The 121,896-nt window shown below is 37.2% G+C and overlaps 1 long non-coding RNA gene across 1 annotated transcript; it reads right to left on the bottom strand.

Annotated features, from left to right (window-relative positions):
- Positions 1 to 1,400: 1,400 nt before the first annotated feature.
- Positions 1,401 to 65,949, bottom strand: LOC309880610. The gene is made up of 5 exons (XR_014318006.1): positions 65,612 to 65,949; positions 35,266 to 35,376; positions 2,421 to 2,494; positions 2,268 to 2,339; positions 1,401 to 2,183 (listed from the first exon to the last, which is right to left on the bottom strand). It is a non-coding gene; the product is annotated as an uncharacterized lncRNA (long non-coding RNA).
- Positions 65,950 to 121,896: the final 55,947 nt, after the last annotated feature.

The raw sequence follows: 121,896 nt of genomic DNA, 5'->3' as shown, positions 1-121,896 counted from the left end.
TGTTGTCCAGTTGAAAATATTTGTTATATCCTTGTAATGTCTGTGGGCCAATTATCTGTGCCTGGGTTGATGCTGACTGAAGTTTCTGCAACCTGTTACGGTATGGCATGAATTGTTGCTGTTTAATATTTAGTCAACATAGGCAACGAAATCACTGTAGAAATTTTTGAACAAGTAAAGCATTTGTTTATTTTGAGGAAGAGTATTGTCAAAGCAATCAAAACCAACCAACCAAACAACAACAAAAAAATTATTTCCACCCTCCCTGCATTGGAATCTGTCCCTACACCAACTGTAATTGTTCAAGCATTATCAGTTGCAGTATGAATGGCTTCTGTATGCATTTTTTTCTTCTACTTGAAGGTGATTACGTGCCAGGACACTTTCTTTCCAGTGCTGTCAAATTCTACAATCTTCTATTACTGAATTATCTTCATGTTTATAAATGCATTACACAATTATAAGTAGCACTGATAAATGTCTTGCAGAAAAAAAGTCTTGGTTTTTATTTCGATAACAAATTTTGATGCATGCTGTTGCAAAACATACTGGCTGCAACTTACCTTGAAAGTTCCTCCTTCTAGATAGAACATATGAGTCCTGCTTTTGGTTTACATACTGCACGAAAGGATCATACTAATAGTAATTTGGGTTCCCATTGCTGTGTAGAAATGAGTAGACCTAAAGATAAAGGCTTATCTGTAGTGTTGCTTGTAGTGTAGCCGTACATCCATAGCTACCCTTCCTTTTAGTACTCAACTCTGCTGTTTGTGACCTCAGTAGAACTCTGCAGGTTCTTCTCTAACAAATATTAGAATACAAAAACAGTATTCCCAACCATCAAATAATATCCACACAGTTCTGGTGTTTAATGTAATTCATTATTGTGGCTCTTGGAGGAACTGATTTTTTTTAATGTAAGTATCAGTCTTGCGTGTGATCAAGGACTGATCATTTCTGTGATTGAAATATATTTTTATAATTTAACTAGGCCAGTTTCCAAGTTCAAGAAGCCAGTACAAATGTATCCGCCTGTGATAGCACTGATGCTTTTATCCTGTTTAGCAGTTGCTATATGATAAAACCTGGATAAAACAAGCAAGTACAGTGAGCAAGAGAATTGTGTAACTGAGGTGCTGAAGATACTTTCTAAATAACAAACTAAAGTATTGTTATGAGATCTCCCCCCCCCCTCCATTAGAAGAGGAAACAATGAATGCCATGTGATTACTGAACTTCGGAAGCAATCACTACTGCAGAGTATCAAAATTGTGCTGTTTGAAGGCTGAACTTACCTTAGATGACTTCTGAAATGTAGATAGGTCTCAGTGTGTGTCTGACTGGATAAACAAGGGTTTTAAAGAAATAAGGAGAAAGCAGCGAGCTTTAACTTTGTTTATTTTCTTCTTATTATTAGCAGTACTAAGTGTGACATTGGTACCCGAAGTATACAGTAATTTTACAGTGTAACTGTTTATTGTTCAATTATAATTATGGATATACATCTATTTCTGTAATCCCTCTGACCAGTAGAAAAGGTAAATCTAACATTTGCTAACACTGTTTATTTAGGTGCATAAGATTAATTTTATACAGAACTAATTTTTTGATGCATCAACTGTCTATTTAATTCCAGCTTTCATTTCTATTTTTGTCTTGACGAGTATAAAAGGCATTTTTGTGAACTGTTCCACAATGCCTAGTTTAGATAAGATTTAAATACCCTTTCCTCCTATGCTGAATCTTGAGGAGTGCATATACACAAAGTTCCTTATTATTTGCTTCTACATACATATTAAACAAGGATTTTTATGATTTCAACCATGCCAAACCCTGCAAGGACAATATTCCAGAAAAAGGCAGCAGTGTTTTTTTCAGTCAACAGAATTAAATACTTAAAAAACAAGGTAGTGAAAATTGAGTATCCTCAACTATTTTTTGACCAGAAAAAATGTAGCCTATAAGAAGTGTTTGCTTCTTACTACTCCTTTCAGAGCTGATGTTCCTCTCAATGGCAACTGTAAAATGTGGGGCCACAGTTGCATTCATTGTTCAGTGAGCTTGTCCACATAGTTAAACCCACCGACAGCAATGAATGTTGATTGTGACCTTTTTTGTAAAGCTTGGCAGGGTGGGAGAGAAACCTCATGTGCTGGTTAGGTTTTTATCTTCGGTGTGAAGGCCTGAAAGCATGAAGTAAGGAGGAGGATGGTTAGCTGGAGGGTACAATCAACGGTCGATGGTTTTCACTTTAATTCCAAACTCACCGACAGCGTTGAATGTTCACTGAAGCAACCACTACAACAGAACTCCATTGACTTGACAGCGTCCTTAAATGTCTGAAAGGAGGGGGGAAAATCAAAATTGACACAATCATTTTAATCATACAGATGATGCAATTTCAGTCATTGTTCTCTTACCCACACCAGCACCCTTTTCTGCCCATCCTGTTTCAACCTTCGTGCAAGAAGCTGGCAGTTTTCCAAACATCTTTCTAGGAAAAGAAAAGACAATTTCACTTATTCAAGCTTTAACTATATACATTGGACATTGAGGCAGAAGTGGATTAGTGTAGTATGTTATATTACAGAACTGAACTTTATAGCAAACCGAAACACAAGATCCCATGTATTAACAGATCTGGCCAAGAACATTATGAATTGGTGTTACCAATTCATAAATTTTCCCAATAGAGTAAAATCTATTCTGCTGATGTTCTTCTCTTGATATTACATTGTGGTTTTATGTTCTAAATTTCTGTTCATATGTTTTCTAGGTGTCAACATGCTGTCCATATCCAGAACATGATCACTATGCAGTAAATTACACAGTAAAGTTCATAACTTCCACAGTAGCACAGTACACTTTTTCTTATATCAGGACTTTCCAACTAAGTTCTCATCTTCCTTGGTGTGCATGTGAATAGCATGTATATAAATATAGACATATAGGATTTAATGTAACGAGGGCACAACAAGGTAACAGAGGTATTTTACCTTATTTGTATTTATAAGCTGTTCTCCTGCAGAAGGCTGTTCTCTTGTAGCTTTGGTCTGAATTCCTTTTGTTAGGGCCGCTCTTAAATTGTTGCATTGGAAACTGTGACTGATACATTGGCTTCTATGCATTGGTACTTGCTAAATCTATTACCAGAGGACAAAGTAGTCCTGTACTCCCTCATTGATTTCTGCATTTAAAAAAAGCACTTTATAAATGTGTTTTGTTAAATTTGTTTATAGTTGCATAAATGTAACCAGCACTAAAAGAGTGCAGTCATAAGTGTGTTGCCTGTATATATTTTGTAAGCAAATGATGAGACAAGGACTTTGTCCAAGCTGTTCCTTTCAACTAATTATTCTGCATTTACAGATATGTATTACTTTTTATAATTTAACTCACCTGTATTTCTATCAAATGTATCTAAAATACAGTAATTAGTACAGCCTGCTGGAAAACTACACAAGAATGGAATTACGATCCTCCGTAAAGGAGAAACTTACACATTTTGCTTAGGAATGCTTCTGTGATTATGAGTACCTCTGAATTCCAACCAACTGTGCCATGAGCCCCTAATTTGCTGATACAGCAGCAAACATCCCATGCTGCTGTGGTACTTTAGCTCTAAAATTTGGTTGTTGTTTTTTTTTTTTTTTTCCCGTTTATTTGTGCTGGCTTTATCACAGTTTAACTCCACGAATGTTAGGAAAAGAGTTCTTTTGCACCAGCACAAGCTATGAGACAATAAATCTCTTCAACTCCGTAGTCTTCTGTGCATCTGCGTCTGTTCAACATTGTTCTAGCAAAATAAATAGACTAAATAAACAGACTCTATGGTTTAGGGTCACTCATGTTTAACATCCTCCCTGTTATAAGCTTTCCTTCTGTATGCCATTTCTTTTAGTACTTATTCCTATGCTCTTATTCCCTGCTTCCCTCTGTCACTTCATATTTCAGTATGAGGTCTTGCCCGGCTGATACCTGGCAGTAGGATGGGGTGTAGGGGAAGGAGAGTAGCCGTGTAGAGCTTATGACTGGGTGGATTGCATCTTAAAAATAATTACTTTCACAGGTTGTTATTATTCCCTCCCAACCCCGTAATGGGAAAACCTCAGTATTTCCTTGGTTACCTAGCCTCTGTTGAAGAGGGCTGAAACTTGTAAGTACAAAAACACACACACACAAAAAATTACTCCTGAGCTCCAGCCATCGTTCCTGATGTGTGCAGGTTATGCAGGGTAAAAATGCTTTCATCTTCTGTCATCTGGTTTTAATTTTCTTTTTTTTTTTAAATCCCTTACTGGGCTTAGCTAGCTATTACAAATGCCAGCTTTATTTTAAGTTTTATTTCAGATCTGCAGGCTTATGTGAACATTCAGATTGGATGTGTGTTTTTTTATTTAAGGTTAGTAGGTCATAAATAAACCAAAGCACTTTCCTTGCTATGAGCAATAGGGTCATGGTGTACATGAAATATCGCTTTAAAAAAAATTGGAACCTAACGTGAATTGACAGAGGTACATGAGGAAGTAGTTCGTTGTGTCGCTGTAAAGGCCATAGGGATTTGGACTGCCAGAGCTGCCTGTTTTAGGAATAGATTAGATATCCTGTCTGATGACCTGTACTTAATTTAAGTGACTGCCTTTGCCAGCACCTTCCAGAGGGCAACTGTGTGAAGTAGAGCATCTCATCTTCAGTCCTTTTGCTCCTCTTGATGGCCTGACCTAAATTGAAGATATGGGTGTTGTGCTGCACAATTACTTCACTAGCTACATGAGCTGCATCTTCAGTTCTAATCAGTTAGCTTTTTCTATTTTGACCTTGGTATCTTGAATCAAAAGACAAATCTTCAATGTCATTATACTGGTTAATAATGGCAGCTAGGTTTTGGTTCTACACTATGCCCGTGTTTAACAGCTGCTTTTTGTGAAACACTGAATTCCCCCTCTCTGCTTAGAAATCATGGCTGGAGCTGTGAAGTGCTACTCTGCCATGCTTGTTGCCCCACCTCTTCCTTTTTCTTCCTTCTCCTTCCCCTATGTTAGTAGCTGCTTTAAGATTTGTAAGTCTTATTGCTAGTCCAGCAGTGCAGTCCTTGAGGAACAAATACTTAGGTGAACAAACAGATCTCAGGTTTGTTTTGTTTTCACTATTTTAGATAAGTTCCCTAATGTTGCATTAAAATAGTCTGTATCAACATAATTATATGGTAGGTACTCTGCCTAGTTTATAACATTTCTTTCTTTTGTTGATATGGAATTATTACTGGAAATTGGAATTAAGACTTTTTGAAGGAAAATACTCATTGGTATCTAAAGAGGACAGCAGAACGATAGTGTTAATACTTCTATTGCAGCGTTATCATCTCATGCATACAATTGTTGGCTACTTCCACTTTCCAGTTGCCCTCTCCCACAGTCTGTCAACAGTCTTCCAGTTATACACTTGGGCAGGAAGAAATGCAATGCATGGATGTATTTTCAATTGTTGCAAAAGTGAATTCCAGTGGTATTTTCTAAAAATGGCACACACATGGGATCAGACACAGTGTAAACTGACACATTGATATCAGTGGCATCTGCCTTTACACCAGCTGGCAAATGAACTGATGCTTATTTGAAAAAAATGAAGTAGAATGATCACTCATCAGTTTTCTACATTTTGCTTTTTTTGTGATTGTCTTTATTAAACTCTTCTCAAATGCTAAATCTTAATGTTGTATCAACATTTTACCTGTGGTAAATTAACAACGATACTAAATCTTACTGTGCATTGACAGTGTGCTTCCACCAAGAAGAATTAAATCCATCTGACCTGTTATTAGAGATTCCAAGTTATTCTTGGATGTCTTTGAGTTATATGCTGAAGGTGAAGATTGTTCTTCCATAAAGAGGAAGGTCTTCACCTGACAAAATGAAAAGTGTTTGTTTCTTCTGTGGTCTTGAAGATGGCAAGAAGAGAATCCATTAAGCTTCACTGTAATCTAAGACTCATACTATAAACGCTAGCTGCAGTTGTTTCTATGCTGCGTTGGAGTATAGCATCAGCTCTTACTTAGGCGGTAATTCTAAAGGCCATGTTCTTCAAGAAATCCAACCAGACAATCACAATGTTTTTGCATTGCTGTCAATCTACAGAATTGTGGTAACATCTTCATAAACCTCTGCTGAAAAAAGATGTTTTAGGGAGTATTTCGCCATTTCTGGAGAAAAGTAGCAGCTGTATAATGTCTTGAAGCACAAGTTCATGCCAGCCAGAGACAGGAGAGAAAACTGTGGCTGCTCTGTTTAAATTCTGTATTCTGCAGGGCTGCTCTTCTGTACATAATGGTATAGAGAAATATAAAGTTATGCAGAATTATCCTGGTTCTCCCCCGTGGAAGGAGGGAGGGAGGAGGCGGGGGAATCCATCTTGGCACACCAAAAGCATTTTCAGAGGAGAAATAATCCCATAACTGTTCTTAAACCAAACTAAAAGTTGTATGATATGCATACCTATCACAATGCTCTCTTGGAGTTCTGCTGGTCCAGAAAGCAGTACATCTCCAAGCCTGCTAGTTCATATATTTGTAGCCTTTGACTAAGTATTTAGTAAGTCTGTTATCCAGAAACTGACTGTGCTTTTGAAATAAAATCCATCAAATAACATTACATGTTTACAGCAGACTGAAGTGGGATGCTGATTAGCCAAGCTAATTTAGGAACAGAGCAAATGTGAGGAGCAGCAGTGATATTAGTCAATCAAATATTTGATTGCATTTCCAGAAATAATTTAGTTTGTTTTGCCCATTGGAATTTTACCTGATTAGTATTTTTGATAAATTTTGGTACTAACAACATTTCCAAAGCAAAATTTTATGTTTAAAAAAAAAAGAAAATACCCAAGACAACATGGGCTTTTTGCTTACTGCATTAAACTTACTGTACCTCAATCAAAATAAATTGTTCTTATTTATCAAATCATAGCTACGCTCATATGTTCTAAGCGCTTATATCTGAGCAATTAAGTCTGACTCTGCAATTTAAATGAGCGTTACTTCATATTGTTAGTTCTGGTGGGGGAAAAAAAAATACACTTTCAAACATACAGGATTGCCACTCTAGACCTATAAGCTTTGCTTTTTATTTAAAGCCAAGAAATTGTTGAACATATTCTCATACTGCCTGTAGTTTCCCAGTCTTCTTGGACAATTCTCGACTCTTTAATACTGGAACACGTTACTATTTATGGAAGATATGCACATATTTAAGTGTCCATAAATCATATGCAAACATCTGTTTTTAAAATCACTATATGGACTATGCTAACTGTTTTTTACATTAATAGCCATGAAGTAGTGCTCACCTACCGATATTAGCTTAAACTTCAATATTTTAGCAAACAGTAACATAACTTTTCAGGCAATGTAAGTCAAACAGTAGAAATTGCAAACAGTCTGGCATAAAGTTCTCTGTGGCCTGTACCCAAAAATGTCTAACAGAAGTTGTAGGATAGATGGAGTAAATATTAAGAGCAACATGATCAACTTGGCTAAAACACAAGAGGTTCTGTTAGTAATTCACTGTGCTACTTACTGCCTTTGAAGGGGATTTCTTACCCTCCCCCTGCTTGTGAAAGCCCTAAACAGGCACCCTTTTCTTATTTGATGAATCTGGATTGTATGTAGAGATCTACATTTTTGTCTTGGTACTATGATATATTTCCCATGTGATCCTGCAGGCAAGATTTGAAGGCCAATAACTGTTAAGTTGTGCTCTGAAAACATATGGTATGTGTGGAAACCAAGGCTGCATACAAGTTAAAATGTAAGCTGTGGGAAAGACAATATTGTATGATAGGATGGGTGCTAGATAAAAAGTCAGGAGCTTTTGTGTTCCAGTTTTCTTTTCTCTTCAGTCTCAATGTTGTTTTTTTTTTTTTTTTACATCAAGTCTTTTTCAGTTATAAATAGATTTTTATTTTTATTTATTTTTTTTTTCAGGATTTGTCCTCCATAGCTTTTATTTCAAGCATGAATTTGGTTGTTGTAGGTAGCATGACTGGGTTGACTAGCTGAGTTTTGCTATCTGCTGCTTTGTCTCTATTTAATCTGCAGGAAGGGAGACAATAGTTTCAGGCTGGATTTATAAATGTCAGTATGGCAACTGAATTACCATAGGATGAACGTCTAAAAAAATGGAAGTAAGCATTCAGTAATACTAAAAGTTGATTCCCACTGTAGTCAACTATTAAACAATAGATTACAGTCTTTTAACTGCGGAAAATGGATGATTACTTTTAACTTACCTTGGTCCTTGCCTACTAAACCTCCTGATTTTAAAGTAAAAACAAAACAACAAAATCTCTACTTCAGAGCAGATGAATGTAGATACCAGCCTTAGGTTTTAAGGACTATTTCAGTACAGTATGTGGTTTTTTTAGGTTCTTCACAGTGATTATGAAATACATATATTCAGAAAAACGTGATTGGGACTCTTAAAACATTGTTTTATTTGTGCTTTAAATTTTTTTTAAATTGTTATTGAAAAAGGTGCTGCTTGAGTGCAGTTAGCTTAGGGATTCTCCATGTGCCTGTATTTCCCTCAGCCAGAGCAGAGTGCAGTTCCAACTGGCTTTAATATCCCATCCCCCCTCTCTTCTGAGTCGCCATAGGAATGGACTGTGAGAATTACCAAATTCAAATAATTATGGTCCTGCCGCACAAAGTTTCTTTTGATCAAGAGCAAGTCATTTGAACCCTAATGTTTAGTGGGTAATACTTACAGCCTCATAAAAGTGTAGTGATGGCTGATATCTTATAGTGCTTTGAACATGTGAAGTGCTATATAAACAATATAGGGCTATTGCACACAACTGAAGCCATTAGCATTTGAGGCACCCTGCCCCAGGCCTTTAGAGGGGGAATCACATCCTCACTGGAAGAGAGGCACCTTTTTGGGTTCTGCACCTCCACTTTTGGTTTAAGCTTCAGGAACTTCATAGGTAGCATGTAGGTAGCTATGAAAACAAAAACAAAAACCCAACATATAAAATAGTGTTCATTACACAGTACTGGAAGTGAACTAAGGGTGGACAACTTTCAGTTAGAGTTACGATCCTGAAAAAGCAAGGATAGTAAATCACTGCCTGAACATAGTATCTCCATTGCTGTGAATGTTTTGGTATTCTTGTGTTTTTTTTATTTTCTTTGTGAAAGTTCTGTATGCAAACCTATTTGTTGCTGACAAACTCAGTGTTTTCCATGTTTAGTGTAAAATCTTTCCACATTTAGTGTAAAAAGGATGAGAGTTTGTGCTTCAAATTATTTCCTAAGAATATCATCATACTTTACAGAAGTTAGACCACAAATTCAAAAGTGTCTTGCACGTGTCATGGGTGCATGTGCATAACTGCTGGTGACATTGATTTGAGATAGGAAAACAGAGGGGCACTTGCTAAACAGCTAGCGTAACATCTGTCTGTTAACTGGATGTACTACTCAGATTGGAACAGCATTTTCATAGGATTGGTGGACTGCCCAATTTGCTTCATTTTGACTCCCCATCATGCATTCTGTATGCCCTGATAAACAAAGGCTGCTGCGTAGGACCCTCAAGATATGCATAGCTTGCAGTCACTACAATGTGCATTCTGGGGCAGTGGAAGGGGTCATGGCTATCTTTAGGGAGAAGAGGAAATTCCTTGAAATCTTTTTATGCAAGTCATTGCTCCAGCTTAAAGAAGCAAAACTGTTTTTGGCCCACAGTTGATTAAAAAACACACTTTTTGCCTTTGATGGTGTAACTTACTTTCAACAGTAGAGACCATTCTTAAAAAATTGCATTTTGTGCTTGCTTGTGTATTTTAGTGTTGAGCTAAGCTTTTAGGCATGTTAAATGATGTAAACAAGTTTGGGATTTTTGTTACTGTTATCTAGGAACAACCATTCAGAACAAATATGCTATTGACTGAACCCTACAAAGCTCTGAACACAGCATAACCTCAGACTTTGAATTACAGGGCACGCAGTTTAAATGTTTAGCATAGCAAAATTCATTGCAGTACAACTACTTGTACTAGATCCAATGGTTTACTGCACAGGCAAAGCATAATCCCACGTGTTCATGGAGCAAACTCGCAGTTCATTTACTGTTCTTTTTCATAAGACCAATGCAAACAAATGCCCCGGCAAAGGTATTTTTAAGTAACATGTATTTGTCTAAAGAAATCCCCCAATGAAAAGATACAGGATAACAGGAACTGTTAATAAAACCTTGTTTTGTTGTTGTTAAAAAAACAGTGCACCCTTAATGTCTTTAATTTGTCTGTATCTGTGTGCTGTCCCACCATCCTCCTCCTTGTCCCTGTTGAGTTCAGCTGCCTTTTGAAAAGCACTTTGTGCTCCAGTGACCACTTTAAACTTTCTATTGACAAAATTAAACTGGACTCCTAATTTATTTTTCCAAAAGAAAGTGTGAGTTGAAAGTGGTCATTGGCCCAAAAAGCATTAAAACCAAAAAGATAATTTTATTAGGAAGAAGAGAGAGTGATGTTTAGCCTCCTTTTCTGTCCTTCAATCCCTTTCTCCTGCTAATTTCTTACATTCTCCTTGCTTTCTCCCATTTCTCAGGAAATTGCAGTTCCTACACCCCTAAAATTTCCCTTTTGTAGCCCCACAGAGTGAGGTTTCCCTTTTTGCAGCCATCTGCTGCAGGAAGGCAGGGCAGGACAGGAGGAAAAAAAAAAAAAGCTGGAACAAAAAAGCAAGTGTTTGGGACCTCAGCTGAAACTAGTTTATGGATCCAAATTCTATCTCTTAAAACTGTGGGAGATGGACTAGGAGATTGGCAATAAAGTAAATGAGCAAATGGGATGAGGGAAAGCATGTATAGCCAAAGGAAGCGAGGATTATTAAAACATTCCCTTTGTTTCACATATGCTTGTGTGTTTTTAAAATATGGGTAAACATGTAATACAGACAGTTAAATGTGATGGAAGAAAGGGGAATGTCTCTTCCTTTTGGAGACTTAAGGGGATCAGATTTGTACTTCAGTAACACTTAAAAGGCCCTAATATAACCAAAATGTTTTTCTGCACAACTGGGTCTCACTCTTCTGCAGTACCCAGCCTGTAATGGATGGATGGCATGTCCAAAAAGATTCTACTGCAGTCAGCATCTTTGCTGAAAGTGTGTCTGGTGTAGAGATCAGCTTTTGCTATCTCAGTAATCACTCATAATCAAAAAAATCATAATCTAAATGACCCTAGGTGACACTGGCTGTTCTGAGAGTTTTTTGATCAATGGATTTATAAAACCTTTCTTCTTTAGGTACCTAACAAGTTTCATGGTAATGGTACTTGAGAATTTTGTGTTTCACAGGTTTGTGTTGCCAAAAGGTGCTTTATTGGTATTTTTCTTTAGAAAAACTGGGCTGGAATTCCATGCAGTGGGAGGACTACATCACTTAAGTCCTATGTAAACTCTATACTCTGAAAATACACCTAATGCAGAGACATTATGCTGGCTTTTAACAGATAGGGTGAATTTCATTCTCAGTGAATGACCCAGGTGCTAAAAAGCTATGGCTGAAAGTGCTAGGTTAAAAGCACAAGTCAGCTAGCTACATAAATATTACATGGCTACATCTTTAATGGGTTCCTGTCGTAGACTTGCTTTGTTTAAAGATTTCCATAACCCTGCTGATTTATTGCATCTTTTCTAGAAGTATGCTGTTAGCAGGAAACTCAGTTGAAGCACTTTCAATCATGTTTGAGGATCATTATACTTTCACTTGAATAACTAATTAGTTGCAAGAAATTAACCACTGCTGTTTAGCACAAAAACACTTCCAAGAAGGACTTTCATTTTTGTTGTGGAAAATGACCCCAGGCACTTGAGGAGGGGGCAGAAAGGAGAAATAATGATCCAGCTGTCTTTTAATATAACTTTTGTTTTCAATTCAACCTGATAACAAGCAGGCAGCATAGCTGTCTGAATAGGGCACTACGTTTGCACTCGCGATAAATGTTTTAATCTTTCCTGTCCTGTGAATCTCAGGGCTGACCTCATCCCGTTGCTTGAAACTGGTTTAACGTTCCAAATGCTGTCCCTTAAGGCAGTGGGACACAGGATACAAGACTGACAATGAAATAAATAGGATGGAAGGAAGAAATACGACCAAAGAGAGGTTATAACCAGTCTGTTCATGTCTCTGGAACTTATTTTTCTTCTGAAATGTGGATCATGCTTTAACTGGCATATAAGAGTCTATGTATCTTGCATAACAGATCAGTATTATAATGTGCTGTTCACAGCATCACGGACAGAAGGCATAGCGAAGGGAGGAAGGAGAACAAAGACCGGTTGTAATGCTTAGTGTTTTGCCACAATTCTAGGGCACAAACTGCAAGGAAATTAAGGACATAGTTATTTCCCTGAACTGTTTCCACACATTTGGGAGGAATCTAGACCTCAGAAACTGAGTGAGAAATCCTGTTTTTTTTTTGTTTTTGTTTTTGTTTTTTTTTTGGTGGAGCTTAAATTTCTTCCAAACTATTTGAGTAATCTGTATATAAAACCAAATATTTTTAAACTGTAAAATTGAAAGTGAAATTATGATGCATATACAAATCAGTTTTCTTCTTTCACTCATCTCCATCTGTTGCAGAGGTCTGTGAAGTCCTCAGGAATTTAGGGAAAGAAGCAATATAAGGGCAAAGGGTGGGGAAGTTTATTGGTATTTCTTGTTCTCCCCTTCTCTCTACATACACTTGCAAGAAAGTTGAGTCTTCAATAAGTGTATCTGAGATGTGGTGATACAGAAATGCTGGGAAGTAGTGTAAAAAGGGAGTGAATGGGCTACTGTAGTCATGACAAATTCCTGCTGAATATCAAACAAGAAAAACAAAAAGGGAGGGGGAGTGCTACCACTTTCTTATGATAGCTTCATCACTTTTACCCTTTCCCTTTGTCTTCCTTCCAATGCTTTTTCTCAAGCACCTATTTTGGGCAGTGTACCTGAAGGTTATAGGTATCAGAAGCTCATTCAGCTGTTTATGATTATGTTGGTTACTTGTATAGTGTAGGTGAAAATATCTGAAAATACTTGCATAAGCCCAGTACTAGCTGGGAGTGCTTTTTCTTTCTTTCTTGCTGGGTTTGCAATTTATTTTATTGGCATGTGGTAATACAGTAGAGACAGGAAGGTCATGGCTGACTTGTGTGGAGGGGTTGCATAGGGGCAAGTCAGGAAATCTAACTTCACATGGAAGAAAACAGCAGAGATTTCTTCTAGAAACAGGGCGTGAATGATGCCATCGCATCTTCAATCAAACTCCTGATAGTGTTTTTTGAGGAGTTATGGAGCAAACAATTTCAGATTAGGCACACTGCCACTAAAACAGATCGGCACAAACTGGCAGCCAAAAGCTTGTATGTGTGCACGTGTGTGTTTGCACACATGCAAGCTGCTCTGCTTCAGGATATTTGCACATGAGAGCTCACTAAGAAAAGGGAAGGGAGATGTGCTTAGTGAAGGTTTTCTAGTTTCTAGAGGTTATCTTTAAACCTCATGCAGGGAGTTTGGAAAGTATCAAGGGGCTCTTAAAGATCCATTTCCTTGACACTCAGTGATATTTCTGCTAAAACTTCCAGTCCTTTCTCCTGTGCTTCACTACAAAGTGCAATCTGAATGCAGGAATGGCATAGAAATGTGTTGAATTCAGTGTGATGTATCTTTCAAATGAACACTACAGTACAGTAGTCTAAGGTTCCTTAGTTCTCATACCTGTTGCTTGTCCATACTCTGTAGATACTTGCAACTTACAGTAATTCCAACTGAATAACATAACTGAATATAACATCAGTAGGCATTGCTGTGTTAATAGATGCCTCACTTGCCCTTCTTCATGAATGTGCTCTGATTTACTTCCATTACCTAATTTTGTTTCACTTGCTCTTCCATTTTGGTCTGTAATTGTTCAATGAGCTTAATGTGCTCCAGTTCACAGGTTCTGTATTTAAGAGTTGTTTCCAACTTCAGTTTGGCCTGCAGTTCAGATTGGGCTCTTCAAACTCCCTTCCCCTTGGATACTCTTGCCACACACCAAATACTGACTTTCTGATGTTCAGACATCAGGTGTCCCTGTGCTGTGAAAATGTATGGTCTGTCATACTCTTGTATAATCAAAAGAGGTGGAGGCTGAGTAGTCTAAAAAGAATCACGTATCTAGGAAAAAGAATGTAAGACTCCTCTTTAAATGAAAATCTTTGAAATACAGTTAAAACAAATAGCCATGTCTGCCTAGCATTCAAACTTAAGTTACTGGAAGAAACCAAAAACCACAAAAGCTGATAATAAATGAATCAACAGCAGGATAACTTTAGGCATTTTTACCGCAAAAAGAAAGTGAGTCTGGACTGAGTAAGCTGTGCCAAGATATTGAGGGAGATGCAGAGAATTATCACTTGAAGTGGACTAGAGGGAAAAGCATACGTGTATGTTCCATTCCTTCCACTAGGAATCTCAGCTATACTGGTTTTGTGTAAACTTAAGTAACAAACGTAACTAGCTTTCTGTAGTTTTGCATGAATATAGTTGAAAAGATAAGGTATCTGAGGAAGTGGGCTGGGTTAGTCGCATGCTGGAGAAACCTCACCTTCATTGGGCCTGTGCTGTGTAACCCAAATGGGGATGGATCAGCTCCACAAGCAGATGCCAGGCACTCAGTTACTTTAGACAAATGAAAAGAGTTTCATTATGTGTATTGCAAAAAGGCTCTGAACTGCAGAAAGTGTGCTTGCTTACTTGATGTGGTCCAGTATAATTTCTTGCCCTTCCCCAGCTCTCTCCCCTCTCTGAGGACATAAACTAACCTTGTTGGTCTTCCCTTCATGTTTCTCAAAGTGAAAGTCTGTAAACTTGTTTTTTATGTGTGGACGTAAATAAGTTTATGCAATATTTTAGTGTGCAAGAATAACGGAAGTGTGTGCACATCCCTACAACTGGTTCCTTTTCGACATTCAGCAAAATGTGGCTGCTTTTCTCAAATGATCAGCAGATTTCAACACCCTGTCGTGCTGATTGGCTGGGACTTCTGTAGTTCAGAAGTCCAAAGTGTAGTGAAAGAGTGGAAATTCACCATCTGTATGATGAGACAGACTTGCTAGAGTTTTCCAGTTCTGAGTGGAAGTGGGGATAGTTATACTGGTAATAAATAAATAAATAAATTTACTTTGCAGATTATTCTGTCTCACAAAAATTAAGAACTAGCAGTCTTTCTTGCATTAAGGTTTCTTTGTGCCTAAAGTGTTTGTTATGTATTATAGATGTTTGTCAGAGATGTGTAGTCAGAAGTTGAATTATGAACTTTGTCTGCATTCCCTTGGCTTTGGCACTTTGCCCAGGATTTTTCCCCCACACCATTTAAAGGGGGGGGGGGGGGGAAGGTAATTTTGGGTCTTAGGGTCTACTCATTCTTTTTTTTGTGTGTGTGTGTGCGCGCTTATTTTGAGCCTTTGTATAACATAAGTATCAACTATTCAATCAGCATCTTTGAAAAGAGGTTGCCAGATTCCTCATGCAGAGAAGCTAAACGATGCCAGGAATCAGTCACTCTGTGCTAAATATTGCTGCTGGCTCCTCTCCCTGTCTCTCAGACTCTGTAGAAGTATAATCCACTGCTCTTCAGTGAAACGATGGCAGGATTTAAATAAGAAAAAAAAAGGTATCTGAAGTCGCTGTTACGTAACAAACACCTTGCCATCCTGCATTGTTAAGGATTTGAACTTGTCTCAAGTGGTATTGAGGTCTTTTTTTTTTTTTTTGCTTTTTTTTTTTTTTGGTATCTTATTGCATGCCATGCCTTTATGCTTAGCTACTGTTGTATTTGACATTCTGTGCTTCATTTGCCAGGACTTATGTTTAGTGAATTTGGAAATTCTATTTTAAACAAGTGTTTTGCTGCCAGTCAAGTCTAAGTATCCCCACCAAACCGCTTTGCACGTGCACACAACGCCAACCGCACGATACCTACAAAGCACTTCGACTGCACCCTGTTTCCACCACAGAGATGATATCAGCACAGTTAGCATACTGAAAACTAAAATGGTGTAATACTAAAACTAAAAGCAAAGATAATGTGCCAACAAATCTTCTCTGCAAGTGAATGTCTCTTCATGGCATTTCCAATTTTTATAGAATCCAGGGACCCTCCCAAAAGTATTGAGACATTTGATGGTATACAAAATAATAGAATAAGTTTTCTAATCACGCTTATTATAAGCAGATAATTGTTAGTAGTTACTTAGAACAACTATTATGAAAAAACCCGACTATTACAAAAGTAGCACAGTGTAACCCTGATCAAGCTGTGTTATTTTGCTTAAATGCGTTCCACAGCTAGCCTAGGTGCTTAACTAGCACCAAGTATATAAATTAAAACCCTATCCAGTGCTTGTTTTTGACCATGGATGTGCCCAAAGCCTTGGGTCATCACAGTATCTGTCAGACGAATTCCCTGGTGCCTAGGCCAGGCTCGCCTTGGCCTCACTTCAGCACAGTTTGTGCAGCTGGCTGCAGGCACGTGCAGCTTGCTGCCCCTATGCTGTCGACTCCTGCAAGTAGCTGGTCATTTGAGCAAACCTTAAAGACAAGGGAGGTGGTTGTCTCAGTTACCATGCTGTAGCTGAGTACATTCTCTGTTGCCAAATGAATACTTAATTGCTGTTTGCAAAGTGTAAAAGTTTATGGAGGAGGCATTTGAGCATACCCTGTAGTGGGTATGGGGTAGACTTGTTTTCAGAATCTCATTGGTGAAGTTGGAATTTGAATCCTGGTCCTCCATGACTTGGACGTGCCCTTCATTCCTTGAGAGGGAGGCAGCAAAAAGTGCCTACTCTTTTTCCAGTTAGGAGGAGAGTGAGTTCCTGGTCCTATTGCCACAATGGCAGGAGGCAGCAACATTAAATCTAAAGTTTCAATGCTACAGTTCTAGACCTGTGACTCTCCTGCTCCCGTGCCTACCTCTTCTTGTCCTCGACTAAGTGACTAATATATTCTTTGGATGTTCTGCTTTCCTCTTAGGCCGAATTTAGTATTTATCCTTATGCTGAAGTGGCAGCTCCTGGGTGACACTTGACGTGCCACAGCCAAGGAAATCGTACACGGGATGTGTTCGCTCCAGCTGAATAGTTCTCCAGGAGGATGTCTAGCAGGTAAATCAGAGCCACAGTCTGTCTCCATTATCAAACAAATTTGCTTTAGGTGCTAATTCTACACATCTGATGTATGAATCATACATATTTTGTGTGTGACCTTACTGGCTGAAAATGTTAGCATCTGAATTTGAAGGTCTGAAAAGGGTTTTTAGTATCTAGATTAGCTTTTAGCCAAACCACACTGAAAGCTAACCTCAGAAGATAAATATATATATATTTTTATATATATATATATATATATATATATATAAATATATATATATATATATATATATATATGGAACTACAGAGTTAATTTCTACACGTTACTCTGCTAGCAAGTAGTTGGATGGCCTAGATGAGAAGAGAAAGCACACTATCATACAAATTCTTCTCTGGAGTTAAACTGATGGGAAATAGCTCTGGGATAAATTTTTTGTTAGTGGGAGCAACATATAGCCTTCAAAAAAATCATTCTTCTGTGTTCTTCCCCCCCCCCCCCCCCCCCAAAAAAAAAAAAAAGTCTTTAACCTTTGGTTTTACTAATGTTATAAACCACCTTCTACATATGGGACTCTTAAGCCTTGCAAATCTGCAGAGTTGAACCTTAAAAAGTGTTTTGCAGTTTTCTACTATTCTGAGTGCCATGTAATTGGCATAAGTCTATCTTAAAAAGGATTTTTCCTTTTAAGAAAAGGATGCTTTTGAATAGGCTGCTGAAGGAGTTAACTGTGTTTTAACCTTCCTTATGTTTACCTCAAGTATGTTGTCAGGTTTATTTATTACTGAAACTCCATGCTGATATTTCTTGGACTTATTGGCTCATTTGGAAGATCCAAGTAATTTAAAATGATCTAGTTACTCCTCTCTAGATGTCTTTGGGGATACTTGGAAAAAATAGTTGTAAGAAAGTGCTATAGTACGAAGCTTGCTGACTTCCTTTTGATTTTTCATTTATTAATTTGATACAATGAAGGTGAACAAATGTTCCTTATGTAAAATGAGAGTACAGAAATACAGAAAACATGTCTATTCTTGTGAGAGGTGTGGTGTGCAATGGCTTATGATGATGTGCAGTTGAAGAGCTGTTACGAGCAAGATGGATGGATGGATGCTGCCTAGTACAGGCTGGGTAAAGCAACTGCTTCTGACTGTGCTTTTCTTCCCAGCCCTGCAGCATTGTCCTTTTTTTCCCTCACATGAGGGAGGAAGACACTGGGGGAATACTGGTTGGCAACAAAAGCATGCCTCTAGCTATACTCTAATGATAAAGCTCAGAAATATGTGCAAAAATGCACTGCAAGAAGGGAGAAGGGGGAAATTGCCTCAGGAGCTATCCTTCTGTTATGAACTGTGTCAATGTAGATAGCATTAAAAGGTGTTACGTGTCTGTGGCTTGTGACAAGCTGGTGATCATAAACTGAAAATAATTCAGTCCACTGTTTATATAAGTTCTTGGCAAACTCATGGATACTTACTTGAGATGTAATTCTATCTAGGTTGCTTGGATTTTTAATCAGACAGTGTTTGCATCCATTTCTGAATTTCTTAGATGGTTGGAAAAAAAAAAAAAAAAATCAAAGTTTGACCTAGACCTGGCAATAGAGGCATTTTTTCAGGACCAGAATGCAGACAGATGTTTCTATGGGTTTGGAAAGACTCCTTTTATTTTTGTTGGAAGTAGTGTCTATGCATTTCCTTGATAAAAGATGTAAGGAATTAATTGTGGAACTTGATAATGTTTTGACTGCCAGGGACATCATTAAAACTGTGTATCAAAATTCACAGCTTAAAAATGTCTCTGGACAAGCTCAGTAAAGCAGTTCTCAGATCATGCTAACTTACGTTCACTCTAGAGAGTATCTATGGCAAATTATTTTATTATAAAAGTAATTCATAAATTAATATGGAAACTCTCTCTGCAATGGCAGCTTAATTTTTCTTCTAATTTGTTTAATTTTCATAACACAATCTACAACAGCATTTTAAAATCACAGTTGTCTTAGTCCTGCTGTAAGTTTCTCTACAGACCTATGTGCTTAAGTCATTACAAGAATTGTAAAGCCCAGAACTGACACCTTGTTTGTATTTAATTGTTCCATTCAGTCCCATCACACCTATGCATATAGCTGCTTGCTACTTGACTGTGAAGGGAAACAGTAAGTATGGCTGGATTTTTGGATATACAGATTAGGTATTACAGACAATTCTGCTACCCTGACATGTGAGTTTGAAAATGGGAAAAGGTGAGGCATTTAGTTAGAGAGAAGACAAGCAAATGTGTTTGAAGCACTTAAAACAAATGAACATAAGGAGATATTATATCAGGATTATTCAAAATTTGGTCACTCTGAAAATGACTAAAAGTAAGCTGGTCTGAATAAAGCAAGGTATCTTTGAAACACTATCAATTTTTGTGATGGTAAAGTGTGAAAAATGATTTTTACTGTCATATTTTGTCTATTTGATGGACTTCCCAGAGCAGGAACTTTCTATGTAGCTGTGAAGCATAACAGGGTCTATTTTTGTATTGCTTTCATAAAGGTTTTTCCTTCGATGCTCCGTAACTAATATCTGCTTGAAAAAATACTGACTTAAGCGTTTAATTTTGTCTTTCTGTATGAATGCAGAAGAATACATGTACTGGAAAAGTGTAATATCTATTTTATTTTGATACATCCTAAATTAAACAAATTCTTTTTTTCTGAATTCAAAAAGGAAGCTATGAAAATATCAATGTAAAAAGGTATTAAATGGAATGTATTAAGTGTTTATTTTCTGTCAATTGTTGAAGTACAGTTTAACTTTAAACTTTTTGCTGGATTGTAAGAAGGGATACAGAGGGTGCAGATCATTCTCATTTGTTGTTGTGTTTTGTTTTTTTTTTTGTTTGTTTGTGTTTAAATGTGTTCCTCTCCCTATTCTTCTGTCACAGTGATCAGTGAATTTCTATTAATGATGTCAGTATCAGTACGGTCAAAAAAGAACCAGATTTCAGAGGGGGGATACAGGGAAAGCAATTCCAGTGTTCCACACACAAGCTCTTCTTTTTACACCTGAAATGCGAACTAGTCAGCAGTCAAGCATAAATTCAATCTGGTATGCAATATCATATCTTTTGAAGCAGGTGTCTGATGAGAATGCCTAGTATTTTTATCATTACTTGAGGGCAAACAATCTCTATTGAACCAACTAAGGGAGTCAAACTCTATGCAAATGATCTCCAGTTCTTAAATAATCAAACCTAGTACCTTTTAATAGATACTTTGAGGGTTTGTCATACTCATAGACAATGAATTGTTCCACAGATAGCTTTGGGCTATAAACGGTATGTCTTTTGGAGTAGGTTTTCAGAAGGACTTAATTTTATTTCACTTCCTATTTAACTACATGGAGAGTGAATTTTTATGTTGGTTTTAGAACTGAACTTAGGAAAGGCTATTTACCTCTGTGCGAGGAGAATTTTCAAATCATCAGAACCAAACGGCGGGTACTTAGTGCAGCCAGACAGGATTTATTCTAACTTCGGAATTAACTCAGACACTTCTGGCAAATTACGATATTTGAAGGAAACTAGGGGGTTAGGAATGTGGCTGGGTTAAAATGATGTGAAAACTAAACACCTCTTCACGGTGTCATCCATGTCTAGATCAGTGATCATTACTCAATCACTTAATACTCTAGACTAAATTGAGTTTATTTACCAACAGCTGCCAAGTGCTATCTGGTCTACCACAGCCTTTTTTTTTTTTTTTTTTTTTTTTTTTTTTTTGTAAAAAAGGCAACTAGAAGTAATAAAGAACATTTGAATGCTACAGCTGAACTGTAGATGTTCTTCTACGTTAGTGGCTCATGATGTAAGCTTATGTATAGAATTGTTATATACATTTTTCAAGTTTTGCCTCAGTATTAACAGACATGTCACCAAAGGCTGGTATCTCCATTCTTGGCAATATTTAAGAATTGGTTAAACAGGGCAACCAGTATAGGGCAGTGTCAGATTTTGCTCGGGTTTAAGCAGGGCATTGGGCTAGGTGAGGACCTGGGGTCCCTTCCAACCTCAGTTACTTTAGGAGCCTCTCTAAGGTCAGTCATGCTGAGTATGCATCAATGAGGCTTGAAGGAACTGCATCAGAAGCACTTCTGGTGGTAAAAATATTTCAGACAGCTTGAGACTTTAGAAAGTAGACCTACTTCTACATGTTTTTGTCAGCTGTTGGAGAATAACTTTTGTTTAAAAAATAAAATAAAAACAGTGTCTGCATAACTTTCTCCAATGCCTGCAATATATTTCCTTTGTTATTTAACTGTGAGGAGGGCTGGGGGGAGTTTTGTTTTGCTTTTATACTCTGTCCAATGTCAAATCATTGCAGCTTTGGATGAAGTTTAAAATGGAGTGCGGGGAAAGAGTAAGAGACATTACATTTCAGGGGAAAAATAAAAATAAAACAAGCTAGGTCAGTCATAAAATACTGTTTCCTTTGCAATGGAAAGGCTACAGTTTTCCTTTAGGAAAAGTAGGACAAACAATTTCAATGCTTCAGAAGAAAATGTGTGCTGACTTGGCCCTTCCCCCCAGTGGAAACAATTGTAAAAGCTCAGCTGAACTGCTGAATAGATTCAGTTGCTCTAGATAATCTTGGCGAGTTTGTTACATGCTCACAAAAGTGTATGGATTCCTGATATTTAGCTCCTCAGGGTTCAGGCTATGCATTTAATAAGCAATAATCATTATTAATTTTTCTAAGGCATTAGAAATAAGCCAATGCTGAAAAGAAGTTCGACTACAGTTTAATAATATAAATTGTTTATTTCTTAGTGTGAATACTTTAAAGCATTGCTTTGAGGTCTGAGTGCTGGGGCTGATGAACAGCATACTTTAAATTGAAGAAAATAAGAAACATTATGAAATCTTGAAAATTCTTGCTTAAATAAATAATCCCTTTCATCTTAAGTGGAGCTGGCTGTCTGAGGGCTGCCAGCAGGGGACCAGCTTATAGGAGCAGACCCACCAAAAAAGCAGTTTAGTGACACTGAAACAGCTTTCTTCTTAGCTTTTGAGATGAAAAAGCTTTAAACGCAGGCCAAAAATCTGGATTCAGTACCTAGCTCTGTTAGCGACTTCATATGAACGGTTTTAACTTCTTGGGGTTATTTAGGAAGAGGAATGTCTCAGATTTTGTCACAGAATCATTTAGAAATTGAATATATTCTTGTTTGAGATGCTGTCAGAGGGCTGTTGCAAATTTTTTGTTGTTGTGAATAACGATACATATGTACAGGTCAGTATGTGCCTTTGGAAAATAGTGTTTCAGTACATCTGGAATGTATTATTGAAACTGGACACTAAAAGTACTTGATCAGGTATTTCTTTTTAGTGTAATATTTAGTTTAGAAGTTAGCATAATGTGCTTTAATTAAATTGCCTCCTTAACCATGTCCTTGATTTTTCAGTTTAAATTCTCTATAAATGTTTTTATCTAGTCCTTGTACCTCTAAAAATGTCATGGTTGTAAACAAGAGTCTTGGCTACGTGATGAATGATTAAGTATTGCAGTTGTCTGAGCACAAAATTTCAGTGGAGTCTAAAGATAGAATCGTCTCTTGTATCTATTCTTTGGCAGAGAAAGAGGGTGATTGATAAGAAGTACAGTATATGAAAGAACAGTTAAAACACAGACACACTGACATTATAATACAGTGTCTCATCGGATGATGTGCTGTTTTGACTACATGGCTGCAGCGGGTCTATAATTTAAATGCCATTAATGGCAGAAGAAGCAATAGCATGGAGACAGGAATACTGTAAAATCTCTGGGTCTGTACTTACAATGCGGATAAAATAACCCCTTGAACTTGTGGTGCCAAATGTTGTCCAAAGTTACCATTCTTCCATGAGGAAAGCAGTTTTTGTTTTTGTGGGGTTTTATTTCTTCCCCTTCTCCTAGCACAGCCAGCCATTTCTGTTTAGATTGCTTGGCTTGTATTGCTACAAAGATCTCAGGCAAAGGGAGGCTGCTTGTATTTTGCCTAACCCATGTCCAGTTCACACATTCAGTACAGAATTCGCTATTGTGAATAGTCATGACTATGTTTTCTTTGTGCTCGTTGGCTTTTGAATGTGCTTCTTTATACTTTGACTAAAGTGGCACACAGAACTAATTTCACCAGAAGCTATTGGTGTTTAGCTGTAACAGAGTTACACAGAGTCCTGTGACTGCATCCCAGTTATAATATCCCATTTGTTTCCACTCTGCTGTTGTAATGTTCCCTGCCTTTTAGTCTTGTTGTCCTTCACTTTGCTCTCCTTTTTTCTTTTCCTTTCAATTTTAAATTATAACTGACTTTGTTTTGCTTATTGGACTTAACTGTGGGTAAAGCACATGTTTCTGTACCCTCACGGAAGCCAGACATTTAATGCACCTTAGAGTAATGTATGCTGTAATTGTTTGCCAAATTGGACTGAGTCTTTCCAGAAACAATTCCTGATCTTTGAGGACCTTGCAAAATGTGTACAATATGTTAATTGTGAAGCATTTTTAAAGTATGTATTTCAAAAGAGAAAAAATGCTATGTAAGTGAAACTTGTTTAAAGTACTCCCCCATTTCTAGCGGGAGACGTTATTGCTTTACGCTCTCGTTAGAATGCAAACAAAAGAATGAAGCCTTTGTAAATCGCATGTAGACATTTTTTTTCTTTAGACTTGTTCATTGTATACAAGTCTGGTCCTAAACAAGGTATATGTTAGCTGTTTCCAATTTAGGTTAAGTACATGGATTCTTTTAAAATATTCACACTGGGCTAACAAATTTCAAATACGGTTTATGTTCTCTGAATAAATCAAAACTAATATTTGGTATTTGCTAAAGAGATGGGGAAGTGGTTTCAGAAAAGCTTTCCTTTTTTTTTGTTTTAAAAACAAGCCTCAAATTCCAAGGGTGCTAAATATGTGTGCTTATGTATGACTTTCTCTTCTCACTTAAAAACAAATCACACCTAAAATTCTGTGCATATTTCTCTACTAGAAAAACAATGAAATTGATCTATTTTATATTACTGAAGAAAAATAAGGCTATGGCATTAATTTACCCTGAACTTTAGTAGAATTTACTTACTGAAAATTTTCTTTACTCAGAGTCTGCAATTCATGGTTACCTCTTTGAAGTAGAGTCTTTCAAATCTGTGCTCATCCAAATGGCTTTCTCCCGACTCTGTGCATTTATGTAACTGCTCAGGTTCTTTCAAAATCTAGTACTAGAATACGCTGAACAAAATCCTATGACTGCTTTGATTGTGGAAGGAATCTTGATTAGAACAGTCAATAAAATGCACAAAGGTATATTGGCCAAGTGAAAGCAGCTGTCTGTGTTTCTTCCCTTCTGAATATTAGTGAAAAGGTTTTTGCTTAAACCACTCTGCATGGCTACTACAATCAGTAGTTTTTAGTTTTGGCAGGGGGCGGAGGGAGCTCTTCAAAGAAATGTTTAGTGGCTTTAAATAAAGTTGCTTTGTCAGTGAGTCCAGGAATTTTAACTGGAAATTACACCTGTAAGTAATAAATCTGGGAAGGTTAAGTTTATAGAAAACTTCTAACAGCAAATGCAATGGGTATAACCTTGGAGTATGTTGGGGGGACTGCACATTTTCTATCTTCTCTCTTGTAGAAATGATGGTTTTCTTTGCTATTGTTCAGAAGTGTCATGAGAAAAGACAAATTAATTCTTGGGCTACAGGTATTGAGGAAAAACCTGGCTTTCCTTTATTTCCTCTTCCTCTATTTGTTGCTAGTTTCTTCTTTCACTGCCATGCCAATGTACTTATGCCTCATTTTTGGCTAGAGTTTCACTTTTTGCTTCACAGAGCAAAAGAAATCAAATGCAAACAGAAATGAGAACCACTGTTAGCTCTTATTGTAGGTTTTCTTCTCCTTGCTGTCACAATGGAATCATTACTTACAAAAACCTTTTTGATTAGCGTGATTGCACTTTTTCTCACTATGGCTAGTCACAGTAATTAAAAGAGCATAGCATGTACCACTGCTGAAAAATTGTGCAACTCAAGTAATTATAGGTCTGACTTTGTGTGCTAAACTTCCCAAATTCTGTGTTTTGCAAACAGACTTGTGCGTCTGTGCACGTAGTTCACAGTTTATCATGTGCAACTTATGCAGATGTGCATTCTACAAATGTGAATTTTGGGTAAACTTTTGCCTATTTTTCTTTTTCCGTGTGACATAAAATGAACAGAAGTACCTCTAGAGTGAGCATCAAATTTACATATGTCAAATGCTGAAAAATAGTGTTGAAGGTGACTGACTACTTGAAAATGCATAGATTTTTGTTCTTTTTGTTTTTGAATAATAATGGTTTCTTAGCACCCATGTTGCCAACAGCTTTGTTTGTAGGCTAGTGTTTCCTTTCCCAAATTATTGAAACCCATAGAAAATTAAGATTTACCTAGAGTTTAATTACCTTTGCTGAAATCTCCTTCAAGCTAGTAGAAGTGTTTATAAGAAGAGTAAGTCTGGAAGAGCTTAGAAGTATCATAACAGCTGCTCCCAAACCGAAGTGCTAATACCTGTGAAGGGTCACAGACTTTGAAAGAAAAGCCTGGTGTTTTCAGATTGTGGATGTAGTCTTCAGCTATTTAAGTTACAACTTTTTCTAGTAGAAAACTTAGGGTAAATGATGAAGAAAAAAATTACAGCATCTTTCTCCCTATACTTGGCCTTCATGTTCTTCATACTGCTCAGAGGGATTATGTATAAATATTAGAAAACTATTGTAACAGCATAATCAGTGGGAAAAATTATCAGTTTCTGAGAAGTGGAGAAATAAATTCTAAGTAACTAAAAGTCTCATCAATTAACTAATAAGTATGAGAGCATTTGGCGATGCTGGGAAGGTGCGCATGCATTCCGCACAGAACAGACTGATAATATTTAAGTACTATCCGGTACATACAATCCTGCAGGAATCAGCAAAGATAAATGAATAATAATGAAATATTTAGTGAGCCACAATCCCCTCACTTAACTGAAAAAAAAAGTGTGGGTGAAGTGTGCATGTGTGCTGCAGAAAGCTAGAGACGGCGTGAAAGGTACTTATACTATTCTTATAGGAAGAAGTTAATCTTGCCTGGCTTCATTTACCTGATAAAGACCGAGGTTGTAAGTGGTCACATTCCTGTCATATAACAAGGTTTCGTTGAAGGTAAATGAGTAATTTTTCTTATGTTTATTGCCAAAAAGCCTTTGCAAGGAATAATGTGAAAGCAAAAGACGACTTGAAATAAGTAGTGGCTAGCATTTTTCCAAACTGTTTTTTTTACTTTCCTAAAAGTAAGACCAAAACATCCGTTAGTGAAAAAAATCTATTAGCGTGTTTCGTTTTAAAACAAACAAAACACGAAACATCTTCAGGTTTAGCACTACTTAAGAAATAATTTCTTAACTTCTGAAATGAAACCATTCTCCATGCTCAACTGTGTTTTAAATATAGAATGAACATGCACAAGGTCTCCCTGTCATGCAAGCATATGATATACTCAGGTAACTTTTCTAAAAATAATGCTTTGAACACAAGTAATCCTTCAAGAAACTTTTCTAAAAGCCCTGCATATATTCTGTAACAACTAAAACCTTGAGGAGAGCACAGTTCACTTCCTGATGTAGCAGTGTGCTCCCAGCTGCCATCATGAGAGCAGATGTTCCTGTTTTGCTGTGCGGAGTGCTGCTGTAACTGTTGGACAGCAAGGATATGATTTGACAATCTGATAAGTTATATCTGTTGAAATACTTTCAGTATGGCTGTAATGATGTGGGTTAAGCATGTGAAATAAACCATTACATTGGGAAGCAGTCTTTTAAATGTATTCATATTACTCAAGTGAGTGCAAGCAGTAGTTGTTTGAGCATATAATAACAGTGTCTTGAATCCCATGTAAGGGAAGAATTGTCTTGTACCTAACGAGACATAAAGTAGAAAAGACAATGATTAAAACCTTCTATTCATCATGCTACTTGCTTTAGTTGTGATTACATTGTGTATATAAAGGAGAATTAAAACCCACTTACAGAAGTGTATCTAGATGTTCAGCTCCAGTGTTTCTCCCACTCTGTTCTTACAGGACTCGGAAAGCTTAAAGTTTGAAAGAATGTGAGAACAAGACTAACAGTGATTTTTTTTCCTATTTTTTAGCAGCATTTCAGAACATGTTCTACCATGGTTGAATGCACATGTGCTCAAATTCCTTTATGTTCCTGTCTGGGCTGGGAGCTGGTCCTAGGTTCATTCCACACCTAATTATTCCATTAAATATTATGGATACTCTTATGGATTTTGTTTTGAACTATTTCTTCAAATCATTTACTTGACTTGAAATGCCTTAGTAGGCAGCTGGTCAATGGCAGGAAGTTTTGTAGGTGCTGTCACTTGTGTAGATGTTTCTAAAGGTAGCTTCATATGTTATCTGTGGATACAGAACAGTATGGGAAAGTGGAGGTGGTGGTGGGGCACAGTTAACCTTATTTTTATCTCCATAAATAAAATTTGGAGAGGTATCAAAGGGGAGGGAAAACTTTTATTTTGGAAACTGTGTGAATAGTTTCTTTGCACGGGCTCTCCCTGTTCTTTTTTTTTCTTGGACGTTCTGTGCTATGGCCTGTGATGATACATAGCTCTCAGCTTACTGGGAAATCTGCACCTCTTAATCCCAAGGATATTAATCATGAGCACCATGAGTTTAAGAAGGATCAGAAAACCCAAACCAAATAAATCACAACATCAGACCATTGTCTATTAAAGACCTTTGTCTACTAAATCATGACACAATACTATTAGCAGTGCTCTGAAGAAAGCTGAAAATTATTTTGAGGTGAGGAAGCTTTATTTTACTTTTAATTTTTTGAAAAACTGAACACTTTCTATTTACTATCTAGTGAACCATGTAATGTTGAGTAAGATTCCACTGTCTTAGTCAATTTTGAATCATACTTATAAAAAGCATGAGTTCTGGCTTTTGTACCCGTGTCAAGAAGAAGAGGGAATCCCCTGTGGAAGTATTCCTAGAAACTGCCAGAAAGGCTCACTGAAGGTTTTGTATCCATAGCCCACCTAACCGGATAACAGCAATGTAGTCAAAACTGTATGAAACAGCATGGACTCATCACCTGAGAACTGAATCTATAGTTTGCATTGCAGTTCATGCTCTGTTGGCACCTGAAGGGATTAGTTCAGTTTAAAGGCTGGATTCACGTGCTGAGGTCACCAGCCCTAGATCTTTACTTTGTCTTTAAAGGTGCATGATAAGAATTGCACTCTTCTGCACTGACTTTTATGTACATATAGCAAGCTAAGTTTCAGAATAGCAGGGCTAATGAGGTTTCCATCTGCCTCTCCCTCAAACAGAAATGTCTAATGTAAACAAAAAACTATTTTTTTTAAACTTGCTAGCTTAAAGACAGGAGGATGAAACATCTATGTATTTATGCTTCCTAAGCTCAGCCTTTTAAATCCAGGATACTATCAATTCCTTCCAACTTCATGTCAGCTGCACACAGTCTTCCATTGTAGAGGAATCATGCTTTACAAGAAATGTGGTTTAGGGGCTCAATCAGTTGGGAATCAAGGGACTTCTTTCTGTTCCTAAACTGTATGGCCATTTCTCTTTTGTCTTCATAACCTGCTTAGCCTGTAAACTGCATTTTTAAACAAAATCTAGTAAAACAGGGTCTTGATTTCAGGTGTAATCTATTATTATAATGTATTATTGCAACAGAAATTTGTAATTGGTATTGTGATTAATCACTGCCAACAGTATAGAGCTCAGCCTTCAAGATGAGAGAAATGGAGATGGAGATTCTCAGATTTCTAGAACTGTACTTTGTTGGAGAGGTTAGTGTGGGCTTAAGAATATGGAGAAAAGGATCTTTTACGCCTTTTGGGTACATCGAGTTGGATATTCACTTTGCTTTGTGATCTAGTTTTATTAGTAAATGTTCAAGCAAGCCTGGAGGCATTTCCTAAATGAGGCTGCAACTGTATAGCTTTTAAACTCAATTAGCCGCCTTCTAGTTTCTGCATACTGCATCAATTATAATAGAGTTTAGTTGGCTGCGTGAGAAAGGGAAGGTGGGGGTCCCTGTAAGGGTCCCCCTGTGCAGCCCCCTTTATGCCTGTAACGCGGTGGGACCGCTGCATTTTGCATGGCCCTTTGGCAGCTGCAGGTACTGCGGCTCCAGATCCTCAACGTGTAAATTGCATTTAAAAAGGGGATGCTGGAAAAAGTCATTCACCGGCAAAGAACAAAGTGATTTAGCTTTCACTACCTGATGTGAGACTCTCTCAGATTAGAAAAAACACTGAACTTTGCAGTGCTTTGTGTAGGATTGACGTGATGGGTTCACTCAGTGTGAAGTTCGTGCACACAGTGATCTTCTGAGGCTTGTGGTCTTTTGTAAAATGCAGACCTGTGATGGGATTATTTTTTCAACTATTACTAATACAAAAGTGTCCTAAGAAAACTGTTATGCACAGAAATGCCAGCAGACTGGAGTGTATTTCACAAAGCAGAACAGATAGTTACAATTTAAAAGTAAAACAACAAAAATGAAGACAAAATACCTGCCTCAAGGAAAAACCCTTTTGTTAGGGTTCAGGCACAAGAAAATACTCGGCATGTTTTGAACAGTACTTCTATAACATGCTTTTGTTGGATCGCAATCTTCTCTCTCTCCTGTTTGATCTAAAAGTCCAACTGTGTTAATTTAACAAATTAATGTAATGCATTAAGCTTGTAATATGATTAAAGGTATTACTAGAACTTTGTAGAGCATGTTTTTTCTCATTATTTTAGTTTTTCCCTCTCATTTGCAGACGTAAACAAAACTGCAACTACATCTGGTTGAAAATTTAATCTGTTTTTTCCCCTATGGGGAAAACCAAAGATGTCTTAAAGAAACACTTTTCTATGCACGTTTTTCTGGGAAGCCCTTTTGCGTGAGGAGAAGAAAAAAGACCCCTTGCTGCCCCTGAATGGTTGATAGCCTGATGTTTTTGGTGTGCCTCTGGAATGTTAAAGCTCTGTTATTTTTGGAGAAAGGCCTGGAAAGCTGGGTTTCCAATACTGTGTGAAACTCCTAACTATCAGACTACTATCTATCTGCAAAAAAAAATCGTGTTGCCTAGGTTTTCTCCTCCTCTTTCCTTTGCCATGATCTACTTCCCCCAAAGCAAATAAAACAATTTAGACATACCTTTCTTTATGCTAACACAGAACAAAAACTTACCCAAACCTCTTTTCATCTTTTTCTGGAATAGAGATCTTCCTTTCTAATCAGCATTAACAGTAATGGATAGATCTGTTCTTTATCTTGACTAGTGAATAAGACTGTAATAAAGATGTAGAGTTCTTAGCAATGAAGAGTCAGGGCTGTACATGTATGGTGAGAGACTAGTTGTGACTGAAGAGCTTTGTTTGGAGAAATGGGAAATTCTTGCTTTTAGTTGACTGAGCCTTGCACGGAAGCATCTTGCTGTCCATGCGGTCATGTATGTACTTGATATTCTGCTCTATTTGTGCATAGCATAAACTAGAATTAATGCAGGCAGTGTGAGGGCTGCTTAAAATACAAAAGCAAACAACACAACAAACATGCATGTGTGAGGACCAAATCCTGGTAATGAAACAAAAGGAGTCCTTCATGGAAGAAAAAGAAATCCATCTGATTCATCTGAATCCCTGTCTTCAGTTCATACAAAAACTTGTAAAACCTCACCTTTATTGTTGGCCTTTATAGTGTTTATTTTGATGTATAAATTCTAACTGCAGTCAGTAAAGTCTTTCAAAAGATTTTGCATGCATGCTAAGATACTATTATTTTTAATGTACTTTAACACAGGTATGCCTGATTTCTTGAAAGCTGACATCACTGGGGAAAAAAGGTGATGGTTAGATCATGCTTGCATAGGGTTCACCTCATTTTTGGCACTTAATGTCCTTCTGCTTAGTTTTTATTACTAAGGATGCATCTTTGAGTGCACTTCTAAATCATTACGCTACAAAAAGAAACATACTGCTGTCCATCTCCAGGTGAGTTTCCACCTTATTTAAAGACTGGTGATCTTTTTTTCTTTCAAAAAGATTATTTTTTAATTACATTCTGCCTACTTTCCATACGTGCTGCTCTTCATTTTTAATTTGAAGGAACAAGAGAAGGTAGCACTGGAGCATACTTGGTCTTGCTTGAAACATTTCGGTCTTTATTTAAAAACTCACAGTACTGAAGCTTTCTCTTAAAAGGCTGCTGCGACATTCAAATGTTTGTTGGCTGGACTTGAAAGTGTGCTTAGGGTACTGCTTAGAAAAATTTAGTGCCCCGTAAGTGCAATACACAATAAAAGGAAGTAATGTTCATGACCTATTGTGTGGATTGCTGCAAACTGCTTTTCTCTTAAAGCTTTCAGCTTGCTGACCTGGAGAAAAGGCTGTTTTCACATTCTATTCCAGTTACCTACGTGAAATTCTTCTTTTAGGTCTTTCTTGGTTTAGGTCTTGGTTTTTCTTTGACCCACTTTTACAGTTTTTAGTGCTGACTGTTTAACGTGTGCAGTGAACAGCTGCGCTACTGAGTTTCTGCAGATGTTGTGAGCCAGTATGATTTTTAAGTGCTTCTGTGATGTTCTGTCACGACAGCCTTGATACAGGAAAAAGAAATCATACTTAGTCATGGATGTCTTCAAATGTCCTGACCTAGACCCAAGAAAAAATAAAGAGCATGGTATTTTCTGGCACTCTCTGTTGTGAGCTGTCTGAGATGGTTTTCTTTTGTGGCTCCTAAAGAGATCAGATAAAGTTTGGAGCCATCCAGTAATTGCACGTTCCAAGTTCCTTTTCATATCTACAGCAATCCTGTTAATGTTACCTCTTTTAAAAGCTCTGTTAGTAAATATCACCAGATTAAAGGCTAGATACTCTAGATTTCTGCTCTGTAAAAGTCCATTAAATAAACACAGTATTGCTGGCTGACTAACTTCTGAGGTTAATTTCCCACTGAAGGTTTTAGTGGGCTGTTAATGACTATAGGTGCAGCTTTTTTGACTTCCTGATTTTGGGGGTAGTTCAGTTCATCAGATCACCTCTGTTTTCCTGATTCCTTTGTGTATGAGCTTGCCTTAAATGAAAGCCCTCTCTATGTTCACTGTGTTCAAGATACCTGTTTGCCTGAGAATACTTTAAAGCGTGTTCCACTGTTGAAAATAGTGGTTGTGACACTGCCGTCTTGTATCTATACTTTGGTATAGGAATTTTGTGTATTTAAAATAACTGAGTTTATTTTCAAGACAATCACCAAAATACAAACCTTAAAGCTGTTTCGCTGTTTATTTAACTCATACATTGCACAGTAGGGCTGCACCAGAATTTGGGGAGGGGGCTACATGTGTTTTGTGTGGTGTCCTAGACCTCTACCTCCCCTCTCCCATCCTTACCATCAAATTGCTATATAATGGGTATATATGCAAGACTTTTTTTTTTTTTTTTTTGCATTTGCTGAATAACACTGCCAAGTTTGTCAAGCAGAAATGTAATCAACACTCTACACTACATTCTTTAGTGACTGAGATTGAAAGGGAAATAAACAACACCATCATCGGTACAACTGTTCAAGAGGTGCAATGAAGTGTTGTCCAATGGGCCAATAGTAACAGTACAACCAGGACTCCTTGGTCCTATTCTCTGTTCTGGTGTACAGCGTTATCCTTTTTTGTCCTTTTGCCCCTTCTTTATGCCCCACCACACAATCTTGTTTGCAGGCCCCTCCCTTCAATGTGGGGGAATTAAAAATGTAAAGATTTAATCTCCACTCCTTAAAAGTACATTTTTAGCCCTCTTCTGTGTGATAAGATAGAATGGAAAGCATAAACTAATGGTAAATGTCAACTAACCACTAGGCTTGAAAAAATTGCAGCTGGCTTCTGTTTATGAAGCACAGAAACTGTGTGGGAGGAGATGCAAAGAACCTCCTCCAATACCCACTCTCACAGTAGGAGGAAAAAAAAAAAAAAACAAAAACAAAACTGTACTGAATATGGGGTTTAACCTTCAGAATTATTTTGCTGTTCTCTTATGTTCTTACTCTTGTACGAAAATGCTAAAAGGCAATCAATTTATTTTGTGTAAAGGCATCAGAAAAAGGCCCTGTGACACCTTAAAAGTGAACTTTGATTCATTTCTGATAAGAAGTAAGGCACCCAATTTGCTTGTATCAATTTTGAATGTGAGTTAAGATATGAATCTCCTAAACATTTTAAAGTGTATTTAATGAACAATTTTTATGGAGAGCTTCAGCATGTCTTAAATCTGATGCAATGTTTCAATGTAGCAACACTATTAATGTTGTTTTAGAGTAATGTTGAAACGGCAGTGCTTAAATGTATCACACAAATCTGAAATGAAGTGCTTGTTTTGAGTCTGAACAGACATTTGGGAAGTAGATCACGTGATATTCATTCATGATGTATAATCTGAGATCAAAAATAGTCGCCAGGTTTATGCTAATATAAATTGAGAGAAATTCTAGTTTCACAATGCCATTTGACATTAAAGTTAAGCTAATGCTTCTTATAACAGGAAGCTCATAGTCCAAACCTGGTATGAGGAAAGGCTAATTTTTTTAAGTAATATTTGCAGAAATACATCGAACATCCATCACTTTCAGACTTGGAAAACAGAATACAGCTTCAACTTGTTTATGACACAATTAGTTTTAACTGCTTTCAAAAAGAAGGAAGGTAAATAGACTAGAAAAGGGATCAAGAAAGAAGGTGGCATTTTTTCTGTTTTTTTAATCTGAGACATTGCTATATCTAGATGCTGATTTTACTGGGCAGATGAAACTGTCCTGTAAGAATGGCAAATATTGTTCAGTATGGGAAGATTGTTTTTACATGTTTGACTAACAACTCGCATATGCAAAAAAATAAATGTTTAGAACTGCATCTCTGTTATTTCACCTGCTCTTCTTTTAGAAGTGTCCTTTCTTGTTTGCTGACAACTCCCGTTGTGGAATACTTGTCCAAAGACCCAGGAATTATTATTAACTCCCCAAGACGGGGGTGGGAAATTAGAACTGGTGAGCAAAAGCTGGAAGGATACCAGCTGGAGGATATTTGTGACAGATGAGAATAACAGGAAGGGAGGGAGAAAAAGAAATGGTCAGCATTTTTGGCTTTTTAAAAGTGGGGTGCAGATGACTTGCTGTTATGTTTTTGCAATGTCTTGTTTCCAGACTGTTGGCTTAGTCAGCCACATCTTTAATTTGCGCAGTCTATAACAGCTGCTTCTGCTCCTACCACAGAAAGAGAAATTATAGTTTCCAAGCTTTCATTTCATCCCTCTTACCTATAATACTTGAGTTCCAGTCTGTCTGACCACTTTACTAGGCTTTTTTTTTTTTTTTTTTTAATTAGCAGATCTTTTGGGGAGCCCTTAAGTTTGTTTTGCATATACAGAAACACTAAACAGCCTTGGAAACTCTTGATGAGATGAAAAGCATCCTGCTGGGAATATAAAATAGCATGTAATACCAAGAATAATGATTTCTGTAACTGAGGTTTTCATGTGCCTTATTAGAAAGCATCATTTATGTGGGGTCTTGTTGAATCTTTTTTTTTCTTTTCTTAACAACATTTTAAACCTCATCTCTTTAATTTAGACTCTACACATTTTGTTGATTTACCTTTTGTAAAAGGTTTACAGGTATGTTTGAAGTAAATAAAATGCCCAAGATTAATCCCTAGCGTTCAAATACAATTGAGTACTCTTAGCTCAAATGTTCTTACTGGATTTGCCCAGGTGAGACAGGTGGAGTTTCATAACATCTTCCTTGTACCTGAGACCACTGTGCTGCCTGGTCACTTGGCTGAGGTGACATGTCATTATTAAGTGCTAATAAATATCCTCACTTTGGAGAGGTACACATGTAGAGGGTAATGGCTCTCACTGCTGCAAGTATGTTGATATAATTGAAGAAACAGCTTGTTTTAATCACTTCCTAATTGTACAGCATGACCAACTAATCTCTGGGAAGTACCTTGGAGACCCAGTAATATGCTTCATCGACTTCTGGGGAACTGACAGAGAAGATGGTCGAATTGCCCTCGGCTCACTTTGTTTGCTCTTCTGTAGTTCTGTGGTGATTTGTCTAGAAGGCAAAGAAATAAAAGTTTTAGTATTATAGTTCAGAATATATTCACTAGATCAGTTGATAATTGGTCTTGATGTTAGCTAAAGAAAAATAACTAGCATTATAGAGGTCTGATAATATTTTTATACTACTCCTTCTTTATCCAAATTCTTCCTTTGGATTTTCAGTATGTTGTGTTTCAAGCTAGCTCTGACTGAAAATAGATTATTCAGAATATTAAACAAAAATTAATAATGTGGAATAAGGCTCATATTCAATAATTCAAATACCACAAATAAGTAGGTCTGTGATATTTTGCTTCATGATTTTTTTTTTTGTGTGAGATTATTCAGAATGACAAAATGACAAGATGAGCTGATTCTTCAGTGCTGCAGATAAATGTTGCTAAGATCTTTTTGTGAAAACTCAAGCCTGTGTGCCCAAACCTATGGTCTTTTGTTCTTGTGGAGCTTACATTTCATTTTATGTCTTAAATCCTACTTAAATTCTCAGAAGTACAGGTCTAAGTATTAGTCTAATCTTTTTTTTGTACCATGCACCAATCCTGATGAAATTAAAAAACAAACAAAAAACACAACACCTTGCAGTTCCTCAACAGTTCTGAAAACTGTTACATCTTTGGCCTGCAATATTCAGAGGCACCAGAGGAACCATGGAATAACTCTCCCCTGTCCTTAAAGTGTGGGATGATGGGATCCAATCAGGTGATGGGATTCCTGAAGCCTTTTAATTCTTAGTATTCAAGATTGAAAATGCCAAGACTGAAGTAATGAGTTCCTTGTTAAAGCCACTTGCTTATTACATTGAACTCAGCTGAACATGTCTGGTATCAAGTAAATATGGTATAGATTTGAAAATACTTCTTTTTTAAGGTTTAATATACTTTTCAGTGGTCTAATGATTGCTTTTTGAAGAGCTTGTGGTCTGCAAAATACTATAATTATACAGCATATGCTTTAAAAGACTGGCTTGTAGTACTGACCTTCCTGGAGTTTCATGGGAGACATTTTGAGAATGCCAGATCCATCTTGAGTGTAACTACGCTAACCCTCTTACAATTAATGGAGAAACACGCAAGGCTGAACTCTCCAAACAGCTTTCAAAAATCTCACACTTTTTATGTGTCTACTTTACAGAACATGGAAAAAAATACCACCCATCAGGGAACTAAAACACAGTACTTTAATTACATAATGCCCATTAATGTTAAATTTTACACTGAAGGTCTGTATTATACAAAAGCCAACTAAAATACAAGTCTCCTTCTCAAACCCTGTACCATGTATTGCCTGGACATTTGGTCATTAAAATGAACTTGGCTGCAAAAATAGGCGTTAGACAAAGATGCAACATTTCATGTTGATTTCCAAAAGCCTTTATAGTTTGAAATAATTTTATTATTTTGATTTTCTCAAATGATATTTAAAAGCATTCAAAGAGAAGTAATGCTAATTGAGTGAAGAGACTTGCGTATGATGTGAACTCAAGTGATAGTATTTTCAACTGCTGCAGTCCTTTTATAATCTGATATGATTTTAGATTTTCTCTCAAAAGATTTTTTTTAATGTCAGACTGAAGAATGTCTTTACCAGCTGTATTAGAGAAGAATGTTTGTAAATCTCCATTCATAAATCTTGTTTCTTATTTCATTTTTTGCTCTGAATCTTTTACCTAGTCAATAACTGCAGCCCCTATTTTTTTTAATTTGTTTAATAAATATAGCTCCCCTTTTAGCATTCTTTCCAGAGTTTGACCTCAGACCGAAGTCTTCTCTTGTATTAATTCTGGAAATAAGGTGATCGAACCACTCTTGATCTATGTGTTAAACTACTGTAGTTCTGCTTTTTTGGGTGGAGTTCAGGAGGGAGCGTACCCAAGCACTTCGAGTTGCAGGAGCTGGTATTTGGAGGCACAAAGAAAGGATCTGGAGCACTGGTTCGGTCTGCCAGTTCCCTGACTGATGCTGGACTGGCTTTTGTTGGTATTGCTGGAGGTCTAAGAGGGGATTTGGTAGGATGTTAGAGGCTAGCACAGCTGTTTCTAAGCCTTTTCTCAAGATGAAGAAGATACCTGTCTGGGGAAACAACAGTTGCAGCAGATACTGCTAGCCATGAGAGGGGATGTCTTGTAAGGGAAAATGGGTAACATGGATGGGAAGTGGAAAGGTGCTGGTGGTTTTATCTGGTGGAGAAAGGAGACCAAATAGAAGGAGGGTAGAAATGCTGCTCTTGCTGTGGTACTGCAAATGGCTGTGTGTGGGGAGGGTGGCATTTTATCTGAGCAGGGAGGTTTTTGTGGCAGCAGAAACATGAGATGGAGGGCTGAGCGATCTGAGTGATGGTTGGATGGTAAATTGCACAGAGAACAAAATGCACGTGGATGCTGTCTGGCTAGGCAGACGTCAAAAATGCTTGGACTTAGGAAGTAGGAGGATAGTGGGATCAGCTAAAGGGATGTGAAGAATTTTAATGAAAAATAGATATAAAGTTATAACGAAACATGTAATGTTCAAAGTTCTTTCTTGCATTCCCTGTCCTTCTCAGATGAAATAAGGGGAACATGGCTGCTTATTTTTTTTTTGTATAATCTTTGTGTTTACTTATTGTTCCTGATTTATTTCAAATCATGCACAATGACCAGAGTTGATACCCTCAAGTGGTTTTATGAGTTAGCCAAAGGATTACCAGTCCTTTCTTTCTTAAGCCTATCATCAGAGCAGTCTTCAGGAGCAGACAGAAGGGAAGAGCAAGGGCCATGGAACAGCAAACGGGTTGAGCGAGAAGAGCACCACTGCCTTGAGGCCTGGGTCTTGAGCAGGCAGAGAAAATACCACAGCGTGTGGTTGGGCTACAGGAAGGGGATGTGAGGGTGAGCAGAGGGTGGAAAGCTGGGCTGGCTGCCCACAGGGCTCTCCTGCGGGTGCCCCAGATGCAGGAGCGGGGCCTGCTCTCGTCCCAAGCAGTGCAGCTGCAGAGCACATCTGGGAGAGGGCTCTTGGCACTTGTATTCGGGCCTCAATTGCAAACCTGTCAATTCAGGGCATCAATCACACTTCTAGTCTTTTCACTATGTAATGTTTTCTATTATTTTTTTTTTTTTAAGACTGCATTAGTGTTTCTGATGAAGGAGGGGAAGACCTTGATAAAATTCAGGTGGCTCTGCTGCTATTTATGTGGGAGCAGCCTCACAGAAGGGCTGTTTTAAGCAGTGACTTTATAAGAATGCTACATGTCGATGAGCAGTAATGATCAAATTTGTGAGCATTTGGATAACCTTACCAGTGATGGAGCCTCCATTTTACACATCTACTTTCCAAATTCTCAGTCTGGTGGGAGCTCACATTATATTTAATAGCAACCGTTTTTTGCCACTGCATCTGAATGGGTTGGAATCATGCTTAAAATGATTGATAGTTTTTAAGCTTACATGCCGTTGTTGTAAACATCCTTTTCATTTTTAAATTAATGAGAAACTCAAAATAGTCCCCAATTTTCTCACACTCAGTTGCACTCTTTCCCAACTTCCTGATTGGTTTCAAGGAGAAGTCATGCTCTTCCTTTTTCATTTACTCAGCTTGTCTGTGCTCCCCTTGCTGCTGATCTCCCTGCTCCCAGGCAGACCCGTTCCAGCTCGGTGATGAGTGCCAGTCACGACAGTGGAACAAGCCAAAAGTAGTAAACTTACGATGAAAAGCTTGCAAACTTGGAAGTGCTTAGGTGCCAGGGTTTTAAACTCATTGCAACTTTATTAATGACACCCTGGGGGAAGAATCTTTTAATAGTAAACATATCCAAATGGTTTTGAGCTAAAAAAGATGGTTTTACTTTGTTTTGGTTGCATGAGTACTACACCATTATCAAGAGATGATTTAGAGCAATAGCAGTGAAGTCTTAGCTTGGATCTTGTTGAACTGAAGGCTCTCCTCCACTGAAAATGTTTTTCCAGCCTTATGGAAGCTTCCCCCCTCCTCCCCATGGCATTTTTTGGTTTAAAAAGAGCAATGTGTTAAACAGCATTCATTGAGTTTAGTGAATAATCAAATATAATTTTTCTTTTTTTTTTTTTTTCTTGAAACACACACTCCTGCTCTGCTTTTGAAATGCTACGTGTGGCAGTCTGCTGTGAGTATTATTCTTCTCTCTGGTAGCTTCTACATGAAAACTCTTTTCCCCGAGAAAATGGAATCTTTGTGTCTTTGTCTCCTCGCTAGCTTTCAGGCATGTTTTGGCAGGAGCTCTGACTGTCGAGGCACTAGAGAGGAGGGGCCTTGTAGTCATTTGTCAGCTTTTCTTGCATCTGTAATTTTTTGTCAACTCAGCAGTACTGGAGGGGCTAAAAAAGGGGGGAGAGCTCGTAGTTGTTGAAAGTCAAACTCTTGAAATAATTGCCAGACTGTAACAGTTCAGGGAAGGTGTATGTCTGGCAACAAACTACCAGTGTTTCAGCTAAAAAAGATATAGTGTTCAGGTTTTAGAAAATCTCCATTTCACGCAATTGCATGTCATGGATCTCTACAGGCAATTTTACTCTGTTTGTAGACTTGTTTACTGTGTTGATAAACTAGCTTTTTTAATGGTGAAGAAAATATTTCACTGATGTTCAAGACCTGGTTCTTTCCAACCAACAGATTAATTTAAAACATTTTGTCTTTAACGTTGGTCCTAATCCTCTGCTGCTATCTTCCTTCACAGGCCATGCACTTTCATCTCCTTGTGTAATGTAATTAAACATAAATTAGTTAATTTTTTTATTAGAAGATGGATCCCTTCATATTAAAGAAAGCATTTTTCCTCCTTAGCTTTTTATGGAATATTAATGTTGATCTCTCCTCCTCATTTCAGTAGGCTATTTAAGCTCAGGGCTCATACTGTGAGCTGTTAATTAATCAGTGTGACAGATGAAGAAAGTATCCAACTATGAAAGAAAACCTTACTTCAGTGACTAACAATAAGGATGTGAGCCCGAGTGATTTAAGGGATTTTTTTGTGTGTGTGGATGTGTGATAAGGAGTCTTAATCTGTTAGAGGTAACGATGTTTTTTTCGCTCAGTTTGTGTCTCTGCACAAACATTAAAGGGCTCATCAATATTTTGTCTTGAAAAGTCTAGACAGCAGTTAAAAGAGCCTCTCCTACAGTTTGAGGAGATCTCGTTTCCCATAATTAATAACAGGAAGCAAGTAAATAAGGCTTTACTGACAAATGGAAGAGTAACACAGACCCAGAAACATTAGCTCCTAGCCGAGAAATGTGGCTGAGGTCTGTTGGTATTAGTGCACAGGAAAAGATTATCGTGGGAGCACAGTAGGGCTTTGCGCAAGCTTAATTCAGTTATGTGATAGCAGACTAAAAGTGCAAAAGTAACGATAATGCATTTTAATTATTGAGAGTGATTCCTGACCTTTGTTTACACCAGTGTTACAGCCCAAGAACTCCTCTCTGTCATTATTTGAAACTCTTTGAACTCTGAAGGAGATTTTTCATGTTTATTTAAAAGCTACCAGAAGGCATTTCAGGCACTTCCGGGAACAAACTGTATATATGTATTTCAGGAAGATAAGAAATGAAAGGAAACGTTTTTGATTTTTTTTTTTTTGTTCTTTTTGAAGATTGCCTTTTCCACTCAAAGATACCTTTTCAGAAAGTAGTTGGAAACCCTTCTCCACCCCCCAACCCCCAATTCGTCTTGTTAAAATTGGTTAAACAACAAAAGGGGAATTACATCCTCATCTCTTGTGTAAAAGAGGTTTACCAGTGTAAAACCAGAGCAGTGCTAGTTATCTCACTGAGCTGTTAAGGTCATCTCAGCAGCTCCACATTGCAATGACAAAAATTCAGTCTTGCCCTGCCTGCCATGCTTATGACTGATTTCAGTTTTTGGGTTACTCTGGGGCGGAGGTTGTTTTCCTGGGGGAGAGGCACTGACTGAATGCAATATCCAGAGGCACTGGAAAGCACATCTAACACCATGCTCGTGCTGGACTTTAAGTCTGAGCTTGTTGAATTAAAGGTTCATCGTTCAGTATGTCTATGATGTGATACAATGGTATAATACAGTCTGTATGGTATCTTGGCTGACCTTGAGAAGAGAAGAAAAGTGTATTTGTTTCACTGATTTTTTTAGGCATGTTAAACAGTGAATTCCTACTTTAGCTATTTAGTTTACAGTAACCTACTAGAATTATTTTCCCCCTGTAGAAAACCCAACAGCTCATATACTAAAAATGGCAAAATAGACAAAAATAAGCCTGTTTGTAGAGCTAATGTTTTTTTTCCTTTTCTGTACATTTTAGAAGATTAACAGCCGTTGCTGTATGGGAGCATGGTGATGCATACTAAATAGTCAGTCCATAAGGCATTTTGGAAGGAATTCAGTAAATTCAAAGAAGATATCCCAACATTGTATCCCATCATTTTTTCATTTCCATTGATTGTAGTTAAAATGTGTGAAAGCAACAGCCTATATCCAAAAAGAAGTTGCATTATTTACATTGTTGCTTCCATTGCTTAAGTCTTGTCAGGTTAAAACATTTACTGCAGATACGGTGTTTAGTGACTGATTAAATGAGATACTTGAGCACGTGTGCATAACTTCAAGCATAGGCTTCTTCCATTTGACTTGATTGAATTATATAACTCTGTAGTTTGTAACTGGACTTCAGTTACATTTAGAATGCATTTCCCTCTCCTGTTAAGTACTGAGTTCTGTCACCTTGCATCACGCATGCCAGTATCCAGCGAGGCTTATGGCTTCTCACAGAGAACTTAAGGAATGTGGTGTTACTTGACACAAGCACCCAAGCTCTTAGCGCAAATAAATATCTCAAACGACTATTGTAGTAGGAAAAAAAGTCAGTAGACAACTGTTGAAGGTGAATTTTCAGGGTATAACCATATACTACCATATACTTCAGGTATAATTTTTAATTGCTGTGTTAAGTTGTATTTTTTTTTTCCTAGCTCAGAACTGCAATAACTATAATAACTGAATAACTGCAAGTTCAGCTCCCGAGGAAAGTTTATGGTGGACAAGAGGCTTTTTCTTTATCACAAAAAAACAAAACAAAAAAACAAAAAAACATGCTCTATTGCACAGAAAAGCTTTGAAGAAAATTGTATGAGTTTATTTCATTTACTTTAGACCTTCAAAAATCAGATGTTTATATGCTGACCTAGGTTTAGAAACTTTTCTAATTACCAAGGCAATACACAAATCTTTTTAATAAATACTTTGCATATCTTCAACTGCACATTACAAAGGACATTTTAAAATTGAGCGCAGTCTTTATATTCAGCTTTTAATGTGATGTTTGCACGCTTAAGGAGAAAACTTTCATGTTTAGGGTGCTTCTTTTAGAATGAAAGGTGATTGACCAGTAGACTGAATTCTTTGAATTGTATGATAGTTCAGTTCAGTAACGCATCAGTGGTTCTTAGTGCATCAGTACCTGCAGATTGATTAAATGTGTATTTCACAGAAGTTGCCAAGTGTAGTAAAGTGTAGGATAGTGTAAAACAAGATTCCTGGTATAGACCCAATTTAATCTAAAAGATGGCAATATGGAAAATGTACAATCCTAACAGGACCAGATATTGGTATCAGAATTTTGTTACCTTAAACCTATAGATATGTAGCTTCCAAGTGAAACTCTCTTGAGAAGTAGCAGTTTCCAGGCTATTCTCTCAATTTCCTGTTTATTTTATATAGTACTGGAAATTCTTTCTGATGCTATGGTGCTCTTATTCTAAAAGAATGAAGGCTGTTTCTAATAAGATATTGTCCAAAGCCCACTCTGTCAAAGTACCAAGGTTCAAAGTAACTGTAGGTACCCTGATTATATCACAGCTTTTAACACAATTTCTTTTGTCCTTGAGGATTTTTAAGTAATTTGAGCATATTCTTCTTCTGTGTCTGTGACCTGATCAAGTCCACCCCCAGTGTTATAAAATATACTCAGGAGTAAAGATAAGTTCTTCTGATTCAGTGGTAGACTCTTAATAAATAAAAATAAATAATAAAATAAAAATAAATAAATAAAACCCCACAAACTAGAATAGAAATAAAGGAAAATACATTTGCAGTCAAATTTGAACATTAACGTTTCTAAGTACATTCCACACTATTTAAATACTTCAAGGGTTTATATTTATAACAATTCCTTTTAAAATAGGATTTCTTTTGTTAATTCAAAGAATTTGGGAAGCTCCACTTGTTTTAATCAATAACATAATTCGGTCATATAATTTAAAGAAGATATTTCCATTCACCCTCCTCTTAAATGAAATAATTGTTGTGTAGGTGAGAATCCTGTGGAATTACTGTGAAAAATGTGAAAGTAGATTGACTCAAAGAATTGACTTGAAATTTTACATTTATCATGACTGCCATTGGCCAGGTCTTGGAAAGTTCACACAGCTGTGTTCTAGAGTTCTCCAGGCCTCTGAAGTCTTTCCCTCTCTCTGGAAGGTGTTGAGGAGGAGTACAATACCCTAGGAATCCTTACTGTGCTCTCTACCATGACAGAAATAGCATGGACTGGAGGGGGGGAGGGGGAACAACAACAACAAAACAAAACAAAAACAAAAACAAAAAATAAAATAAAATAAAAATAAATAAACATACTCCAGATGATGATTTTGGAAGGACAGACCTTTGCTTTACATATAGAAAGTTGAAAACAAATGTAAAATTTCTTGTGATCCCCATTTCAACTATCAGAGACTTAAACTGATCCATACCACTGTCAATCCGAGGAAGATATACTTAAGTATATGAAGTATCCAGGAGCATTTTTTTTTTTTTCTTCCATCTGGCTACTTCTTGATGTATTAGTTTAAGCAGTTTAAGCTCTGGCTCATCAAGTCAAGTCAATAGGTATGAAATTCTTTCTCCTTTAAGCACAACTCTTTCTGGAAAAGGCAGGAGATGAGAATATATGGTGATGAAACTAGACTCCTGTTTGTTTGCTCACATCTTCTCTAAAAAGTTTTTATAACTACCTTGAGCTTTTCCTTTCCAGAAACAATATTTCTCACTGGCAAACTAAATATGATCTGACTAGCTAAATAAATGGATTTGTTTTTATTTTTATTTTTTGGATAAGAAAACACTTTCCAATCTCATAAACAGCAGGTTCTATTCTCTTCTGTAAGTAGCCAGCACTTTTTTATTGTTTGGCAAGTTCACATCCTTCACTAGCTTGTATACTTGATGCAGGTGTAGTAGAAGCCTTCATTTATGATACAGGAAGGGAGTTTTATTAAATAAGAAAACCACAGACTTTACACTTTTCTTTTTTGCCAAGCTCTGCACAATACATTTTCCTTGAGTAGAGTTAGCATAGGAACTGGGACTGATGTGGCCAAACCTGTTTCATGAGTACATAAATCATACTCTTCAGCAAGAAGCTTTTTAGTAAATCATTTTCTTTGCAGTATGTCAAATAATATTCTGATGCATGCAATGAGTCTTGCTTCTCAGTAGAATGGTGTATAGTACCTTCACTTTACTAATTAAATTAGCATATATAGACATCAACATGTTAATGCTACATGCCTTCAAGTTAGGACTTGAAATACTTTTCAGTGATTCTTGTCCATCTTGTTTTGCTTCCAGAATGTAAATCTGCTGTTCACCTGCAATAAGGTCACAGCTGAGGGGAGGCTTTGGGAGGGGGAAGGAATCTACAGGGGTGGCATATATTGCTTTACACTGAGTCTTAGCTGAAAGAATTTGGCCTCTGGCCCTGTTCCTCCTTCACAAGCTGCTCTGATAACGGTGGCACAACAGCACACGCCCTGGCAAATGTTCCTGGTGCTGCAGATAATATAGCCTGCTGTAGTGATGTGTTGGTTCATTGAAGAGGTTTTAACAGTTCATTTTAATTTTATTAACTACAAAACAAAATCCAGCAAAAACACCCTCATGAAACTTATTGATCCTCTAGCATCACAAAAGAGCACTATGACTCTTCACATTTGCAAGCTTCTGGACAAAATTTCTCTGGAATTACAAGTAGCTCTCAGTGAACTGAAACCTGCTCACCTTCCTGTTATTTCATTTTGACTTTTTTGAATCTTTATAGCATTTTTATTAAATATATATAATTATCTTTAAGTGATTCTCTCTTTAAAATTATTACACTGTGCCTTAAAATGCATAGAGATCCTTCAGTACAAATCCACACCATAAAAGGAAATCCATACATATTAACAACCTAAATAATCAGAATGATTTGAAGTATGTAACGAGTAGTGTGTATATTCAAGTTTGGTTTTGTTCTTCCATGTCTACAGATATCTAATGTTCATGAGATTCACGACAAACCATGTTTGAGCCTGCTATAAATTTTAGTCCATCTTTACCTTTTATTCCCAAGCACAGTGCTATATCCTCGACTTGCATGCTATAGAGGAAAATATATTTCTTAAATATTCACATAGTTCTCTTTCTAAACATGGAATCCTTTAATTTTTTAAATTTTTTTTTCTTTGTAAAAAAGAGCTTTATATTTTGTTGGACAGCGTTCTTTTTTGGATATTCTAATGACCATGTTCTTTTTTTTAATCTTCTGAGGCAACTTGCTAGTAGTAAAGATCAACGAAAGCAAGTCCAGTACATGACTGACAGTGAGCAATTTCTTTTTAGGGAACTGTCTTAAATATTCACTCAAAATACCCATATGGGCTTTGTACTTATTAGAAATACTTCCTTCATTTCACACCTCAAACAGATCAATCTTTACAGATCCTCTGAAGCACTCCCCAGCACTTTTATTTCAAGTGTATACCTAACTTTCTAAGAGAAGATTTAAGGCTATGGTGATGACTTTTTTTTTTTTTTTTTTTTTTTTTTTTTTTTTTTCCTTTCCCAAGAGAAGTCCCCTGAGATGACTGACTTTCAAAGAGCATAGTTCTGTGATTTGGAAAATGGCAGTCTGCCATAGTTTTGGTAATTGTTGAAGATGCTTTTCAATAAAAGTAGCAACTCTTGAGCCTTGATACCTATCAATGCTGCAATGAAGGCTTCAAAGACACAGGAAAAGATTATTGAGCAGGGTTCGTCAAGCACTTATTTGCTTAACACTGGTCATAATCAAAGGCTGAGAAGATATTTATCTGGTCTGGTTTGCTCTAGGTGTCACTTTATGAAGGCAAAATCTTCTGGCAGCAAAAGAGTTATTTTAAGCAACAAGCTGGCTCTCTTGTTCCTTTTCCTCTTCCTCCAAAATTCTGCTCATCAGAAAGCCCCTCCCCTAAATAAATTTCCATACCTCTTCAATAGTTGCCATTCTCTTAAATGTATATAGGTGGGTGTGGATTGTGATGTTATAGTTCTATTATTTAAATTAACTACATTATATGAAAGACTAGTTAGGGCATTGTTCTGCTTTTATTAACTGGTTTTACCGGATCTTTAATTTGAAAAGTTGGCATAAGTGGTTGCACTTGTCCAAAATGGACTGAAATCTTTTTACTAGAAATTATGCAGTAGGTATTGTTCTACATAAGATGCCTTGCTAAATTTTCCTACAAATTGTTGATGTAGTTCTATGGGTTATTTGTTATATATAAGTTGGAAATTTTTTATTTTTTGAAAAGCATCTTTGAGGTCCTTCTGGCCCATTAGATTAAATAGAAAACTTAATGGGGGGCACGTGGTTATGCCTGTGTGAAGGTTAGGTTAAGTAGCATGACTGTTGAATATGTGTGACCACTGAATAATAGATTGCTGATTTATACGAAGGCCTTCGTAAACAGAAATGAGGCACTATACCATTCATTGGTATTTTAACTGGGAAACCGATAAATATTTTTATGACCAAGAAAAGCAGAAAACTCACTTTTTCTAGCCCACAAAATTTCTATTTTAGAGTTGAAAATTTGTTCTGTTCCACATGATAAATTTCAGTGAAAATTTACGAAGAATGAAGAGATCTGTCTAAAACAGTTGATTTACTACTGGATGGTAAAGAGCTATTTTGGAGTCAGTATATCTGTTTTTGAACACAGATTTCCTTTTAATCCTTAGAAATGTTTTCTGAAGGAGTTTCTGTTAAAAATGGTGCAACACCACTTGAAGTTTAACTTCATGAATCACTATTTTCCAGTTTGACAGAAAAGTTGATATTCAGAAGCAACAGTACTTGTGAATTAGAAGTCAAACATGAAGTGAAATCTTGCATTTCTGGTGAGAAGTGGCACTTGATCCTTGAGGCAAACAACTCCACTTCAACCTACATGACACATCACATCACATTACTAACAAGTGCACTGGCAAGGCTATAAGATGAAATGCCACTTTCTGTTAAGTTAAAAGTAGGACACATTTTTCCATTTCTGAAAGTTCTAACACTTCATATAGTTGCTTTTTGCAAATGAAAAATGGCAATGCTCCTGTACAGAAATAGTCTATGAATTACAGCAAAGCAGCTTATGTTGAGAAGTGTGGCACAAGAAGATGCCAAGCCTTTCATGTGGAGCGCATGCAGCACGGTCATGCAGAGATTATAGAGCCTACACAATTTAGTTATGCTCAGTCTCTCATTTTTTAACTAGAGAGAAGGATGAATATGACGATGGTTGTATTTTTATTTTGTCCAGTTCAACAACAATGCTGACCTTGTAGATGGTCAAGATGCTTTCAGTACCTGGACAGAAAGTATAGATAGAAGATAGAGAACACAGGTGATATGGTGGAATGAATAAAGGGAAGTAATCTTAACACGTCTTCCCACAGCATGCCAGTCAGGGAATGAGCAAAAGGGAGTTTCTCCTTTTACACCACTCTGAATCTGGAACAGGAGTGTGGGTCACCCACTGACTTCACCAGTAACTTGCTCTTTCCTCCCTTAAGGGAAAAGGAAGCTTTATAAAAGTGTTTCAGTCCATACTAATAGGCTTTCTTTGGTAGATATTTTAATGAAACTGTGGTGTCTATATTGGAATTGTTCTACGTAGAACTAAAAGCAGCTAATAGGCTCTTCCACAGAGGTAATGGAAAGAATGAAGAGAACTGTTCTTTGTTCTATGGCTTGATAAATTGCCTTTTGTTGTTGTTGTTGTTTTGTTTTAATGGCTTTGACACAATTTTATGTTCATGGGTTTGAATTGGGGGAAGAAGAAAAACAAAGTAAAACTTAAATACAACTAATAAAACGTAGTGAAGAATGTAACTCTAGCTCACAAAGGCTTTAGCTTATAATAATAAAGACTGGAGTTGTAATTAGCTTTTTTTGGAGTGTTTTTCACTCCAGCTGCACCAGACAATACTCTGACTTGTAGTTATACATACAGACATATCTACTTATTTTCCTTTGCATTGCAGCATGTGCACTTCCCTAATTGGCAGCTTGCCATTTATATGTGGAAAACAAGATTGTATTAGTAAGGGGGAGAGACTGAGATTTCAAATGTCTGCTGTGCACAAATGTCTTAGTTACATTAATGGAGAAAAGATTTAAATTTGAATTTAGTTATTTGGATCATAATGCACTTAGAGCCTCCATATGGCTAGCCATGATTTACAAATAATCAAAGTCTAACTCAGATCTCAGACTACCCTTGTAAACCTTCATATTAAGACAAGCTTTTATCTTCAGTTAATGGCAACTCTGTGTAGATACCCAGCAAGAGTAGTAGACACATTCACTAAAGCTACTTAATTTTGTCTTAATGCTGAATCTGTCTTAATGCCTTAAATCAAACTGCTGAGATATCCATCCTTCCTAGTGCAGAATACAATAGTGGAAGCATTCTATTTTTTATGAAGTTTAGCATAGGTAGGAGCAAGATGACTGAATACAATGTACTGGAAAATACATATTCTTTACTCCATTCTAAAACCAGAAGTTACCATTACCATCCCACACAACACAAATCAGAGAAGCGCTGATACAGTAACAACAGTTCTATCAGGTGCTGTTACTGCCCTCTTAAAATGGACATACTGCTGATGATTACTTGATTGTGTGGTTTAGCTAGGCCAGTGTGGTCTAACTTGTAGTTGTTTTATGGCAAGTACTTTGAATGAATTATTCCTTCTTTGGAAAGTCTTGCTACATCTTTGTATTTTTCTGGCTGCATCTTAAGCAAAAGCAATCACGAGTAGGACCAACTGTAACTCTAGATCTTGTGTGAGAAGTCAGAGATTTCCACTGTAAAAAGAGAAGTAATGTTGCGCAAAATGCTTATATGGAACCAATAAGGCCTAACCGACTCTCTAAGTCCTAGAAGACAGGATTTTTTTAGTTCTTTTTAAGCAAGGCTCTTGCATGCTTTTCCTGTCCAATAATGCTAAAGAAATCTTAGATGTCTTTTCACACTGATTTGGTTTAGTACTTCAGTTCTGTTTTCCCTTTTTGTATTTAGTGTCTGATGAGTGCTTGTGGTAATTCAGGTGCTACAAATGATTGAAGGAGATTCCTAACATTTACTGTGTTAATAACTGCAGACAGAAAAATATTGTGTATTTTGGAGACTCTGTGCTGCCAACATAAGGAACTGAAGGAGTAGGTCTTGATAACTCAAAAGCTATGCCTTTCTAGACAGAGTACTTGAATTCGACACGCTCTCAGGACTTTCTCACACAGGCTGTCTGCTGCAGCTTGCGTGAATCTGTACTGAATGAGTGCTCAACCATTATTACTTGTAAAGAGGTGAAAGCAGTATTACAAAATGAACCAAACAGTTCTCTTTTAGTTCTGTAAAACCAAGGTCATCAATGAACACAGTCACTAATTAATTAATTATTAAAAATGATAGGAAGAATGAGACAGCATATTAAATACAGCAAAGTTAGATCGTCTGTATTCTAATCTTTCATCCTCTAGTTCTGTTCATAAATTAGGAAGTTCAATGATTTCCCTCTGGTAATCAGCCTGGGGTGACACTTGAATCCTTGTAACATGCTGATTTAATAGTCTATATGATCTCCATATGTTTAAGGAAAATCTCCAACTGATACAGCTAACCTTCAATGGAACTACGCTATGAGCTTAGCTAGTTCCTCCCACAAGTCATTCATGTATGTAATACAAATTGGAGCATTTATGTTTTCCTCTTTTGCCCCTTCAAGCTCCAAATAATATAGTTCTGATTATCTGGATAGGTTTTGTCAACTGAAACAACATGAGGTAAACAAATTTCCAAGGTTACAAGACTGATCTTTTAAGCATCATCAATAGCCTCTTAAATACTTCTGATTTAGATGTTGGTATGAAAATCCTGATGTCACATGATCCGTGTTGCTTTTCTCACCTACTTTTATCTAGCTTACTTCACCCTCTGTGCTGGCTGATAATTGTGGTGATGCTGAAAAGATTCATTTCAACTGAGTTCATAAAATGTTGAATGGTGTAATTTAATCTCCTTTATCGTTCTCCATTGAATTCTTTGTCTTTCCTCACCAGCCAAATCTATAATGTCTTGTTACACAACTTTGATTCTGGCTTCACAGTTTTGAGGAAGAGCTAGTTCCTGTTTCTGGTCCATTTCCAGGGATTTCTAATGAGAAATCATGTACGTGTATTCTAGGGTCTTATCACCAAAAATAAAATGTGAGTTGAGATTCAGCAATGTGACTTAAAAATGACATGTTCACACATGGTGTAAATTTTCAAACATGTTTGCTGTGCTTCATTGCATTAAAAAGATGTTTTTTTCTCCCAAATATCTTTATTTACTACGTACATCTTCTCAACCTAACAGGTAAAATTCATTCTTTCCAAGTGCTCAAATGAAACAATCTACTTTTATTATCTGCTTAAAGGACAGTTAGGAAATATTTAAATACTTGCTTACATCTGAAGTTTCTATGAATCTCTTTCAGTTTGGAATTAGTTCTACTGACTTTTCATAACAAGCCACTTATTGAATATTTGCTCCTACTAGGGATGAATATTAGTAAATATAGAAAATACTTGTTGAGATCACTGTTACAGGAACGTGTTACAGGTCAGTCATTTTTATGAGGGAATGCATGTACTAAAAGTTTTTGAATAAGAAATGTTAATTGAAATTTGAGTTTTTGGTCAAGAGGACAGGAATGAGATGTTCTTTTCAACATCACTGAGGCAGAGTAATACTGGTCTGATGAAAACGCTCACCATTTATTTGGAAGAGATGCTTTGTAGGTTTTGTAAATTTCCAGTAAAGGTAGTGACCAGGCATGGAAGGCAAAAGTGCCCATCTTCCATTTGCCTTATAGCAAATTTCAACATTTTCTTTTAAGCAACATGGAAATGATTTAAAATAATGAAATAATTTCCCATGAAATTATGTGCAATCTGTCATAACGTTTCTTTTCAATGCCATGTTTAGGAATTGTGATTTATCAAGATATGATGGTTAAGAATGGGAATGGTACTAGATAAGAAAGGCGTCTTATGCTTATTGCTTTTAGAGTAAGATAAAATTCAAGACATTCCTGAGACTATGGGAAATAAGTTTGCTGTACATTAAATGTTTTGACCTTTTTTTACTAAAAGGTTGAATTCTACAGTGCCACCATCTTTTAAAGATTAAATCCACATGGCAGCATATGGAATACAATATCCATTGTTCATACTTCTTGAATGACTTGGAATCATGTGTTAACATGATGAAACCAGATGGGACGTTCAAACACTAAACTCCATTCAGTGCTAGCCAGATGTCTTTCCTGGAGGATGGGGGAGGGATTCTCCAAATAACAATTTCATAAATGATATTAATCTTCAAATTTTGAGCATTTGATTCAAGTGAACAGTTAAATTTCTTATCTCCATTTAGGTAAACTTGATCTGATCTCATTTCTGCTCCTGGCTTCAGATGTTGTTATCATCTTACCCAAAAGGTTTACTGCCCTTGTCCTGTGTTGTGTCCCCACCCCCTGCACCCCCAAGTGAATAAGTAAAGGTAAAATTAATCTGGCGAGTGCACTAGGATAGAATGGGTTTTATGTCGTTGCTCAACTAGCATTGAATAAATAAATTAAAAAAAAAAAAAAAAAAAAAAAGGGAGTAGGCAACAATAGGTAAGTCAAAAGCAAGCTACAAAATGTAGAACTACATTTAAAAAAATCTTCCCAAATGATCAACAGTCACTTAGAAAGGTTGAATCTCTAATCAAGAATAACAAATGCTTCTACAATGAGCCATCTATATATGTAGCTATGCTTGCAGAAAATGCATGGCTATCTTCTTGTTTCTCAAAAAACAACCCCCAAACAAGAACTCTTCAGTTATGCTACCTTTGACCCTTACACAAATTCCACTACAGTGGTTTTGCAGCAGTGCAGAGACTGTAAATATGTTTAGACAGCTGGTACAGTCTGAGGCCTTCTTAAGGAAATGGAAAACAATACAGGAGGTCTTCATTCAGAAATATTCTCATATAATGAGGAATGCCCAATTTCTTCCAATGTAGAATACACTTAAGTGAATCTCATTGCTTGTCGTGAAATAAAGTATGAGTTTTCAAACAGAACAATTGAAAAGTAGGTCTTCTCTCCCACATTCCTCTTTCATGCTATGATAACCTCACTCATTTTACATTTGTGCAGTAGGAGAAATGCCAGCCAAGTTAAGTTTCTAAATATAAAATACTGTATGATAAATCTTTGGCAAGAAGGGATGCACAGTTCTAGTTCTCTTTATGCTCACCACCTCCTTTTGTAGAAAGCTAAGGAGAAAAGAAGCAGGAAGCTCATTAAGATCTAATAGCCAAAGGCCACAACCTCTTCTCCCATAAAAATCTTAAATTTTCTTGACTTTCTGCTCTCCCCTCAATGCCCAAAGCACACAGTGAATCCCAAGGGCATCCAGCAGGACATCATAGCTGTCTGTTCTCTGTAAATCCCAAAGAAGAGAAGAAAATACGAGGACATAGGAACCACACAGTGCTTTACCTAGCAGAGGACAAAGCAGAGAGCTAGGTCTTAGCACAATAAAAAGTTTTTGAATTCACTGAAGTCCGTTTGGTGAATTAAGTGGTCTTTAGGTTCTCATAATCTGTTTATATGAGGTGTCAGTCTCCTTCCACCAGGATGTGCTGAAAACACATGATGAAGTCCCTACCCACTGAAGCCTTCCTTAGGGGATTACCCTAATTCAGTTTCACCACTGTTGAGCTACAAAACAGGCTCAACAGGAACAGGTACATTGCCATCTTCCTTGGAGAACCAATTCAAACAGTTACGTAACTAAGAAATATATTCATGAACTTGATGCAACATTTCTTTTGACCAATTTCTTTGTACAAGACAGTCTGAACTTTAATAAAGTTAAATTTGTCTTTTGGCAAAAACTTCATAATTCTTAATTTCTCTTTGAAAAAGACATGAACTTCATTGCCTTTTTAAGTTACTAAGGCTTCACTTCATTAATATGACCAATAGATTTTTCCTGGAAAAGATCTCAAATGCATTACCCAAATTTTGCCACCAACCCTGAAAAATTCAGCTAGAATGCAGGTACTGGTAGAATCATAATGAAGAATGACTCTCTAAATGAAGTTAAGTAAACTTTAATTTTTCCCCCAGAACATGCATACAGAACAATCAGAGGACACTGGTTAAAGGATTTTCACACACACGCACATTTTTTTTTTTTTTTGAATGTGATTTATAGAATTGAAATGTGGATTTTACCACAAAACAAACTATTTTTTTTCTTAAGGACATGAGTCACCAACAAGGAGAGGAAAGAGGAAACTTGGATCTAGAAACAAAATGTCAAATGAATCTCACAGATTGAAAGTAATGATGGTCCCACATTTTGACTCACTGAAATTTCATGAGACTAGATTCTTTCTTTACTGTGCAGTTTTCTGTTTTGAGGAAAGTTGTCTCTAAATTTGCAAGTAGGAAAACTATGAAAGAGATTGTTCAGATTGTGAGCTGGTGATTTATGTGCTTTTTCCACTAATAATGAAAATGCAGATTTGAAATCCTAATCTTTATCTGAATTCAGCGACAATGTATATTTTTGCAGATGCCCCGCATGGGCACTATTTTACTTGCATGTATACTTTTAAGTAAAAACAACAAAAAACTAATCCCATCTAGAGTAACTTTTCCTATTTATGGCAACTAGATCCAGTTTTTATATCCTAAGTGCACTCTTTGCAGGGGAATACCACAATTTTCATGCAGTACAGAGTAGTTGAAGGAAGCAGATTGGATGGGGGTGGATGAGATGGGTGAGGAGCAGCTCATCAGTGAGAGATTTTCACCAGGAGAATTTTATTTTATTTTAGAATTTTATGAACTGATGCTCTGGAGAACACCTGAGCTCTGCCCCTGGTGGTGAACTTGCTTTATATTTTCTTCTCTTTCGTGTCTATGATACATTAGGAATTTGTTTACTGGAAGATTTTTTTTTTTCCCCTAAGTGTCGCACAAGACTGACATATTATATAAATATTGCAGGAGGAGACACCATTTTTTTCAATATATCTAATTTCAACAAACATGGAAAATAACTTTGAAAACAAACACAATTCAATTATGGTTGGTTTAATTGCCTAATTGCCTTTCTTCGGGTAAAACTTATAAGGAAGGAGTTAGGAATGGTCATAAGTTGGAGGATGAAGGAAATGTGTACTCACAGAAAAAGAAGGTTAAGTGAAAATTTTCTATTGGGTGGCCTTTTTAAATTGTGAGGGGACTGATAATTCATAACGGCAAATGAATCAAGGCACAAGAATAGTCTTATTTCTATCATGCCTTTTTTTTTTCTGCAGATTTAGTATGGTGTGTGACAATTGTAACAAATCAGTTTAGAATTTACAGAGAATAAGCTTTCTGTGAGTCTTCCCTGAAAGACACTATTTTGACATTCCAAAATAGCAGAAGGCATAATCAATTTATATTTTTGGTAATCCATTTTTTTCTGTACTTGAAGTAGGAACTTGGCTAATTTTGCAGTTTTATTAGATTTTATACTTGCAAGTCATTGCAAGATCAGTCATTTGCAGACATATAAGAACTTTATATCCAGTCACAGTCTTGAAGAAGATTCATGGTAGCCACCTAAACCAAGATAGTTGAAGCAACTTTTTCCAGACAAAGAGTTGTGATGTTCTCTGATTGGTAGTAGCCAAATGGCTGTTCCCACTGATACAGAGCAACCTCAGAACTGGTGATCTTGATGAGATAGGAGAAGACTGTGTGAAAAATTACTTCATTTTGTTTATTTCAAGACCAGCTCTTCAGTGCTGTGTGTTTCCCTCACAGAAACAATGTCTGTTTTCAGTCTACAGAAGTAGTTGAATTCTCAGCTGTGCGAAAAATACAATTATGACAAGTACACTTGACCTTCAGTGAAATTAAGGAGAGTACCACCTGCACTAAATGTGTCTTGTAAACAATGTCAGGAGCAAAGGGATACAGTCTGGCTAGAAATCAACTCTAGTTGCATAGTTTACAAAGAATAACAACATTTCAGGTTGCTTTAAAGTTTTGCCTTCTAATTGTAACCTACTCTTAAATAAGGAGTGTTGATGAGTTGTTAGCAGCTGCACTGTGAACAGGAGCACTCTTCGTGCTGAGATAAAGCTGCCCAGCTCTAGAAATAGTCTGTCATGCAAAAAAAAACCTTTTTTTTTCTTCTTGATTTTCTTGTAGTCCAAATGTTAGCAATGAAATCAAGGAACATAACTTCTGGGACATTTCCCAGAATTTTTGATCCTTTGACTCATGCCTACTCATAGAATAAACTAGTATAGTAAGATCATGAAGTAAGTGTTATTTTTGTTTTGTGGTTAAAAACCAAACAACAGCAACAAAAATTCCCAAACCAAACCCCTTAAAACTATCTAGAAAATGAAGATGGCCTAAATTAACCTTATAGAGATGTCATAGGAAAATCAGGCTGCTCGTCATGTCTGGAATCCAGGTATAATGTTCTAGTCCAGACCCAAACACATTTTTCATGGAAGTTCTCTCAGTGTAAACCCTCATCAGACCTCTTCTTGTGCAATTGTCACCTTGAGGTAATGCTGTACCTAGAAGAGGTGTTATCTTGGTTTATTTTGGCTAGATACTTCAGAAAAAGTAAATTCCCCCATAAAGGCTACCTTCAACCTTTTCAAATCAACCCTTTCCCTCTTTTCTTTTCCTCCACCTTAATGAACATTATGCAGCATAGCTCAGAGAAGAATGAATGTGGGGAAAGTTAGCTATTTAAAGCTTTATATGTCTAAATAATAATCACTTTTTTTCTTAGGCACAGTTAGCTGGCATAGATTGCAAAGCACATGAAGCATGTACTGGAGTTCCGCATTTCCAGTAAGATTTATGCTGTAGTTACCTGGAGTACATCTTAGTAAATGGTATCATAAGGTGAAGAAAGGGATCTTAAATGCCAGGTACGCATCTCAAGAAGCTATCAGCATAATAAGAATGTGCAAAATGGGTTCCCTGATGCAGTGGCAGAAAACTACATTGTGGTAGGGTTTTTTTTGAAACAACACAAAATCTATAATGGTCTCGAAGATGATGATACTCAGTTTATACTTTCTCTGGTGCAAAGTCCAATTGCAAGTCCTCAGAAATCTTAGCAACCATCTACTAAATATAATGCATAGGTGAATAATACATGTATGTGCCATCTTTTGTTATGTGAATCACAGCTGCAGATATATAGCATCTCATATTTAATATACATGTGGCTATAATCCTTGTCTATGTAAATCTAAGTGTAAATTAAACAGACTTTATATAGTTTACCTCTTTTTTATCATTAGACTAAAAGTGTTGGGTTTTTCTTTAAAATTTATCTGTTCAGACATTATTTATATTTATATATAAATATTTTTGGTATGATTTTTCTACAAGAAATCTTTTTTTTTTCAGACAAAAATCAGCTGCAGTACCTTGGCTGTTTTGAAGCAATGGGTTCTGGTTTTGTCTCCCATTTCCATAGCAAAGAGAATTAATTTAAGAGAGATCAATAGAGTTGCCAGCATACGTTGCTTACTGCTGCTATAATTCATGGTGCTGGGGAGTATGCAACACTGCTTTAAACTTAATCTTGTATCTTGTTATATAGAATTGTGCAAGTTCTGTATCATTCAAAGAAGCTTTTGTTTTTATTAACTTAGTGCATTAATAAATATTAGTAGAAAATGCGTAAAGTAGTTTTGTGCATTTAGGGTTTTTAAAAAATTGTTGTGCATTGATACTGCATGTGTAATGGACGCTGTTGCGTAAAAGTCTTTTCACTTTGCAGCATGTGAAACCTGCACAAACTTTCCAATAATGTTAAAGCACTTGCAAAAATGTTGCACCTGGAGCAGGGAGGAGTGAAGAGGGCAAAGGTCAGCATTAGGCATTAAGACACTGACTAAACAGACTTTACACTCGGTGAAAAGTCCAGACAACCCCTGCAGTGTCATCTTACAACTCTGGTTTTCTTCTTTTCAGGACATAGTAATCCATAAATACACTCAAGTCACCAGCAGCTTAGCTCCCCCCATCCCTCCTCCCCCTTCCCCTTTATAGCTCTCCTTTCATTTTTAATTCTTACATAAAGTTCTGAATTTTTAACCCCTTTTTATGTCTTTTAATCAACCTTGAGAACCACTTTTCTCCTTCACTATCATTCACTAAACCTCTCATCTTTTTTAACCTTCTCTTTTGCAAATTATCGTCTTAAAAAGTGGTTTCAGATTAACTAAAAATAATGTTTGAAAACAGAAGCACAAACACATACCATGGATAAGGCATTCTGGAAAATGAAGTTTGTTTTTTTGTTTGTTTGTTTGTTTTTTCAAGGCAGTTATATGCATCCTTTTCCTGAAGCTTCTTAACTAGAGATTTTACATAAAATACGTAGTATCATACTTATTTTTGCAATTTCTTCTGAGCTTGCTTGTTTGGATAGACAAAACCAGTGTCAACTGGGATGTTGCAAGAAAATGATCATGTTGCTTACTATTGTTGCTTTTTTTTTTTTTTTTAAATACATCACCACCACCACCAAAAAAAATAATCCTTCACCAATTATTTCTAAAAACTGCAGAAATGTAGAGGTAAAACACAAAGACATGCTTGTACTTTTATCATACAATTGAGTCTTTCAGTTTTGCCTCTATTACACTACTAGCTGAAATCACGAGACCAAACTGATTTTAATCATTTTGTCCAATCCCATTATCCGCATCCCAAAGCTTAAGGGACTGGATAGACTGCTAATATAGTCTGGAGCCTGGACAGTGCAAATAGGCTGGTGAGACTCAGCTCATCAATTGCACGTAACCACGCAGATTTTGCTGACTTCCCCTCCTTGCTCTGAGCACTGTGCCAGGCCATGCTTCCACACAGGATATTTCCCCCTTGCCCAATTCTCACCACCCCACCCTCTCTGCAAACCAGCCAAGAGACAACCAGCAGAGCTGCCACGCTGCCATTTTGTTGATGCATTCTCGCAGATCTTGAGCAGCGCTGACAAAAGACAGCTGAAAGTCTGTGTATTTCTTTCATTTCTTTCATACTGTGTATGAATATTAATAGAAACATTCAGCAGAAAAACGTTTTTCTTTGTTTGCATGGAGATCCATACTTGCTAACGGAGGAAAAAGTTCTCAGTTCCATGTGTGCGACACCATCATTTCAGTTAATCACAAAATGGCGGCCTGAGAAAATCTTCTGTGAAATCTCATGATCTTCAGGCCCACTGATTTCTGTTCCTGTGCAGTGACTTTAGATCGCTGCCCAAGGCTTTCCAATGCCATCTGTTTAGTGGTGGCATCGGATTGTCAATAGAAATAGAAACGTGAAACTGAGTACACAATTTAACTACCACCAGCCAAGGGGGCAGAACACAGCCGAGGGTGTTTACTTCTCACTGTAAAGGTGAAGGGTTCTATAGACATGTAAGGCCTGTTTCAACACAATGCTTAAAGCATAGGCTGAATTTTGAGCAAGAAAGTGGTTCACTAGTTGTCCTTAAGGCTTTAAAATTAAAAATACGCTCAACACCATTACATGATCAGGGCTTTCTTAAGTACAGGAGGTAAATACCTGAGACTCACATTTGGTACTATAAGTCATGCAGTGCGGCAATTTGGCCTGCAGTTAGTGTCACTGTATCCTGGGACTGCCTGTGAAACAAGCTAGCATTACAGGAGTCAGCATTTTAAAGTTAGGTCTTGAATGGCAGTGCGATATGCTGAATATAGAGCATCATTACAGATGGAGTAGTATCTTATATTTATTCTATATTCTGATGTTTTGTTGTTTGCTATCAAAAAGTTAAAATAGAATATTCGAGTAAATGAAAACTAAGCTAGAACTGATTATATGAACCTCTTGAGAAACAGTCTTGCTTATCTATACCTATAGAAATACCACAGCAAAAATTACCTGATTTAACATGTGTGCACAAAAAAAAAAAAAGGGGGGGGGGGGAGAGAAAAAGATTATTGTTCTGTCTGGAATTTATATTCTTTCCAAACATCTGAGGTGTCTCCAGCACACTTTGCTGTGGAATCTCAATACTAGCCTCACAATAATAACCACGTATTCAAAACTCAAATTCTACTACTATGACGTAGATGAGAAGCCAGGCAGTTAAATGATTTGCCCAAGGCTATAAAGCATCTTGCTGGAGAGCTGAAACCAGACCTTTTACCACGTCTGCCTGGCCAGTCCCAAAGTCTGTGCTTTGTTTTATCTTCTCAGGCATGTTTCTTCATGCACATGTTACTTGGACTGCATGCTTGACATGCACCCAAGGCCATATTGCCCACCGCATTTTCTCTTTTTTTTTTTTTTTTTCACTTTACATGTAGAAAGTGATTTGGGTTTTAATGATAAACTGATTTAACTGAAGAACAGAAGGTTATCTCACCTAAACCATTTCCATAATTATTTTTCAAAAAGTATTTTCTAGAAAGTAGTTTCTTGGTTCAGGCTTACAGTGATAATCTAAAACCATCAACCACTCAAACATAATGTTAAACTAAACCGGAAAAAGTTGAGCAAATTTGTATAAAATGGTATATATAAAATGGTATATATATAAAATCTGTTGCTAAATTTTATCCTGTGGGGAGGAAAACAAAACAAACAAACAAAAACACCTTGCTCTGCGTTGCTTTCAGTTGGTCTTTTTTTTCTTTTCTTCTAAAGGATTCTTTCTACTTGCTTACGTTATCTGTATGTTACGTAAATGTAAAGACGGGATGTTGTGTAACTTTGGCATGTTTGGCTTGCTAAATCTCAATAATCATTGTTATATTAGTCCACAGGTGATATCTCACCAAATCAAAAAATAATAATAATCTAAGACTATTAGGATGCAATCTATGTGCATATGTCTGTAGATAATATTTGTGCGTAATATGTACAGTATTTACAGTACTTTGCGTGTAGCTCTCAGACACAAGTGAGACCATGATCTACAACCCACTTATTGTGGGTGGTGTGTGTGTAAAATCTGCGTAGGCATATTAATAGCAATTGAAGATTTCAGATGTTTTTAGTGGGCACTTAGGATAGTGAAAATTATATATTTTTTTATTTTTTTAATTTTTTTTTTTTTTTCCCTTAGGTATCATCTCCTTTTCCCTTTTCTGACCTCAGTAGAAAAGGGAAAGTAGTTCATCATGCCTTAGTTCACCTACACCTTTCCTTTTTTTATTCACTCTTTGCTTGAGGGTTTTTATTTCTCTTGAATATTTGGCAATGAAATGATGCTGAGTACCTGTTTGTCTGGGGTGTGATAGACATTCCTTGTTGCACACGTTTGTAAAAGAAGAACTTGCAATGATTTTTGCTGGAACATGACTAGATTTTCTGCTGTACACATAATATAAATGAAATATTCTTAATTATTTTAGCTCATGCTAGAAAAGATTCAGGACAAAGGGGAGATTGATGCAGTGTGCCTTACAATGGCCCTACTGATTTCTCTACTGGCCCTTCCTCTGCACATGGTCAATTAGAATTGAAAATCCTGTGCTGATTTCATTCGCTGGAATTTTTAAGCAGGTCAGGAAGAAAGATGTTATTGAAAGGAAAAGTCTCATCTAAATAAGAAAAGAACACGTGGCCATCTGGTCTAACTGTACCATGCCGAAAGTCATTTTGGCTCAGCTGTAGTTTGGTCTTTGCAACAGTTTGCCAAAATATCAAACAGAAATCTGTTTACATTAAACCACTCTGTGCTTTTTATCTATAAAAATGCAATGTGCAGTCCTCTTCCTATCTGTAACGCATGAGCTCGTTTGACCCCGTTACCTTATTGAGACTGACTGCATTTCTGGTAGGCTCTCAAGTTACTTCTCCTGTGTAAAGGTATAAGTGAAACAGCCAATCTTTTGAAAGTTTTGGAAGTAATCCTGAGCACTTTATTCTTATGACTAAAACTTGCACTTCAGCTAGAACAAGGAAAGGCTCAAACAAGCAGATGCTATAGGGGAGAGCTTGGGGGGGAGAGGGGTATGGAGGACTTGACTTAGAAATCCGAACTTGAAGTTTCTGTGAGTAGCACCATGGAGTTTGCACAACCAATTGGAGGGCATACGCTAAGATACGAGCTGTAATAGACATCAAACTTTTAAGGAACAAAGTCATAAATATGCATGAGCTTCCACGATTGCTTTGTTTCGACATCAGCAACTATTTAAAAGTTTAAAGAAGTCAGCATAAAACACAGGTCAGAATTTTCACATTTAAGTAAATAAATTCTTCATGTAAAAAGCTAAATCACATAGCTGTAAATTTCTGGTACTTGGACAACAGCAGCTGGAGGGTAATGTCATATTTGCAAAAACACTGGACATTTGTTTCTCCTACCTACTTTAGTCAAAGCTCTTGAACAACCATCATGCACAAAAAACAGGAGAACTTACTGGGAGAAGGAAAGTGTGTTGAACTAAACATGGATCCAAGGGCCCTGCGTTCATAAGCTCGAGTTAAATGCTTAACTTTTATGTGGTTAATCCTTTTGCATTGACCAACATTATATAAATTGCCAGTTGAGACATCCCTTCTAATACAAGGTAGCGTATAAATCTCTTCTGAAGTCTTGAAGAATTGATTTGCATAGGATTTCAGTCTTTAGGAACCGGATAAAAAATATGATTGCTTATGTCATTACCATTTAAGAAAATAAAAGTCAGTATTTCAAAATGTAGCTGCAGTCGTTATTTTGAAATACATTTATAAAATTTTAAGTGACAGAATTTCTTTTTCAAGCATAATACACCAGAGTAAGTAGAAAGAAAATTAGCATATTGTTACTACTGAAGTCATGTATATAGACGTGTAATTTATACATAGGTACTTTAAACAACCATTGTGTTGAATTAGCTGATATTTCATACAAGGTATGTAAAATGTTCATTCAAAAAAGTGTTTAATCCATTGTTTTTAAAAAACACAGTAATTTAAATGTGACTGTAGTTATCAATTCATTCTCTTTATTTCTCTGAAATCTCCCTTTGAGAACCTTTACCTTGCCTGTGGATAGTGTTATCACTAGATGTAACCTTTTGTTTTATGTCTCTGCTGCTGAGGAAGTTTTTTTAAAGGCTAAATATATGGGCTATCAAAGCTGGGTTCCCTTTTTATTTACACCTATTAGCGATAATAAAGAAAATAGCTTAAAAAAAAAAAAAAAAGTCCTATCTTTCTATTAAGATATATGTTAGTCTGACTAAAATACAGTTTAAGCCTTTTCAGGGAGTAAATTAAAAGCAGTACACTTTGTATGCCTATATAGAGACGTATTTTCAATTAAGTCTTGTTCACACAAAGTCCATATTGAAGAGCAAAAAATAACCACCATTTGCACCGTACCCTACTTTGCACCCGAAGACGATGCGATTCCAAAGAACTTTTAGAAACCAGGTCCACACAGCATATATTGAAAAATTAAACAGCACAAACTGCTTTGAATCTGCTTTTTCCCTGGGTGTCTCTAACCCCACCCATCGCCACACCAAACAGAGAGCAACTCTTCTGGGGAGCGGGGCGCTCCCAAGGCCAGCTCGGCGGCGTGGTGGCACTGGGCCCGGCGGCCTTGCTCTGGGCTGTGGCGGGGGCCAGGCCGCGGCTGTGGGGCCAGCTGGCCCAAAGCGGCCCCCGGCCACGCTCCCCTCCTTCCGTTTGCAGACGGACAGCCTACCCACAAAGCGTTTGGCTGCTGCTGGGTTTTAAACTGCCACGAAATTGTCTAGGAGATCTCGCTAATCTCTCTAAAACCAAGTGTTTAAGTATTTCAGCATGACCGCCTTCCAGACGTAGGGCTCCATGCTATTTGCGTTTATCCAGCGCATTGTATACATACAGAAAACCTTTACGTAATATACAAGAGCTTCTCAGCAACTGTGTAAGTGATGCATGAACTTAGCATAAAATACTGCACTGACGGCAAAGCTGGAGTAGAAAGCACTGTAAAATCAGAAATAGTGGATGCCCATAGTTAGGCTGTGTGGAAAGCGCGCGCACATAAGCACGTGCTTTGCACAATAGCGCATGTACGTATTTACAAAGTTTCTTCTTTCCAATTATTTGCGAGTCGCAGTGAAGTCGAAGCCGAGTGGGGCCAACGAAAGGAGAAAAGGATTGTGTTTGTCTTTAATCTTCCTGCAGCCGGGTTCAGACTTCTGTCTGATGTGCACATAGAGCAGCGGGCTTGCCGTGCATTGCGTGCAGGCTCCTTGATTGTGGAGGGGAAAAAAACCTGGCTGGAATCCAGCGAGGCGAGCGCAGCTCTGTTGATCATTATGTCTAGCCTTCAGGTGTCTCAGCGCGCGGTGGGCGGTGGTTGGGGGAGGGGGAGATAACAGGAGGGCAGACAAAGAATAAAATGGGGTATTTAAAAATAAAAATAAAAATCATAGGTAAAAAAAAAAATGCCTCAGATCCTCTTTTTAAAGAAAAAAAAAAAAAAACAACGTTTCTTTTAACGTGCCTTTCCCCGCAGTGGGAGCAAGCAAACATCTGTCCAGGAAGATTTATTTAAGCCATAATTAGTAGCGTCTGGAGTCTTTCAACAATTTCTCCTTATTGCACTTAATTTTTTTTTTAAAAGAAGTCTGCTCATCTTTCACTTAGAAACTGTTTTCACTTCATGCTTTATTAGAGATCCAGCCCAGCCAGGACCGAGTCAGATTTCTATTGTCTTCGCTTCTTCCCCTCTGAATGTAGTTTTCAGAATCTAACTTTTGCTGGGGGGAGAGGGGGGGCAGCCAGGGGGAAAGACCTTATTAAAGGTCTTACAAACGTTCGCAAAGTAATGAACAAAAATACAAATCGGTGCTTCTTGTTAGACAGTTATCCATTTGGCTTCAATTTCTTTCCCGGAGAAGGAAAAAAGCTCTGCTTTGTCTGTTGCTTCTGTTTGAGAACTCTCATAAATCTTGCCCAGAAATCAACTTGGGCTTAAGGAGATCTGGCCAGCAAAGCCCTGGGAAGCATTTGCAATGTCTCTTGCTTAGAAATATTCTCTTCTTTCTGCCCCCTTCGTCCCCAGTGCCCCCTCCACCCCGACCTTCTGACGTTGTGCCGTGGCGAGCCCCACACCCTTCCCCACCCCACCGGGCAGGCGAGCGAATGCAAGTCGCAGTCGAGAGGCAGTTAAAGTTGCTTATCAAAAAGCCTCTCCTCGGGCTGAGCGAGTCCAGATCTTGCGCCGGTGGTGTTTTCTCAGTACAGCCATAACCCTCTCCTCGCGCTCCCCCGGCCGCTCGCTCTCCCCCTCCCCCCGTGGAAGGGGTGGGATGGGAACCTTGCTCGACTTCATTGTTCCAAATGTTAGAGCTATTTGCCCCAAAGTGTCTTCGCTGTCTTTCATAGCTAATTATAATAACTGTCAGATGAATGCAAAGTCTGGGCTGCCCTTGCTGGCAGAGTTAAAGTTTGCCTTTATTTTTTCCCCTTGGGGACAGATCAGGCCTGATTAGACACACGGTACAAATAAAAGTGAACAACGTACATGTGTAGGGCTTTTTGTCTTTGTTTTTCTTTATGAACAAAGCAGCATGCTGGCTATGTCAGGAAGCAGTGTGGCATGCAGCGTGCATGCAGGCACTGCCCTGGAGGAGAACTCTTTTTTTTTTTTTTTTTTTTTTTTTTTTTTTTTTTTAAAGCATGCAAGAAATATTTCTGAATTTGAATAGCACTTTTGATACTTGTTCATCTCATACAAAAAAGTAACCCTCTATTTGGTGCACATAGCATTTTGACGATTTTAAGCGATTTGCTTTTCAGACTGAAAATAAAAATAAATAGACCTGTACTCACAGTTTTGTTGTGCTGCGCAGGTCGCTGTCTCCTTCCGCAGAGACCAGGAGGGTAGGAGGATGTCACGGGTGCAGAATTCCAATTTAATTCGGGAGAAATGTACAAATGCACTTCTTGAAGTCGCCTGGAAGTCAGCCACTTGTGCTCAGACATCCCATTGCTGCTCTGCACGCTATACTATCTGCAGTTCTGAATTGAACTAAATACTGCCCATGTGAAAGACAGGGGAAACACAGTCATGTGGGACACACAAATCCACTCTATTGGCTCTGAAGGCACAACTTCAGCATTCTTGCATTTCCACCATTGGTTAACAGTTCAAGCTGAAAGAGTCTAGGTCCTCCTAGTGAGTCCGTTTTCCCTTTATGTGTGGAAGAATGACTGTAGGATTTTACAGTGACAGGATTAGTTAAGAAAGGGACTGAAGTCATCCCTTTGACTGAAGCTGGTGGGTGGGGATTGGAAGCTGTGCTTTTCTCAAGTCGACGTTTTTCCTTTTTCTGCCTGCGTTCGGTGTGTCAGGAAATGCTTGCAGTTAACTTGGGAAGCACAGAGAAACTGAAGTGACTTTCTTCAGGTTCAGGCACAGGGACTTCACTTTAGAGTGAGACAGACTGTGCAATGATTTTATGGGAATAACTCTGTTTACTTTGGCTGGCCACGGAGTAGTTATTTTCTATTTTCTAGATTTTTAAGCCTAGAAAGGGCTATATTAGGATCATCTAACTTGAGCTTTTGCATCATACAAGCCAGACAAATAAATCCAGCAGTTCCAAAACGTAGATTAATAATTTGAGTGGCAATTGAAAATAATTTTTACAAAGTAATTAAATCTCTTGGGAATATTATGATGGAGTCGTCATATTTTGTAAGGAGCAACAAATTTGATAAACATCTGTAATTGATGATATTTGGTTGTTTTTAGAATAACTGAAGTATTAATATTAAATAGGAGGGAGGAAGATTGACTATTCCCTATTTTGGTGTTCTGTCTTTGCCTGATTTAGTTATGCCGGCGTGAGCAGTAATTTGAAACGGTACTCAGTCATGTGTGACATACTTCTCCAATTAACCCTTATTAAAAAGACCTTTCTGAAATCCTACATGCATATTCTCCTAGAGCCACAGAAAGCAGAGGTATGACAGATTTGTCAGGAGTTGTGCCCATCTTTTCTGGGCAGGTTTGTTTCCAGGGTTTTGACTGGTATCGTTCTAAATACCCTGAATGCGTGGCCCCTGTTGCTGGACTGTTGAATTTAGGGCCCTAATTTAGCTGCTGAAGGGCTTAACTAGTCTTGGAAATTTACCAGAATAATTCTTCTGCAATAGTTAATTCGTTATACGCCTCGGGTGTACGCAAGGCCAAGCACTGACAAGCCACGTTGCGAGTGCTTGTGCTACGTACAAGCTATTATTCAGCAGCTTATGCCTACCTCTGGGTGTCGGGACATCTTTTTTTTCTCTACCAGTCAGGCTTGTTCAGACCACCTTAACACAGTGCTTCTTCCTCTTTGGAGTTCACCCTCTTAAGCTATTTATAGACTTTTATCATCACCTCATTGACCACCCTTGTCATCACTTAGCTGAACGCCGTCTTCCAGGTGTAGCTGCAAAGGAACTGCACAGGATATGGGAATGTTCCTCCGCAGCCTGTGACCTGGTATCACTGCAGCAAATCAATACGTGCTTGCTCAATACGTGAGCAGGAAAATATTTATATTAAAAAAAAAATATCTACTTACACACCTGACAAGCAGGACTTCAGAGAAGATGAATACGCTCCATGTTCTACTCTCACATAAAAGAAGGTCTTTTGCAAGGCCGCCTTTGCTTGTAAGTGCTGAGAAGATGCAGAATATTTATTTTCCTTTAGCAGGCACACTTTAAAAAATGGTGTGTAATAATGTATAAAAGATGGGGATTAATTTTTGTTGTTGGTTTTGTTTTTTTAATCTTCATGAAGGTAATTGTCTGGTTTGGATAAAATAAGGCTATAGCAGTAGCATCAAAACTTTCTCTCCTCCCTCCAAAAATGTTTTTGACTCCACTGGGCTTTCCACATCTGGAGTCCAGAACAGTGAGGAGAGAGAACTGAAAACCCTGGGAGACATTTTCTTTTTTTCGCAGTGCTGGTGGTCTTCGTAATTTTGGTTACTTTTTTTTTTTTTTTTTCTGTTGTCGTTTAATTCAATTAAAGTGGGAAGAAATACTAATAAAAGAAACCCTACTCCAGAGAGCAGTAAAAACTCTTTAGTTTTAAGACTAGTACTAAGTCTTGTGTTAAACACATCTTTTTCATGAATGTCAGTTTCTGATTTTAAATGTTGAAAAGTTATTTAAAGAGAGCAAATAAACATCTGAATTTGTTTAGTGTCGTTTAGCTCTTTCCTCTGACAAATCATGGGTGTATTTTGGAGAAACGTGGGTAACCTGGAGCAATGATTGTCTACCTGCACTTCTCAAGCCATGATTCAAAGGCTTAGGTGATACAAGCAGATGTTTTTGTGACTTGTAGTATAGGATTTTGGAGAACAAATTAATACTTAGCATTTTTTTTTCCACATCATCTCAACTGAAAAGAAATCAAAATGAAGACCAAGTCTACATCAGTTTCATTCTGCTCAATTAGGAAGCTGATGCTTCCTCTATGATTGGTTACTAGAAAAGGCTTCATAACTATAGGGGCCAACGGATGAGAGCATCATAAAACTATCACAGCATGGGAAATAACATTACTTCACAAATTCTGTTGTGGTGATGCTTATCTGAGACAAGAAGTTGCTGTATGAACAGGGCTGTCAGTCAGGAGACCATAATGTTACTGCTATGTGGTCCTCTGCGATTCCATCCATTGACAGAAAGGATTTGATACTTAATTAAACCAGTGTTAAAATCTAGTTGAATCAGTAAGATACAAGCATAGGCTTAACTCCTGCCTAATAGAGGTCCTGTTCCTCAGAGTTTTCACTGTCCCCTGACGGGGAACTTTAGGAAATAAAAGAGAAGACTGAAGTTTGAAATGGTTGTTAGTAAAAGTGCCTTTTTTTTAATTCACTGCAATGATTAGAGAGCGTATAGTGTGAGATGAAAAAATAGGATGTCCTTGATCCTCTCATATGGGGTACGTTTCAAAAGAACTTTACCAAAACAGCTAGTGATTTTTATTGTGTAAATCCAAGCACAATGACTCCTGGGGGGAGGAAACCCCTTGGCTTCTTTATTATGACGTGTGCCATATTTAGAAAGGCAAAACATCAGATAAATTTCTCTCAAAAATACTTTGAATAAAGGCACTTAGGAAGTTTGCTGGTTGATGCGGATACTTCTGAAAATGTTAGCTGTTCCCTTAGAAAATCAAATGCAATACTATTGTATGTATGATGTAGATTTCACTTTTAAGCCTTTTTTTTTTCTTTTTTTTTTTTTTTTCTTCCCTCTTGTGGAAAATAACTGAACTTTATTGTATAGACTGTGTATTTGCTTGCAACTTTGCCAGAGAATACTTACTGTTCTATACACCTTTGCTTTTTATAGTTCAGCAGTAGGTGGTATCTGCTAAAGTTTAAATCTTGTATTAGTCACTGCTGGTAAAATCCCTCACTGTGATGGTAATACATAAGGAAAAGAAAGAAAAAAAAAATCAAACAGGAGATATCAGAGAAGCTGGAATAAGGCAGAGAAGAAGCAAAGTTCCAGGATGTCTCTGGGGGCAGGCAGTGGACAGAAGGCACCCACAGGCCATTTCATAAGGAGGAATTACCAGGGCCTGGAAACATGCATATTGCTTGCAGTGTGTACGTATATTCCAGAAATGGTTTTAAGTCCTAGCTAATGGTTTTTAACCCAACCTTAAGCTAACATGCTGAGATTTTTGAGTGCAGCTGATACAGGAGGGCTCTGAAGGAATGTTTGTTCTCATCTGCACCAAAAGGGGTGAAACTTGCATAAATGCTGTCTGAGCAAGTCATCTGTGCTGTATATAAACCAGCTGGTCATGCTGCAGTATCTACCATTCCCATAAAGTAAAAGCAACAGCAAAGCTGTTAGTATCATAACGAATTTTGTTTTTTTTCCCTGTTTTTGTTTGTTTGTTTTTTTCACCTCCAAAATGCATCCTTCATCATTCCTCTCTCTCCCCTAGCTATTTATGTAGATAAAGAGAATAAATCCAACTGAGATGCTGGGAAGATTTTCAGCAGATGGAGTGGGATCTTGTATCCTACTACTAGTGAAAGTCAGAGGAACTTACTCCTGTTTCCTTTGTAGGCTTCTTTCTATTTAGGGTCAGGCCTTGGTGAATAAATTAGATAATCTAGCTACAGTTTAACCATTACAAAAACTTCCACAGATTCAGTATGTTCTTGACCTATGCATACTGAAATTAATGTATACTTCAAGCTATTAGATGTTTCATATTTACAAACCTGATTTTGGTTACAGGACTCTTGGTGAGGAATTTAGACCTCTTCATCACATTCAGATGAACTGATAACATCAGGAAAAATCCAGGATTTTTAGTCAATCTATTCTAAAATTTTTGCCAGATTTATACAGTGACAATTAAAATAATCTGATAACTGTATTTGTAGGGGGAAATTTCTAGATGAAACAACCTTCTGTAAACATGGGTTGGTAACTGCAATATTGTTCAGATGAAATGAAGTGATAAAAATATTTGAAAATTTGGCTATATTTAAACTGTCACAGAATTATGATGTCCAAAAAGATTTGATTGACAAAGCTAGAACCAACAATGCTTTTAAGCTGACGTACCTCAAGTTTAAAATCTATAAAATACGTGGTGACAATTAAGGCACCCTTAAAATGATAGACATTTGAACATTTTTTAGATCACATTTCCAGATTAGAAAGCCTGGTGATTTCCATAAAATGATGCATTATTTTTTTCCAGGGAGCTTTCCTGAATTTTTGGTGAATCCTCCAGTTTTAGTCCTTTTTCTTCAGACTGTTCTTTCCACAAGTCCTTTGAGTACAATCATATTCTCTTCTCCATAATACCTGAGCATGAAGCTCAGCTGGCCCAGTTTTCACAGAAGAATGAAGGACTTTGAAGGGGGCAGTCTGACTTGTTGACAATAAGGGATCTTTTCTCAGACTAATGGGGTAATGTAGCTCTTTCTGGTTTCAAGTAAGTTCTTTGATCCCCACATACCCCATAATTATATATAAACGTATAAACTTTATAAATTATGTATCAAACTGCCACTTTATTATAGAGGTCTGCACCTGGCACTTCATATTCTCAGTTCCTTCTGTTGTAAGATGTTCTACTGGCTTCAAAATCTGAAATGTATCAACATTTTGTGCCAGTATTTAGTGAAGAATGATGCTACTTACCAGCTCACATTTAAAACATTGAAGTCTTTTGATGTAAAAGTTATATGTGGTCTAATTTTGTAATTTTTTATTTAATAGATCCTTCCCCTGGGATAAATCATCTCTCTTTTCACAGAGGAAATAGATGAATGTTTAAGTATTTCACACTATATGTAACAAAATTAAATAGAGCATTAACTCCATTGTCCCAGCACCTGCAGCACTGTCTGCAACAGAAGTGCAGTATTGTTGGTGAAATTAAAGCATTGCAGGGAAACAAGTCATATGCGATTGCAATTTTTTTCAGTAAAAAGATATTACAGTTAAAACGTATTAAAACTTGTTCCAAAATAATGGATTATTTGGGGGCCAACATAAAAAGCTTGGAGCTGATTTTATTAATAATTTTATCTGAACAGATTTCCCATTTGGGGATTTGTTATTCTTGTCTGATATTTCTGTCTCTTAGGGATTAGGACAGTAGGTAGTTTGCCCCACTTGTGTTCCAGTTTTGGGTGGTCCTAAAACAAGATAGTATCAAAAGGATTTTTTTTTTTAACCATCTGCCCTCCACATTTTACTCCTTAATGATTTTTTTTTTTTTTTCCCTTAAGGGAGGTTAATACTGCATAAAGGCAATACTAATACTGTAGTTTTCCTTGTAAGAAGGCAGACCTGTGACTTTAAGGATGTGCATTTTTCCTCTGGTAGCTTATGAAAATTTAAATTAAAAGGGTTTAATAATTTAAGCAGCATAGTTTAGTGACTGAATGTTGAAGAACAGAGGAGTTTGAAATTGCCAGCAAAACACTAGACATTTCAGAGAATATAGCTCAATACTTTACTGCCTTAAGGCACTGATCCTTGCTACGTGCATGCAGGGTAGAGATGCTTTCAAAAATAGATTATTGTATAGTTGAATAGAACTGCTACTTAGTAATGGCATTCTACCTTTAATTATATATTGGATTACATATTCTGTATTGATTAATGAATTTCTTATATGCTAAAGACCACAGAATTCCTTCAGCAAGAGGATTTTGATCTTGGGTAAAGGACAACGTGGAGACAGAGGGGAGGAAAGTGGCGGGGGGGATCAATGCAAACCACACTTGTTCAAATAATTGTAGTCACCAAAGGATGCTCACATATCTGTCTAATCCTTGTAGGGAAATAAAGTCCTATCCTGAGCCCTCCTAAATGCCCTCGTACTTTAAGTAATTTCTTTCTATCATTTCTGTTTAGAGAGACACCACGGTGGTATCTAAACATCCTAACACTACCCCTCTTGCTCAGTTTCTCCTTTTCCTTCCAACTGTTTAATAATGGACCTTGTTTGTGGCATATCACAATCTAAAATAGAGGTTTCTTGCTTGAGGGACCTTGGCTGAGATCCTGACTTTGGTAAAATCAAGGAGGAGAGTGGGTTACAGAGTCTTAAGTGGCATCAGGATTTCACCCCTGCCTTTTTTTCAGGACACCTCTGGACAAAGGAAACAAGTAAGAATGAAGTGCTTGAGTAATAAGCCAATTATTTCTTTTAATTAGGACAAGTATAGAGAGCTCTTAAACTGAAGAAAGGGTGGAATCTACTGAATAAATTATGCACAGTAAATAGTCCACCCAGCTCTAGCTCTGACAGAGATAAAGCTGCAGTGGCATCAAAGTATCTGCTCTTGCAGGGTGTTGCTCTGACACAGATGTCAGACGACAAATCAACATGAGGTGAACAGATGAGTCCTATTCACTGCCTTGCTCAGCTGGAGTGATCGCCAAGGGTGGTCAAATAGGCTCCAAAGATGCTTTTAGAGCATCCTTTAGCTGTAAAAGATAAATAAAACTGGCCAGGAGGTAACTTCTGTAATTCTTTTAAATCTGCTTTGCAGATATTACAAAGGGGAGACTACAAATAGCTCAAGAGCTATTTACCAGTGTGGCAGGGAGGATCAGTGAGACTTTGTGGCCGCCTCCCCTAAGACTGAGAAGAGACCTAAACATTTGAAACCGTTTTCTACTGGTGAAGTAGGTATTGCTAAACAGGAGTTTAAAGAAGTGGTGGTTCATTTTATCAGTACTGAATTTGCCTCCATATTATTTGCTGGTCTCCAGTGAGACATCTTTGAGACTGGGTAACGGTGGTGAAAATTACTAAGGATGTCATGAACAGACAGCGGTTAAAGTCCTATTATGGGGATGATGTCCTGACTGTTTGTGCTTTTTGAAAATGCAGTAAAAATCATAGTTTCCTTTGGGCTCCTGTTACCATGTGCAATTCCTGTACCACCTGCTGAAGCTAACTCCAGCTTCTTAGCCTATTTTCCATAAAATTAAGTGCTTAATCAGGGAAAACCAAAACCACCAGATTAAAGACCCTTTAAATACTTCCTGAGGACAGGCATCTAGGAAGGGGCCTCATTCATAATATTCCTCCTTCACGCAGGACTTTGGTAGAACTGTTTAAATGTATGCAGTGAAAAGAGTCATGCCTACGTGCAGAACCTGACGTGGCAGCTGGGGAGATGGGGTTGGCCAGTGCCACTACACTGAGGACATTTCTGAATTCAGAACGGGTGCCCCTCTAGCCACCAAGCTGTCAGTCATGTGTTTTAAATGGCATAATGTTGATAAAGGCTAATTTGGGCTGAAATAATCTCTTAGAGCACCAAATTTTACTGTGGGTAATAAAACAGGTAGTTGTTGTGTTTTTTTTTTTGTTTGTTTGTTTTTTAACACACAAAATAAAAATAAAAATTATTTCATCTCTTCCTTAAAACAAATACAAAATGAGTACTAGTACTTTTTGCTGCTTTCTGTCCCTCATGTCAGACTGTGCTACCTTCGCAGTCTTTGTTCTCTAAGTAATGTTTCAAGATGTAATTTAAAATCATTGTAACTCTGTATCAATTTTTTTTGCAATACTTTTTTGATTTTTCTTTTGAAATTCTGTAAAATGATGTTAAAATGCAATTTACAGTCCTGTGCCATAGTGAAAATACTTATTTTGTAGTGACGCATTTTCAGGGTACTAATACTTAATGTATATGAGATACAAGTTAAAATTCTATAGTTTTTCAATTCCAGCATTCTAAAATTTCTATGAGTATCTTCCACAAAAACAGATTTATACTGAAGATTAGTTTTATCATACCGTTAAAAACTGTACATCATAGACAAACAATTCATGTAGAAATATGTGCTTGTTCCTTTGAGAGAGGTGAATAGATAAACTGTCCAAGGTACAGGGAAATAGAGCATGGATAATGTGGGTCTGAGATATTCTGTTGCTTAAGTGATGCATTAAATCAATATTCTGCAAAGCTTTTTCTTGTTAAGTTATTTACTTGGCTGCTGTCACAATTCACCATTTAGGTCATCGTCTTTTTTTTTAAAAAATGTATTTTCTTGTGGCCTAATTTAACTTTATCTAAATACTTTAGTTCCTTAAGTAATGAAACTTCTTCATATGCTAAAACAGTAGCACTGTTTTAATGCCAATATTTACACTGAAATTCCTTGCTTGGTTAATAGGCTAGAGAAAGAATAGACTTTCAAGTGAATGACTAATTTATCTGCATAAAAATCTATTACTATAAATGAATAGCAGAAGGAATAAAATGATGTTAATAATCTAATAAAAATGGGAAATACTTTAATGGGGTTCTGAAAAGAGAATACAGAAAAGAAAAAGACAAGCAGTCTCTCCAACTATTTTGATTTTAATGTATAACTGCATAAATGGAATCAAAAGTTGCTTCTTCTGAACAGTCAAAATAACCATTCAAACATAATTATGGAGAAAATCAGTGCCTTGTTTTAACAGGAGCTGAAGGCGTGCGCTCAGTAACCTTCATCCTCCCCCCGTTCAAATGGCTGAGTAAGAGCCGCAGAGCTTCAGTACCCTGGAGGTATTTCGTTTGTCCAAAAACATAGGCATGTCCTGGATCATGAATCACCTCTGTTGTGCTAAGATTTTACTGAGCTTAAGATAACAAAATCATTTTAAAACAAGCAATTTATACAATTAATTTTTCCTTTAATCAAGATTTAAAAGGGTAAGATCCCTCACTTCCTGTTGTAAACTGTCTTAATGGTCTATCATCCATACCGTGCTGTCTGTGAGATACCGTTTACATAACATGTAATTAGTCAGTGTCTGCATATGCGTGCAGCACTTCACTTGGAGGTGGATTTGTATTTTTCAAAGATTTTTTGAAGGAATTATAATTACAAGTGACAACCAAAGGGCTGCGTGTCTGGTTTTTGTGTTTTGGGGTCTTTTTTGTTTTGTTTTTTGTTTGTTTGTTTTTCTTTCTACGCAGTTTTTAAATTTTCAGCTAGACTGAAAACCAGAGTTTTCAAAGAGAAATTTCCTCATCCTCGTAAGGGCATTTTAGAAATATGGGTGTTCAAATAGTGATGAAAACAGTGAAGTATGGGGCTTGGGTTAAGGAGACTGCAAAGATTAGGATTAATTATTTATGAAGGCAGAAGAATTAAAATGGGCCATGAGGAAAAAAAATCGTGAAGTACTGAAGCTTGTAGAGGAGAGAGATTGGGGTTGTCTGTCATGATCGTCTCTCACACAAGGGATGAGAGAGGTCTTCAACCTAATCTGAAGATAGAAAAATCAATATTTTTTTTTTCAGGAAAGGAAGTGTTTTTACACACAATATGTAATTAAACTGTGGAACTCATTGGCAAGATGACTAAGGCTAGACCTGTTTCTTAATTACTGTATGTATAAGGACTGCTTTGATGCCCTTCCATTATTTTCTTCATTTTGCTGTCTCTCTCCCCATTCTCCATAATCAAAGCTTTTTGTTGTTTTGTTTTGTGAAAGCTTTTCTCTTGCACCTTTTCCAGTTTGTGGGAACTGAATGCAAAACAACATTTACTATCTTGCTATCTACTTTTCTTCAAATTTCAGAAGCTTTTTAAGAAAATACACAGATTGGGCAGTACACATATTTCACCAGTACTCTGATCGTCATGTGTTCATTTAGAAAAAAAGCAGGATTCACTGAGATGCTATGGAAAAAGAAGAAGTACCTTGTTAGTTTTGCTTAGATAAGAATATTTTAACTGCCTATCTTTTTTCTGTAGAAAGACACTTTTTTTTTTTTTTATCCTCAGTTATTGGGTGAAAAGAAAAAATCAGTTCTTGAAATCTGCTTAACAGACTTTCAACTATGTAAGTCATTGCACTCGGCAAAAGTAAAGATTAAAAATTAAAATTGTCTGAAGTAAAAATTCTGATTTTTACATTTTTTATATCTGTTCATCTACCTATTCAAGATTTTGTGAAAGTACCGTATTGTATTTGTATTGAATAATGCTGCATGCAATGAAACATGTAATATGACTATCAAAAGTGCTGTGTAGTCCACTCCCCAGCTAGACAAAACACCTTAACAGCATGAAGCAATACACTTTGCAAACAAAACAATTGTAGACTAGATAGTATAGATACTCAAAAATTACAAGCAAACTCTATCCCATGTCAAACCAAAAGTAGATTGCTTTTAGTATGTTCTTAGTGGACTGAAAGCATAAAAGGATGCTAGCATGTGGATGGAACAAACTACATCGAGGAAAAAAAATGGAATAGCTGCACTGATGAGAACGTGAAGTTCCAATGAACGAAAAATTCACTAAATCCAAAAATGTAAAGTGCTGACCCCTGTTGACCTCAACAAGTTGTTAATTAGCGGAGGATTAACACCCTTTTCATGTGGTGGCAATCACTAGAAAATAATGTGCATGCATCAAAGAACTTGAGGGTCTAACAAAAGATTAAACACAAAGATTCTATGGATTATAAAAGTGGAACCTGAAAGGGGCACTGCACTGTCCTGTTGTCAACGTTGAACGAATGACCAATACACTGGAAAATAAAATATTTTAGGAGCAAGCTGAACTGAAATAGAAATAATTTTAAAAGCTTTTTTTTTTTTTTTTGCATTCACTTCTGGATTCAGTGTCCTTAATGTTAACAATTGACTGCAAGAGTTATTAGAGGAAAATCTGGGCACATTTTAAAATATTGCAAGTTTATTTAAGAAACATTTTTCTTAAACTGCTTTTCAAAAGTGCTTTAGAAAACTTCATCCCTGTTTTTAATGACTATGGACACAAAGTAATTGAGGACTCTATATAAACTGTGACCTGAGAAGAATACTGTTGTAAGACACCTACCCACCAGAATCCCCTTCTTCTTTCCTTCTTCTTTGGGCTTGCAAAGATCAACGAAGGTTGAACTGAGTCTTGTGTCAGCAGACGTGTGAGGTGAGGTGGCAACCTGCAGTGTTTCAGGTGTCAACATGCCTAGGAGGAGGCCATGCTGCTGCATGTGCCCAGTGCCACTGCACAGGTGGCCCCGGGCCCCACGCTGCCATTGGCCGGGCAAGCATGGCCTCCACGGGCCCCAGCACTCCGCAGCTCCCAGCTGCACAGGGATGGGTTCACGGTGCTCCAGGGACCTGCCCGTGGGTGAGAGCTGAGGAGCCCAGGGAACATCAGCTGGGCCGTTGACTGGGTCCCAGCAGCTGAAAGCTTAAATCACAAAGCTTGTCTGTTTTGGCTGATGAGGATCAAAACCACACCAGCAGACACAAGCAGAAATATGGCATTTTTGAGACTTTTTCAATGACCGCAGCTTTTTAAATGTGTTTCTAATAGCTTTGAATAGAATGCAATTTCAATCAAAGATGTATTGCTTTCCCTAAAAGGGTTGGTTGCTTCTTAATTCTAAAAATGTGGCTAATATTCTGAATGTACCTGCTGGAAAACAGAATTGATTTCCTTTCAAGATGCACATATAACCTCATAATTTACTAATGGTGTAGGTCAGGACTTTTATTCTGATTTGGACCCCAGAAGGCACTGGGGTGTTGGAGGGCTGCCTGCATGCTGTGCCACTATGCGGATAACCCACAGCTTGCAGGAGAGCCATGTCCCACCTGGGTTGCTCTGTACTATACTTCAGCTAAGCAAGGAATGTGAAGAAATCTAAACCATGTAAATGTAGCGAAGCAGCATCTGCCTTTCCCTGCTTTTATAATTGCCAGCATCAGAAACCTCTTCCATGAGCTGGCCACCAGGGAAAAATATGCACAGCCCTGCTCTCTCCCAAGCTTGTGATTTGCTGCACAAAGCAGTGAGTTGATGAGCATCTATTCTTCTTGTAGATCCCGTCTTTAATTTCAGTATCCCAACAAATATCCAAGCCATTAAACAAGTGAAACTCTTCATCACCAATGTGACAATATGTTCTGCAGGTTAGTTGTAAAAATGCATGGCCATTCCCAACCAAAGCAGGTAAATTTTGTAACTGCAGTTTTATCAGAAGTACAGGATTTTTGCTTTTCTAGGAAGATAAAGGCCCATTAGAACATTTTAGTTGTTTATTTTTACTTCACTCATGCCTAGTTTCATCTTACCAAAGTCCTTTTTCTTTTTTTCTTCCTGCATTACAAATTTGGTATATTTAAATCTTCATAATGGATGGTTTATGGAGTTATATGTATCGTGAAAAGGGAGTAATGGTGGCTCCACCCACGATTTTCAGTGCTCTGTTCATAATTGAACTCATCAAAAGGGGCCCATGTTTTGACTCTTATCTTTAAGGTCAGTTTAGCAGGGCTGACAACTAAGAAAAAATATTTCTCAGATAAGCTGCGTGAATCGGACCTGGAAGTTTCTGAAAGATAATAAACAGGAAGCTGCGCAATTTTTAGACTCATTTCTCAACAGAGACACAATTGAAGCAAAAAGACATTGTCTGTTGTGAATATGATCTCCTAGTACTTATGGTGGGTTGTGTATTTTCAAAGATCTTTTACATGATTAATTATGCTCAGATGCAGTCCAGCATGTGTTCTAATAGTATGATTGGTTTGCCTCTCACCTGTTCAACCACTGAATGAGAATTTGAAGCCTCAAGTTGATGCACAGAGCTGCAAAAAAAGCATACTATTTACTGTTGCCTGGTCACCCCTTTGACTTCTGAAACATAACCATATTCAGTTTCAGACTTTATATGTTAATAGTTAAAAAGAAATGAAAAGACCCAATCTTCTTAAAAGAGAAAATTAACATAATGGGCTCTAATCATATGTAACTGTATATGAAAAAAGCTATTGGTAATTAATATATAAATAGGCATTAATTTAACTCATTTATTCACATAGTTAGGATGTTAATTTAGCAATGTTTCGTATGGTGACTGTTTAATTCTCTATTATGGTTACTTCAGCATTCTGATGAAATACTGCCTGTCAGTTATCTCCCTTCCTAATTAGATAAATGTTTTGACCAAAATTCTTGGAGGGCCAGATTTAAATTGTGTTTCCATAAAAGCTCACATATGCAACTTTGACATTTGCTTTCTGCAAATGTTCATGCCAGCAGAGTTGATTATTTGAACACTGTTGGAAAGCAAGTAAATTAAAATGAGTATTCATGAAAGGTGTTGCTATTTCAGATCTAAGAAATGCACCTAGAGAGACAGCTGCACAGCTGTAACTGTTTCTAGCAAAACCTGTATTAGTGCATACCAGATTAAGCCTTCCTCTTTATCTAATACTATGGTCTCATAAATACTTTAAACTATTCTAAATCACGTCTCTCCAAAAGGTAGAATTGTCCTTTCCAGGAGAAATATTTGGCTGGTAATGAGAGAGGTGGAGTGTTTCCTTCTGTTAGCATGGCTTTAAACTGGTGTAAACCAACCGTGAACTCTGCCCTAATGTATGATAGAATGTATGATAGAGAAAGTAAGAATGCAAGAAGATAATTTTTTTTTAATATAATTTCCTACTGCTTATAGCTCTTAAATCAAGATGAATGTTTCATCAGAGTTCTCATACTTTTCTCAAGACTTTATAAAATTAGATTATTTTCACTCTTTAAAGGTCACAAACAGCGTCTTTTGTTGACAATAGCTAAAACTCAGAAGTGATCTCTCAAAACACTCAAAACCCATGTCTGAATGTAGAGAAGATTTGTTTTCCTGGAACTAACTTCCTATATTGGTATTTATTGTTTGTTTTCATCCCTTTCTGTTAACAAACTCACATAAAGTTTGCTGCAGGTACTAAAATCCACAGGCCCTGAGGCACACACAACTTGTAATTATTTAGAATGATAGATGGTGGCCACAAACCACCAGAACCATAGGTTCTGCTGGCTTTTCTTTTTTCCTTGAGCATTAGAGTGGATGTGGCAATACAACATGTGAAGATGAGGTGTGGAATGTTCTCCATATCCAATAAGAATACAGACTAAAAGCATTAATATGGGCATGGTAATTTTATATTTTTTATGATTATTACTATTATTTTTTGTGATATCCCAAGCCTATCTTCTAAAACTTTGGAGTCCCTATGAAATGCAGATTTAGTTCAATTACAAGTCTAAGTGAATCTTCTGCACTCTTTTTCTCTGTAAAGTAGTATGGAGAGAGTGAAGAAGCTGATTTCCTTGCTTTCCAGACGTTGCGTTTGTCATGGAAAACTCCATGGACCTGCAGGAGCTTGAATAGAAATATAAGTATGGTGGAGATTTTGTTATAATAGTCCTGTTCTTCTACTGCTCCCACTAATTCCACATTTAGCCCCTGCTTATCACATGGTGGGAGTTACTTTCATTATTGTTTGTATTAATGCTGTTCATGTTCAAAGTTAGGTTAGCACTGCACATCCCATTTATCACAAACTCAGTATGGAAAAGCCATATGGTGATCAAGGCTGGGAATTATGCCCCAAGTTTCACACTAAATGCACTTATATGGTCTTATGGCTACTTACGCTTGATGCCCATCTGTTAGGATGGCAGGGGGCCCACTGCTAAGTTGGCCAGACAGTTGCCCTTGAGGATAGTTGCCAGACAATGTTTGAGCGTCAGTAGGCAACACAGCAATGGAAAAGCCATCATTTTTGCTAAAACTCACTCCTTATACCAACAATGCCTTCTTACGTGCACTTGTAATATCTATTCACATAGAAAGTTTATGAAATAGAAAGGTGACAATGATGATTTATGTCCCTTGCATCAGTGCAGGTTATGTTGCAGTGAAGAGATGCAAAAATCATCTTGGAGAACTGTTTCAAGTCAGACTGCAGTAGGTTAAAATTATGGGTGTTCAGTAAACATACCAAGTGGAAAACTAGAAAACACTGATGTAACGCGTCTGTGGCAAACCCAAAGATACAAATTGGAAATGTGCTTCAGGAACTTAGCTCAGGAAATGAGCTTCAGAAAGTGAAAATTTTATGGTTCAAGTAGATATCCAGCATTCAGAAGGTGGGATGAATGATAGCTTTGTCTTTGCTAATTTCAAACAACCAAAATACTTTGCTTCATTAAAAAGCTAAGGAATTGAAGTATTGCTTTGGGAAAAAAAATTATCCTTAGTTTGCAATCTAAAACAAATATGGGCACTGAAGACAGTGTATAAGGGTAAGAGGGTAAGATGATAAAAAGTTGATAAGGACTGGAAGTGATGAGTATACATTATATAGCAAATAGATTTTGTAAGACGTAAAGGTACAGATGAAGCTAAGAAAGGAGGAACGAGGAATGGGCAGCGCAGAAGGAGGTATAAGAAGCAGGGAGAAGAAAAAAATCAGTAGGTCTGTTTATTTTCGTTGGAAAAATCCATTGTGGTCAAAGTCTTAGATATAGACCAGGAATTGACTACACTGAAGTTAAAAGCATACAGTCATGACTCCAGGAAGGAGAGGGAAAACATAAGCAGGAAAAAACATTGTCTTTAAAAAAAAAAAAAAAAAAAAAAAAAAAAAAAAAAAAAAAAGCTTTCATGTGAAGGGGGGCCAGGAAAAGGCAAGAAATTAAAAGCAGGTGGTGGCAACTGGAGTTCAGTTCTTCCATTGAGTTGTGTGGATTAGGCTGTAGTAGTTCTGAAGACTTGATTGTTTAACACTGTAGCTGAGAAGAAAAGAATTTCTGCTGATCTCAAAGTGCTTTCTGGGTATGGACAGCTCTCCTGCATCTAAAAGGTCTACTCTGTCAGAATATCATCTTTGGCTATATAGATGATGTTATTGCTTAAAAAACACTCCTTTCTGTATCTCTGCAAGATGCCTTAAACTTCAAATTCTTATTTCAAAATTCACGTTAATCAGAAATACTTGTTACTGAAAAATGCTGATGGGCATTGAAACTTCTCATAGGATTATAACAGTTTTGACAGAGGTTGCATTGGAAGTGATCTTTGAATCCAGATGGGATAAATCTGGATTTCTAAACACAGTTTGGTGTTCAGAAAAACTGCTTATGACCGAGAAAGTTGCATGCAAGGTCTTGTTGTATCTGGTTCATTCCAGAATGTTCTGGCACATAGGCCAGGCCTTGCTGGTCTGGCTTTCCTGGAGGCATTGGGCTTCTTTTCCATTGTCTTGGTTTCATCTTGAAAAGGAATAACTGAAATGAAAATATTTAAGAGCATGAAAACCTCCAGGGTCACATGGTAAAGGAGCTGTGTTCCATGAAGCTTTAATGAGGAATGGGAAATTACTGGCCCTGGGATGTGGTATCCCACCCTAAAAGGGCACAGGAGAAGTGAAACTGACTTTCAATATTCAAAACTCCTATCAGGTAACCAGGAAGAAAGTCTAATTTCTGCTGTAAAGGTTTTGGTAGCCATCTTGAGTGTGTCCAGTCTGAAAGGGGACTGAACTAGTTGGCTAAAGGAATGCTTGAATTAGAATTGTTGTTAGTGAATCTGATTGTTTTTCTGCCCTATTTCTTTCATTTCATAGATAGGCACTTTCTAAAATAATAATGAAAAACTCTCTCACTATTGTGTGGCTCAGGAGATTAGGTCAAGTATGCTAAATGATAAGGGAACTACTCAGGCAAAATGGTAATTATATTTTTGTAAGGACCTTTATTTTTGTAAATAAGCTTGGTTGTTTGGTGGGGGTTTTATGACATTCTGTAGCAATCATAACAGGATTAATAAATTAAAAATGAGCTTCTATATTCTTTAGTATGTCTTTTGGCTGTGTAACATTCATAAAGGAAATAATATAAATTCATATTGACTTTGCAGGAGGCTTTTCAGATGTGAACAAAACCCATTTATTTAATTTTAGCTTGGCCCAACATCTAAGATTAAAGACGCAAGAACCCAGAATATTCAGTTCATTCTGGACCAGAACTCTAGCAAAACACTTTTGTCTTTTAAGCTTTTCTGAATTAATTGAAATACAGTACCTATTAGTAACCAGTTGTAATTTAAGGAAAATGCTTTCAGTTTTAACAGATGGGCCTTTCAAAACCAACTACATGAATCCAGTTTATTTTGAGTGCTCTGTTCCTGGAGGGACAGCATTTTATTTAATCATCATAGCTCTTATTTGCATATTGTGTTTCATTTGTTTCATGACCACATTAATTAGAAGAAAAGACTATCTTGCTGTACATGACATTTCAGTTTCTGAATGAACTAGGACATGAGCTGCAGGCAAGTTGCATTAATATGGTCTGTATAGAAATTAATAACAAGTGCGCTTCAAACTTTCCCCTCAAAAATAATAATTTGAATATTAATGCATTAGAAAAGGCCATTCCTGACCCATGGCCAAGAGTTTTTTTTGTTGGCTTTTCCACAGAAAAATATTTTGTTAACTATATTTTACATGACTGATTTTTGAAGCGTAACCATAGCACGCTGTTCTTACAAATACTTTGATAAGACATTTGTTTCCTATATGCTTGATGATGACCTTGGAGGCTAATCTCAATCTTGGAATGGAAATGCTAAATAGAGAAATTCCAGACAAAAATAAATATGTACATCCTAATGAAAATCCAAAATGTTGGACTGTGGATCGTGTAGTGACCAGAAGAAGGGAAACTAAGGAAGAATGATGTATTTCATGAGTTTTAAGGCCAGAAGAGCCTATATTAACTTTAATCCTATTTATTGCTACTGAAAATGCTTCCAAAACTCTCTTTGGAAAAGATGTCTAATCCAGAAGTGTGAATTTCATGAGGGAGAGGATCTACTTCATCTCTTGTTGGTTGTTTTGGTGATTAATTCATTCTTTGTTTAGGAATGAGTGTTTTCTCTGAGCTACCCAGCTTGAAACCCCATCTCTAGCTCAAAAGAATGGTAAAAATGCATGGGAGTACATGCACAAATAAACTCCAGGGTAGTATGATAAGGTCAAATAAAGTCCCTAGTCACCCCAGAGAAGTACAAAATCTTAGGGAGATGTGCTAATACTGCAGTGCCATTCCTGAAGAGGAATTTCGAATGTGTCGTAGCTTTGAGATGGAAAAAACTCAGCTTGGAACTAGAAAATTCATCACATATACATAATTTCTAGGACTTGGACTTTTAAATCTTAAAATTTTTATTAAGCTTTCTTGATAAGCAAAGTGTGCTCTGAGAGTGTAGCTTCAACAAGAAGCCTCAAGTAGTATGTAAACCATATTGACATAAAATATTTTTCTTTGAAGATATTACAGTTTCATGGGTTCCATTGGAGAAGAAAATCCTTTTCCACTCTTCATTGCCTGGAGTGCTTTATACTTGCAGACTGCATACTTTTTAAGATCAAGGGGAAATACAGTTGTCCCTTTACTGATGCTTTCTGATTGTTTGGCTGGAACTAGGACTAATTATCCTGCCCTAAACTTCATGGGGATGCTCATTCCTGGGAAATTTACATGAAAAAATCTCATCTTGAAAGTCACTGATATTAGTGCATGCAAATAATTAAAACATTTGTTTTTAGAATTTAATTTTTTCATCATGAAAAAATTTAAGTTTGCACGGAGAAACTTTGTGGCATCTGTCTTTATGGTTTTATTTCAATCATTATCTTTTTTCCGCTATTCACTTTTACAGGTGTTTACCTATGCTCCTACAATGACAATGTCATTCTTAGAAACACTTTAGAAAACAGTGACTTCATTTTGATTTTGACTTTCCATTTACAATTTCTTTTTTTTTTTTTTTTTTTATTGTATTTTATTCAAACTTATTTTCCTAGCAGTTCAACAATTCTGGTCCTATTTCCAACTGAACCTGAATGTTTTGACTTCCAGATCTCCCAGCAAGGGAGATATAGTCTCCTAGACTTTCAGAGACAAAGAACTGAGGTACAAGGGAAAGCAAAAATATACATTTTTACACTTTTCAGTGTACTTTCTTCTTATCCTTAATCTGAAGACAAAATACACAAAAACTGATGATAATAATAAAAGCGAAAGCTGTATCGCCTGTCATGTTCATTTCAACAGTAATTTCTTAAAATAAACAAAACAAGGAATCAACCCCAAGGCAGTAGAGATTAGGTTTATTTGGCAATAATGGTTCATCACTTGTGCTTGATTTTACCTACACAGTCAGTAAGAAGGACATCAAGTTATGGTAACTCAAATGAGGACAAAGCATGATCCATGGCTTGAAATATTTCCTCAGCAGCCTGCAGAGGAGCCTCAGTCATTTACAGTCATCTGCTTCAGCGCTGATGTTGTATGTTTCTGCAACAGTTACATGTATTTCATTCATTTTGCCTATACACATTTTTTTCTTTCGATTTTAATTCTAAGCTTCCCAATACATTTCTTGAAGATGATTAAGAAGCTTACAGATCACATCTAATAAAACACATGAATTTGTACCTATTCCATCTAGGTTCCTTTTTATCTTAGGAAATGAAATATATTCCAGTAGCCATTATGTTGTTAATGCAAGCAAATGATGTTTAAGAGGGCTGGGGTTCCCCAGCAAATCTCCTTCTATTCTGCAGCTCTTTTTTTGCTTGTGTTTTGTTAATTTTTGAGTGCTGCTTATGAAGCCAGGAAAGCAGTAAAGTCTTTGAAAAGCATGAAATAAATTCTGTTCAGTGAGTGGGTAATTGTTCAAGGTCATCTGTTCGTTGTCTTTGTCTTGATTGTTTGAATTAGTAGCTAATAATGGGGCTGAACCGTGAATGAATTATTATCCATAGGGCATATTTTGGGGAGTGTCAGGAAATATTACAGGGTAATTAAGGTTATCCAATAGCAAGGCTGTGTTACCAGCAGATGTCTAGTAATTACTATGTTTAAAAAGTGTGGGGATTAAACTAAGATTATAGCTTTTATATTGTCTGCCTTTACAAGTCATATTTGGAATTTATTCAGTTTATTCTGCTGCCCTTTTCCTTTTGTTCTGATTCTGTCACTTAAATTCCAACTTAAACACAGGCCTTTCCTGGTGAATTAAAATAAACTTCAGCAGATGGTATGCAGTGCATGTGTATACAAAATAGGAGTGTGATTATTGAATACTATAAAGATAACTACAGTGATAAATACTTACTGCTACTATTTGTTAACAAGTTCTGATTCTGCTGTAGGGCTTTTTAGGTCTTAAAATAGTCCTGAGATGAGATCTTGGTAATATTTTTCAACAGCATGATAGCATTTAATATGACAGGAGGGCTCATTTGTTGGTTTTAATGTAATGCATTGTGTTGGCCATTTTCAGGCCAAACCAAAAGTCCCAAGTTCAAAGTTCTGCTGTTATTATGGACCCTAAGCTGGCTTAGTGCTACCAGAGGCCAGGGAAGGGGAAGCATTTGTTTAGTCCCTGATCCAGCAAATTTGATTTTAGCAGATGGGCAGAAGGGAGATAATGTAATGGACAAGTATCTGCGGCATCTGGAATGTCTGGATTTAGCACAGTTGACTGACACTGGGGTGGGGAGAGCTGCACAGAAGCTGTCTGTGCAAAAAGTGAGCCTCAGAGGTAATGGGAAACCTCCCAGTAGAAAAGGATGATGACTAGGGAGAAAATGCCTGGACACTGAGGGCTTAAAGCAGTAAAAGAGGAAAGGTGTGAAGCCTGAAAAATGGAAAAGATACAAAACACACATGACAGGAAAGGGAAATCTGGACAGCAATGAGTGACGGCTTTTAAGCAAGTATTCACATGCTTTCTGGTGCCTCTTGCAAGAGGAGCATGCTTGCAGCTGTTTTTTCCATTAGCAATCGTTTTAAAACACAAAATAGAGGGAGTTCACTTTGCAAATTGAGGGTAACTTTCTGAAGTCAAACGTCATTCTAAAGAATTTTGATCCTGCCTTTCCATTTCTTTACACCCTTTTTCATCTGACTAGCATTAAGCGTCCTAATTTATTTATTTTGCAGACTGGTGGCAGTGAAGGAGGTGCTTACGCAGAAGCATTACAACCTTAAAAGTCTGGCGCCTGTGTTAGTGATTCTTACTGGCATGTAGCTGGCTAGCTAGCAGCAGGTGAATTAGCCTAGGGGAAATGCTACTAGTTGTAGTCCAAGCTCCTGCTCACTTTAGCTGGCTTCTGCAGTCATCGTACCGCACATTCTGTAGTTTTAGAACTTTATAGCTGAACTAGAAGGCATTCATTTACATTGCACTGCCAGCTTCTTTGGCTTTAAAATAAGTGTGGTAAGCGTTATGTGTTTATGATTAAAGTGTGTGCAAGTTTTAAAATACTAATTACATACTTGCATGCATGAGCAAAGAATAACCTGCAGTAACCTGACATGTCAACACGAGTAACTGGCTTAATGTGGACATACAGTACTGGGATGTAACTCTAAGAGTTGTAATGCACAAGAATTGCCTTAATTGCATGAGAAATTTTATTAAATTCAAAGCAATTTTTAATGATTTAAAATTACAGACCACCTCAAGTTTTATATTTGACTAAAACCTTCTCATGAAATTCTCACTTGAAGGAATTCAAAATCAAACTTAAAAAGTGCTCTGAATCAAACCTAGAACTTCTGAGTTTAAAACTCAACTAATAAAGAATGATTTTGTCAGAATCAATTTTTAAAATAAATGTATGACTTTCAGTGAATTAACCCATATTGGAGCTAACCTTTGCTTTCTGGTATAGAACAGAAGCTGACAACATGCAACTGGAGAGACAGGGAAGGGCAGAAACTGCAAGTGGAACATTTGGGTTTTGTGCAGTTAATGATAATATGAAATATGAGGCATCTGTGAATGGGTCTGTGTTTGCAGTTACTCTGAGTTGAAGTCCATATTCATGCATGTATGTTGCAACAGGATTTTGATCTGTTTAGGTTTCCTGAGTTTAAAAATCACAGGCTCCTCATCAGATCAATTAAGAACTTCAATAGCTATCAGTCCCTTCAATGTAAATACTGTAATGCTTCGTTTGTATTCCAAGTCATTGATTTCCATACATTAACATGATAACTGGTAAAAGCTGATGTAAAATGCTCCTAGCTTTATAAAAGACATCTATCTTCCTTGGTTCTGCAGTTATTACCATGCAAATGCTTGAGCCAGAGCCTGTTTAAACTTAATGAGAGTATTTTTACTGACCTCGCTATACTTTGGATCAAAACAGAAAACCACTAAAATTCTCTTTTGGCAAGTTATGAGTTTTATTTAAAAAAAAATGTAGGGTTGACGTTTTGTTTGATGGAATTAGTTAGGGAAGGAGCAGTGGAGAAAGAGAACATTCAAACACCAAATCTCACCTTTTGAACTGTAAATTAACAGCCATTGAATTAGCAAAACCACTGTAGTTTTATAGCATCATTTTGTTTTCATAGTTGGAATAGGTCCTTAATGGAAAAGCTATATTTTACCCTAAAGCTTTTCTTTCACTTCACTTTGTAATGAAACACTGATGATCATGTTTTCCTATGCTGACTGAGTTTACTATTGCAGCAATCACTTTTCCAAGGAAATCTCAACACTACCAGACATAACCAAAGGCAGTGAGTACTCAGGGCACTGCATCGCACCCTTGTGTGTGCTGCTGATGGCCGTGGCTACCTCAAAGAAAGGCAGCCTCTGCAAGTTCAGAAGCCTCTCTTATACACGACAGTGGATAAAACCAGAACATTGTGGTTGCAGGATAGATAATGGAGCAGCCAACATGTGTGAGACCTAGACAGATCTAGTAAAGGTGGAAAACACAACCTCAGACATAGTCTGAATTTAGGACTTTTGCAGATTTCCTTAACGTTTTTCAACATGTAACAAAGCCATGCTTTTGCTTTCGGAAAATTGTCTGTGTGGTTCTCTAAAACAGGGAACCTCCCACACTCAGGGTGATATTAATAACCTTCAACAAATTTAAGAAACACAAAAGTCCTTTTTTTATTTTTTATTTTATTTATTTATTTATTTTTTTAACGAGAGATCTTGTTAACACCTCAGCAACTGACCAAAAGACTAAAACAGGCTTAGTAGTGAAATGCAGGTGAACTAGTGAAGTACATTAGGGACTGTGGAAAACATCCCTGTTTTAATATGTATGTATACATTTGTATTGATTTGAAACATCTTACTTTTCATGTTGGTGCTGTTATACTGAAGCTGTTCACAGCAGAAAGCTTTTACTGCCCTTTTATACACCAAAAAAGGTAATAAAGAGCACAGGAGGAGATTTGCATAGCCTATACTTTGCTTTATGATTTAGGGAAGGAGAAACAGCCATTTGTTAAGACCCACCACAATGTTTAAGCCCCCAGTGCTTAAACATTGAATGGTCAACATAACGGTGCTTAAATGCTTAAACAGTGAATGGTCAACGTAAAATGGATGTAAAAAATAAAGTTCAGAAAGTAAGTATTCTAGTAGGCAAAAATAATTTGTGAATATTAATATTTTTGTAGTATTTATCAGAATTAACAAATGGAGAACTTTGAACAATTTATTTTAGTTTAAACCCTTGGGAAAAATATTTAAGGGCTGTAATTTTGGGTGGACGATTGCTATTTACTTTGATTTAAATCACAAATGTTTGAAGAGTTCTCTTGACAGACATAACATTCTCCGTGTTCAGAAATCAGCCAAGCAGAATCTGCTTATGCTCAGGCTAAACATGTGCTGGTGTATTTGTGTGATCAGAGATAGAGATAGGAATATTGCAGTGAAGTCCATAGCTTGCCATAGCAAGCTGTTTGAGTACAAAGTCTTTTTTGGGTGAGCGTGTCCCCTGGGTCGATGCGTGTGCACCGGCCCACGTGGAGCAGGAGGCCGCATCCTGGCACACCCAGCCCGCTCCCCTGCGCTTGTGGTTGCCCACCCAGCTGGCATTCCCGGTGACCTGCGAACTGCTGGTAAGAGGGATCAAGTGGTATCCAGACCACTGTCAAGGAAAACATTGAAGAATAGCTGATTTAATATTAGAAAACAGTGACCTATTCAACTTCTGGCTGAAAAAGGGCATTTTTAGTTAAAAACTGACCCTAATAAATGATAATTAAAAAGTTTGCTAATTTGCAAATAAAATATTTTATAACAGGTTGCCCAAATTTTTGTTCAGATTTTTGGGTGTTGGTCACTCAGATGAGAGTGTGACAATTTCTTTCTTGATATCACAGCATAAAATTTGAGGCTGTAACTTCTCTGAGATCAGGTTTGTGAAAGCCATACAGTGTATGTGGCAATCCCTCATCTGACTCTAAAACCATGTGAACTCCAGGGCAAAACATCATGGTGTGAAAGCATGTAACTTTAACTGCTTTTACTTTCAACACCTTTCAGATTAGTAAATCTTAAATCTGAGTTATATTAAGCATTCTTGCAGACATTTGTTTTTTATCAGTCAAGAATGCATGCTCTAACATAAAATCTTAAAAGCAGGGGAAATAGTCGACTGCAATTTTTTCAAATCCCTTTTCCACTTTTGCATATATCTGTAAAAATCCCTAACCTAAAGATTGCTTTCTTTCGTAACTTCAAATGTAAGTCGTTATAGCTGGGGGAAGAAATAATTTGCTGTTTATTTTTGATCTCACAATATCCTCATCTGGCTCTGGCTTTAGCAAGAGGGATGGCTGGTGTTTATTTTTAACATGTTAAATCAAAAAGGAAATACAAACGGTCATTTCTTGAAACATGATTTGCTGGACTCTTAGAAGAAAAGGGTAATTTAGTTGGGTATCCTGTGACAGGAAATGACAAGCTACCTTCACCAGGGCAGAGGCTGGGCTGCGGTGCTTGGAGCAGTATACAGCTGTTGACTTAGGAGAGAGATGCTTGCGCAGAAAAAGCAATACTTTGTTTAAGTCACCGGACAGTCTGAGGATTTGGGGAGGAGGTAGGGAGGGGCTGAGGGCTTACGCTAAAAAAACCCGAGTCATCAGACTTTAAAATAGCATGTGTGGCCTTGAACAGTGAAAATAAAGTGTAATGTGGCTATAAAAAGCAAAGTAAACTACCAGTTGACTGCCTCCTTTATGCCATGTACATCTTTGAAGGTTAAATTTGTTATTTTAGAAAAACATATGGTAAGTCTGAAAAGAAAACCCAGGTTGCTTTTGCTTTAGTTTTTTATTACGTGAACAGAAAATCCTCTTGCTCTGAAGGAACGAAAATCCTCACCTTTAATGTAGTTGTATCAATGAACATGTGTGCCAACTTTTAATGTATCTTTAATTATCATTTAGTATTTAATATTTAAATGCAGTTTGTAATATTACAGTTACATTTAAGTTTAGCTATAAAAAGGAACTTCACTGGTTCATAAAAGTGCAGAGATTTAGATTTCCATACTGCAGGTCTGTTTAGTTAAAAGTTTCATCCAGAGTTGAAAGCACATTTGTTGATCTGCTTTTGCTCATCTCAAATCTGTAAAGTCGTCTGGAAGCATCAGAGTGTTAGCTCTTTCAGACCTTCTTCTCCCACTGGCCCACCTGGAAACTGGTTGTCTTTGGCAGGACATCTCTTTGGGTTCTTTGGATGTTTCAGCTCGTTGTTTGGACCTCTGAAGAACTCTCACAACCTGGAGTAGTAACTGATGTTCTTTAAGCCATGTGCTTTGTTTACTTTTGGCTTCCTTTAGAAAGGGGACCAAATAATTAGAGACATAATTATTATGTGCATGTGAAATTATTTTATGGTTAAAATGGTTAATGATTATTGCAGGTCCAGGCAATTTCACACTCTTACGAGGTTTTCCCCTTTTTATGGTTCTGTACCCTTCTCAAACATAGTGAAAATGACAATGCCAGGGGCTTCAGGGTTTTATCTCCCCCACCCATACACACACTTTTTTCCCCCACTACCATTTCTCCTCTCTTCATCTGAAGGTTAACCTCAGTTCTCAACGTGTTTTCTGATGACCAGAAAATTATTTGCCAAGCTTGTACTGGTTATCTGAGGAACATTAGAGTTGTTTGGGAGCAGTATCTTGGCGGTCTGAATTTAACCATCAGTTCTCTGCAAGCAATCAGTGTGTGCTGTTCGAATTAGGATGGTCAGCTAATGTACGTGACGATGTTTCTGTTCTTCAAGTGGATAAGTACTCCTGCTGCAAATATTTGTGTCTGAACCTGAATACTTTCCTTGAATACTTCCACGTGTGCCTTTGAACTTGCCTTCTATAACCATTTGTGCTCACAGGGCTTGTAGACGTTTTTGCAGAATGATTGCCAAGGGGACAGTCTAGGAGGATTAATTGAAAAAGGAGGAAAAAAAAAAAAAAGCACCCGAGCATATGATATTAAGAACATATAACTTAGTTCTTTCCTCTTGAGTATTCACTCCTAAAGTGAATTTTTGAAAAGGGTGGTTAAAATTAATTTCTAGAATTGAGATAACACTGTCGGGTGTACTATTTGTTTTTCTTTTCACCTATATAATTTGCTGGCTACACTTAACCTCTCCTTTCCTCTCTTCTTACAGAAAATTGCTTCTATATCTTGAGCAGATTTTATTCCTTTTTTACAAATGAATTTTAATAAGAACTGAAAGCTTTTAATGATTTAATGAATGTACGCTATCAAAAGGCAACTGATTCGTAGTCACGATCTAAAACATTCAGGTGATCTTGCACTTCCAGCTTCTTTGCGGTGTTTAGTGCTAGTCAGTTATTTCACAAATTGGAAATTTAACTCATTTGAGTTTGTTTGTTTTTCTGCTAAAATATCTTTAATCATAGTATGGTCATAGTACATTCTTAGTAAGTTATTCTGCACTTTTCTATTTCAAAGTAAACTTGACATTTTTTTAAAAATCTCATTGAAGTGAATGTGAAATAGCTTGCAAAACATGTTTACCTGAAGAATGTATTTGAAAAAGGAGGAGGATGATATAAAAATGCAGGAATGAGAGATATTGCTTCTTTTGGAGACTGCGGCGTTGGGAAATTCCATGCTGCTAAGATTGCTTCATGAGACAGCATTTGGTTGGTACAGTGTGATACAATGTGATAACCTCAACAGTTCAGGTCTGAAGGAGACGTATACATCTGCTGTTTGAAGGAGTGTCTGCATTATGGCATCCAATCAATATTGCTGAACATCTCATCTAGGAAGCAGATAAGAAGTCCAATTCTGGTGTCTCTCAAAAGATGGAGTGAGCTGTATTTCAAAGCTTGCAGGTCCGAGGTCCGAGCACTTCTCACGGGTGCTGGGCTGCGGGAAGCACGCGCTGCGCTGTTGGCGTTACGGGGTGGGAGGAGCGGCAGAGCTGCGAGTCCAAGGCGATCGTGTCCCCAGCCCTGGGCAGGGAAGCAGGGCAGTCCTAGAGCTGGGCAGACAGAGGAGGAGGAGGAGCCCCAAGGGACAGAATAATGCCTTATTCCATTCCATGTGGGGCAGGGCTACAAAACTGCCAAGAAATGCTGAATCACCATGGTTTGCGTATTACATATTTGGCTGTAATGACGTAGAATGACTGTGCTGCTGAGTGCGTCAGGCCGACACGAGAGCTTAATCCCACATTTAACAGAAGCTGCAGATGATCTGGGCCATCTGTCTCTGTACATTTTCACAAAAATGAAATACCTTCTCGTCTAAGTGATCTCTAAGAGTCTTTTTCTGCCTTTTCCTCCCAGTATGAAAAGAGATAAGTTTTTAGATATCCATGAGCTAATAAGCCTTTAATTATTGAAGCTAACATCTCAATAGCCACTGTTAGAAGCAGACCTGATATACCACAACACTTTGACTTTCTCCAGTACAGTCATTTTACCTGCTTATAAGCAGGGCTAAAATGAGATGGCTAGCATGTTGTGGGAGTTGTTTTACCCAGCGTAGTACTGGAAGGGATCTTGCAGGATGTAAATTTTATTCAGATGCTGTTCTGTGTGTAAAGGGCTGGGAAAAGTGTAATTTTGCCATAGCTGGAAAACAGGACAAGAAGTCTGTATCCCAGGGGGGTTTCCCACAGCAGAACAGAAAAGTGAAGATGAGAGGAAAAGACAATGACTTCACCGAGTTGTCAGTGGAGATGATTTCCACTCTAGGGCTGGGCATGCAAGCTAACGAAGCGCAAGAGAGAAATACCCAAAACCACACCAACAAAACCCAGAAAAGCCTCCAGATTTCAGTAAAGGATGTGGAAAGATTTCTACCCTCCCAGAGGTCATTCCCCAACACAGATGCTGAAGTGGGGTGATGTGTATTGCATTTTTTCCCCCTTTGGGCCAGTGTCTCCTTTGTTTCAGAAAGCTGTGTGAGGCCTGTCAGTCTCTGTGCCTGTACGATTCCACCTACTTCAAGTGTCACTACACCAGACAGCCCCCGGTGCTAGAGTACGAGACGTGCTTTGTGCCTGCCGAGTGGTGAAGTCCCATGTTGTGGGCAGGGTGACAGACGTTGCTCCTAAAGCACACCAGAGAGAGGGAGAAAACAGGCTGCTGCCGGGCTGTGCCACGGGAAGGTCAGGAGGATGTGGGGTGGCCGTCAGGACGTGGGGTGACAGGAAGGCACCCAAGCGTGGCAGGTCATTTGGTGTCTGTTGGGAAGTTCTCTATTAGGGCTGGATAAGAAGAGAAAACAGCCTGGCTTGTGTTAGACAAGGTGGGATCTGTGGTTTACCAAATACGATGCAAAAAACGGTGAATCATAGACAATGTGTGCATTTTGACGTTTTAACACCAAGAAATACTATTTTTACTTTGCAAGACACAGACTTTGTTCTATTGTAACACTGGAAGGTCCTTTCTGGCTTTACGATCCGCCTTACAGACTCGATAAGCTCTCCCTCAAGACCCTGTAAGACGATATTAGCCAACAGTGATAACATCAAAGGTGCTTTATTGAGTATGATCAAGGAACCTCTAATGTCAATACAAGGGGCGTTCATTTTGCAGCTGGTTGGCAGCCGGCCAGTTGCCATGCAGTTATGGAGCTCCTTAATGTTGAAGTGGCTTTAAAAGGGTGGTGAAAAAGATTGATGGAAGGCCTGCAGCTCTCGGCTGTGCAGGAAAGGGATTGCTTGTATAATAAAAAGGTAGTATTTTTGGTTTATGTTTTAAGGTGGGGGGGGGGGGTGGAAGGAAAGAAAAAAGGAAGGAAAAAAAAAGCAACTATGTATTTTGTCAGCTATATATGCAAACCTAAAGACTAGTGAGAATTAGTGAACTTTTACCAGTGGCCTCTCGTCTCACCAAAGATGACTAAATTGGGATACAAAATGTGATGTATAATATGCAGCAGAATAGCAGAAGCTTTTGTGACCCTCCATAGCAGGGATTTTGTGTCTGGATTCGAGTCCTTCTTGTGGTGGCAGGCAGTAACGTGAGATGTTTCAGCGCTGACTTTATTCGTACAGTGTGGGCTGAAAGTAGCAGCTGCCAGCATGAATGACCAAAGGTTGAATTCCTCAACTCTATGCTATGCATTCAAAGGAAGCTTAGTGGTGTGTTTTTGTGTAATTTGTCATATATATCCTTAGTGGAGGCTGGACTTGTGACACGTTTTAGCACCTGTACCTTGGGCAGCTGCACGCCTTGTTTATGGACATTCCTTCTGGTACTATTTGGACAAATCACCTTAAAAGTGCAGTGGTGTTGTCAGGCATCTTCTAGTGGTGTTGAAGGTACGGAGCTGTCTGCAGACTGTTTTAGTGAAATGGCTACAAGACAAGCAGTAAAGTTTTCTCTCTGCTGTGAGATTTTGGAGCAGTACCACAGCAGACAGGTTATCAGCCATCTACAGAAAGACCAGATACAAATGGGGGCATAAAGTATCTACAACATACCCAGATTATTATACTCCCTTTTCTGTGTGAATGGATGCTATTCAAGTTATTGTGCTGTCTCTTTGGATTATGTATGTTAATTTTTTACTTTCAAAAAATGTGTGCATCTCAGTCTCTGCTAATGCTCTCTCACCTATACAAAAGAAAGCATGTGAACAGTAAAATCCAGCCTTCCCTCCAGTCCACTTTCCTCAGTCCAAACCCAGAAAAAACAGTTAAGACTTTAAGCTACCCCTAAGTGAATGAAATAAGACTCCATTGGTTTGGCATATTATCAGCTGATGCCATTGTTACCCATGAAAGCAGGGATAAATTGTGCATAACAGTGCAAGGGAGCAGTGAATGAGGCCTGAAAGGAGTGTCAGTGAAAGCTCCTCGTTTTACTGCAGTTGCTGGCACAGAAATGAGAAAAGGTTGATTTACATCCCTGTAGTCTTAATGGTTTTGTATGAATATTAGTTACAAAATCTATGCTCTATCTATGCTCTATCTTGATACTGCAGAAAGAGTTTACACAAAGTCTGGAAATGCAGAATGAAAGCCAGGTTCTGTTTTCTGACAAAGTGCCTGTGGCACATCGTTGGCAAGCTGGAGAGAGGAAAGGGTGCATTTGTTTGAGTGCACGTTCATGGAGGAAGGGAGGGAGAGAAAGCATTGTAGTTAACAAGCTGGGTTTTAGTGTTCACACTGACAAATATATGCATGAGAAATGTCCAAACAACCTCTTAGCTGTGTATAAAAATACATGATCAAATATTTATGGTCTGATAAAGGCATATATTTACTTAAAATGTTGAAAGTACATGCTGAAGCCTGATACTCGTTTCATTACAACTGTATGGTTTCCACAATGAAACTACATGCTATTTCTAATTTCAGTGGTTTACAAATTCGTAGTTTTAAAAATGAAACTTAAATGTATAAACGGGCTGTTACTTTGCAAGTCTAGTTGAAGGTACAGTTTAATTAAAACATGGTAATTTTCAGAGTGTTGCAAAGAAAAACAGTCTACTTTTTAAAGTGGAAGATGTCCTGATTAGCTGAAAAGGCAGGTTATAAAATAAAACTTCCAATTAAAACAAAACATTTAAATGAGTCTATATTTAAACTTCAGATTTAATTTGAATTTAGGTCACAGCCATTGCTTTACTTAATGTAAAAGGGTGAAAATGACAAATCTTAAAGAAATAAGTGTTATGGGTTTTTGCTTTGTAATTTTTGTTTTGTTTTTGGTGAGTAGTAAATGCAAAAATTTCTACTAAAAAGATGTTTGCAGTAGAAAGATTCTATGTCAATTCTATTAGCCATCTGATTCTAACTTCTGGCATAAAGACAATCAATGAGATGTTTTATGAATTAGGAGAGTTAAAACATAGGATGAAGTTGTCTGTTTTAGCACAAATTACAGTAGCTGAACAAGTAGACTAGGTCCTTGACATCCAACTAAAAATGATAATTATGCATTTGAAGTAGAATTAAAGCTACTTTCACTAAATCCTATAAAAAAAAAAAAAAAAACATTGCTGATAGTAATTTTGAGATTTTTGCATTATATGTTTTTAGTGAAAAGAATTACCTTGGCATTTCAGAATTTTAGTTTTAAAGACTCTTCTGAATAAATAGGGGAAACAAAAATACTTTCAGCTACTCATGTCACTGTCTTTGTTGCATCTTTTTTTTTTTTTTTTTTTTTTTGCAGCAAATTCTGGACAGTGTTCTTTTTTTCCTACAGCAAATTCTTTAATCCTTTCCTATTAACTGTTCCAAATCAATATCCAACACACCTTCCTGAACTGCTGTAGCAGCCAACCCCAGTCAGTTCTCAGTCTGAGACCATAAAAAGCTTTCTAAGAATTGAATTAATTGTGAAACTCTACTTGGATTTGAACAGTTCACCTAGCTTTTGGTCTTGTTCTATTTCTTTATAAATTTCATTCTTTAGTTTTCCTGTACTCCAGGAATAAGAAAAACCTCACAAGAGTGGGAATTAATGAGTTTGAATGCATGTTGTAGACAGACGAACTGAATTTGCAGCATCTCATTTGAATGCTAAGATATATATTGCTTTAAAAGTTTTGCTGCTTTTGGCATACAAAAATTGCGCAGTAACAGTAATATTTGTAACATAACAGTTATCAATCTTATTATTCATGCATTTGTAATTTATTTATTTTTTTGTTGGAGGGAGAGGAGATGCCGACAGCTGTGCTTAAGTGATGGCACAAATATTTCATAACCAAGTGAAGGCATTAAACCTGAGCTGCCATACTGATTAGAGCATCGTTTTTCCCTCTTGAGCCTGTAAGAGCCACAGAGACCTACCTTGGCAGTGCTCCGGGCTGACATGCGCCTTGTCGCTGAGGTTCTGGGCTGTGCACAGGTGTTAGTCCTGGAGCAACAGGCTGTTTGGTTCTCTGTAAATCCTGATCATTTATTTTGCTGCCTTGCTCATGAATGCCTCTGAACTGACTTTTTTGGATAATAAGAATTTCTTTTTAATCTAAATTTAGTTCACTTCTCTGTACGATTTTTTTTCAGTAAAACACTTTGGTTTGTCTACCTTCACCCTAGAAAAAAGTTAAAGTATTAAAAGTTAAAGGTTTTAAAATAGATATTTTAATGTTTCTTTTTCCTTTGATTGCAGACAGTATTCAGTATTTAGTCAGTAAACATCCTTTAGTGCTTTTCCATACAGAAGTCCTTACAGCCCACCTACTTAACATTCCCTTAGTACTGGCAACAATCTGTGTTTTACCAGATCAGAGGATGCCAGCAATGGGTTTATATTATATTCTTTTTTCAAATTAACTGTTGACTGATTGTACAAATAAAGACATTTCTGTGACATTTTGTCACCACTCTCAGGTTGTATGTTTTGATTTAAATTAAAAAAAAAAAAATACTGCTCTTTTGGGGTGGGAGGCAGTTGTTAGCTTTCCGTACAGAAACTGGTTTGTGTTCTTTTTAGAGACAGGTCTAAAAACAGGTGACAGTTTTGAATTATATAATCATCTTTTACTTTAAATGAAATTTGGGCATGCTCTGTGAAATAGTGTTCCATATGAGCAGTCACCAGACTGTGTCACGTTCAGGCTCTTCTGCTGCAGCTGTCCTTGTGCTTTTCTTTATAACAAATAAATACACTAGTTGTATGAGAGGGTGAGTGTAAAATGTTTGTAATCATTTAGATTACATCAGTATTAAAGTACACTAGTTGCCAGGCTGTTAAAATACTAAGTTACTGCCTAAGGAAATACCAAATAGTTAAATATTTCACTGCATTTTTGAATAAATGTGTAGGCAAAGGTTTTATCCTAGTAAGGGTAAACTTACCTTTGTTAATGCAGCATAAGTTGAATTGGGTGGATCTTCAGAGTCCTCTAGAAAAATGGAGCAAACATTAAAGTTCCCAGAAGAGTCAGCATGCATCTATCTAAAGATAGCAGCTCTCGGAAAATACAGCACTCTCATGTCTATTACTGCTTTTAGGAAAGTTTTGCATTTTAAAGTTTCTTGCCATTGAAAAGAAAATGGTATAATTCAGAACAATATGCTTTGTTATATTAACTTTTAGACTTATAACCATTATATTGCTTGGGGAAAGGTCACTTATTTTTTCCTGTGGGGAAGTTTTAACCAATGACCATTATAGACATAGCATGGGAAAGAACATATACTGATCATTTTGGTCACATTCAGGAGTGTTTGGGGTTATTTTGTTCAGACCAGAATTGTACACCTAATTTTAAGGTCTTTGAGATATTATCTCATTCAACAGCTTGGCGTACAGATATTTGTAAACCTTCTCCCAAACGAATCTTCTTTTTTCGGAAAGGTGGAAGTGGTGAGAAACCGTTAAACCAGTGGTTAAGAAGGTAGGTGTCTGTGGGTATTGATGAGAAATTGTCGTTAGAGGAAAGCTGCATCACCACACAGGAAGAAGCATAAAACTCTTGAAAGCATTTTCTCCAGCTGTTGCGGAAGAACAATTTACACAGTAGAACTTGAAAGCCACATATCTTATACCTCGTTTCTAGCTGAGAGAGTCCTTCCAGAAAAAGGACTGATTAGCTGCACTCATTTAACAGCTCTCACAAATGCTCCGTGTTTTCACAAAAAAAAAGATGGGTTTAACCATGAGGAAACAATAAATAGTGAATATGTAATCAAATTTATACAGGATGGCTTTCAAGCTTTACAATGAAAATCACAAGATGTGAAAGAAAAATAAACAGTGGATCTATGATTTTTGGAACAGATTGTAGCTCCATAATTTACTACCAACCTGTTTGCCAATAAATAACAGCTGGCAAAATTTCTACAAAAATGACATTTAAAGGCATTTATGACTGTAAGTAGTTCCCCTTCATCCAGTCATATGATTTCTTTACTCTCACAGCTATTACATTTTGGGTTAAGGGCTGGGCAAGATTTCCCTCTGACTTCAACAGAGTCATTCAGTTATCTGCAGGGGCTATGAGCTGACAGCTCCAAGTTCCTCTTTCTTTTCCCTGCTCCCTCGGGTCTGTCTCAAAAACTAGAGAGACAATTTTTCCCATATAACTGTCCAGTACTCTGCCATTAAGTAACTTTAACACTTATTTCACATGACATATTGTTGGTAGCTATTCCACTTCTAAAAGATTGCCCACTAGCACCCTTGGAGTAAATATTTGCAACTTTTCTTTGAAGTATGTATTTGGAGACAAAGCAGACCAGCATGCACTTTAAAACAATATTTTTCTTTCAAATAAGATTTAAGGGAAGCAATATGATAGTTTATAAGAGCAGTACATGAATCACTGAACTGATGGTGCATTTTATAGTCCTACTTCTATTCCTGACCTGTTACATCATCATAGACAGATATTTCATTTCTGTTTTTGTGCTTTCCAAGACACTGATGGTCACTATTTTTTTGGTTTTGTTTTTTTTCCCCATGTAGATTTTTGAGCAGCATTTAGTAAATTGTGCCTTGTGTAGTGAATGTTTGTTTGTGTATGTACGATGTCACAGTCTTGCAGTGCTAACTTTGGTCATCATGTTTAAAATTTAAAGATTTTTTCCCCCAGTGACAGCTTAGAGTGATGTTATTCTACAAAGAACAGGTCTCCCCCTCACCCTCGCATATCTGTAGTTCCATGTCTGTAGTTCCTGGGGTGAACCAGAGGATGGTATCTCTCAAGCACATGGGAGAGCTGCTGGTGACAGCAAAATGGAGCTGTTGTTGTGGAGCTGGCATGCTTGTGGAGACATTCTGAAGCAAAAGCGCTCTCCAAGAACTTGTTAACTATCCTTTAAGATTTATAGAAGTCTCAATTATTAAACAGAACTGGATATTTTTCATACTTCCTCTACTGACAGGTTTCTCCATGGATTGTCTATTTCCGTAACTTAATTTTTACTCACTGGTTTATAATAATTTGGAGATAATTGTAGCATCCTGTATTGGTGCATGCTTCTAACTTAGCAAGTACAGTCTTTACCCACATAATTTCCATATGCTAGGAGTAATCTGCATAATTTCAAATACTACAGAATGACAAAAAAAGGTAGAGAGAGACATACTAGAGATAGTACATACGTATTGAAAGGTGTAAAGTCACAGGCTGTGCTACAGTCAGGAGATGGGGGACCTAACTGAGAAAGGAAAATCTAAATATATCAGACAAGATCATTTTGACCATCTATGGTATTAATCTTTCAAATCCAGCATCTTAAGTCAATAATCAACAGGAACCTTACTGGGAATTTTTTTTGCAAATAATCTATAATTTAAATATAGTTTACTTTGCTTGTTCCCAAACTGTGGTCATAGTAAGTGATGCACATACAGTCTGTAGACAATATCGCTATTCCAGGGATATCATTCTTGGGAGAAGGGAAAAAGACAATGTTGTACTGGTTCGGAAAAAAACTCATGAAGGGTGGTAGTGATGAAAAAAAAAAAAATTGTCATTACTAGACAGAATTGAGCACTTGTATGTCAACTGAAGAGAAAGGAGGACACAGTAAAATCTGTGGTTCTTCTCCCTGATAGCTAGTCTCTGTAAGAATAATGTTAGGAAAAGCAATTTTTCTACCATGTGAGCAACTCCAGAATTTCTAAAAATGCATAGATGATGCATTCAGTATGCATTAGCTTGACTCTAATCTCTTGACCCAGAAATTCTTTCTCTCATGTTGACAGTCTAAATTTTATGTGAAGTAAAAAAAAAATAAAAATAAAAAAGTGATGGGTAGTATACCTCCATGGTGCAGATATTGCTAATGTCTCTGATGCTAAGAACTGGATCCAGCTGTGCTGCCTTTACTGGAAATCCTAGCTAAAGTTTTTCATGTGTTGATATTTCCATGTGCTGATCCTCTTGGGCAATACCTCAAAAGTACTTGTATTTCACCTCCAAAAATTGTAGTCTCATTGAAAATAATTGGATTTTATATTTTTTGTTAGTTTTTATTTTTAAGTTTCACCAATTACTACATCAGAGCAATACATTAAAAAAATAAAATAAATAAAACTTTCTTAGGTAGAAATCCAGAAGGTATATGGTCTGAAACATGAGAAACAAGACGTAACTCTCCTCTGTGCCATAGATTCCTACGTCATCTTGAACCAGTTGTCTAATAAGTCTGTTCCTCACATCTCTGCTAATGAAAGGCGAATCATGTTATTTCTTTACTTGGAAATAACACCTTACGGAGGCTACTGTATTTATGTTGGTATGTAAAATATACATGGTTGCCTTGTTCAACAGGAGCTCTTTCTGCATATTTGTACCAGTATTATAACTTTGGAGAAGAGAGCCCTGTCAAGGACTGCACCTAAGTGGGTGCATCAGGTATTATTTCTCTTCCCCAAGGGCCATCTGAGAAATACTTTGGTGTCAATTAATTGATGTGCAGTACATTTCAACTCCTGTAATTCAATAAACTGAAAGAAAACAAGTGCCAAGACTTTTGCCACTTACTTTCACAGTGGGCATGGGGCTAACGAAGCTGCCCTTCTGTGTCTATATACTTCATACATGAGTACGATGATACACTGGAAATATATATTCACGTAAGAGCAGATGGTATCTGTCGATAGTTCAGGCAGCCTGTGAAAGCCAAAAAACTTCTGAAACTCTTCCAAGAAAAATGACTTGTTCCCCAAGAAAAACTTATTCAGGATGCAGTTACCAGACAGAATTCAACATTCTCTGTTAAGAGAAGCTGTTTGAGCAAAGGCGGTTATTACATGCTATAATGTTTTGAAAACGAAATTGATGGATTCTTCTCACGTCTGGAGCAGACACTAATGGAAACTCTTCTGAATGTGCTGAGACCATGTGAACAAGCCACTAGAGAGCTAAGTGCTGAAACAGCACAGTTAAGCCAAGTCATACCACCAGTTCTTATTTTGTGATTATTGATGCATGACTTATCTCCTCCCCACCACCCCCAAAGGCATCCAACAAGGAATCTTATTTGTTGCCAAAACATTTAGGGGAGAGGAAGAAAAAAAAAAAAAAAAAAAAAAAAAAAAGATGGTAAAGACTATTTAAACCATTTTTCAAGTTTAGAAAAAAGTCTCCATTTTTTATGGAAGTTTGCTTCTAAATTTATTTCTTTGAAAAGCATAGTGGAAAGTGTTTGTCAGAAAGGTAACAAGTCTGTTAAGTGACCAAAGAAATCTCAAGGCTTGTGGAACATTTGTATTCCTTGGGCTACCACTATTTTATAAGCTTTTTGAAACATTGCTCAGGGGAGATATACAAAAAAAAAATTACATGTTAAAACAAGCAAAAGAGAGAGTCATGGACTGTTACTGTCCTTTGCCGACTTATTGAGCCCAACTTAAAGCAAAAATCTGATATTCTTGTCTGCTGAGATTTCACATAAACCATCTGGCTAGCTAATGTGATAAGTGTCTTGAATTTGAATTCCATCCCACTAATTTGTCATTTAAAACAACAATGACAACACTTTAGTAGCTGAAGTTTTTTTCCCTTTTATTTTTTATTTTATTTTTTTTTTTGATTCTACACAGGTCATGTTTAAACCTCGAAGCCTGAGTAGCTAGGCTCTCAAGCAGATTATTCAGCTTGAACTCCTAGTATTCCTTTGTTAAAGTCATTTCAGGTGGCATTTAAGAACTGGTTAATTAATCACTAAACTGGAAAGGTAATGTAAAAATGCCTGCTTTGGAAAGGAATACATGTATATTTCTGCATATATATATATACATATACATATATATATGATTCCTTCATTTCACTGAGTAGACAGGATAGAGCTTTCTTCTTGTATTGTTGCATATTGTTCATAAACTGCTTGTGCAGTGCATTGTGGTATGGGATTGTTCCCTGATTACACTGTGATTGGGAATGGGGGAAGTATAAGAGGTATTCAGTATTGGAAAATACCTCCCCCTCTCTGAAATTCTGAGCGTTTCCAGTACAAAGGGTGACATTTTGAAGGACTGAATTTATTTTAGTGAATAACGGTAGCCGTGTAATTACTGGGGAGTAATAATGTTGTATAGCACTGACCAAAAGCTGGGCCTGCTCTGTGCAGGTAGGTCTGCCACAATGGGCTGTGTCCCAGTTCACCAGTGCTGGTCCTCTTACCCAGACCACTCTGCCCATGGCATAGACAGTTCCTTAAGGTATCCCAGCAGAGAGTCTAGAGAGCTGGTGGGCACCTGAAAAGTGTTGGAGTCTGCCAGTAATTATAGTAAGCTCAGAGGGACAATCTTTGATACAGTGACCTGAAAAATGATTTCTTTGTTATCTACTGACTTTTCAGTTATACAATTAGTTTGATTTGCTGTAAAACCACATGTCCTATACATAGTCTCAGTAAACTGTAAACTATTTTGTGTGTAAGAGTGGATGGTCTGCTTCTGACTGACTGATTTTAAGGAATTGAAAAAAGCAGATATCTAATATAAAATAAGAATTGCATAGGTGTTGTCTTGAAATTATCTACTGCTAGTTGCCAGAGTTGCACACACAAGAAGGTGTGTGCGATTACTGGACATAGCTAAGGAAGAGAAAAATCTGTAGGAAGGTAATCAGCATCTGTATTTGATCTGAAGGTACAGCAACTGTCTGGAAGTTAGCCTTGCTTTGAGCAGGGAGTTGGACCAGATGATCTTCAGAGGTTCTTTCCAAACCAAGGCATGCTGTCAGGCTTATTTTAATTAAACATTCCTCTATACAGAAGTCTTGGTTAAATAAAACAAGACTCCTAATGGAAAGCTCTTGACTTTGGTGAAAGTTATGCTGGAAAGAAGAGGGGAGCCCAGAATACTCAGGCATTTCTGTTAATTCCCAGTGAGGTGACACAGGTTAAGGTCCAAGCTCTGATTTGGAAAACATGTGAACCACTTCTCTTAATCTTTCTGTATTTTTAATCGATTGTGAAAGTCTTTTTTATTTTGATGTGTAAGAAAAATAAAAATGGAGCAACAAAAAATGTTATAAACCTAGTAATTACTGGTTTCTTGCCAAGCATACTCAACTGGACTTATGTAGGGAAAAAAACAATTTGTATAATTCTATTGTTTGCTTTTCTTTCTTGACTAGAACAGATAATTGCTTAATGATATTTATTTCAAGTTATGTCATTTTAACTATGAATGTCTAATAATTACTTCTACTTATGTTTAAAAGAAATACATACATGTATGTATGAATTGTTTTACAACTATTTTAGGAAATTTTCTTATAATTCACTCAAAGCTGGGCTGAGGTTCCAAAGAGCATATAAGAAATATTGCAGTGACCTAGTCAGTTTACAATCTGAAAGAAAAATATAGAAAACTATCAGAAGATATTAAATAATAAGGATAAATATTTTTTTCCTGTGGGTGGAAATCCATACGGTAAGAAAAGGTATGAAAATCTCATATGTTTCACTTTTCAGCCGTAGTACAGCAGAAGAGTAGATAGGGCAAAGTACGTTTGAAACAAAAATTATCAAGGGAAATTCACATATTTAATCTTCTGCATTGTAATTGAAGGCCCAAACCAAGGGTATCTATAGAATTAAATACTTCTGTAGCCCAATAAATATTTAAGGTCAGGAGAAGTAAGTAGCTCAGTGCTTGACTCTCAGCAAGTGAGAACAATGATCTCATTCGGCACTGGATAAAAGGAGGGAGCAGCAGGCTGCAGAGAAATAGCTGCACTTCTTACTGGTGCGGTTAGTGTAACTCTCCGAATAAATGTTGGTGAGACAGTGTCTCTCAGAAGATGGAACAGAATTAGCATGCATTATCTAGGAAAAACACCATGTTACAATTTACGTTCTCATCCTAAAATGGGTAATTATCATATGGTGCTAATACCATTTTGCTCTTCTGTGGAGCAGGTCTGGGATTTAACATCTTGAGAACAGCTTAATCTAAAACGTATGTGTTTTCTTTTATTTCATGTGTGTTCTGCATTTCCCTTTTTCCAAGAGTTAGGACCAGCATGATAATATGCTGTGATGAGAGAAATACAGAGTTCATTGTTGTGATATAGCTCCAGAAACAATATGGGGCCTACGGGAAAATATGTATGTTCTTTTCTGTGGGTTTTATTTTCTGGTCCAGTATAGTGCTTCTGTTAAGTTCACAAAGTGGAAGTTTCCCTATCAGGAAACTGGAGTTTTCCCCCCAGAAAAACTTTAGTAACTTAACTGAATATTTACTAGAACTTGCAGCAAAGGATGAAGCAGTCTGGCACGATAAACCTTCAACATGTGTCTGTCTTTTACCATGGGAATGCTGTGAAGGAAGACTCCATCACAAAGTTTGGGATCACTTAGATATTTGTGGCTGTTTGTGTCTGGATCTATTTAAATCTAGCATTTTAAGACAATGGACTGAAAGCCTCTTTCAAATAAAAGTATAATTTATAGCATTAGTTTATCAAAGTGGAATCAAAATATAACTTATTTTCATAACTCAAAAAGCATTTCATGTAAAGATGCCGTTTCCTTTTATTGATAGAATATAAGGATATCCTCTAATACTTTCTTTTGTTAGGTAGAGCTACACTACAGCACAGTACAAAATAAATTAAAGTCCCTGTCATAACAGTGCAGTATATGCACTTCTAGCAGAATTGTTTGTCCAACGCAATTTGCTTTCTAGTCAGAAAGCCCCTAACTGCCATGATGAAACTGTCTTTTCTGGCAAAAGTTCCCTTGATCAGTGCTACATCGCCACAAGGGATTTTCTTTCGTCTTTTTTGGTCATAAGGTTGTCCGACTGTGTAAAACTAGTTCAATATGTTAAAATTAAGTCTCAGCTGAAAACAGATTATATAGCACAGTGCCTCATCCTAATGTGTTGTTTCCTTTTCTTTTTTGCTCTGTTTTGAAATTAGTGAATATGGAAAGTACATTTGAATTATATATAACCTGAAAATGAAAATCAACAAAAAAAGACTTACTGTCTTTTCTTATAGGCATCAGATGTCTTTTATATATTTTAACCATTGCATTTGCATGGAAACTTCTCTTTACCCCAGTGAGAATTTAATGGAATTTGTTGGATGTATTGAGTGAGCATGCTCACTGAAGCTGGGAAATAATTACAGAAGTTATCTAAAACAAACCTTCTATTTGACCTACAATCTTCACAAGACTGCAAACAAAATTCTCTTTCACGATAAGTCACGTAACAAATCTGGGAAGGGCATTAAATTTTACAGTGTAATTAATACTGTATGTATAGTTTCCGTGATAATATTCCAAGTGGAACAGTAAGGAGTTGGGAAAAAAAATAATGAATAAATCCTGGTACCATACTTCATAAATTGAATGAAATGTAAAGTTAATTTCCTGGATACAGCAGAAGAATGAAGGGTATGGAAAGACATTAGGTGGTCACTGTTTGAGAAGGGAGCACCTTGTCCTTTGCTCAATGCTGACCGAACATGCAGGGAAGCAGAGGGGCAGCCTCACTTTTGTCAGCAAGTGAACTATTTAATGGAAGAAATGTGCAACACTGCCATTTCTTTCATCCTTTATTTTTCAGGATTACAAAGTATCAAGGCAGGTTTTTGATTCTAGATTGTGTAGATCAAGCTAGTCAGGTAGATCAGACTTTCATCTTCCCTGTGTGGATAATGAAGGGAGGACCTGATTTGCATGAAGAGGTCCAAGTACAAGAGTTATTGCTCTGCCCTTTGCATAGATTCATCTAAAACCAATCCCCCCTGCACCAAGGTAAAGATAAGATAGATGACTTTCACATGTTGCTCAGGATTCCTTACCCACTAGATACTAAAAGTTTAAAATATCACGAGGCTTCGAAGTTTATAAGGAAGGGAATAATCTTTTTTCCTTTGTTCTGAAAAACTGTGTGTTTTTATTTTCCTTTAACTGAAATGAAGTTTGGTATCAAGGACGTTATTTTACTGAAACTTTTCTGCATCTAAAATGGAAGTGTGCGGCAGACATGACCACTGCTAAAAGAATGGTACATGAAGTACGTGTTGTTCATTGGTATTATATGTATATTAATTTGGTCTAAGAATACACTGCTAAGTGATGTTTGCCAGATAAAATGTTTTATGCTTTAAGTATAGATTGTTAATTCTTAGCCAGAAAAATGGGTTCTTTATGACACAGTTTGAAAGCCTACAGCTCCGTAACCTTTCAGAAATGTTCTTATATTAAAAATAATAATAATAATAATAAATAAATAAATAAATCACAGACCATTAGCAAAGCAGTGTTTTAATCTTTTATAATGGCTCTAGAAAAGTCAAACTTGCTTGGCCACTGTATCACATGGTATATGATATAGTTTTATTATTCTCTGAATAGATGTTTGAATTTTGTTTTTAAACTGGCATTTGCAATATAGAAATGCATGTTGGTAAAGCTGGAGCACCAGTCATGCATATATGTGCAAAGGGTGCTGGTAGCAAGGAAATGTCAGAGCAATATTGTTTCTTGTGGCTGATTATTGAAATGTACAGGATTAATTTTTATGCCATTGTAGTGTCATGTGGCTTGAAAACCTTTGACAGAAGATGACATTATGTAATTATATATACAAATATGTTTATCAACCTCTTTGTTCTCTAAAAAGACAGCAACAGGAAACTGCACATCTGGCTTACCAATGATACGTGTCTTTTTATCACAAATAGGAAAGTTTGCAATCTAGTTTGTATTTTTTTCCATCTCCTGTAATAAGAGATAAGAAATATAAGAAATATATAAGAAATAATAATGTCCAATTCCCCATCCTTACAGAAGGCAGTGTAAATCTATCCCATACAAATATTTCATTTATATAGTTATGAAAAAAGCAACAAAAATTAATCTTAGTTATTCTGAGTAAAGACTATATTTTAACAAAAGAAAACAGTCCAAGACAGAAACATAAACAGAGAGACTAGAGTAGTGCTTTATTATCCTTAAGGTTTATCTTGCTGGGAAGCTAGGGAAAACTCTTTGTGATCTATTCACAAGTACTTGAAACCTTTCAAAGGTTTAAACATTCCTAACTTTCAAATCTTTTCAACTATTTAAAACTTACAGGGAAATGCCTTGGCAGAGAATTAATAACTTATATGATAGGATTCTGTCTTCAGTTTCTGTGTGCCTGTAAGATATATGGGTAACATTATGAAATCTAGCTCTTCCTTTTAAAAATGTTATTTTACTTTGGTTAGTAAGTCTTTCTAAACCATCTGTTTAATAGAATGATTTTTATTTTTTTTTAGTTTGATTTTGCTTGTGACTTGTCTCTAAAGAAAGATAACCTCAAAACCTGTGCAGGAAGAAAAAAAAATGTGGATCTATAGAAGGCACTGCCAAGCCCAAACACACAAACTAATAATAATAAAAGCAGAACAAGGAAACAACATAAAACTTAGAGCATTTTCTTTCTTGTAACTGGGGCGCGTTCATGATTTACCAGTTAGAAACCTGTGCATGAGAGGGACCGACTGGGCTGGCAGGCTGACAATTGTGTGACAAGCAGCTAATCCCGGCGGGCCCAGGGGACATCTGCTGTTCCTCCTCCCTGAGTCTGCATGGCACTTCTAATATCCTGTAACAAGCTTAAGCCCATGATAAAAGACCTATGGTCACAATTACAACGTGCCACAGAAAGAAGGCAGGAGACCTCAGAAGCTTTATTGGTATCCCAGGACACCACAGTAGCAGGGAGCTCGCTACGTGAAATTCCAAGGTAAGCCCCAGCTGCAAGGCAGGGGCTGCACTAGCAGGGGGGAGCCGCAGCCCAGGCTCCTCAGCTGGGCAGAACTGTGGGGAAATGCCTTCCTGGCTGCAATCTGGCAGGCTGCAAGTGCTTGAGCCAAGCATCACACAAGCGTCAGAGATTTTTTATATCAGCCAAAGCATCCTGTTTCTATTTCTAGCTATAACTACGTTACCTCAGAAAAATGCCCCTGACGTTAGCTAATATGTCACCTTGGGGAAAGTGTGGGGGAGAGAAGGTGATGGAAAGAATAGCTGCTGGAAGCTGCTATGATCACTGAAGCAAGAGGGAATACAAGTCTAATACAAATGTCCTTTTGAACCATCTTGTCATCACCCTCACAGGGTGTACTAAAAATTGCAGGGCTGGGGTCTCATACTATCAGCTTAAATATGTAGCTCCAGCATACAACCCTATCTTTACATTCAGTCCCTTGCCAGATTATCAAACTGTCCTGAAATGGGACTGCTTCTTGGCAATGCCTTTTTTTTTTTTTTTTTTTTTTTTGTAAGGCTAAATCTCTGACGTTCAAATCTATATGAACTCATGACTAATCTCTATCCATTTGACCTTCTGTCAAGATCTGGTACTCCCAGCAGTGATATTTGTGTACAAGCAAAAATATTTTTACATTATGTAAAGAGTCATCTTGTCACATCTCAGTTTGCTTCCAGAGGGCTAAACAAGTCAGTTGCTTACCATAAGGAAGGTCTTCTATTTCACTAGTACTTTTATCACTTTTTCTCCACATATATTACCTTTCAGATGCTTCTTTTTAATGTAGGAATCAAACAGCTTATGTTTTCTAAATGATGTTTCCCTTAAGTTTTGTGTAAAGAGAGATATATTTCCTAATCATACTGAAAAAATACTTCTCAATCTGTGCAGAAAATACCTCCCCTTTGCACTCTTGGTTCTCATTTCTTTAGAATTTTGCTCAGTTTCAGATTTTGCACGTATAAGTAAATGCCCAAACTGGAACCAACTTCAGGACAGGCCTCCAAGGCAGTTGTGATCCTCAGAGGATTATTCCCAGTGATTTCCAAGCATGTAAATGAAATTTATTTTTGTGGTAGGAGGAGGCTGACCTGCATCCATACAATCGGCTGAGGGAGCTGGGCTTGTTCAGCCTGGAGAAGAGGAGGCTCAGGGGCGACCTTATTGCTCTCTACAGGTACCTCAAGGGAGGCTGTAGCGAGGTGGGGGTTGGTCTGTTCTCCCACGTGCCTGGTGACAGGATGAGGGGGAATGGGCTTAAACTGAGCCAGGGGAGTTTTAGGTTAGATGTTAGGAAGAACTTCTTTATTGAAAGGGTTGTGAGGCATTGGAACAGGCTGCCCAGGGAAGTGGTGGAGTCACCATCCCTGGAAGTCTTCAAAAGACGTTTAGATGTAGAGCTTAGGGATATGGTTTAGTGGGGATTGTTAGCGTTAGGTCAGAGGTTGGACTCGATGATCTTGAGGTCTCTTCCAACCTAGAAATTCTGTAATCATAGAATGGTTTGGGTTCGAAGGGGCCTTAAAGATCATCCAGCTCCACACCCTCTGCCATGGGCAGGCACACCTTCCACTGCACCAGATTGCTCAGAATGAGCAGTGGTTTTCTGTGTTAAAACATAGGGATATGGATGTGTTGGGGAAGGAAAGCAAAGCTGAAGGTTGCCGAGATGTGGCGTGTTCTGGGGAAATGCTCCATGTCTGCAGAGAGTTGCCCCTTGTGTGCTCTGTCCTTCTTGTGTGCCCTGCAGTTAGGTTGGACATGTGAGGTGCTCTGGGTTTTGGCCACTGTGACCATGAGGTGTGGGACTAGAAAGAAATGTAGAAAAGGGTCTTCTCCCATATTTTAGTGATGATCAAAGCCCATCCACGTCTAGCATCAGCAGCTGGCTTCTTTTATGGTGAAATGAAGCCAAAACCAGAAAGCAACATCACTTGTATTCTTTGGGCAGTATCCTCATTAGACATTTCCCAAAATATTCTTTTTGTAAAAAGCTAAAAATTAATGTCTTCTGCACAAATTATGTATATAAGTACTAGCCTTCGCAAATATTTCTGAGAGCAACCTATTTCCAAATAATGCTTGATCTAAATCAGTTATTGAGGTGGTTACTAATCATTCTTCTTTGAATAATCTTTCCTTCCCTTCCCACCTTCCCATAGGTCAGAGCAAAACAAAAGCACATCATGTTTTCATCCTTTCTCCTCAAAGCTCTGATAATTCAAACATGTCCTTAAAAAGCTTGATGCATCTTTGGTCATTAAATCAAAACCTGTTTATTAAGCAATGTATGTCTCTAGTTGCCTAGTTCTCATTACTTCAGATATTTAACTTGAATGATCTGTGAATTCCCATGAATGATTTAAAGAACTTGATGTAAGCTGAAATAAGTTAAATGCCTAATTTTAAGCATATAGATAATTGAGTGACCCACTTCCTTTCTGCTTAAGATGTTCAAAGAGGCTTAAATTCAGCTTCTGATGGATGTGTTGCTGTTTTATGCAGCTGTCTTAATCCCAGCCTTATATAAACCATAACATTGGTGCATTTTTAAGCAGAAGACTGAGACAAGAGTTTCCATATGTATTCTCAGATAGTGAACATGGTTTGGTAGCCTAAAAACAATGAACCAGAAAAACTTACTAATGATGTTCTTTGGGCCTGAAGGTGATACAGCATCCTGCAGAAGTGTGAAGGGGAAATGTCCCTGACACATTGTCTGATGGGGTGATGGGGTTGTCAGTTAATGGAGTTCTTTTTATACTCAAGGCAGTCCAGGTCTGTATTTCAGTGTGACGGTTACTAGGCTCCCATAAGTATAGCTATGTATCTCCTTGCTTTTACATTCAGATTTTTTTTTAAAAAACGTCTTAATTAGCCTTACGATGGCAGTGAAAAAAAGTAATACCACTCTGTGATCCTTGACTTAAATAATACTATGTCCTCCTCATGTCAGCTTACAAACTACCTAAGCCCAACACCCCAAAAATTCAGCTCTAAATCCAGTGTGAGTACTCTCCATCCTGGATTTCAGCTCAGACATTCCAGAAACAAAGGCCAAATGCTATGGTTTGAAAGGGGTTGAACTCAAACATCACTTGACTCTAGTTGTACACTGTGACTGCTTTCCAGCTCTAAAAATAGCGACTCTTGAGCTTTGACAGAAATAGATTTGGAGCACAGTTACAGGTAGAGCACAGTTACAGATTTAGTGTGGTTGAGTGAATTTTTATAGGATTTCTACAAGTTGCCTAATTTGAAGCTATGCAATCCACAAAGAGGATGTACCCAAACAAGCTCTTCTATGAGCAGCAGAGTCATTTTTTTTGGATCGTTTAATCCAATATTTATCCCAAATCACTAGACTCCTTACGCCCTTATCTCCTGTTTCCCTCCACTTTTCTTGTTTCTTACGTTGTTATCCCTAGCCTCTTTGCTATGCTTCCGGGTTTCCCCATGTGACTGGAACTTGCCAGGCTGAAAATAATTTTGCAGAATTATTATTACATTTGGTAACTATGGGCATGATGTAATTGATGGTAAAGATTTATATCTTAAACTTTTTTCAAGTACATAACTGCCAAACAAACCTGAAATACACTTACAATTTTTGTCAGGTTTTTAATTACTTTTTCCCTGCAATCTTTGGGAATTAATTCAGTGCATCTAGAAATTAAATTATTGTTGTTCAGAGCAAATGAATTAAGAGTTTTGAAAACTGAGAATATTGGAAAACTACATAGCACACAGTTCATTACAGCACCTAAGAATAATGACTGCTTAAAGGAAACGTCTGTCTGCTTGCTGGGAATAAAGTACACATCTCTCTCTCTATCGGAATGAAGAAGAAGCTTTCATATAAAAGCACTGACACTTTTTCAGCCCCAGTAAACTTTTACAAAGCTTTTTCCTCCTTTAATATAGCCACAAAGCAATAGAAGTTTATACTGTATCTTATACCGTATCTTATACGTATTGTATACTGTACCTCAGGTTTGAGTGATGTCCTGGAAACCTTCAAGCTTTCTTCAGAAAGTTGACCTGGGCTTCTTATGAATGAATACTTTTCCAATCTACCTTACAGTAGATTTTTTGATCTCTGACTATTTTGTTCCCAATGACTAAATTCAGGTAGATTTTGTTTTTCTCCCCTGTCTAAGCTTATTCACTTCACATATGAACGGAGACGTCGTTTTTCTGTATTTTTTTTTTCTGAAGGTAGCAAGTGCTAACAATGACAGTTAAGACTATGAGAGCTAGAAAAAAAAAACAAGATCAATTGAATAACATAAGGAATAAATTTGGCCTTGAACTTTTACAGGGAAAAAAAAAAGGAAAAAAGTATATTTATATGGAAAGATTCTTCACTACCACACTACCACTACATTAAGAAAAAAAGGAAAAGCATTATTCTTATGTTCTCTCTTCTCCCCTTAGGGCTTTGTGATTATAATTTTTTTCTCTGATACTTAAATTTAGTTCTGAACAAAGCACAGTAGCTCAGTAGCCATGCATTAAGATCTACATTGAATTTCACATGACAAGATTTACATTTGCCAAAGGCTTGGGGGCTATAGTTTTAACAGTCATCTCGCTCACATTTAGGTTGAACGTAGCTTGATGCATGTCTAGGAAATTTGTGTTTTGCTCACACAGGGGATGATTCAAGTCTACAGCTGTCGCAAACAGTATGCAGGGCCTAATTCATGAGTAAGCTGTCAGTTACTGCATTCCCACAATAAGAGTAAATTATAATCACAAAAGGAAATTGGCATGAAACATAAGATGATAATTTAAAAAACAATCTTTTTTTTTTTTTGAAATCACATTGGTATTAAATTTGGATAAAGATGCACCTTAAACATTCAGATACATACTCCAGCTTCAACTTTTATTATTGCAATTGGATCTCTGTAAAGCACACCTCATCTATGAATATCATATTCAACATATGAAGAGTATTACCCTTAAAAACGTCATCTACAATGCTGTGAAAATATCTATAATGAGAAAAGCATGTTCTCGCCTAATCATGCTGTTCTCCCAGCATTTATGTCATCAATCTACCATGTAAGGAAAGCACTGAGAAATGCCATGTAAGGAAATTACCCCTTCATAGCTAAAATGTGAGTTCCCCAAGAACATAAAAGAAACCCAACAGACCTTTATGAAAGTGATGTTATCTCCTAAGGCTGGGGTAAAAATACCAAGCACCAAATGAATTTTGCTGCAGATTTGATTATTTCACCCTTCTGTGTGTGGGACTTTTTGCACATTTGGCCATAATCCAGTATTATACATTTATTTACAGAAGTTACATGACCAAGTGACATTTCTACTCTATTTCCAAGCATGAAAATAAGCACGAAGTGCCCATTGTTATGGAAGTGCTGATGCACTGAATTATTTCAAAAACTATTATTAGATCCAATTCTATGTGTTATTACCCAGACAGTAGAGATTATATCTGTTATTCAGATAAATATGAACCATAGTTATATATATACACATAATTTAACTTCTTCACTGAAAGGGTTGTGAGGCATTGGAACAGGCTGCCCAGGGAAGTGGTGGAGTCACCATCCCTGGAAGTCTTCAAAAGACGTTTAGATGTAGAGCTTAGGGATATGGTTTAGCGGGGACTGTTAGCGTTAGGTCAGAGGTTGGACTCGATGATCTTGAGGTCTCTTCCAACCTAGAAATTCTGTGTGATTCTGTGATAATAAAAAGCTAATTAAGCTAACACTTGCTGAAAAGTAAAGAATCGTAATGATTTGATATCAGAAAATATTGTATTGGATTAGAGAGCCATTCTTCATACTGAGGTGAATGAACTATATAAAATACCAAAAAGAGCACATTTATTTAGCATTAGTGTTCCTGATTGCATCTTTTGTAACCCTCTTCCTGGAAAGCTGTCCCTCTCAAAAGACAAGAAAATTATTCATAGGGGAGATACCCGAGTTATAGAAAAAATCCAGCTTTAGAGGGTTAGAGCAGTCAAACGCCATCACAGGAAATGTGAATATATTTGTGCAAATAAGCAAAAGGTCACAGGTATGAGAAAGTCTTGAGATGCATACAATAATAAGTTTTCTAATAGTTTCAAAGAAGCATCTGGGTTTACAAGTTCAGTTGTACTATTGCTAATGCACACCCTGACCTATTTTCCATCTTAAAAATGTTTTCAGTAATTGTAAAATAATTTAATGTTACAGTTTCTGAGTACCAAAAAAAAACAAACAAACAAACAACAACAACAAAAAAACTATTATTTAGACATAAAAACAATAAAAGCTTTTATTTAGCTATACTTACTCTCCAAGCATCTGAAGTACACACTCCCGCACATGTGTTCTGCTAGTTCCCCTTACGCTAAACCTTTAAAGTGAACAGTAGGGGTGATACACTTACCATGATGTCCAAAATAAATGTTAATCAGCTCTCAGTGTAGTTTTCAGCTGGTACTTTTTACTTTTTGATGTTACCTCCTGTGGCTTGCAGAACCTCAGAGGAAAGTTGTGTCATTTTCTTTGCCATTTATGCAAATATTATGAATATTCCGTCAAATGTTATAAACACTAGAACTAGAGCTACAGTATATCTTAGTTGATTATCGTTTTACAGTAAAGACAAGAAAAGGAAATCTTTTAATATTAAATTGAGGTTGTCTTTTCCTAAAGGTACTCTTTCATTACAGCTCTGTATGAAATATGATCATTGCCACTTACGCTTACCTGGGATGCTACTGTTGGCTGACCACGTACGTGTCATTATGCTTTATTTCTAAATCTTAATTTCAACATCAGCATGAATACAGTTCCTCCATTTCCCTTCTTTTTGTGTCCCATATGTAAATATCACCACCCTTATCTTACACTTCAAGGAACTAACACTTTCCCTGGCAGCCTCCTCCAGACAGGGCTCCAGAGGTAGAAAGATAGCTCCTCATTATACGGACGTAGCTTTCTCTTTCATGTCAAAGTTCATTTGACATCCCAGTGAAACTACAAGCCAAGCATGTAGTTTTCATGTGTTACGTTCAGTAACAACAATGCTTAGACTGTTGCTGGCTCAACTCTTAAGGGTTGCATGTGCCCTAGTTTATACCAACTGTTGGGTAAGAACAGTTAAATACTAATCTGATAATTATTAGTGCAACATAAGAATTACAGTGCAAGATCATCTGGCTGGTAGAAACAGATGCAATTCTTAATGATCTATTTTATATACAGGAAAGCTCCATCTGTAGCCATTTCTGAATATGATGCGCAGTACAGGGATTATTGTGCAGCATAGTTATTTAAAATCATAAATTACCGCACTGAAATAAATTAAACTAAATTCAAATAAGCTTGCATATTTCAGAAAATATTTTCATACCATATGTGAAATACACATCATCATGTGTTGCCCAGCATACTTTTTGTTAAAGACCACTAGCATGTAAGCTGCATGCCCTGAAATGTCCATCAAATAAGACCTTTAGTAAACGCAGTATCATTGCTACAAACAAGTCTCAGGAATTGTTTGAGACAATTAAAGCTGCACCACACAATAGCTCATTCGTGTATGTAACTTCACTTCCAGTTCAGTTGTCTCAGTGTGCAGATCACTCAAGTGCTCTTATCTAGTTTTCTCCAAGCTTGTTCTGACAAGTTGGAATAGTGGTGGTTTGTTCTGAGGCAGTCAGTCTTTCTAACAATGCGAAGAATTAGGCTTTTGTCAGGCACATGAGTGCAACAAAGGCTCTGTTCTGCACAGCCTGATTTGGTGGCTGTTTTTCAGCAGAACTGATGACTACATTTCCAAATTGTGAAAACTTAACACTGTTAGCATGGCTGGAGCTTCATTTTTTCTCATGTGCTTCGTGCCAAAAAAGCTCACAGTTTAAGTTGTTGCTATTTTAGAAGGGCTTGTTTTATTGCTATGCTTGTTGGTTTCTAAACGCTACAGGCCTTGCTTTCTGGGTATACACAGTCACACTTGGTTTTATTTGGCATTTAGAGGAATGTCATACTGTTTCCTGAAACTTTGTGAAATATTTAACAAATGCTTCTGGTCATAGTTCATTCTTAATTTTCAAAACCACTGTAATTTATATTTTAGAATTCAAAGTGATAATTACAGGGAAACCGTAGTTGATTATCGTAATAGTTACTGAGATTTAATTTGGTTTATTTTATTTGTCTTTCACATAATGCCTATTTACATTTTTAGATTAAGTGAATACTTATTTGCTATCTAAGTCAGCAGTGTGCCCTGGCAGCCAGGAGGGCCGGCCGTACCCCAGGGAGCACCAGGCACGGCACTGCCGGACGGTCGAGGGAAGGGATTGTCCCGCTCTGCTCTGTGCTGGCACAGCCTCACCTCAGGCACTGTGTGCAGTTTCGGGCACCACAGGATAAAAGGACATAAAACTATTTGAGAGTGTCCAAAGGAGGGCAACAAAGATGTTGAAGGGCCTAGAAGGGAAGGTGTGTGAGGAGCGGCTGAGGTGACGTGGTCTGTTCAGCCCCGAGCAGAGCAGGCTGAGGGGAGGCCTCATGGCGGCCTGCAGCTCCCTCACAAGGGGAGCGGAGGGGCAGGCGCTGAGCTCTGCTCTCTGGGGACAGCGACAAGACCCGAGGGGACGGCATGGAGCTGGGACAGGGGAGGGTCAGGCTGGGGGGTAGGGAAAGCATCTTCACTAAGAGGGTGGGCGGGCACTGAGACAGGCTGGGACCAGGGAGGGCAGTGGTCATGGCATTGACCCTGACAGAGTTCAAGAAGAGTTTGGACGAAGCTCTCAGACACATGGCCTGATTTTTGGGTAGTCCTGTGTGGAGCCAGGCATTGGACTCCATGATCCTCATGGGTCCCTTCCAACTTGGGATATTCTATGATCTAAATTAAAAATAATTATATTTTTAATTCTTTAGATAGCTATTTCACTAAGTACATAGCTATATGTGCTTTCATCTGAAATTAACCCTACCCCATTTTGTCATGTAAAGTTTGAGTGACTTTACTTACAGATGTAGGTTTTTCCTCTTTATTCGGATAAATATGGATAAGAGGACCTTGTAAGCCTAGTGATATCGGTGTGTGTCCAGATGCAGTACAAGGTTGATCAGTCAGCTTCTCAGATTCACAAAGGTATCTTTCTCACAGTTGCATCGCATTTTTTCAATGTAAAGATGTTGCAGTAGCCTAGAGCTGAAGTGGCTGGGTGGACACTTGGGAGCACAAACCACAATAACCGGCATAGGGGCTTTTAGAGGTTGCATACGTTGAACAATCAGAGATGAACATGGGGAGAGAGGGCTGCTGGTGGATTTGCTGGAGTTTGATTTTATATGTATACAAGCTTTCCTCTTAATGACAGGGTGTTTTGGGGGAGGGGTTAGTAGTGCTACAGTATCTTTTGCCCAGGCATATGGTGAGTAGCTTCCAAATGGATGTAAATGATCTGTTCTTTCCTTTGATGTGACTTCACTGAACACAAAGCACAGATAAAAGGCTCTTTACAGTTTATTATAAAATTACTAGGCAAAATTAGAAACCCTCTGGACATACTCAGATCCTTCAAAATTTGCCAAGTGTGTTTAACTGTTCCTGTCTTCCTTTACTACAGCACAAGCTGCAAGCAAACTTAGGGCCATCCTTCTCCAGTCACATGACAAAACTGTCTCTCTCTGAGCATCATATGACTGTAGGATAATAGGATTATATCTTCTGTTTTGTTTGTTTGGTTTTGCTTTTATGTATACACAAAACATGCTCTTTCTCGCTACTTTCTATTTTTATTCGTTGTGCCTTCTCTGTCATTTTCATCTACTTTAGTGAGATATTTCAGGTCAATATCAAGTTTGAAGACTGGTCAGTTACCAATGGAATGTTGTTTTAAACATAGTTTCAGAGGTAATTTCTTGTGGGAAAGGTTCATCCACAGGTACAGAAGGTGGTATTTGATGAAATTGGAGAGAGAAATCCTTAGCGAGTCCAGACAACCAAATTTCCTGGAGAGAGGAAGAAAGTAGACCACTGATTTTCTATAGTAAATTTATTAACGCCTTCCCTCCCTGAGTCAAACGTGGTCATCGGCTTGTACCTTTTTAAGACAATCTGTATTCATACAGTGAATGCCATAGAGCTTTCTGAAAGATGGTTTATCATTAACCAGCCACATTTTGGAAACGGGTTGTATTGTGTGGAATATCAAAAGCAGAAACACATTTTCTATCAGTCCTATCAGTCCCCCTCATGAGCAAACGGGGTCAAGTTGCACTACTGAATATATGTTGGCAGGGAGGTAGCTGTACACCAAGACGAGGGTCCATACTTCTGATCTGCAGTTGAAAAAACCACTGTAATTAGTCAAAAGGGTAAAAGGGTTCTGAGATAAAAACAAAAATGTAGTACTTTTATTCTTCAGACATGGTAATTACTGGAAAGCAGTCCTGGGAGGGTTTTTTTTTGTTTTTTTTTTGTTTTTTTTTTTTTTTTTTGTTGTTTGTTTTTTTTAATTAGGACTCAATTTTTATTTAGAATAAGCAGAACTGAAATTTTTGACTCAGTTTCCTACCCTCATTTATCAGATTGCAGCACCACTAATGGGGAAGTTAAACTTGAGAGATAATGGTGGAATTACTAAGCCACTTAAAAGACTGTTTGTCATAATGGTTGCAAGGCTTTATGATGTATTTTATTGGAATTAGAGTTTATATGCAGTCTGACAAAGTATAAAAACTGAGAATGCAAACATTTATCTAAATGTCTGTTTCGTAATCCTCTTGTGCAACATAAACACATCATATGCCCATGCTTTTAATTAAAGTGACCATACTAATTCCTCAATACTATATATCCGTCCTCACTTAAAAATGCATTTGTCATTTTTGTCCTCCCATAAAAGCGTAGTCCATATGTGGTGACTGGCAAAGGAACAACATGTGGCAGGATGCATGATGTTTCAATTAAATAGTGCAGGCATATTAATTATCTACAAGAAAAGCCTAAACTCTGAAATGGCAGAGTGTGTCTGTTAACATTTCATCTTGTTTTCTTTCGTTTTATTTTATCTTAATTTCCTTAACACTTAATTGATTCTTGCATTTTCTTTTAATAAGTGACAAATCAATTGTTTTTAAAATGGAAAAAATATATTTTTTTTAATGGAATAGAAATTTTATTATTAAAATCCAGACTCTTCCTTTGTGGTTGTGGCTAACACACTTGATTTTAATAAGACAAACTTCACAGTTATTTTTCAAAAGCAGTGTTATTCCTGGTCATATTTTTAACTCTAGTGTTTCTACTAGACAATTTATGTAGGCTGCTTTGTTTTGTTCCTCCATTTGGAATTGAAATATAACAGCAGATTCCTGAAGGAATAAGATTAAGCCAAGCATAAGATAAGGGTAATGCCATTTAGGTCTATGATTAAGTACTGAAGTTTTGAACCAAGTTTTCCTGGAATGTCTCACTCCCAAAGAAGTAGTGACCTATTTGAATAGGTATGCTTCTCATGATATTTGGGGCCTCACTGAGATACAAGGAAATATTTAAAAAAAAATCTTGTTGTCTTGACTATATGCAGTCCACAAGCATATAGGGGGTTGTCCCTATTCTTCTTCTTCAATGTCAGTGGCCAATTCATCAATTCAGTTGTCAAAGGGAGAAGGCAGGTGGCTGTTTCTGTTGCAGCAATGTAGCTGTTGGATGAGGATCAGGTTAACAACCTGAGCTGGTTTTACTGGAGCAAGAAAG

This window comes from Aythya marila (genome assembly GCF_965140915.1).
Source record: "Aythya marila genome assembly, chromosome: 8".
In the NCBI taxonomy this organism is placed as follows: domain Eukaryota; kingdom Metazoa; phylum Chordata; class Aves; order Anseriformes; family Anatidae; genus Aythya; species Aythya marila.
Note: the sequence above shows the minus strand (reverse complement) of the source record. Positions and strands in the feature narration are given on the sequence as shown.